Raw genomic sequence first — 121896 nt, 5'->3', positions numbered from 1 at the left:
AAGTCATATTAATTGGATGTTATTTCCCAGTGATGCAACACTAGTAACAGCTGTTCATTAATATGGAATAGAGCAATATGCCAGGTTAAAGAGCAATATGCCAGGTTAAAAAATAAATGATTAAATAAGTCAGCAGTGATGAGGTTTCACGTTTAGGATGTTGACTGTCTGACTGATAACAGTGACTTCAGGTTTCAGTGTTGCTGTGATGCACAGACTGTATATATGAATTCACTAACAGCCTAAAGGTTTAATCTGAGACTTATACATGCACAAATGGGCTGCAACACCTGTACACCTAGTTTTGGCTGCGGCGGAGGAACAATATCCAGATGCAGTGATTCGCTTACAGTTAATTTGGTTTTGTGCGCAACAGCTCCGAGAGCCTTCATACACAGCATCATAACTTTGTTACTGGTTTGTTCTGCAGCCGCAGAGCTTAGCAGAAAGCTGGACACCAATCTCGGGGGACTAGAGTCAGTGCAGCCCTCCTGCATCATGATGAGAAGGTTAATAATTCACAGTCTCGTTTGTTGAGAGTTTATGCTGAGGTCTCTCTCAAAGACGTGAAACGAAAACCCCGGCTGGGCAGTACCACAGAGGTCAAGGTAATGAACTGGAAAAAGCCTGCAGTTGACTGAGCTTTATTACCACAGGCGACGGCCCCAACAGCCCCGCTCAGACCACCATGATAAGCAAGGCAGATATAGGTGGAGTGTAGGTCATAGACCGAGAGAACTAATTGACCGAGGATCCATTAAGGTGCTTGTCGTGTGGGAGACGCACTAACAAAAGACTCTGTTGTTTCTCTGTGTGTTATAAATGCGTTAGACAGTGTGAGAATCTAGTTTTAAAGTTACAATTTGATAAGCTATTGCTTATTTACTCTTAACTGATGAACTTAACATGACAGAAAACAGACGCTTAAAATGAAGGCTGCTTCTGAATGGCTTGTGACTGAGACTAGAGAGGGCAGCAGTGGGGAGCACTTTGTCCTGCCATCAGGGTGGCTTCTGGGGCTTTTAAAAAGGGGCTGCTTAACTTCATTAGCTTCCTTGGACATGCGAGAGAGCAGGTTAGATGCAGCGAGGAGCCTCAGATAGAAAGGAGCATCCATGTGCAGCTAAACAAGCAATTAGAGATGGAGCAGCTGCCAGCTGCTCAACTGAGAGCAAAAAAAGAGAGAAAAGGTGGATGAAGATTGCCATGTAATTATGGAAGCTATCAAAGCCATCAGCTGCTGCCTCTATCTGTGTGTGTGTGTGTGTGTGTGTGTGTGTGTGTATGTATGTGTGTGTGTTTATTCATGCCACAGTTTAGGGAAGTGCATCGACCTGTCTCAGAATAAAAGCATATTTCCATTAATATAAGCAGGTCAGCCAATGTTAATAATTACCTCCATAATAAAATAATTCTGTTTGTTCTACGCCTCTCTATCTACATGCTTTTGTTCCTCCAGGAAATTAAGAAGGATCCTCCAATAAAATGTAGATTTATAATGTTGATCATTTCCAGTAAAGGTCCTTGACTGAAATTACAACAACAAACATTTTTACAGTGTGGAGTGCAGGTAAGTGGAGCAGATTCTGATGGAACCGAGCTGCTAAGCTGCTTCATATCAGTTAAAATTAAATTAAATCTAAAGCACTGTGAAAGACTGGCAAACCTTATTTACTATTTTTATTCTCCAGAATTACTCTCTTATATTTTATTAAACTGATTGATGAAATTGCTTATTTTCCTGTCTATATATGTATATAATTAGTAATGTTTGCATTTCTGTATCTGATCTTGTATCATGCAAATATTTAATTACATATGCAAGGTGCTAACACACACCCACAGGAAACTCCCCTCTTGTGTAGCCTCCAACATTAAAACACACAAATGCACCAGCGGTCCCCAGACTCCTTTTCTTTCAATTTCAGCAGTAAATCATGCAGAATTCTACTGGAGCAAAATAATTCTCTTTTCTGGGTTTCAGAAAAGAGAACCCTGAACAACATCTACGTGTTGAATTCTGGCAGATTCACTGTCAGCATGTTGCCTTCTGTGTTAAGTTATTCTGTGCAAGCCCGCTGTGCATCCAATGTTTTGGAACATTACAGTGGTGAACCGACTAATGCTTGATGAATATTCTTTAAGCATCGGGGATCGTACTTGATGCACGTTACTTCCCACTAGTGGCCAGACTCTAAACTACAGCCAGTTGCTGCCAGACCGTATTCAAATCAATAACGTGCAAGGTTAACTATACTTTTACACGATAAATTTTATTAATCTTCAAAACCAGCAATAGAAGTCAATAAAATAATTTAGATATCTGAGAATGGACAATTTCTTTAATTACAATAATGTCTAACGTTACCTAATCTTCAGTTTTAGCTACATTTAATATCTCATCTTTATTATTAATACTAGTCTCCCATCACTTTATAATCTGCTTGAACGCAAAACCAAAAATTACAAACTTATTTATACAACTAAATTTAGGCAGTGAGAGGCTTATACATTACCAGTATATCCATGATTTATTTAGAGGTACTAGAGTCTCAGCATGCTGCGTCTCACCAACAATAATAACGATAATAATCCATATCTGCAAAGGCACTTATGTCCAAATACTGGCTGAGAGCGAGAATACACAAATACGAGGTGTTGAAGACTATGTCGGCTGGGTGTTATTACGTACTCTGACCACACAGTGTCAGTAGTAGCTGCGTGAATGAGCTCGCAACTAGAATATGAAATGTAATATAATAAAAGGTCTCCATTAAAACTAATCCAAATACAACGGTACTGAATTTATTTGTGGAACAGAAACAGCGTGCACCAAAACCAACATTATTCTACTAAAAGCAGTTGTAACAAACATTACATTTATAGCTAATTAATCCATCTATATCTGAACCCTCCATTACAGGCGACTACGGTATCAGTTGCTTAAGAAAGATTTTGGCCAAACAAATTCAAAATCACTGATATGTGAAAGCCAATACTTAATTAAATTCATTAAATTTAAATAATTTCAGCTGTCAATGGTGACATTTTGCCACATAGTTATTTAATGTACAAAGACGGCCGGCTCCCTAAAGCAGCATTACTGTGAGTCCGGCACACTGGCTCCCCCAGTGGTACACTGACGATTTTTAAATTAAATATGAATATTTATATAAAATTTAAAATGTGTAATTCAGTAGTACAAAAACGCTACATTTTAGAAATAATACTATTTTCACAATTTCTTGGAAAATTTTTAGTTTAGCAAGTTAGAAATGTGTCACTAAAACAAATTTAAAAAAAAGGTTATTTTAATTTATTGAAAAAAGTTATTTACACCTACAAATACAGCCCAATGAAAATATATTTTTTAACAATATATTTTAATTTATTCTTTGTTTAGATGGCATTCTGGTATATTTCAGGATAGTTTGTGTTTGACACACATTATATTTCAACTAAATATTTATTTCGGTAAAATTTATGTTTAAAATCCTGTGATCAATCATTCCTTTAAAAACGATGATGATGATGATGATAATGGTGATGAATATAGATGTAGGCAGTAGATGACTGAAATTAAGCAGATTAAAAATCCACACAGGATGATTGAACAATACTCTTGATCTCTTCCCTAGTTTCATTAAAGTTTTGGGATCTTTAATCAGAGTTTAGGATAATCTTATCACAATATCATAATTATGGATTTGAAAATAATGAGTGAAGAGAGATTCGACAACATCAGCGCACACTCACAATTTTTATGTTGTCAGTGTCTGAAAAATTGCATCGATGTAGTGAAAAGAAATAATCTCTGTAATCTCTCTCACACACACACACACACACACACACACACACACACACACACACACACACACACACACACACACACACACACACACACGCACACACACATACCAGAGGCTGGTTTTTAATCAACCAATCATCAAAAGGCTCATTGTTCCTGCAGTGTGAACTAAAAGAGTAGCAGGATAATGAGTGTGTGAGAGGGGAAGACAAAGATCAGACCACTTACTACAGTGACGTCAGTTTCCTGCCTGCACGTCAAACACGAAAGAGGCGTCACATTAGGTTGACCAATAGGAGGCTGAAAAAAGGGGCCACTTATGACGTCAGCGCTGGCATGAGATGAGAGCTGACTGCATGAGGGAGCTTTCCATTGAGAGGACATACGGCGTGAGCACGCACGGATACTGCAACACTCCAGCACCGCTTGCAAGCTGTCTGGTTCATAATCTAGGTTTGAGTCAAATTAACTGAGCTAAAGCATTTCTCTTCTCACCAGCAACACAAATGCACAGTATGTTATACAGTAAATACTATCTCCTGAACAAGATTATTGACTGATTTACAATGCAGTGCTTTTCTGAACTACACAGATAACTCAATCAAATTTAAAATCATGATTTCCCATTAAAGAGGTGCAGTTTATGATGCATATAATTTGTATATATATTTCAGTTATAGTTTATAGTATAGTTTTGTTTCTTATGTGAACGTGGATCACATGTGGATCACCATATTTTCCTCTCCTCTGCCTCCTTGAGACAATAGACATTCTAATGAACACTATCTAAACAATGTTATACTGAATTAAACTCAATCATTACTCCTCCCACTTATATATAAGAAAGACTAAGTGACCTAATTAAATCAGGCCCCAGAAGAGCAGAAAATTCAAAAGGAGATCCTATTTTTGCCCAGCCTACTTCTTTGAGACACAGCTGAGCTCGTTTCAGGTTAAACATGACATTTTTTCGAATTTCTTAGACCAATCCTAATTTAATTATGTGTTAAATCATTCCATTTTGAGAAAATGAGCTTAAAAAAGATTTTTCTCACGTCAAAACAGCTTTCAGCAAGATCTGCTCACAAACCTGGTTTACCCTCTCTGCATTCTGTTTGTGTCAAATAGCAAAGTGATGAGATAATGTTAATATCTGTGCCAAAGCTTTTTAACAAAATTACCTGCTAGCATTCCTCCTTTACAAACTTAATTTATTCATTGTTTGTCAGGATTTACAGGGGATGGATTGGATGGATTGGACATGATTAGGATAAGGATGTGGTCGATTTGGCCCCTCACAACCCACCAAAGCTTCCAGGTTAGATCAACAGCAGTTTTTGATAACCTAATAAGACATATTCTTCCTTTCATTAGTATAAACACAGAAATTAGATGACTTAATGGCTGCAGTGTGGACCATTTCCAGTGATTTCCTCTCTTTGTCCAGACTGTCTTAATGACCTCTGAGCTCCATGTATGCACATCTGCACAAAATGCAAATCAGCAAAATGAATGTGTGCACATGCATTATTCATGCTTACAGATGGCCGTGTGCACACAGACTGTGCTCAGTGCACGTGTGTAGAACGTGTGAAAGGCAGTTCTTTGGCAGCCTCATCACATGATGCTCAAAGTAAATAGCAGCATAAAGTGGAAGAAGGGTGAATGCACACATACACAAATGCACGCACACACAGACACACTCACGCACACCTATTCTAATATCTCTGATGGAATAAATGGAAATCAGTGACACTCTTGTAATGACTTTTAAATCCTATTTATTGGGGGATTAGTCATGTATTACTCCACAGAATACTGAAAGTGACACTGAAACTAAAAAGCATCACTGTATATATAGTCATGTGCAGAGACTCCCTCACACCTTCCAGGTCTGGCTGATTAACCACAGAGAATTTGGTCAGGGAGGGGATTCTGTACCATATCAACATATTTTAACCTATTCTGTTTAAAGCTATTCTAATTACAAGAGACACTATCAGAAGTGTTAACGTGTAGAAATCACATCAGCCATCTTCTTATTAGCATCATTCTTTTCATGACGGGACTTGGCGAGTAGGAGTGGGGCCAGGATGTGGCTGAACAGTGTGTTCCCACACAGCTGATGATTGTCTCCTTTTGTTCAAATCCTGAAATCATTTAAAATAAATACACATTGTGTTCACATAAAAGCAACAGTTACACTAATACCAGTTAAATGTAGCACACCGCTAAAAATAGTGTGAATGAGAAGAATGGTGGGAATTTTCCAGTGTTTTGGTGGGAATTTTCCAATTTTTCCAGCTGCACAAACTGATAGAAATCTTGCATGTCCTCATGATTTTTCTGTACATTTAGAGGCATTTCCCTCCTCTCGCGCTCTTGTGGCAAACCCGTATCTCCAATGAGGACTGGAGCAGTTTACCAGCTGTTTATTGTGCTGTGTTTTCTCCACTATTTATGGAGGCCAGATGTTTTTAACTGGTCGTGGTTTCAGTGGTTTCACAGATACAGTTACACATGCAGACACATGATGCCTGCACACACTGCTTATTTTGGTGCACAACTTATATGTCAAGATTGAAATTTGCAGGTGGTGCCTTCAGCCCATGATGATCATCATATCATCAGTGCGTATATATGTATCAGAGTGACAGTGACCTCATGAGAAGGAAAAAAACAAACCAATGCTAAAACAGAACTAAGATAAATGTGTGAGGAGATACATTTGTGTCTCTCAGGTGTACAGAGTTGATGAGAAGCTTCTGTGATTCCTCCCTGTTACAGCACATCAGAGAATGTGATTACAGAGAAAAGTTCACATATTATGTCTGTTAAAGACGTACAGTTTGCTTTATGCAGTGGGAGAACTGTGTCTTGTTTTTCATTTGAGTTGTCATGGCATGACAAATGACTGCAATAAAAGACTGATCAAATTCACTTATGCATAGGAATTTCAAAGCTCTCCCAGGACAAATTGGGCCTAATCTGACACATAAATCCAGAAGGGATGTGAAAGAGCACTTTTGCAACATCAACACTCTGCTGCCAGATTGCACAATGAACTTGCTAGAGATACTTTGAGTTTTACAGCTTCGCCCATTAAATGTCGGATTCCAAACAGTTGTTTTTGTTTTCCTGACGTTCACTTTGTACACAGCATTGAAAGTCTGCATCTGGAAATCATCTTAAACATCTATAAGCTGGTCACACAGCAGCAATATTGTAGCTGTCCGGAGCACAAAATGCTGCAGAAGCGTAACCGCCAAGTCCCCCAGGAATGGTTTCTATTTCAGTGCAAGTACACTGTCATCCACTGGATACAGATGAGGTGATTGTGTGTGTGTGTGTGTGTGTGTGGGGAGGGGGGGGCGGAGGCTTTATCCCACAGCAAACACGCTTGTTAAGTCCTTCTAAGCCCTAATCATCTCACAGCAGAGAATTCTGCAAGTATCACAGGTGAATGTATATAAAAGGTCCATGGAGGAACGAGGAATAGCTGCTCAAGTGCTTAAGAAAAAGGTTTCTCACATGTGTGTTGAGTAAATCTACCGGTACTCTTGTTCACGTTTCCAGATCTTTATTGGTCTTTATTTTGTGGGCTGCTTTTGTTTTAGTTTGACCGCATCCTCATCCATTTATGTGGGTCTGGTTCAGGTTCAGTCAGGAGAGCCTCAGTGAAATTCAAAATAAATTCACATAACATAGGTAAGATGCATATTTAAATCCTCCATTGCTCTCAAAACTGAGTAGTAATAAAACTGATGGAGCTCTTTGTTGGGTTTGGTTTGAAAGGAGACCAAAGGATCACAACAAGCTTTAAAGTGGAAGAAGAGGCCAACTATAGCTGATTTTTTATTCGTCACACATTTTCATCCAGTACCCTGGACATCAGCTTAGGTTTCACATTAATATGGCAACAAGGCTGTATCTGGAGAGGAAATGTCGCCACAAGGAAAGCCAACAGCCAGGCGCCATGATGTCACCAATGGGGGGTCAGACGGAGGAACACGAAGGTTCAAATGGGGGAAAAGTCTGAGAGGATCAGGACTGGTTGGATGGGCTCTGTCGCTTAGAGTAAGCTCAGCATCGATGAAGTCTGGGCCTTCTCTGTGAGGAGGAATGTTGCATGAATACACCCTGCATCACCACCCTCAATTACCCCCCCCCCCTCTTGCACACAGGCAAATGCAAAGCACTCATAAACAAAGGGGGAAGCAGCGCGTCGGTTCTATCAGTAACAACTGCTATAGACGGACGGAAGTTTAACATCTGGGCCCGCGGGTGCTTCTGACCTTTGAATCAAAGCTATTTGTATCATTGCTCTTTCTTTATTGTATTCATTCAAATATTTATATGTTTTTTGAGTGCGCTTCCGCTTAGGTTCGAATCCGTGTGCCTTCAATTGTGCGTGTGTGGATGTGAAGCCGTGCATGAACATTTACAAGTGTCTTCTCCTATCTTCATTTTTGTATTTAGTCTTTGTCGGGAAATTCTGTAGGAACGCTTTGAATAAATAATTTAAAGACTCATTGCTGGTCCAGTATGGTACATTAATGAGAGAGAATAATAAGAAGACAGTGTTCTCTAAACTTTTAATGTTAATCCACAGATCCTAATATTGCTTCCACAGAAAGAAGCTGTGTAACAGTGATAATGGGATGCACTGATTACTATGAGACGTCAGCAAATAAATACAATGATGTTCAGCAGCTTGTTCGCTGGCCGGACAAAAAATCTAAACAGACTATTAGCATAAGGTTCAAAGCAATAGACAATGCTCAATGAATGGGATACTCATGTTGAGGACAATAAGAGGTCCTCAAAAATGAATGCAATAAGCAGAGATGTGGCCTACGAATACACCCCCTACCCCCGCTGTAACACAAGGATTAAAATTATAGCGGCTCATTTATTAACTTATCAAGGCATTAATTGGACGATTATTAAGAAACTGTCCTTCAGTTCAGAAGACAGGAAGGGAAGAAGACAACTAGCCAAGTCAGAGACATGAGGTCTCTTCTTGCTTGGGGACTGTTGCTAACCACTGCACTACCCTTGAGTGTTGACATTTCATCGTAACAATACACAACTCTCAAGAGCTACACGCTGACCACATGACAGGAAGGGAAGAGACAGGAACAACGGAACACTGAGCTGCACATGTGTTGCTTATGTAAAGAGAAGAAGCAATTCCATAACTGACAGTCAGTAAATTCTGAAATATTACTGTCACTCATAAAAGCAGCATGTCAGTGGGTTTGTTCTCTCTCTCTCTCTCTCTCTCTCTCTCTGTCTGTCTATCTATCTATCTATCTATCTATCTATCTATCTATCTATCTATCTAGATAGGGGAAGATGGTGGTGGTGGTGGTGGTGGTAGTGGGGGGGGGGGGGGGGGGGGGGGGGGGGGGGGGTGTTGACCCTGCATGGTGACCTGCCTTTCTCTTTAATTCACTGCTATTTTCTTTTGGCAGTTGCATGTCACGCTTCTTCACCTTCCACATCGTTGCAGTCACACTGGGCCAGACCTCATATTTGCTCTGTTTAAGTGGGATTTTTGAAACATGCTGGATTTGAAGCGTCTCTGTTTGTACAACTGCACAAACACAGTGAATAGGAGGGGGGGGGGGGGGGGGGGTCAGTCAGAGGTGACACACCAGATTTGAAGGACTGTGTGCAACAAAATTGGAATGTGACTGTCGGCAAAGCAGGGGACCGACTCCTGATAACACACCTGTCTACTTCCCTCTGTTATTATCACACAGTAGCTGTAGTCAAATAAAGAATACTCATATACTCTTACTCCATATTCTTTATACCTGCAGTCCCCTAGATACAGCACACACACACACACACACACACACACACGCACACACACGCACACGCACGCACGCACATACACACACACACACACACACACACACACACACACACACACACACATCTGTACATGCAGTCCCACAGTGGGGCCAGAGTGCAGCAGTGAGGCTAGATGTGCCATTTTCCAATTCAGTTCAACTCAACTATATTGAAGCAGCCTTTGTTACCATCACGATTGCCTCTTTACAGAACGCCAGAACCTGACCCCAAAACAAGCAACAGTGGCAGCAAAACACTTTCAACAGGAAGGAACCTTGATGAGAACCAGGCTCATATGAGGGTCTACTGCGTAGCATCTGCTGAAGCTTTCTTCAGCTTCACCTCTTCAGCTCTTTTACAATGTTCTCTGAAGAAACATGCATGGTGATTGCGGCACCTGATAGCAGCTTGTCAGTGATTTAAAACCAGCATATTTCATATGTTGTTAATGAGCTAGATTAAGCATTTTTAACTATTGAAACCTCCCATGGCATTTTTCTGAAACACAATAAATATCCGAAGCAGCATTTCTAAATCCATGTTGGGGAATGTAATAGGAGGTTTGTCATTTTCCTCTTTGACCTTGTTTAATCAAGAAAGCTCGCTGGCAGCGCTTCATAATTGCCCGTCCCCATTGTGAATGTGCCTAACACGTGTTAATGAAGTGAAAATAAAACGCTGAAATAGTCAGTACCTTAACTTAATCAGCAACATGTTATCAGACAACCCAAAGGATTGGCTAGACCACCAGCAGTAGCCACAATGAGACTACAATGATTTTCACACACCATGTACCACAGTGGGTACGGGAAATACAGATGTGGACATGGAGCTCAGTCAGGATGATTCTGTGTTAAGGTTGACCTTCTGAGGTACTCAGTGTAGCTTGACGAGGGAAAAACCTGATTTTTTTTTTCTGACATGAGACTTCCCCATAAGAAATAGTGGAAAATGTAAGAGGGTATGAATACTTTCTGTATATTTCTATTGACAGTCCAGCATCCTTCACTTCAAGGTAATTTCCCTGCAGTTTTGCGTCTTTCCTTTAATCCATTTATGTGTTTGTCCCATCACTGTGGCAGCTTAAAGGTTAAAAGAAAAAAGAAGTATTTACACGATGGGTAGATCTGGTTGTCTGGAGCATGTTCCTGTTGTCAGGGTTCCATCCGGTTCTATTCACACAGCTCAGAGGGGCAGATGTTGTTACAAGCGAATGATGGACATGACAACATTTTGGGTAGGAACCAAAAGAAAGAAATATACAAACATTGTGTTTATGGTCATTGAGCATCCTATATGTTCAATGACCATTACTCATAACATCTCCAAGACACCTTTATTTTTGGTTAAAGCTGTGGAGAAGATTTCATTGTATAATTAAATGGGATTTGCTTTGACTTGCAAAAAAGTGGTTGAGGCTATATTTTAATGAGCTGTGAGGCTACGCGGCTACATGTAGCACTGACAACCATCCAAGGCGTTCTGGAAGGCAGGATGCTTTATACCTCCACTTGCAGTCATAGCAGTCAAGGTATAGAGCAACTTCCTCACGAAAATGGGTGAAGTTATCCAAAAAGATTGCCCATATACAGTCATCACCAATGCGTGTGTGTTTTCCATCATGTAAACTTGAATTTAAAAATTGGGAGAATGTTGTTGACTTTTTACCGCCGACAGTTAACAGACCTTTTCCTTCCCAAGCAACCCGAATCGCTCAAACACCTTTGACATCCTTGAAGATCGCTCACAGTGTGTTTTGTTTGGAGCAGTGAGACGTGTTTCCTCAGTCACTGTGAGAACGTACCACTTTATCCAGACGTTCCGCTGCTCCAGTGCTGGGAAGGGGCAGAACATAACCATATAAATAACCTCTGTAGTGTTTAGCAAAGCACAGAGAAGCAGTTAGACATTGTGACAGTAATGTCATTTAAAAGAACCAGAGACACACTTGACGTGCACGCTGTCATCCCAGCAAGGTAAACAAACGGCCACTGACGTCTCTGTGGCTGAGTGTGACTGATAGCTTTATGTATTATTAAACAAAACCCTCTGTGGCAACAGGAACTAGCACTATATAAGTCTGAAAAGCAGAAGTTTGCAAGAATGAGGCTGTAAAACATGCCGCACAAAATAAATAATGGATTTAAAGTACAAAGAGAAAGTTTTTGCGATGTTTTGCAGCAATTAGATGTTGAAGATGATGTAAAAGTCTTTAAGTCATTTCCAAAGTGACCTTTTTTGTTTGCAAGTTACCTGCTAACTAATAATGGTCTTTTCCTGCATTGATCCGCAGTTACTGAATAATTTTATTCAGTTTACTTATGATATGTGGAAATACAATGACATAACTATGCCATTGTGGTCTTTTCCTGCATTGATCCGCAGTTACTGAATAATTTTATTCAGTTTACTTATGATATGTGGAAATACAATGACATAACTATGCCATTGTTGCAGTATGTTGACGTGTGAAAAATACTGGATACCCCCCATTATTGCCGCATAATAACTTACATCAGCATGAATAAGCGGGCACTTAGTTTATACACAGTTTATACACTGTCGATTTGAAGTGGCCACACGATTAACTCAGAAAAGTAACAGAGAATTGAAAAGAAAAGAAAAGAAAAGAAAGCATTAGAGACGTTGTGAAGCTACCCTTTAATTACCCCTTACCTATTAATTGAGTTAATGATTTTTCCTACACCTGTGGAGCGCATCTGTCTCCCCCTACTGGCAGTATTACTAATTACAACAACATGAGGCATGCAAGTGCGTATACAGTATGTCTCCTTTAAATACTATTTCTGTCTGACTGAAATGAAACCAAGCAGCTTACCGTGGACTCCAGTAGCAGTTGATTCGTTTATCTACAGAAAGTGTAAACAGCACGGAAATAAAGATATAAAGATAATTAATATGTGTTTTATTAAAACAATGGAATTTGTATTAGAGTAATTGTCACATCTTTTAACTTCTATCTTTCTACCATCACTGCAAACCCCCTGACCTAATCCTTACACACACAAACACACACAAACACACGCACACACACACACACACACACACACACACGCACACACACACACACACACACACACACACAATCCAGTCATTCACAGGCTGAAACAAACCAATGTTTAAATTGCAGCATAAATATAAAGCATCAATAATGGTTGTCCAAGAGCCAAATATTAAACATCCACATGCATCCAGCTCTTTTAAGCACCTCACAGTGATGGATGACACTCTTGAAATACTTCCTAAGTACAACTGGGAGAGTGTGTGTCTGGACAACATCTCTGATGGTGAGATTCATGGACAACTAATATTAACAACATGTGATTTACGGCCTGTTTCTATCGATGTGAAGCAGTGAGATTTGTCTCTGCCATTGCTGCTGCGCCTACACCTCCACTTTTATTGTTAAAGAGATGACAAACCCTGAGCTACACCACATCACAGAGTCCTTGTAACATTGTGCCGTAAAAACAGGAGTACACACAAATTAACTTTGATGAACAAAATTAGAAGAACAAAAAGAGGCAGAAACAATGTTAGACAATCTAGAGGATTGGTCACACTCATTACAACCATTCCAAAGAAACTGCTCAGACATGATGCAAGGAAAATAAAAGTGACTGAGGTCAGAACATCATTTTCTCGCCCATGTTTGAATTCCTAATCCTGCAGAAAGAACTGCTCCTTTTGCTGGAGCTTATAGACCCTGGTGGTGCACCCAGATAAAGCCTCTCATAAGAATGTAGGGCAAACAGGTGAAGGCTTTCCTCAGCCAGTGAGCCAGGCAGCTCAGGATGATGTAATTTAGAATTTTAATCCAGCAGACAGATCACATGCAGACAGATGATTATTGCTACAACTGGATTTTGCGCTTTGTTGTTGTGGGATTGTCTTTTTCATTTTATGTATTTTTTATTTCTTAGTGTTGGAGGACATCATTGGGCATCACCTGGGAACATTTTGTCCTGTATGTGCTTCCTGTTACTTAAATGATACAGAATAATTTCTAGTTTTAAACTGGCAAGAAGTTCTGTCTTTGCCTATTTACAATTCAGAGTAACTTTAAAAATGTGTTTAATGTCATCAATAACCTTATTTTATCATTAATCTTTGAGGACAAGCCAATAAATCTTGGTGTAGACATGGATCCGAGTCCCATCAGCTGCTGAAGCTGATGGACTCAACCAAAAGAGAGGAAATTGGAGATGAAGGACGAATTACAGGACCAACACAAACCAAGGATGCTGGTCAGTGGGAGGAGAGACAGACAGACAAACAGAGAGCGAGAGCGAGAGAGAGCGAGGGGAAGAGCGGAGAGAGGAGGTGGTTTTCAGTCAAAAGACGTTTTCTGGTTCACAGGTTGACTTCAGGGACACGCATGGCTACTGCAGATGTAAGGAAGTCATCAACCACACACATTCAAACAAACTCGGTGATCAACATCATCTAAGTGATTCATGCTGCACACAATGAACTTTTGGCGTCATTGACCCATGTTTGGTGTGCGCGATCGTTGAGGTCAAACTGACCACACACATTTGAGCTGAGAAAGTAAAAGTTCTGGTTTCTCGGATGGTCCTCGCCAAATCCAGTCAAAGTAATGTTTCTGGAGTCAGACGGGGGCTCATTGGGTCGCGCTCTTGACAAAAGCCCTCGGGCGGCGTTGGAGTGCAGCGGCTACGTGAAGACATGTGTTACCCCGTTGTGCCAAGACGCAGGGAGCCAGTCGCGTCTGAGAGTTGCCGTGACATGGACTTGCCGAGCATTGTCGTCTGTGTTTTGTGTTGCCTGCGTCTCTGTTACTCTCGCTCTGTTGCTCAGACTGGTCGACTGGGATGCATGCAGCAGCAGCAGCAGCAGCGGAAATAGCAGCGACTTGGACGGCTCCATATTTGATTTCTCGTCGTGCTGCGCTCTGGATGTGTTTTTTACAGCGTGCTCCTGCGCTCCTCCAATTGTCATCTTTGTATGTGCCTTTCTCTGCGTCGGACTCTATCTGATTCGCTCCGGAGTGCTCCCCCGTACCGCGCTCCTCCTGCTGCTGGTGTGTCACTTGGGCGAAGCCGCAGCTCAGTCCCTCCTGCGCGGGACAGAGGAGCAGCTGCTGTCCCTCGCCGCCACTCTGGTTGTCCTCGGCTGCCTGGGCAGCGGGGCTCTGCTGGTCGTCCAGCTGCGTCAGGGAGTGTCCGTCCTCGTCTCCGTTGGCGTCATCAGGTCCGTCTCGCTCGTCTCTTTCATCAGAGTACGAGCCAGTTGGAGACCCTACCTGGCCTACCTGCTGGGTCTGCTGGGGGTTTTGCTTGCGCGGTATGCTGACCGGCTCCTGCCGGCCCCAGGGACCAACGGGACGGGGTGCTGTGGCTCTGTGACCGGGGCGAAGGAGGAGGACATCCCTGTCTTCAAACGGAGACGGAGAGCCAGCTCCATAGCGGCCTCGGAAATGATGGCTCACGCTCAGAGCAACAACCAGTCCCACCGCAGGACTTCGCTGCCTTGCATTCCGCGGGATCAGGTAAGACTGGTTCACATTCTGGTCCTGAAAGACTGTTCTGTTTCTGTGTGCTTATGACCTTCCATCCACTGGACACTTGGCGCTTCGTGAAGCAGTTCTATCTCAACGTTGGCATGCGTAGCAGCTTTACGCGCACAGCAGTCCGAATGGGATGATGCTCGGTGATGATAATGTATATATTTCTAGTTGTCCCGTCATCCCCACTTACAAATTCACAATTCTCATCTTTAGTAAACGTAGTTTCGTGAATCTTTAAAAAATAGTGAGCAGAGCATCATATTCCTACGTTTACAGTCTTGCCGTTAATTTGGTTATCGTCATGTGCTCGGCTGATAAGCAAATGGAGCACTTAGCATGCCAAGTTAGTGTGCGTCCGCCAGTGGCTGTGCGTGTGAGCGCGCCTGCATAGGTGTGAAGTCACAGCTAAATATTTTGAGTGCTTCAGTTTATCATGGCTGGCAGCCAGCGGTGCTCATGAATGAGTTAGGTGCATTTAATAGTGTGTGATTGCAATAGAAAGAAAAAACTTCTTTCTTGGATTATTATTATTACTGAAGCAGCGAATAGGTGAGAATACGCGGAAATGTTTGAGAATGACCCGTTGCTTATTGATGGATGCTGACTAAAATCTATGAATGAATGAGGTGTTTAAGGTCCGTCGTATAAACCCACTTCAGTGAGCTTTTTACTTGCTGCTCGAATCGCGTCCTTGTTTATTCAGCTGTGCTGCTCATTTCCAGAAATAGCACCGATTCCAGCTTCTGATTGTGTCAGATTGCATCTTCAATGATGATCTTTTTTTTATTCCCATGTGGGAGCTTTTCTCAGGAATCAGCTTCTCACACCTCACATCACATTCCAGTGTATCTGCAAATGAAGCTTTCATTAAATCTGTCAGGTCCATATGGGTTTGTAAAGGAACGATATTCTGAGTCCTTCAGGGCGTAGAAACTCACGCTATGATAAATTATTTAAATGTCTCAATAACTCATCAGTAAACTATACGATAATATTTTCTATATAATTCATACGAAACTCCACATTATATACATACTAGTTACACATGTATATTTATACACACAAGTTTAATATTTTTTTAAAAGACTTTCTGAACCTATGTCAGTTTATTCAAAGTGCAACACAAAGATTACACATAAAAAGTCACTGACTGTCCTTAAAATGTTATGTATGTGCTGAATAACATATAGTGAGTTTTTCTTATCAAATTCCATGAAATAGGGACGGTACTGCAGATGTTATTTGCTTACAGAAGCACCACATTGTCGGTTATTATTCCTTATTTAGATTTTTCTGACTTCAGTTCATCTCCAAATGAGAGGGATGAGGAAAAATAAAGGTACCGTATATCAATAAGCACATGAGTGATTATGCCACCTTAGAATAATATTATTCTAAAATACAAACCAATACCATTATATTTGCAAAAAATAGTAACGATTGCCTGTTTTTTCACGTTCTGGTCAAGTCTTTTGATCCCTTCCTGTGATGGTTTGGAGTAGTAGGAACAAGGGAATAGTCATCTGCAGTGGCCTGAAATCTGTTTTACTATTCTCCAGGTATAGTCGAGCACCAGTGCTGTGTAATGTAATGACGAGGATGGCACGTGGGAGGGAGGACTAGACTAAAACTTTTATCATTTCTAATTTAGAGTAAAATACTCAAAGTAACTTGTCTTTTGCTAATTAATAGCTGTAGTTAAGAAAAAGTGGATTTTATTCCAGCATGATCACTGGATTTGGTAAGAGAAAAAAGAGTCAATGTACCATAGATAAACTCAGAACACATCTTCCCAATCCATCCAACAACCCCGTGGGACAGAAACATTGAAGCAAGACATGCAAGCACGCACTGCTAATCATCTCCAGCAAGCTGGTGATGGAACTGTCATGTTCTGTTCTCTACATTAGCAGTGACATCTGGTGGCAGATTATCATCCAAGCAGCTGCTCAAGAGTGACAACTATATGCTGAAGGATTCCTCACACTTTCACCTCTAGGAAGTCTGCCCTAAATTTTGGAGTGATGTAGAAGAATAGAAAAACCCACAAGAATGAAATGAGCATTGGACACATGTTTACAGTTAGCCTATATATTAGAAGGTAGGTGGTTTCACTGTTTACTTGCTTGCAAACACATTTAAATATTTGATCCAATGAATCAGACAAATGTCTTAGATGTGATTTTTAGTACTTTTCAGTATGTAAAAAAGAAGTAAAACTCCCTAAAGGAAAGGTTTTGTGTGAGTGCACCAGCAGAGTTTCCTTTTCTTACTGGCTGATTCTCTTTTACATTGTGTAGGTTAGTATTAAGCTGCACTTGTAGTTAGAATAGAAACATTTACAAGAACCCAGAGCCTTGTTGTGAAAGCAACAATGGCAGTAAAATATACAGTACTCCTGGACACGGATCAAATGAAGAGAGAGGATCCCCCCCCTCCTCCAAAAAAAAAGATTTTTTAAGGGATTTTTGTTCATGCTCTCAGAAATATTAAACGCTATTATTTAGTGGGCAGCAAAGAAAATCCATCTCAATTACGATGCTAGAATCACCATCTATATATTCTTTAGTTTGGCTATAATAGATTTGTAGAGATCTGCTTCATGGATTTCTCATGTTTTTGCCACCTCTTTCCCTGTTTAACTCCACGGAAGATCAAAGTGACTGGATGTATCATTCAGCAAAAAAATGAGAGTTTCCTTTTCGCACTGTCTCTGCAATGCAAGTGCACAAAAGTTTGTAGGTGCACGCCGGGCATGCTGTGGATAACAAAGCTCTCCAGAGTGCAGTTGTACCTGATTGAAGCAGTGGTTTTCATATGAAGTATTTATGAAGCAGGTCACAACGTCCTGCCAAAACCAGCAGCAGGACAGGCTCTCTGCTGAACTCAGAGATGGAAAACAGCCCTCTTTTTATACTTTTTACATGATGATGGGACGCTACGCTTTAGCAACAATCCTCCTTCTACTCTCAAAGGTCTTTTTGACAGAAGTTGCTGTGAAAGAAGCAGCACATTTTGGAATGTTGTTATCATGTTAAAATATGTGAGCTCAGTGTTTGGAGGCCACCACACTTTCATCATCATTCGAAATGGAGACTAATTAACAGGGATCAGTTTTTACTGTATTCCAGCTTTTGCCAGTACCTGTCACTTAAGAGCACTTCTATATGTTCTGAAGTTGCAGAAGGTTCTGTTCTCTAGTGGTATCAGCCATCAGCAGGAGCATCCCCCCATACTGCATTAGCCTAGGCCAGCACCAGGTGGATACATAATAAACATAAACATAAAAAAGGCATTACCGTGATATTGCGGGCTGCTTTGTTGGTGTTCATCACAATAAAGGTCTGTTCACGACGGGAGAATTCTCCATGCAGGTCATCCAGTGATTTTCTGTATTTTGCACACATTGAGGGGCCTCTTTCAATGTCACCAGTGTGGGGAAATGAGTGAATAACTTGTTTGACATTTGCTTTGAATATAAGGCGAGCTTGGTTTTGAAGGCACTGACGTTTTTGTGCATTTCATGCACAAACTGGTCTTTCCCTTGTAACTTGAAATTCAGCTCATTCATATATGACAATATATCCCCAGCAAATGCTAAATCACAAAGCCAACCTGTGTCACTCAGCTCAGGAAAATCATCAGCTTTCTCAAGTAGTTCCAAAAATGAGCTCCTGTTTAAGCTCCCAGACTCATTGTGTATAGGGGTTGCAATATCAACCTGCCATTCCTTATTCTCCATGCCTTAACATTCAGTGCCTACCCAGTGCCCCTCCCACCGTAACCTCTGTAGGTTCTGTTGTGTGTTTTTGCCTGTCTTGCTGCGAAACCAATTGCCCTTTGGGGACAAATAAAGTTGAAAGTTGACACACTTTCCCCAAACTTAACCAGCGGGCATTGGAGTGGTAAAGCAAGTCCTGGTGATTGGCGTCAGTTTCTTCAAGAAACAACAACAAAAATGATAATAATAATAAAAATGATGATGCTGAAGTCCCCTCGTTTCAATAAAGTTTATGAGTTTATAAGAACTGGGTTTTCCTGCCTAGGGTTGTCCTCTTTCACCCGGTCCTAAATTCTTTTGAGCAATTTGACATTTCTTAGCTAAGTAGTGTTGGGGTCCAGGGTTCTGGGTTGTATGTTGTTTGGTTTCTTCCTGCACGGGGCGTGGAGGAGCCAATATTGGCAACAGCTGGCGCTGCAGGCAGGCACACCTGTCGGCAATCTTCATCAGGCCACCTATTTATGGACGGAGCACCTGTCTGCCAGAGTTGGAGTGTTTTGGTGGTTTCCCTGGTCTCCATGTCACCCTGGGGACTGGAGAGTGTGTGGGTCCTGACTCCTATGTTGGCTCCACCCTGGAGCTCTCTGTGCGCCCGGAAGACTGGATGAGTGCTTCCCTGCGGTCCAGGAGGACTGACAGTTTGATTTGTGAATAAAGACTAGTTTTTGGACTCTTTATCACTGCATTTTGCTTGCTTTTGGGTCCTGTAAAAACCTAATCCTAACAGGTAGCTTGTGCCTTTCCATGGCCACCTACACACTGTCATGCAAAGCGTCTCCACGTTTTTCCCTTTAGGGATTTCATGGCCAGAAACTCCTCCCTTATCTCAAACTTGTCATTTATCCTTCCGATAAAGCTGAGCGGTGTCCTCTACGTCATTATTTTTTCCAATGCCAAAGAATAGAATGTAAATGCTTGCCAGCAAAATCTTTGTCAATTATCTCAACACAGTGAATCACTGTCCTGCATGATATGCTTTTTTTCAAATTTGTTCTTGCTCTCAGGACACAAAATAGCTGCTTACGTATCGTAAAGGCTGATTGGGATACATTTTCCGAGTTAGGGTGCTCGCTTATACACTACTTTTCACAGTGCATTGTGGGAGATATTGAGTGCACTACATCGGGTACAGCAATGCTCACTAACAATTCGGACACTATTTCAAAATGGCGTCCACACTCTTGAATGCACTATGTAGGGTATAGGGGGTGGTTTCGGAAACAGCCATCATCAATGATCTACTCGGAGAGGAGAGGAGAGGAGAGGAGAGGAGAGGAGAGGAGAGGAGAGGAGAGGAGAGGCAGCCATTGCAACTCTGGTCTTTCTTTGTCAAGCTGTAGTTTCCCTAGAACAAAACATACACATTAGCTTGATTTGACTCTAGTTGTGACCGTGCATGTATACCCTGTGATGGTCTGGCAACTTATCCAGGATTTATTCATGCGTAATGGTCTGTGGTTGCTGGGATAGACTCCAAGATCCCCCCACGGTCCTAATTAGGAATAAGTGGCAATTAACAGTAATGGAATTATATAAACAACACGTATCTGTACAAATGGCTGCACCTCATTGTCTTGTTCCCAATTATTCGCCGAATAAAAGGGAGTTGAAGACAATCAAAAAGTCAAATCTGTGGAATATAGTTAACACGGGGAAAGATTGTTGGATGGTGGAATCTTCTTTAGTGAGAGGAATGCCAAGGAAGTGGGTGTATGGAGGAGAAGAAAAGTTAGCATGAGCTGCTGGTAGCTATGTGTGTATATGTGAAAGAAGGAGAAGGAGAGCAAGAATAGGTGGGGGCACAATTAGCTGGAGGGGATGCAGGTAACGCAGGAAGCACCGCATGAGAAAGGAGGAGAGGAGGGGTAAGAGAGAACCTTAGAGATTTCGGTGAGGAGGGTGAGTAAAGAGGGGTGGGTGAGACAACGTTTGCTTCCAAGCACAACAGAAGTGATGATGCTGAAAGGACAACTATCTGGTCCATGTTTTCCCCCATCTCTGTTGCTCTCAGCCTTCACGTGGACTCCCAGATACGCTGGCATAGTCACGGAAACGGGGGGTTGTATCCACGTAATGTGAATGTGGCTGTAGGCCATGTTCTCACTCTGCACGTGTGTTTGGGTGAGAACAACAGTGTTATCCACAACTTGAAAGTTAAGAGTAGCAGCAACTAATTGGAACTTTGCCTGGTCGCTACATACACATACCACACATACACCACACACACTCGGCCCCCCTGCTGGGCACCAAAATGAAGTTTGGTGGATTTGAACAAAGATTGCTTTGTTAGTTGCTGTTAAAAACCACAGACACACTCACTCACTCACACACACACACACACACACACACACACACACACACACACACACACACACACACACACACACACACACAAAGCCACGTGACTTAGTCAGGTATAACCTTTTACTGATGGTTTGCAGTGAGAAACCACAATTAACAAAAATAGAAGTCTACAGTGAGTTGAAGCAGGCTGGGCAAGACAGACAGGACGGGGAGTCAGAGAGCTGCAGCCCAAGTATCATCCATCCATCCATCCATCCATCCATCCATCCATCCATCCATCCATCCATCCATCCATCCATCCATCCATCCATCCATCCATCCATCCATCCATCCATCCATCCATCCATCCATCCATCCATCCATCCATCCATCCATCCGCCCCCTTCCCTCCCTCGCTCCCTCCCTCCATCCTCTCTGAGTGGAGCTTCTGCTATGTTAGAAAGCACTGTGTGGGTGAGGGTGGAGTGTTAAAAGTCTCATATTAAAAGAAATTTGTATCAGGACCAAAGTCAACACTAGTGTGCTTCTCCAGGGATCAATCATTATAATCTTAGTCCTGCCGAGGTCAACTCTGTTGCTGAAGGTGCAGCAGCCTCACTTAGAATCACGCTTGGTTCTGTTGGCCCCCCTGAAGAAGAAAATAGTAAATCAAAGGAGGTGTGCCCCCTGGTATAATTCACACATTAGGACCCTCAAGCAGAAAGTGCAAAGACTGGAAAGGAAGTGGTATTCTTGTAAAATAGATACCTACCATTTAACCTGGAAAGACAGTCTGGCAGTTTATAAAAAGGCCCTCCGTAAGGCTAGAACAGCTTATTTTTCTTCTTTAATTGAAGAAAACCAGAATAACTCCAGATTTCTTTTTAGCACTGTGGCCAAATTAACCAAGAATCACAGTGTTCTAGATCCATGTATCCCTTCTTCTCTTAGTGGTGAAGACTTCATGAGATTCTTCACTGATAAAGTTCTAGCTACCAGAGAAAAAGCTAACCAGGCCATCCCAACAACTGGACCATCACCAAATGTGCTGACTGTGGGAACATACAGGGTCTCCAATGAGCCCTTAAACTCCTTCACCCCTATATATTTTTCGGAGGCGTCTTCGCTAATTCAGAAATCCAAGACCACAACGTGTCTTTTAGATCCCATCTCAACACACCTGTTGATGGATGTTTTACCAATGATAGGCAGATCTATCCTGGACCAGATCAATTGTTCTTTAGTGACTTTAGTTATGTACCCCGGTCCTACAAGGTGGCAGTGATTAAGCCGTTGCTTAAAAAACCATCACTGGATCCTGATGTCTTAGCAAATTATAGGCCGATATCCAACCTTCCTTTTATCTCTAAAATGCTAGAGAAGGTTGTGGTGACTCAGTTACTGGAGCACCTGTAGAGAAACACCCTGTTTGAGATGTTTCAGTCAGGCTTTAGAGCTCACCGCAGCACAGAAACAGCACTTATTAAAGTTACTAATGATCTTCTTTTTCTTCAGATCATGGACTGGTTGCTATGCTGGTTCTGCTTGACCTCAGTGCTGCTTTTGATAAAGTTTATCACAGCATCCTGTTACAGAGACTGGAACATATGATTGGGATTAAAGGGACAGCACTAGATTGGTTTAGATCATATTTATCTGATAGATACCAGTTTGCTCATGTCCATGGTGTTCCCTCCTCATACAGTAGGGTTAGCCATGGAGTTCCACAAGGTTCTTTACTTGGACCAGTCCTTTTCACTTTGTACATGGTTCCCTAAGAAAACATTATTTATTGGAATAAATTTTCATTGTTATGCTGATGACACTCAGCTATAATTATCCATGAAACCAAAGGAGACAGAGCAGTTAGTGAAGCTTCAGACCTGACTTAAAGACATAAAGTGTTGGATGTCTTCAAATTTCATCTTCCTTAACTCAGGAAAAACTGAGGTCATGGTGTTTGTTCCTGAACCTCTCAGGGATATATTAGATCACATGATCACTCTAGATGGTATCTCGTTAGCGTCTAGTCTCTCTGTGAGGAATCTTGGAGTAACTTTTGACCAAAATCTGTCTGTTAACTCACCCATTAAAATAGTCTCTAGACGTGCCTTTTTTTCCACCTGAGAAACATCGCAAAGATCAGGAAACTACTGACATGGCATGATGCTGAGAGGTTAGTCCATGCATTTGTTACTTCCAGGCTGGACTATTGTAATTCTTTATTATCAGGGTGTCCAAACTCCTCTTTAAGAAGCCTCCAGGTGATCCAAAATGCTGCAGCCAGAGTTCTGACAGGTATTGACAAAAGAGATCACATAACTCCTGGTGTACTGGTGTCTCATCATTGGCTGCCCATTAAATTTAGAATAATTTTTAAAATTCTTCTTCTGACCTGTAAGGTCCTCAGAGGCCTAGCTCCATCCTACCTGGAGGAGCTAGTGACACCTTATCATCTCAATGAACTGCTCCGCTCTCAGAATGCTGGTTTACTTGTGGTCCCCAGAGTCTCTAAAGGTAGAACGGGGGGCCGTGCAGCCACCAGACCCCCCTGCTGTGGAACCAGCTCCCTGTCCATCTCTACTTTTAAGATTAGATTTAAAACCTTCCTCTTTGAAAAAGCTTTTTGTCACTAATTCTGTAGTTGCAGTTACTGTCCTAGACAGACAAATTATCATACTTAGGGGGTCGTCTAATTATTAGGTTAACATCTTAGTTATGCTGCTATAGGCCGAGGCTGCCGGGGTCCAGAAACATGATCACCTGACAGGCCTCTGTCACCCCACTGGGTCATGGCTGCCTCTCCTCTCCTCTCCTCTCCTCTCCTCTCCTCTCCTCTCCTCTCCTCTCCTCTCCTCTCCTCTCCTCTCCTCTCCTCTCCTCCCCTCTCCTCTCCTCTCCTCTTCTCTCATTGATGATGTTATTTCTTGTATAGTTTCTCTGCTTCTCCCCTCCCTCTCTCTGTATCCATCTACAGGTATAGCCACCTTTATAGCTGTATGCTGTCCTGCTGACCTCCAACCCTGCTGATCCACTCTACTCTTATACCAGCAGCTTGTATTATTAATATATTTCTATCATCTCTGTCTGTTCCCTCCTCTACCTGTCCTCCCCCTTCTCCGCTCTCTCTACCCAGCCTGCCATCAGCAGGAGGGTCCCCCTACATGAGTAGTCCTTCTCAAGGTTTCTTCCTGTTAAAGGGGAGTTTTTCCTTGCCACTGTTGCTTGTTGCGGGTCAGGCCCTGGGATTCTGCAAAGTGCCTAGAAACAATTTTGATTATAACAGATGCTATATAAATAAAGATTGATTTGATTTGATTTGATTTGATTTAACAGTTTTCCCAACCAATTATAGACAGTGGAAATGCTTTATGCTGGTCAGAACCCAGTGGTCCAGTGGTCATTACTTAAATCAAATGGTTGGGGTTTTTTTTTAACTTTGGGCAGTGTTTACCCCCTCCAAGGTGCCTGCAACTGTTATTTACTGGACAGGGAGAGACAAGCCAAAAATTATGGTAAACTTCAGCTCTTCAGCTCAGTGCACGCATGAAATGAGAGGAGGATTTGAGAGGACCATCTTAATATGTAGGCCTCACTTGGCAACTAGAATGAATATTTTGGTACTCAATATATAGCAATTACAAGAAAACACACATGCGCACACATCACCTGGTCTTATCAAAGGTCCCAGATGTCTCATGTCCACCTAAAGCAAGACCTCCTTCGAGATTCAGCTCAAGTGTCATTGTGTGTTAGATCACAGACCCAGTCAAGCAGCATCTCTATCCTACACACACACACACACACACGCACACACACACACACACACACACATAAACACAATAAATGAGCATGATTTACATGTAGGTTCCTTGTATAATAATATCAAGCAGGTTTACACGTGAGTCTACGTACGTGTGGGTTCGCTTCCTTCATGATTGATGCATGCTCAACAGTCTGCCAACAGTGTGGTTGTCTTCGGGCTGTCTGTAGATTACCCGGTCAGATCATCAAAGAACATAATTGCATCAGATGCTTATGGGAGTATTTTTTATCATTATTACTATCCCTCATAATGCACACACGACGGCTGCAGACGCACACAGTGACGCACATCCTGCAGGTAATTGGTAAAGTTGTGTTGTGAGATAGCAGGTCCTCTGGTTTGATCTGGAAATGAAAACTACGCTTAAAAAAATAAATACAGTTGAAAATAACACAATTTTATTTAAGGTAAAATAAATTAAAACAATTTGTCACATTATGTCATTTATTTTGTAATTTGGTAGTAGGACGCAATTATTGAACACATTTGGACTGAAATAAAGCAAAGGTTGAGAGCAGAGTCATGAAAAGTTAAATTCAGTACAAATGTAAGTGGTTACTAAATAAGCCCTCAACAGAAACATAATTGGGATGTGTTTGATCCCATGTCGTAAAAAGAAGACGGTGATTTCTGTAAGAACACAAAAATAAAGAGTAATAAAATTTTGATGAGAAGTCATCTTAAATTCATGATTGGCTCAGCCAAAATCAGAAAATGAGAAGCTTCAAAACATTGTGAGTCTCAGGAAGCAGACATGTCTGAAGGTACCGGTGTCTTCCAAAACAAGCCAGCGTCCCTCTCCTTTACAATCTTTGCTAAGATATTTGATGATTTAACTATTTTTGCAAGTTTCATCTGTACCCAGAGGCAGGTCAAGCAGCTCTAATCTGAAATGTTTATTGATTTGCTTTGTTGCAGTGGCAAAAAGAGTTCATATTTAACATCAAACTGCAGCACAGTCTGGAGGGACTCTCTGAAAACTGAAAACATGAAAATGGACTGAACTGCAATCAAAATCTTGTTGGGGATCATTTTTCTCTGCGGCATTTCGCTGCAGGCAACAAAGATCCATAAACAACCTCCTCCCCTGAAAATATTCTTCTCTTTAAACTCTCTTAGTAACTCCCTTTCTGTGTGCACAGGCACGTGTTTCTGTGCGTGTCCATGTGTGTGTGTGTGTGAGAGAGAGAGACTGGTTTTGTCTGCTTGTCCCTTTCTGTTTTCTCTCTGTCCAACTTTCACAGGACAAATGCCAAAGGCAGTATTTTTTGTCTGTCCTCAGCTGCCATCACTCACTCGGTTATGTAAGACATTGCTGATGCGGGGTGTGTGTGTGTGTGTGTTTGTGTGTGTGTGCGCGCGCGCGTACGCGCAGACAGACAGACAGACAGACAGACAGACAGCTGGGTTTGGTTCCTCACAGAGAGGTTTGCTATCAATGATGACAATTTCTGTTCTTTGCACTAATGTTGTTGACTTTACAATATTAAAAAGTCAAGGTAGGAAGGCACAGAACCACATTATTGGCACTAATATTAGACTATTATTTAAAATAATGACCCTGATGTGAAAAAGGAGACAATGAGCTGTTTACATGAGCATGAAGATGTAATTATTATCCCATTTCTGGATTTATCAGATTATAATTGATCATATAAACGGCATAATGTGACCTGTTTATCACATAGTGGAAGCTATTTGATTATGAGAGACCAGATTAAGACACCTAGATTTCTAACTATTAATGACTGTCTCTGCATATGTACCTTTTTTATCAGATTAATTCCATTGATATGAGGGTCACAACATGAGCACAAGACAATAAACAACATACATGGTGTGCAGGAGTAGAAAGTCAACAAAGAGCCAATTTTGGCTCTTCACTTCATCACAACATGCGTAAGTAGTCAGAACTGATTATGATCTAAATATATAGTAGAATTTTTAGGTGATGAAAATAGGTCCATTATCATTGAAACATTACAATCTGCTGATTTTATTAATTACACAGAAGATGAATAAAATCTCCTCCCCTCAAAGCCCTGCTAGAAAGTTGAGATGATGGTTGTGGAAAAAAAACATGAATCATAAAATTAAAACATAAAACAAAGAAAAATCTTCTTAATCTTAATAACTTTGCTTTTGGAGTTCTCCCCGTTTCGTGCTTGTGTTCATAACGATACAATGTTTTCCTTTTTCAGTGCAGAGTTTGTTTTCAGTGGTACTATTCTGGTTCCATTAGAAGGACAAAAGAGGGTCTAAAAATCAAAAATAAAGCAGTTATTGGGCAGAGTGCTAATTTTAGAAACAAAAGCATCAGTATTTAGAAATAATTGGATCATGCTTGAATGGCGCCCGCGTTTTCTCTGAAGTGAGTGCCTCTCTTCCAGGCGAGGTGGCCCGAGGCTGTAATGTGTTTACAGGACAACACACACATGCACACACACACACACGCACACACACACACACACACACACACACACACACACACACACACACACACACACATATATATACTTTCAGTCGTTTGCTTCCTCAGGGCCCAGTGCAGCTTGTCCTCTTCTTTCATTCATCTTATTTTGGTCAACATGTTTCTCTCTCTACTCTTTCCTCTCTCCTCTCTCATTCAGCAAGGAATTGAATGAATGAGTGCTTATTGGATGAAGCTGCTTCGGTGTGAAACACGGTGTGTGCGGTGGGTTTAGCCTAGGGACAAGACTACCCAGAAGATGGATTCTTTCTATGGATTTGTTCCCATGTTTCCCACTTGGGTCTGTGTCGTTGGTCTCTGTTAGCCATGTTTACTCACACGGTATCTGCAGACATCATTCATTTATTGTGTGGCTCCACCAAAATTAGTTGGCAAAATATCATTTTTAGAGTTTCAATTTTGGAAAAAGCTAACTTTAAAATTCCCTATATACCAAAAATTAAGCTTGGGGAGGCCTTTATTTATCTATTGATGTTTAAGAACACAGACTGTCGACAGCTGGTGGCAATCTGAAGAATGCTTGATCCCCATAAAGTTCTCTGATAGAACATGCTGGGGTCTGTAATTTGGGCCAACAGGATATTGAGTATTGATGAAATTTTGATTAACTGTCATCATGAACACCATTTCAAATGGAAGACAATGATCTTAATGGTATGATGGAACTCAAAAATGCTAATGACTGCTAGCATCCTTGTAAGCAGATGGCATTAAGTCTTAGACAAATGCAAAAAAAACAAAAAGAAACAGGAGAAAACAGTGCAATTGTTTTGCCTTTTTGGATGTAAAATGACTGAGATCTCTGTGCTGGTTATCCAATTGTTAGGGAGAAAGTGATCAGTTTTCTTCCCGTGCTGTTGCCATCAGAGGAATGAGACGGAAGCTTCAGTTTACTTGCTGCAAGGGCAGCCACACGTCTGCAGTGTGGGCTACAAGTGTGGGCCCTGGTGAGGTTTATTCTTATACTAGCACACAAACATGTAAGATTACAATAAGCGTAAGTGTAAGCGTCATTTGATAAAGTATAAGCATCACATGATAAAACAAAGCATGATATATACAAAAGGAACATATAAGAAAATGGGGGATGGAGTGTCACAGGATGTTCAGGTTGTCCCCTGCTATCCCGAGGTGAGCATGTGAGCATCACATACGAGGACAAATCAAAATGTACAAATCTAAACTTGGAGACAGGAGGCAAATATTTATTCATCTGACATTACATGCAAAGGCTGAGTCATGTAACTCCGCTATGAAACACGTACACGCACGGATGCACACATGGGCACACTTCCCTGGGGCCCCGTTGGTGTCCTATCAACCCAGCCCATTCAAGGCAGAGCCATGAATATTTAGTCATATTTATTGATATACAGTATTTTACCATTCAAATCTATTATCTTGTTCTACATATTTAGCGTCCTATTTACCTCATTTTCTTATCAACGCTACTAAAAAGCTGTCTCCCTCACTTTCTGCACGTTATGTTTACTTATTCATAGCCAGTGTAAACAAGTCATCCCACCATGACTTCTGGGAAGGCTGTGAGTTTTATGGTAGGTGTGCTGCTTGTTAATTATACATACCAGAACTATTTTAATTCCTTCCAACAGCTAACATCCGTCTTTTTCTGTCATCTGTGTAAAGGTCTATGTATGTAAGCTTGAATGTACCTCTGAGGCCGGCATGACTCATTTCTCATGTCCCCGTGTGTGGCAGTGTTCATCTCAGATTTAAGCTTTTAGATTTTGTTGATTTTGTGTCGATTAGTATTCCACTATCATCTTTACTCTTGATTTGTGTGTTCAATGTTAGCAAAGTGACAGATGTGCAACACGGTCCTCCGTGCGTGGGTGCACAGACCACTTGCCCTGAAAGAGTGACGTGAGCATGTAATGAGATTAATAAGCCTTGTGCTGGTGTGGTCTGGTTTCAGCATGCATTGACGGGACCCCTGATATGCTGATTGTGGACAATTAGAATAACAGGAGCCAGCGCTAACATGGTTTTGAGTGATGACGGCGATAAGCACGTGTCTTAATTCACGTGTGTGATTCGGTGGATGGACTCAACATGCAGAGATCCCAGGAAGAGGAGCACTCCCTGCTAAATCAATGTAACATGTGATGAGTGGCTAAATAGGTATCTTTGGGTTGCAATAAACCATAAATAAAGGTTGTATAATTAAGCTTTTAGAATACTGAATCCAGCAACAATTACAACTTGCATCACATATCTGTAGGGGCCTTTAGGCGCATCTTTTATCTTTTCCCCCCTTGTTTCAGCTGGGTTCTAGTCAGAACAGCTGCTGGTCTGTAGGGGATTTGGTGTGGCCCGCTGGGTTCCTCTGCTCTGAATTACTACGCTCGTGACAACACAGACCGTGTGTGCTTCTATATGAATGTGCACGTGCGGGCAGCGTTATGTGAAACATAACACAGTTTCCTTTCATTGTGTCTCATTTTGTTGCAATATAATAGGAGATGTTCTGCATTCCACCAAACCAACTCTGCGAACAGTGGTTAGTGCCAACATTAAGATCTCCCTCTGCTGGCTATTATGTGTTAATGCACATCAACGTTCCTGACATTATATCCTCAGCAATATGCGTGTGTGCGTGCACGTGCTTACGAATATGACAACGTCATACTGAGAAGGATTTCTGTTTTTTAAGGTTGTTCTTTTATTGTTTACTTAAACTGAGGTAATCATTGGGGTTATTTATCTCCAAACTGCAGAATGGACTTGTGATTTTTCAGTTCCTTGTAGATTTGACATGTGAAGTGAAAAGGGCAAGCAGAGCATAAGATGGAACAGAAGTTAAGTGGCTGACTATTCTAAATGACAATATGCTGAAAGAGAAAATGGATGTAGTCTGTTTTTCAAATGAAATTTATGACATTGTGACCAAAATCACATGATCACAGTTCACATTATTTACATGATAATACTTGAAAGCTTCTTGCCAGGCTCAGAACCTACAATTTTCACAAAACTGTATGATTTTTGTATACTAGACACGCAGCTCTGCTTATTGTCAAACAGTATGAAGCAGGTAGTTCTATGGCTTCTGAGCCTCTGATCCTCAGACTGTGAGTTCAAGCGGAGGTTTAACCCCTGTGGGCTTGTCATCACCCAGCACACAGTCATATGTGTCAAGTGTGAAGCAACTTCATGATTCTTGCGTCTTTCAAGCATTTTGTCTAAGCAAGACAATGATGTGTTCAATGTGGTTTCAAAAAGCAGTCTCGGATTGTGCTGTATAGCTATACAGGTATGTATGATGTCTCCTCCCCTCTGTCTGTTCTTCTCCCTTCTCCAACTTCTTTATTCAGTAAGCCATCAGCACGATGGTCCTCCTGTATGAGCTTGGTCCTATATAATTGTTCCCTGTTAAAAGGGAGTTTTTCCCTTGTTACAGCTTCTAGATATAAATGAATTAGGTATACAGAGCCCATGTGCTAATTTGTGTTGCAGAGTTGCAAAGTTAGTTCTTCATTCAGTCTTAGGATGGGGCCATTTGTGCCTCACCTTCATCCTTGATCTAGCAGCTGCTGAAATGTAGGTCAGAGCAGATTCTGCATTCTGTTGAAGGATGCAGATTAAGGCACTTCTTATTCTTATTCTTGTATGCTCAAAGTTACCTGCAAATTTCAAAGCCTATTATCACTTAGGAAAGAAATGATAGCAGATCATAGAATGGGGAATAAAACCTTTCTGTGTCTTGTGTTATGAGTTCTAACAATGGCTACTCTTTTGGGGGTTTTTTGGTTTGTTTTATTTAAATTTTTTTTGGTCCTATTCCCAGATGATGTGCCAGCCAGAATGGGACTACAAGAGAGCTCTGAGCAGATCCCAGGTCAGTGCATCAAGGAAATGGGAAATTGGAGGATGGATGGATGTTTTCTCTTCATTGGTTGGTTGGTCTGATTGTTGTTAGCAGGATTCCAGCCTTTCATAGTGGAGAGAACAGCAATACAAGTTGTAAAAGCTGTAAATAAAATGTTTGGATGGTGGTGGCAGCATCATGCTGATGTTTCATCTTAAGAAAATTAACAATTGTTAAAAAAGTGAAAGGCCTGAAAGTGACACAATAACATTTAAATTTGTTTGAACCAGAGCATTGGAAACATTGAGAACTCTGAGGTGTTATAATCAAAGTCAATATCCAATAATTCTGCATATATTATACATAGCGAATTATCTATGTGCTGCAGTATTATTTGGTTGTGGTTCTTATGTGGTATTGCTTCAACCTCATAGGGTTAGAGGGCTACATTTGACAGTGAAAAGGCCATCATCTGAGTTGAGGATAGTAGATAAGGTCAGTAATTTAGCATTCAGCCATCAATGACGTAAAGTGGGAATTTATGAATTCAATATGAAGTGAACTGTCCATGAACTGCAAACCATATGCTGCAAGGGTTTTTGAGTGTCCACAGGATCCTGGGAGTTATGTTTCTGGGGACAGTTTGCCCCTGGTACCATCTCTCAAGAAAAGCTGATTCTGAGTAAGGGGCCAGATGGAAACAAAGTAGAACTGACTAGTAAACCACTTGAAAAAAGAAAATGGAACCATGTCCAAGGTGAGGAAAGAGCTGCTGTCTCATCATGTTGAGACATCATTGTTGTGGTAGTTTGGGCATCTCGGGGTGTGATTTGGAATACATACAGCTGGGAGGACACCCAGAAGCAGACCCAGATCAGGAGAGGTGGGGGAGATTATATTTTTCATATGTCCCTGGAAGGACTTTGTGCTCTCTGGGAGGAGCTGATGGACGCAGAAGAGAGGATGTTCAGGGGTTCTCTACTAAAATTGCCAACCTCTCAACCTGCACCTGTACTGTCTGTTCCATTGTGACTCTTCAGAAGTTAGAGGAGATCGCAGACAATTTGTCATGGGGTTACAGTGGAACCTATACTACCAAATAAGTACTCTTCATGCCATATGAAGAGTGGGTTCCAGTAGAAAGCCATGTTGTGACATCTGGCTGCTTCTCCCTTATCACGCATCAGCTGTTACCACAGGAAACTCTAGCCCAGCAGTAGTAAGGCTGTCCAACAGAGCCCCAAACAACTATTTTATGGTTCCAAGATGAGGCCCTTTGATCTTTGTCCTGAGGTATCCCAGGGGCCAGGTATTTCCAATACCAGCGATTTCTGTGTACCATAGATCTTCTCATTGCCTGAGCCACTTGAGAGCATTTGCAATTGGCAGATGTAGAAGTAGGGAGGGGTGAGTGGGGAGAGGGAGGTTCGTTAGGCAGCAGAGAGGAGGAGAGAGGAGGAAAGGAAAGCTCTGAAATCGCCAGATACTTCACACAGGAACCCTTGTGATTGTCACTTTGGACCTTGGGGCATTAGAAAAAACAAACAGAAGAGAGCATAGACCTGACTCTGGTTTGAGACCTCATGGTGGATTGATCCATTCAGAACTGAACGATGCAGAGAAGGCACTCAGCAAGCATTGTGGGTCGGCACCAGGATGACACACGTCCTCCTAATCAGGTTCAGTATTGTTTTTACTGGACTTTTCACCTTTTGGCGCAGGTGCATGCTGCCGTGTGTTCTGCACGTCTGTGTGTGCAGGAGAAAGGAAAGCCATTCATTCAGCAGCGGTGAGATAGTATAAGTGGGACAACTCGAAGCAACGTCTAAATTAAGCTTCCTGATACAGTAGAGTTTTTAGGTCAGTTACGCTGGGTGTTGGTGTTGGTGAAGGTTCGGTGCCACTGTTGTCCTTGGATGTTTTTTTGTTGAGCAGCTTGTGCTGTGGAGGTGAATCTAGTAACTATCTGTTATATAACACTGACACGATGTTTATCAAAGCTGCACAAAACACTTGTTTGCTTGTTTTCATTTTTAGCCATCTATGGATTTGGTCATGTCACATTATCCTTCTTTAATAAAATGTGATTCTTTGTCAGTTCTCACCCCGGTAAGTAAGTAGGAAGCTTAAAATGAAAGTGATTGGTAGCAAATGGGTAACCCTAGTCTGCTAATCAACACAGATCTTCATGTTCATCTTCTGGAAGATGGATCTCGCCTGTGGCAGTGCTTCATTATCTACTACCTCCTCGGCATCAATTCTTAAAGCTGACGCAGGTGTACAGGCTTTTTCTTGGTATGATGTGCAGGTTTATTCTTGTGGCAAAGCAGCACAAAGTAATCAAGAGCTCCTCCCTGTCAATGTCAATAGGCACAGAAGAGCTCAGCTGGCTTCTTACAGTAACTCGTTCTCTTTTACACTTGGATGACTAACGCTCGCGTGTCCACTCCACTCATCTGTTTCTCTCCATCATCTCTTCTTTCTCTTGACCTATCTCTCTGTGGCTCTTTTTCCTATTTTCCCCCTCTCATCTGTGCTCTTACCATCTGCCTTTATGCCTCTTCTGCCTCCATTTTTCTCTGACTGACTTGTAGTGGGTTGTAGATTTGTGTTTAGTGCCCCCACATTAATGTAACATTTTCGTATATCCCAGTTGAAATTAATCCAGAGTTTTGACTTGGTTGTAGCTATTAAACACAAATCTGTGGCAGGTGAACTTGTGCAGGAATAATGTAGCTAAATTTGGATGGATGTGTTGGGATTGACTGATGTCCTGGTTCAGGTTTCACCCTCTGAAAGATACAAAAACATACAAACATAGAAATGAACTCTGACCTCTGCAGGCAATAAAAAAAATTACCTTTAGTATTACTGCGCATGTGTAAATGGTAACTTATGATTTTGTGGCATTTGAAGTTACACTGCAGTAAAAGTTCAAGTCCCTGCTGTCTCTTTTGGATCCCCCCTCATTTCAAGGGAAGAGCAAAGTCTGAAGGTGCATGAAATATAAAGAAAAGTGCAAGAGGCTCAGACATCCCACGTTTGCACTCAAATCTAGGATTGTGTCTTGTGGCATACACTGATTGAAGCTTTACCCTTTTCCAGTGGTTTAGGACACAGAGGGGAACTATATAGATCGCTACATACGACTTTGGTATAATCTATAATATTACGCTGTGAAGTTCTGGAAAAAAAATAGCTCATCACAACTGCTGCTATTACAACACAAAACCCACAGTAGAAACAGCAAGGACAGAGTTTACCATTCAAAATGGATGGTAGATGGAACAGGTCCCCATTCCAAAGCTAAACTGAACTGTTCCCATTTAGACGAAGAGTGGGCAGCAATTTACTCTTTAACATATCCGATGTTAGTGCATAACCATATATTGATTCATTTATTACAAAATGTTTCAAAATCTCATCTTTGTTGTTAGGATTTTACTTTTTTCCCCCCACATTTTCCAGCGACAACATATTCAGTATGCAAATATGCATATTATAATTTGCAGGACCCCCCCCCCCCCCCCCCCCCCCCCCCCCCCCCCCCCCACACACACACACATCAATTTAAAACCAATTATTTAATCAAAATAAACCTCCATCAGGGGCCTTTCAAGCATAAACACTGTGATTTGGAACAGCCCTATATTGTAATAACTAGAGACACACATATTCATTTTTAATCTGTGTTTTTTGGAGAACAGCAACAATGTTACGGTGTGCTGCATTTTGTCTATCTGCAGAATGTCTGGTGGAGCCGCTGGTCCCTCAGGTTGTTCTGTTACATGCATGCCTGTGTGCCATGTGTAGCCATTGTTGATGTACTCGTTGACCATTGCTGCCTCGGCTCTCTCCTGTGGGCCTTTAGATAGGAGGCAATCAATAACCTCCTTTTTCTCCTTGTCTCTGCCATGATGCCCCATCAGCACAAAATGCTTCAGCATTCTGCAGAGAAAATACGCACAAAATATCACAGATTGCTGTTTTTAATTCAGGGTTATAGTGATTCTACCAGGGAACGGCATGATAAATGTATGGAAAGAATGCATACACCCACCCCCACACACACACACACACACACACACACACACACACACACACACACACACACACACACACACACACAGGCACATATCTAGGCTCCCTTTATCGTACTCTCCCCTGACATTTAGCTAAACAGAGTCCATTACTGCCAGGTAATGGGTGAATGTCACAATAGCAGGATGTCATAAAGCTGTGGAGTCGTCTAATGGGTTTTGTTCAGGTTGAGCTGACACATGCACACCCTCAAATGCACCCATATAGAGACACATGTGCTTCCAGGAAACTTTGATGCCTGTTGATGCATTTGTTCATCACGCCACCACCCTGGGCGATAACATGTTTGAATAGCTAATATGATCTGTTTAAAGAAGCCATTTACAACTGCAGCAGTTAAATGCAGTGGTGGGTGGGTAGGGAGCGGGGGGGGAGGGGGTGGGGGTATAACAACAGTCAAGGCACCACTGAAATATTAATAATATATTTAAAAAGAAAATAAAACTCCATTCAGCTGAACAAACCCATTAAAGTCTTAAATTACAATGATTACTACTACTACTAGTTAGATTCTGACTTTTGCATTTGCAAATACGAAAAATGATTGTGACTTTAATGTAAAGAATTATTATTTTTATTTATTGAACAATTGGTACAGTGGCCAATTTATTTATATTCTGGGGATGAGATCTGTGATAATCTTAGCCTGACTTATAAAGGAATCAAAAGTGTCTAAAAATATTTTCTGTGCTATATTTTATATTACATTTTTAAGGCAGAACAAGGCTTTGCTGAATTGTTCAGTTGTCACATAATCTTCCATGTCCTTATGTGAAAACAAGGACAGCAAAGCATTTTATGGCAAGAAAAGGTTGCAGAAGAGGAGCATCTCATGTAGGAACCAATTTACATCTGTGCCTCAGTCTTTGCCTCAGATAATCTACAATCAGCCTATCTGGAGGTTTTATCTCTTTATTTTGATTATGCAATCAAAATGTTGTTGTTTCCTCCCTTTTGTTTCCTGCTTTGAAAGTGGGACCTCTACTTACGAACGTCTCTACATGCGGAATTTCCAGGTTACGATACGTCTCAACAGGAAAATATTTCCTCTTGTTACGAAGATACTCGCAGCTCGCGGAGTTTAGCGAACGTAAACATGCTTGTAGCTGCTCTGCCATTGGCTATCACCTAGCATCTTCCTGTCATTCCATTGGCTAGGAGGGACGTCAATATGTACAGGTATGCGTGTATCCCAGCGTCGTCTTCGTTTAACTTTTATTCGCTATGGACCCAGGAAAGTGATGGAAAAAAGTGAAAAAGAGTTTGTCCACACAAACAAAGCAAGAAATAATAGAAAAGCGTGAAAAAGGGATGCATTTGGTTGATCTCGCCAAAGAATATGGCTGTAATACATCGACGATCAGCACGGTATATATTGTGGGTGTTTGAATGTTTGTCCATTAGATGGCGATGTTACCACAAGTGTTAACGTTCGTTGCTAGTAATGACAGCTAATGTACGATTAGCCTGTAATAAAGTTCATTTTGTTCCTGGAGAAGCCTTGCACTGAATTCCTACATTTATTGTGAGGTAATCTAATCATAACATGTATTTGTTACATGTTTTGATGCATTTTTATGATTTATAAAAAAAACATTGTCCGAATTTTTAGGGGCTTGGAACGGATTAGGGCATTTACATGGAAAACGCGTCTCTATTTACGTAATTTTCAGGTTATGAAACAACCTCCGGAACCAATTAATTTAAAATAAAGTAGAGGTCCCACTGTATATATAAAGAGGTTCACAGAGAGTTTGCTTCCTTTTGTTCATCATTGCACCATGATCACCATGATTTGTTTGATTGTTGTTTGATTTGTTTCTCTATGCTTATTTAATAATTTGTACATAAACAGTTTCATGTCTGTCTGTAGCACAGTAAAATTCTATTTTATTTTCCTGCTTTATCTAAAACAGTCACCACGTGGCCAATTTTCTACAGCAAGTATTGTCCACGGGCCTTTTCCTAACCCTAACACTACCTCTTGCTTGCTGACTGCTTAGGCAGCCTTCAGCCCTTCTGTGGCCCTGATTAGGACTGAGCAGTTGTTAAATACAAATCGTGTCTTTTGGCTCTTTTTGAAGGGACCCGCCATTTGAATGCACTTCCTCGGTGCATCCCGATTGGTGTGCAAGTGTGTACATTTCTATTGGTTATAAACTGAAGAGAAGTTAACCAGCACATGACCTCAGATGTGTTTTATGTCCACTATACAACTAAATATATTCTAAATCTTCAGCTGTTCATTACATCACCACAGACCAAATACATTTTTATCTTTTCCCTTCAGTCATCTGGCACCAGTGTGGTTGTGGACATTGCGGTGATGGGAGAAGCCCATGGTTTGATCTCGGACCTGCTGGCAGACCCCTCATTGCCCCCTAATACCTGCAGCTCCTTGAAGGCTGTCAGAAACCTGCTCAGCACCCAGATCAGCCTGCAACCGCTGCACCGGCCTCGTCTACCCGCAGACATGCACGCCTGCTCTGACTCTGAGGATGGGCCTGAAAAAACAGAGCGGCTGGCCATCCCAAAGGTACACCCTTCAGATAATTAATTCTTTTTTTCTATTGTCTGTGCCTGCAACCATCTCAAAAGTACAATTACATCCAACCATATAGGTAGGACTATGGTTCCTCTCCCTTGTCAATCTTCATATAAACTTATGTATTGTTATCTTTTATTTTTTTTAATAGCTATTGCATTAATTTCTAAACATAATTTGATTTACTTAAGTAAATATTCCAATTGTAATTTAATTCCAAAAGAAAACTATTTCACTACTTTACAATCACATCATCATCTAGTTACTATATCACAATATCATTTAAATACTCCTGTTAATTAGGTAACTGACTAATTATATTAAACAGATGGAAATGTGACTAAGCTTTAAGCAGAGATGACTAAATTAAAAAATGTTGATTTACTTTCCCACGTAAATTTTCGATCCCGATGCAGGAACCACCTCCATTTCCACCTTCCCCTCTGCTATTGTGTGCACTCTTCTAATGTACAATGGCACACAGGCATCCAGAGAGCTTTTTAATCTTTTACAAAGCCAGGGATTCAAAAATGTATGCAGGCACTTAAGATGGCAAGTAAAGTAAATAAAGCATGTGATGCTATGCACGATAGTCTACCAAGCAAGTGACAAGTCACTTTAATGATGCCGGAGTGCACTCAAGTGCTATGCAGTTAAAGTCAGTAAGATGCTACCTCATTATCCTACTGAGACCCAAACACACACACACACACACACACACACTATATATATATATATATACTTCTTCTTACTTAAAGATACATCTCCTGGATGCACTGGGACACATCAGTGATGTATCCTGGGTTCATAGGGTGTTTCGGGTCCTACAACATCATACACCCTTGCCCAGGCGACCCAGCCAGGGTGATCAAGACCCGGCTTGTGTCCCAGTAGCAACCCACGGATCTGCCTTCTTCAGCCACAGCCACCTTGTAGCTTTCTCTGCAGCTTCACTTGTGGATTTAATGGCCCTCTTTTTGGCTGTTCCTGTGACTCCCAATTGGCCAAAGACTTTACAGAGGGAGATGGTACTTATCGCCTGGAGTCTGTTGTCGACATCTCCTTTGGCTGTGGCTTGGATGATGTTGGACACATCCTCATCAAACTGCAGCCACTCACTCCGTCTATTTGCTGGGGGCCACTTAATCCGCTGCTGTTGAACTACTCTGTTAGGGTTAGGAGGGTCCGGTACGTGGAGGGACTGGGTCCAGGACCTGTGCGTTGCACCTCAACCTCCCGCTCCAGACATTTCATTCTGGCCTGATGGAGCTTTAAGCCACGCTGGTTCTTGCACAGCTTGCTGCAGATACATGTCACTGTCGTAGTCATTTCCATTGCAGGGGTCATTAACGTTAGTTCCGTCCGATTGGGGATCTCATCCCCCCCCCTCTCGGGATCTCCTGGGGGTGTTTCTCTGTAGGGCTTTCCATAGCTTGTTTGGGTTCCTTCTCGTGAAAGATACAGGCTAGGGTGCTAACCCATGCTGTCCCGGGTGTCATTACTGCCAAACTGTCTTTCCAGTAGTCGACCAAACTATTCTTGGTTGTCACCTAGTCTATATATATATAGTCTGAGGGTTCTGCGCAGGATCTTAGCTGTTCTGCGCTCTTCTGGACAGAAATCTCTGATGTGGTTCCTGGTATCTGTTGGAGCCATCTACTCAGGTTGGGTGTTACTGCCCCTAGTGTCCCAATCACTACTGGGACCACTGTTGCCTTCATTCCCCTCATTCTCTCCATCTCCTCCTTCAGCCCTTGTTACTTCTCCAGCTTCTCATGTTCCTTCTTCCTGATGTTGCTATCAGTTGGGATTGCTACATCTATCACCACCACTGTCTTCTGGTGTTTATCCACCACCACTATGTCAGGCTGGTTGGCCACCACCATCTTGTCAGTCTGGATCTGGAAGTCCAACAGGATCTTGGCCTGCTTGTTCTCCAGCACTTTCAGGGGTGTCTCCCACCTGGACCCTGGGACCTCCAGTCCATACTCAGTGCAGATGTTCCTGTACACCAGGGGTCACCAACACAGTGCCCGTGGGCACCAAGTCGCCCGCAATGACCACGAGAGTCGCCCGCAAGCCTGTTCTAAAAATAGCAAAACTCGCAAGTGAGATGCGTCTAAGAAAATTTTTTCTACTGCTTTTTTTTAACCACACCTGCATCTACAGATTTTAAAATGACAATGTCTTCAAAATAAAAAAATATATAAATAAAGTGAAGGTGAACTCTGACCTAGTTCAAAGGTCAGTATTGTGCACATGCAAGAATCTTTGCGCTTGTGGAGAATAAACTAGTGGGCAGTGAAGATGGTGAGTGGAGTGCAATTTTCTACCCCAAAAACATGGCAAAAAGAAGACAGTAAATTTATCATTTTCAAAGTGAATGGGAGGAAGAGTAATTTTTTACTACTGTGAAAGGAAGGTGTGTACATTGCATTTGTGGGGCGACTGTGATGACGGCGAAGCAGCACAATGTGGAGCGACGGTTCACTACGCGTCATGAAAGCTACAATGCTAACGCTAACTACCCACCGGGAAGCATTCTACAGTCAGAGAAGGCCCCTGAGCTAAAAAGTGTCTTTATAAAATGTAACAGATTTTGAGCAGAATTGCAGTAGATTCGTTCAGTTAAGATTTATTCAATATGAAAGTTTTTTTTTTTTTAAATGTTGCATAACGTTTTAAAACATGGTTCAACATAGTTTATGAATTGTTAAAATGGTTTAGTTTCTTATGGTTGAAAGGGTCTGGTGAAAACTCGACATTTTTTTCTGATCAAATGTTGAAGTGATTGTCTGAACAATTGCTAAGATTAATAATAATAAAGTGTTGAATATTGATCTTTTCTGTTACCCACTCTAAGTTATTGACACACACACACACACACACACACACAATTTGTTATTTTAGAGGAGTGTGTCAAGCGGTAGCCCTTCACACGACTCGGTACCCATGACGTAGCTCTTGGTTTCAAAAAGGTTGGTGACCCCTGCTGTACACTATGCCAGCCACCTGGTTATGCCGCTCCATGTATGCCTTGCCTGCTAGCATCTTGCACCCTGCTGTGTCTGGACTGTCTCAGGGGCATCTCCACACAGTCTGCACCTGGGGTCTTGTCTGGTATGGTAGACCCTGGCCTCTATTGCTCTGGTGCTCAGGGCCTGTTCCTGTGCAGCCATGAGTAGTGCCTCTGTGCTGTCTTCCAGTCCGACCTTTGTCAGCCACTGGTATGTTTTCTCGATATTAGCCACTTCCTCAATTTGTTGGTGGTACATTCCATGCATGGTCTTGTCCTTCCATGATAGCCCCTTAGATTCCTCCTCCTTGGTGGGCTTTTGTTGCCTGAGGCATTCACTCAGCAGTGGGTCAGTGGGGGCCATCTTCTTGATCTACTCTCGGAGACTTGTTGTTTCCTCCTGGACAGTAGTTCGGACAATTACTAGTCCTCGGCCCCCTTCCTGTCGCTTTGTGTACAGCCTCAGGACACTGGACTTACGGTGAAACCCTCCGTGCATGGTGAGGAGCTTCCTTATCTTGATGTCAGTGGCTTGTATCTCTTCCAGTGGCCAGGGTATTATGCAAGCAGGGTATCTGATTACTGGCAGGGCGTAGGTGTTTATGGCCTGGATCTTATTCTTACCGTTCAGCTGACTTTTCAGGACCTGTCTTAACCTTTGTAGCTATTTGGCTGTGGCTGACCTCCTAGCTGCATCCTCATGGTTACCATTTGCCTGCGGGATCCCCAGGTATTTGTAGCTCTCCTGCACATCTGTGATGTTCCCTTCTGGTAGTTCAACCCCGTCAGTCGCGATCACCTTTCCTCTTCTAGATATCATCCACCCACATTTATCTAGTCCGAATGACATCCCAATGTCTTTGCTGTAGATCCTAGTGAGGTGGATCAGGGAGTCGATGTCACACTCATTCTTGGCATAGAGCTTGATGTCATCCATGTAGAGGAGATGGCTGATGGTTGTTCCACTTCGGAACTGGTACCCATAGCCACTCTTGGTGATAATCTGGCTGAGTGGGTTTAGGCCTATGCAGAACAGCAGGGGGGACAGAGCATCTCATTCATATATGCCACATCTGATGCTCACCCGCGCAATTTGAGTTGGCTTCCAGAGTCGTGTTCCACAGCTTCATGGAGTTCTCAAATCAAATCAAATCAGTCTTTATTTATATAGCGTCTTATACAATCAAAATTGTTTCAAGGCACTTTCCAGAATCCCAGGGCCTGACCCCAGACAAGCAACAGTGGCAAGGAAAAACTCCCCTTTAACAGGAAGAAACCTTGAGCAGGACCAGGGTCATGTAGGGGGACCCTCCTGCTGATGGCCGGCTGGATGAACTCTCTTAGTGTCCTGTTGATGTTATACAGCTTTAGGCACTCTAGTATCCATGTGTGCGGCATTGAGTCGTAGGCTTTCTTGTAATAAATCTAGGCAGTGCACAGGGTAGTGTGTCGCGTCCTACAGTCTCGGGAAATTGCCCTGTCAACCAGCTTTTGGTGCTTGGCACCTCTGGTGTTGTTCCCTATGCCTTTCTGTGCTCTGCTCATGTATTGATCCATGTGCCTGCTGATCTTAGCCGCCATGATGCCTGATAGGAGCTTCCATGTGGTGCTGAGGCCGACCCTTCTGGGGACCCTTCATTTTGTGTGTGTGTGTGTGTGTGTGTGTGTGTGTGTGTGTGTGTGTGTGTGTGTGAAACAGCGCTTACGGCGGAGTTTGCCTCCTGGATTGCTCCGAAGAATTTCATCCACTTGGACCACGACCACCTCAGCGACAGGCTTGCCCACCATTGAACCCGGCCCACTACGCCGAGACCGCTCAGCCAGCATCAAGTGTGCCACAGAGAGGTTATTCTCAAGCCACTGCAAGGGAGAAATTCTGATGTGAGCACTGTTGATGAAAGAAGGGTCTCTAAAATATATTGTTCTTTTTTTTCCCACCTCCTCAGTGAATCGTGGGCAAACTCGCTTATGATGACCATTTCAAAGAGTCGCTCCATGTCGGCTTCCTGCGCTGCCTACAACCATCTCTACAGCCAAACGCTGGCACGATCAGGTTTGTGTGATGGAACTTTTTCTTTTTTAAACTTTTTTTTGTCAAAAACACTCAACTTGGCAGGAATAATGACTGGTTGGTGATTTTGATTCTAATGGTTGGTGGTCTTGAAATCCTAAATGAGATTAGTTTGAGGGCTATGGGAAGTAGCTGCTCTAAATTGGTTGTTTGTCTCTGTTGGGAAAAGGTGACTAGTTGGTTTGATATCTCAACTGCAAGAAAAATAAGTTTAACATATGAACTTGGTTGAGACGTCACCAGTTTTTAACTATAACTTGCTCTTCAAAAACACACGAAGGGTGTTAAAAGTGAACATGTGGCACCTTTCATAACTTACTATTATTGACCAACTGGGGACTGACCTGACTGTGATTCATTATTATTGGATGACTGGTTCGACAACATTATTGTCGTTGTCAGGTTTCGCCCCCTCCAATGTGTCACCCCTCAGTTCTCCATGTCCCTCTCCTCCTGTCCTGGGCACCCCTGTCTCGAGCCCAACCACAAAGATGTGTCCAGTGCAGCTACCCGAGCCAGCTGTTACCCTGTCGGAGTGCCCCCCAACCTCTGCAGCTCCCAAGAGGCACCACAGAGCCTTAACTCACAGCCAGAGTGCCCCGAGCTCCACCACCCCATATTGGCGACCTCCATCACTCTGTGGAAGGTGATGAGTTGAGTTCATCCACCTGGTGAATTATGGTGAAAATGAAATTTGGAATTTGGTCAGAATGTTTCTTCTTTCTTGTTGGAAAGCTGTGACCGACCGCTGAATAGTCAACTAAACCATGCAGTGGAATCTGTTGACAAGGGAGAAAGAATACCCCATCCAGGTAAACGGTTGACATAAGGGAGCCACATAATTGAACTGAGGATAACAGGTTTTCTAACATGTAAAATGCCCCCTCAGATGAGCGTGTCATAGCATCCTCAGACTATGACAGCACTTACGACAGCACCTACGAGACCAATCACAGTGACAGCAGTGACTTTGCACAGAATGAAGAAGAAGGGGATGGAGGCAAGAAGCCACCAGAAGAGAGACACAACTGCAAGGAGTTTCTAGAGAGGGGCATCGTTCTTCACCCACTTCTGTTATCGCCAGAGGTGAGAAATCCTGCAGAGTCTCAGCAGATTTTGGTATGGAAAGAAAGATAGCAAAGGATAAAGAACACATTTTGGATGATATGAAGAATTTTAGCTAATGTTTTTTTTTTTCACTACTGTCTACTAACTAACAGGATAAGCCGGTCTTGGCCTCAGAACCTCTGCTGATGCCAGGACTGGAACCTCTGGTGAGTCAGCTCGGTAGCTGGAATTTCCCTATTTTCAAACTCGTGGAGAAAACTCAGGGTGAAACCGGTCGCATCCTCAGTCAGGTAAATATACTTTACTGTGTGTCTGGGACCTGCATAGCAACAATAAAACCTATGTGAACCTTGGCTTTGTTAGATGATTGCTAAGAATTTTAGTATTGTCTCTCAGGTTTCTTACAGGCTTTTTGAGGACACGGGTCTTTTTGAGACATTTAAAATTCCCATTCAAGAGTTCATGAACTACTTCCATGCTTTGGAGAACGGATACAGGGTCATCCCTTGTAAGTAGTTTGTTTCCTGCAATATCGCTATTGGCCACAAGGTGGGCGTGTAGTTTTGCCAGTAAAATAAAGGCCTCATCTTCTCTCATGGTTGAGAATTTAAGGTGGTGCCTGGCTTGTGTATGTATTTTATTCAAAATAAATGTTTTATTTAAAATTAATTTAATATGGTAGCTGGCTCCAATAATGAAAGTATGACAGGGCCATTTAAGATGTATTGTTGTTTTGTTATTATTATTATTTAGCCCTGTTCATATCAATCTGCTTTCAGGCAGTGTTAATGTGCATTTGCATAATGGTTACTGTGGGGTAAAAAGATAATATTGGCATTTGTGAAGTATAACAAAGGTTGTTCCTTTCTCAGACCACAACCGCATTCATGCCACTGATGTGCTGCATGCAGTGTGGTACCTCACCACTCAGCCTGTGCCTGGTCTGCCTACCCTGATGGCAGAGAATGGATTACACGCAGGTGAGGTCAGAATAAGGTGCCTGTTCTCTGATAGCCATATTTTAGCACATTAACATTTCCACTGCTTTTCCAGCATTCATTCCAGAGGAATTCTGGCATTAAGCCAGATGTTTTTATTCACGCATGCAGCAGGACAAACCTTGTGGGATGTGGGTGGAATAAATGTACCAAATAGACTACTACACAAAGTACATATCGCATCCAGCTGAATTCCATAACTATTCTTATCCACTTATGCACTAGTTGGCACGCACATCTGTGCCCTGTATGCTGATGTTTAATTGCTCATACAAATAAGGTAGTTGGTAGAAGGAACCAGCTGGGTGGAATCTGGTTTATATAAAAAGTTTCTTCAGAAAGAACCCTGATTATTCAATAATTTGATGTGATGTGAGTGACGTGTAAAAGGGGGATTTGGCAATACAAAGTGAATTTTGTTCCCTGTAATATATATGAAACCCAGTAATATCTTATTCCCATATTCTTATTGTGCATATAGCTAATTTGCTTATGTGCTGCTTTCAGGCACAGTTGGCCATAAAAGAAGCTCACTTATTCTCATGCTGCATTTCTTGGCAGAATAAAAATAGTTTAATTATTTTCAAAGTTTTGGATTGACATTTTAGCTTAATCATATCATGTAGTTGGACTAAATATCCTGTATAACTCTCGTTAAAGTTTTCCTTGAAAACTAGATCTTCGAGCAGGCAAACTCCCTGACCTCCCTCTCCCTCCCTGCTGTCTCAGTAAATGGTATCACTCCCAGTACGTCAGGCTTCATATCCAAGATGAACCCTGTGGCTGATGAAGGCTATGGAACCCTGGCTGGCCTGATTCCTGCTCTGGAGTTAATGGCCCTGTATGTTGCTGCTGCCATGCATGACTACGACCATCCGGGAAGAACCAATGCCTTTCTTGTAGCTACCAGCGCTCCACAGGTAAGCCAGTGTAGACTGTGGTATTGGACCCACCACAGTGATGGTTTCATACAAATGAGTGCTGTCCACAAAATATTATTAATTATTACTAAACCAATATAAATTTCACTGACGCCTTTGGAAGCTGTAGGTGACAAATCATTTTAGAAATAATTAGTCATTCCGAAGGTTGAAATCAACCTAATATGTATTAACAGCCAAACAGCTCTGCTCCCACTAAAATAGCTATATTACGTTTAATTTATAAAAACCCCATTTGGCTGTGGAAAGTCCACATCTATTTGCGTACAATCAGCATAATCCTGAACAACCACCTCAAGGACAGAATGTGAAATGTGTTCAGGCCAGCAAAGGAAGCCTTTGGAGTGATTACAGTGGTTCTTCTTCTTCTTCAACTTCTACCTCTCACTGCAGGCTCTTCTTTACAATGATCGTTCAGTCTTGGAAAATCACCACGCGGCTTCAGCATGGAACCTCTTCTTATCTCGACCCGAGTACAACTTCCTCATAAACCTTGAACATGTGGAGTTCAAGCGCTTCCGGTTTTTAGTCATTGAAGCCATCCTGGCCACTGACCTCAAAAAGCATTTTGACTTCTTAGCAGAGTTCAATGCAAAGGTAACCATTTTGATCTGTGGCACAAAGAATCACCCAGCCATCAATCATCCAGGCAGTGGGAACTGAAAAGGTTTGTCTTGATGTAAGCCTGCATGTGCGCGTCTTTCCAGGTGGGCGATGATGGCGTGTCCGGTATCGACTGGACCAATGAAAACGATCGATTGTTGGTGTGCCAGATGTGCATCAAGCTGGCTGATGTCAATGGGCCGCTGAAGTGTAAGGAGCTGCATCTGCAGTGGACGGAGGGAATCGTCAATGAATTCTATGAACAAGTATGCTGCAGCCTGACAGGACCCATTTATAAAAGCATGCTTTGACTTTGACCTTGGTACCACTCAAGGAGTAGATCACTGAAATAATCAATATCTAATGTTACATTATCTCACCTTGAACATTATATGATCCATCCATCCTTTGGCTGTTAAATTATACCATATGTTGATGTCATGTAGTATAAATATTTGGGGTTAGAAATATTTTTCACATATACTAAAAACTAAACTAATATGAAGCCCAGTGTAGGACCGTTAAAGATCTGTGATATTTCCTTTCCTGCTCAGGGACCATTAGACAGATTTTAAGTTTTTAGAGAGACACAGAAACAGTCGTTCTAATGCATGCAAGACTTTAGTCGGATGGACATCTTCACCAACAGTGGTCCTTTCTGCCAGTTCGTGAAGAACAGGTTGAGATGATGAGACAGATCGGACATAAATACTCAATTAATTTCCGAGAAATGGCTCTAATCTGTGCCAGATGTGTTCTTCGCTTGCATCTGTGCCAAAATTTCAAACTAATTAAATAAATTTCCACCCACCCATTGTTACAATCATAATTAATGAACATACGATCTAACGCTACAATTAAAACCTCAGTACAGTACAGTTAAAACCTCAGTACAGTTGATAGCAGCAAGCACCTTCGACTGATATGATTGTAAGTCTTTTATTTCTCCTTTACCTATTCCTAATTGGGATTTATGGATGACCTTACAGCAGGAAGGTGCTAGGTAGAATACATGAAAGCCTTTGAGAGACCGAGGGTGTGGTATATGCACAGAGGAGAGATGAGCTAAATGAGTCAGGCTGAGGTCATTTTACTTATGTGATCTGATAACATGAAGCAGAATTTGCCTCCAGGCACTTTGTATCATCTCAGTGAGGCATAAAAAGGTCTCTGTTGGAAAGGAAGCTTTCATGGTCACAGCCAGTGCAAGCACAGACGCATATGGACACATGTAGAGGATAATTAAGCATGTGGTCCAGGCTTCCGGTTGCCATAGTGATTAGAGCCCTTGTCCCTCGGCAGCCTTCCTTCAATTGCTTTAAAAGACCTGGAATTACAGAAAAACTGGAAATTTTAATCACATGCATGCCACAAAATAATGGCTAAAAGGAACCACCTTCTGCATTGTATTTTACTTCTTTGACAAGATGAAACATACTTATTAATACCAGAATGCAATCCGATTTTTTTCAATGCAATACAATTAACTTGCAAATACTATTTTACACCTCTGTTGGTTGTTAAACTGCTCCAACTGTCAGATTCAAAAATTGCTTCTTCAAATGTGATAAGAAATTCTTTGAAAATGCTTTGAAAATATTTCATATAGACTCGAGCAAGTACATTATGTGTATGATTGGAGTTATTGGAGTTATTAGACCGACGAATCTGCTTCCAAATGGAGTTCCACTTTGGAGTCTCCAACATGTCTCTGCTGAGCTCTAATGGTCATCAGGTCACAGGGATTTAATAGATGGAGTTTCTGGCCAATGAGCGTTGTGCTGGAGCTTTTCATATCTGAGCTGCCAAAGCTGTTAACTCCTTCAGGGTAGTTGTGGCTGTGTTAGTGGCTGGTTTCTGATGACCTGCCCTGCTTAATATCACTTTATATATAGTAAATCAGTTTCCACTTTCCAAGATTTAAAGATTTGAATCAAATCAAATCAATCTTTATTTATATAGCGTCTTATACAGTCAAAATTTCCAGAATCCCAGGGCCTAACCCCAGACAAGCAACAGTGGCAAGGAAAATCTCCCCTTTAACAGGAAGAAACCTTGAGCAGGACCAGGCTCATGTAGGGGGACCCTCCTGCTGATGGCCGGCTGGGTAAAGAGAGAGGAGAGGAGAGGAGAGGAGAGGAGAGGAGAGGAGAGGAGAGGAGAGGAGAGGAGAGGAGAGGAGAGGAGAGGAGAGGAGAGGAGAGGAGAGGAGAGGAGGAGGGGGGTGGGGAGAGGAGAGGAGAGGAGAGGAGAGGAGAGGAGGAGAGGAGAGGAGAGGAGAGGAGAGGAGAGGAGAGGAGAGGAGAGGAGAGGAGAGGAGAGGAAACCATGACCCAGTGGGGTTACAGAGGCCTGTCAGGTGATCATGTTTCCGGACCCCGGCAGCCTTGGCCTATAACAGCATAGCTAAGATGTGACCTAATGATTAGACGACCCCCTAAGTATGATAATCTGTCTGTCTATGATAGTAACTGGAACTACAGATTTAGTAACAATAAGGTTTTTCAAAGAGGTAGGTTTTAAGTCTGATCTTAAAAGTAGCGATGGAGTCAGCCTCCTGTACCTGGACAGGGAGCTGGTTCCATAGCAGGGGGGCCTGGTAGCTAAATGCTTGGCCCCCCATTCTACTCCTAGAAACTCTGGGGACCACAAGTAGACCAGCATTCCGAGAGCGGAGCGGTCTATTGGGCTGATAAGGTATCACTAGCTCCTCCAGGTAGGGTGGAGCTAGGCCTCTGAGGACCTTGTAGGTCAAAAGAAGGGTTTTACAAATTATTCTAAATTTAACGGGCAGCCAATGAAGAGACGCCATTACAGGAGTTATGTGATCTCTTTTGTCAATACTTGTCAGAACTCTGGCTGCCGCATTTTGGATCAACTGGAGGCTTCTTAAAGAGTTGTTTGGACACCCTGATAATAAAGTATTACAATAGTCCAGCCTGGAAGTAACAAAAGCATGAATTTTCAGCATCATGCCGCGTCAGTAGCTTCCTAATCTTTGTGATGTTTCTCAGGTGAAAAAAGGCACTTCTAGAGACTAATTTAATGTGTGAGTTGAAGGAGAGATTTTGATCAAAAGTTACTCCTAGATTTCTCACAGAGAGACTAGATGTTAATGAGATACCATCTAGAGTGATCATATGATCTAATCTATCCCTGAGAGGTTCAGGACCAAACACCATGACCTCAGTTTTTCCTGGGTTAAGGAGGAGGAAAGTTGAAGACATCCAGGACTTTATGTCTTTAAGACAGGTCTGGAGTTTCACTAACTTCTCTGTCTCCTCTGGTTTCAGAAATTGTCACAGAATGGTTCAAATCTAACTGATGTTACCTTTCTAGGGTGATGAAGAAGCAAGTTTGGGCCTTCCCATCAGCCCATTCATGGACCGCTCTGCTCCTCAGCTGGCCAAACTGCAGGAATCATTCATCACTCACATAGTGGGACCCCTGTGCTCTTCGTACGATTCTGCCGCTCTTATGCCAGGATGTTGGGTGGATTCGCCTGAGGAGGAGACGGAAGCAAAAGAAGGAGCAGATATTCAAGAGGGAGAAGAGGACATGGCAGATTACGGCACATCTTCGGGTTCTGGCACCTGCAGTATGTTGTTGTATTTCCGACTATACGATGAAAATTTACTGATTGTTTAAACAAAACAAAAATCCATGCCAATATTATCTAGAGAGTGGGTGAGAGCGCCATAGACTTGAGAAGATCTGAGCTGTTATAGTGTGTATCATCATAACACAGAGGCATGCAAAGGTACAGGCAGCCCTGGTGACGGTGAATTTCAAACACTCCTTTTCAGCAGGAGGTCAAGGCTTGTTTTTCAACGTCAATAGGAAAGGTCAGGGGATCGAATTCTCTAAGCTTTATCAATACTCAAGGCCATCTAACCTTGTCCCAACAATCTGCAGCCATGCACACTGATGGATGGATGCCCACAAAGCAGGAGTGGCTTTGAGGAGATAGAAAAGTGTATTCAGGTACAGATTTCCTAAGTGGAGAGTGTAATTTGGAAACGGCCATCAACAGGAACAATGGTGGTCACAAGAAGTTCTGGAAGACTGAGAAACAAATCAGAGAAATAATAATAATAAGATAGGTAGAACACCTCTAGGAAGTTTTGTCAGGCTTGCTGTGAAATGCTGTTCAACTCCTCTGCAATCCCTGCACAAACATGGCCTTCCATCAAAAGACCATTTTTTTTATATCCTGACCACAACGTTCAGTGTTACAGAAGGTCATCCAGACAAAGACAGACTGAGGAAGTCCTGTGGACCAACAAGGTTAAAATGGGATTCATTAGCTGCAATCTCCAAAGGTATGTTTGGAGAAGAAAAGTGTTATGCTTGTGGGAGAATCAGTCGTGCTTCAGGATTGTATGGGAGCCATTGGCACAGGGAAGAAAGAATGAAGAAAACAAAAAAGCATCTGTAGAAAAAAGCTGAAATTCAAGAGAAGATGGCTTCTACAACTTGATAATGATTAAACTTAAAATCCTTGAGGATTTAAAAAAAAAAAAAGGATCAGATCTTGCTAGATGACCCAACAATCCCACAGAGCTGGGAGACTTTTGAATGGAAGAAGGGACGAATATCCCTCAAACAAGAACTGGAGCACACTTAGCTGGTTAAAAAAGCATGATACTTGCCAAAGGCAGTGCTACTAAATACTAACCATGCAGAGAGCCCAAACATTTGCTGCAGGCCACTTTAATTTTAACTTGTTTTATTTTTCTTAATATTAAGAGAATGCGTCACCTGTAGCTTTGTATGTTTGAGATAATTTTATCTTGTAGGGTCGTAGAAGTTTTTAGCTTTTTTTCGCTAAACAAAAGTCAAAGTACCATAATAGTAGAAATTACAATTCTGCGTTGATGGAGTCCTGCCTCACTTAAATTACTGTATATAAGCTTTGTTTTATATGTAGTAGTTTTTTCTGTTTGTCTCACTCTTGACTTTTTAAAAAATTAATCTCACAGAGAGAAGAGAAATCGTAAAGCTGAGCAGGAGGAAAGTCTTTTGCCAGATCACACAGCACCTTCTGGAAAACCATGAGATGTGGAAAAGGGTCCTTGTTTCAGAGGTTCAGGAAGAAGAGCAGAAAGAGGAACAGAACTGCATTGATCCAATCACAGCCATTCATGAAGAGGAGGAGGAGGACCAAGCAAGTAAAGAGGAGGATTTTGCTGAAGGAGTGGATGAGGGGGAGATGATGCCAGCATTAGAGGCAGAGGAGTTACCTTCACAAACGGACACTTCAGGGGAAAACGAGGCTTGAAATTAGCTTAAACCAAGAGTTTGAACATTGTCTAAAAGTGATTATATCCACACACTTGATAGAGTAGCCAGCACATCACTTCGACACGACACTGTAGATGATATTTGTGGTAAAATGTGCCTAACAAACACTAGGTGTGAAGACAGAGATAATGCAGTGCATGAAAGATGAAGTGAGTGTGAACTAGAGTAAGAAGGATGAGGAGGAGGGTGACCGCAGCTGAGTTGGCATCTTAGCGTTTGTTTTTGCCAGGATCTGCCCACACCATCCTGCACTGTGGGCCCACCAGACTAATTCGCTCCACCAGTTAGTAAGAAACCATCATGCACACTTCTCTCACACAACCATTTTGGAAACACTGTACGGAGCTTCTGGTCAGGTTCAGGATGAGCAACAAGACAATGACATAAAAGCCAGGGAAAAAGCTGTGTCCACTGAGGTTAAGCTGTGGGGAATTTCAGAGAGAAAGAGAGCAAGAGCTATGAGGGATAAAAAATAATAGACCAAGATGTGGTTCATTGTGCAGACAAAACACTTTTACAAGCTTCGCATACACACAGCTCACAATGGTCTAGCACAATCCATTTTTGCAACAAATAGGAAGGATAACAAGGAACCCTGTTGATCTAAAAGCTTTAATCTCACTCAAGCAACATAACAAAGACGTAAAAATAAAGTTTTGTTCATGTTACGTCAATCTGACACACCTACTGTAGAGAAAAAACCCGAGCAGTGTAGCACTTGCCCTTTTATACTGTTTGAGAAGTGATTAAAGCTGTTTAGAAAATTTCTGGTTACATTCTTACAATCCCCATTTGCCCAGTGTTATAGCACGACCACTGAGAATCTTAAAACATACATGCAAGTAGATAGAGACTAGTTCTCTTCAGATATTTATGGCATTTTTGCTGACCAAATATTTAGAAAGTAATGTAGGACACATTGGAATGTGGTTTATAATTACCCTTAATGAGATCTATAAAACGTCATAGCTTGAAGAAAATCCTTAAACCTGTAAAAGATCATTGCCATTTTCTAGGTTAAAAGTCCTCATAAGGCTCCCAAAACAGAGTCACTATAACATCAATGTCTAATGATGAATCAAATTTAGTATACCAGTCAGATGCAGTGATAGCCTTGTAGTAGCCTTGGTTGACCCATCTTCAGGGGTTCTCACCCTAATGAAATTGTTTTATTATCTGTTGAATGAGCTCTAATTGAGAGCTAATATATTAAATATTCTTTGAGGTAATCAGTCTAATGAAGCTTAAGTTTAATATTTTTAAAAAGGGAAGGGAAAGAAAGAAAGAAGCAGGTTACTGTGACTGTTTTTGATTAATCAGAAGGATCTCACACTCTTTTCTACTCACATCTCAAAAGATTCCCATGAGATGGAACTCTTTGAAGATGAGCCAATTAAGTCAGATTGATAATCATGTGACACTCTTCAGCCTGGCCCTTGACAAGTTGTACAGAGAGATACAGTGTATGATCTAACTGAATCTAGCACCAGAAAAGCAAGACGTCCGGAGATTTTGTTGCTTATTACGTCTTAATTTTATGATTTAATCTATTTTATGCAGGTAGTTAATGTCAAAATGAGAAGAGCCCTTTGATATACAAGTAAAATAGTAAAATAGAACCTATTTTTTAAAGCATCTAAGAGAATTCCATTAAACTAAAGAAATTAACTGAGAATCGGAATCATGAAGTGAATCACTAGATCTCAAAAACCTTTGAGCAGTGTTGATTAAGAACATTGCTTTAGCTTAGTAATTGCAATGATCCAGCAAAGCTGCATAACTCCTTTAATAATTAAATACAATCCCCTCTTTAATCACAGCAAACGTGTCATATATAAAAAGCCAAAAATGATCTGTGAGTGGCAGGAGCAGTCTGTGGTTTAGGGTCAAGTACAGTTCATTGCTGGAGATGATCAAAGGGAAACAAAAATCTATTAGTAGAAAAACAGAATGAGGAATCCATAAAACCAGTCTGTGTGTGGGGGTGTTTTTAACCAGCTGAGCATTCTCCACTGTGACCTCATTTCCTTGATCAAAACTCCTTTCTCAATCCTCAGCTGTATCCATTGCACTGTTATCAAATACTCATTGTGCAAATGGGGACTTAACAGTGCAGCACAAAGCCCTTGACTGCTTATTTACCAAATGTTGCAGTGACCAAAGCCAGGACCTGCGTCGTAATAGGTGTTCAGTCTGCCATCATTAGTTGCAGCTAATCAATAATGAAACTTAACATTTGTAAATTAAGTTAGGTCTTGCAAATACTAATGCACTGATGTAAATCAGACAGGCCACTCTGGACAAAAAGCCCATAATGAAAGGAGCTATGGTTGCTAAGCAACAAAAAAAGGTTTGCAAGAAAAGTATAGCTATATACATGAAATGGTGGATTTTAAAACCACCTCCTAACCAGTGTATTAAAATACCACTCAAATCATACCACGGTTTGGTCCGTGGCCCCCATAGAGCAGCTGAGGCTAATCATTTTTTCAACAATTACCAATACTTATGAGAGCTGTGGGTTCACTCTTGGGTGCCTGGGAATATCACAAAAATGTAGGTAACTGTCATGTGTGAGTTGGATGACGTAAAATGAACAACAGTATTTAGATAGAGGTTATTTTCATTAACAGATATGAGGGTTTCTTCTAATTTAAAATACATGTATGTGTCTTTCTCTAATGACCTCACTAAATTTTAACAAAACTTCCAAAAATGCAAAATCAAAGTTGTCAACGGACTAGGATTTACCTTCATTGGTCTGGGAAAATATTAGGTATATCTGTGAATATTTATCAAGACCAGAGTGCTGTTTATGTCGATTACCAATGGATTAGAACAGGGGGGTAGAAATGAATTTCATGACAAGAAAAATACAGGGTATATAACACTATACTATCAGTATATTGAATATTGTTTATCAAAATGGACTTTGCACACACTCAAAAGTGTTTCAAACCAAAGAAATTATGTCTTTGTTTTGATTTGCAAATGCGAGAATGGATCGATTATTGCATACAGTTATGGAAGGTTTCGCAACTGTCACCAGGGATTCAACTCAAAATATGCCTAAGCTTTAGTCAAATAAAGCCTCAAATGCATGTGAAATGAACACATAGTGAACCCTTAGCGAAATCACACCTAAAATGTGGGCTAAAATTTCAAAACCAGACCAGATAATCATTTTTCCGTCTATGTCCTCCACATCCCATCATCCTTATCACCGTGGCTGTGTGAGAAGTCTGTCTGGTACTGTTGATCTTCCTTCACAGATACAGAATGTCCAATTGTAAGGAACATCAAGCCTCAAACTAATCTTCCTGTGCGCTTATTTACACTTTATTGAACCAGACTGGTCCTTGTACTGTGCACTAATGCAAAGAGATCACCGCAACATATGAGGCATACATACTGTAAAAAATGCACCTGCACTTCAAACAACAACATCACATTTTATACACAAATATTTTGAGTTGGAGGTGAAGTTAGGGTGGACCAACACATCAAAACCCACAAAGGAACTAACCAAACATCCTGTTCTCAGACTGGAGCCACAGTACTTCCTGTAGCCGCTTTCAACCAAATATCTAAAAGTATCCTTTTGGTACTGTTTGTTGTTTCAGCTATTTTACAATGGTGGTTATGTTTATGTGCCATAGCATTTTCACAGGTTTCATATGTATGTGGATGTTATTTCTAAATGCTGAAAGTGACATCTCTCTGTTTTAGTTATCAGGAAACCAAAAGGAATGTTTTTAAAATACCTTTATTAAAGTGAGACAAACAATAATGTTATGATTTTTATGAACTATAGCAGGCACTTCGCACTCTTGTTTTTGTTCTCTATATATCTTGCACTTAACACATGTAGCAATATTACAGGATGGATAATTTGATTCACCAGTATTTGTTCAAATGAAATATATCAAGTTTTATTTCTAAATATTGTTTGACTTTGTATAAATATATATACATAGGTATAAAATGTACATATTCAGAAGTATATTATAACAAAACCTTTTAGAAAAAAAATATTTATTTTTACTGTTTTGTAATTTAGACACAATACTGTAGCTTCTCTATTGTCAGATTTTTCTGGAAGTGCCTCTATATATATATATATATATATACACACACATACATATATGACAAAACTATACAATATATCGGGAATATTAGAGCCCGTCACTAGCCGAGCAGTGTTGATGTTGTAATGTGAATATTGTTGAATAATAACATTGTAAAATGCTACACACATGTCTGTCCTGTTCTTTTACATAATGACTTAATCTTTTTATTTCCCTTATTTAATTTGATATAATTGATAGTTTTACATCACTCAATTTTTTTGCAAGCATGTGGAGTGCTCTTAGTAGCTGGGATGTTTTCCATATTAGTGCTTCAATACTATTAGTGTGACATCAACCATCAACCCATCTGTGTAAAGGATATCTTCTTTAAAGGATAGATTCCATGCAGGTTGATAGACCAATTATCACCACTGAAACATGAATGGATCTGCAGGAAATTTTCCAACTAATTTATGCTGAGACATTTTACTGAAAATGTTATCTTTAAGCACTTGGTCTTAAAATTGCTTAAATCATGCACCAATATAGGTTCTTAATTTATGGCTATAGAGCTGGACACCCAATAATCATCCAATGATTTAATCATGATTGTAAATGCTCATAACTTCACACTAAAACATAATCTGTTACTAAACGTGGCTATTGATGATTTCTCTCCTCATCATTCACTTCTAACCTATATCTCAATTGACCTTTTTACTCTGATGTTTCATAGTACAAATTAATAAACATAAAGTGTGTGCAACACTATAAGGTTATGATGACCTATTCGGAGTAATTATCACCACAGCAATAGTAAAAACATGCTAAATGTGTCAGTTATTAGTCCTCAGCTCTCAGCTGTGGGAGCAGCTTCTTTCCAGATGCTTTTGTCTTTTGTTTGCACCATGGGGGCATGACCGTTATAAATCCTTTCTGCCCTAAAATAAGATATTTTGAGTGTGACGCAAATGGGGAATTTTGTCACTGGAATATTTTAACTGGAATTGGAAATTAGATAGATATCAGTCAATGCAGACAGAAGAAACTAATGTCCTTGAGCAGCTCCTTGTTGCCTTGTAATTAATTATATTTCTTGTATCGTGATATCATTGCAGTTGGCACTAAAGGATTTACAGTACATCACATATTTAAGGACAGAGTGCACAAAGGTCTTAAAAGTTCATATTTTTCAATTCTTCTAATATTGTGTAACGTTGTGGCATCACATGGTTTCATTTCTTTTAATACAATCCCTGTTCAGTCTTTGTTTCCTAAAAAAAATGAGAAATTTAACTATGGTGGCAGAGAACTAATAAATAATATTAGGTGTGAGTGCCACTGGCCTGAAGGCATTCAGGATGGATGACTGGGTTTTTAATACAGGGTGGATTATTTAAAGGTAGGAGAGACAGATGGAAAATACGCAGATACATACCAGCTGGCCACATGCTGCGCATGTTCAGAGTCTTTTTAAGTTTCTGGGAGCAGGACCTTTTGTTGGCTGGATGGACCTCTGTAACTCCTGCTGGGCTCCTATACACATCTCGATTTTCTGACTTGAAGGCTCCAACCTGGTCTATAATTTTGGGTTTTATATTCCTATTAAACCAGGTTATCAGAGAGACATGCACAGTTCTGCAAAATCATAAAGTTGCACGTATTACATTTTAATTACAATTTAAACCTGTTAATTTTAAAGAAATCTCTTGATTTTGATTGCACATATAAGCTAAAGCTGAATTGTTAAGGTTAGGTTCCCAGGGTATTTTTGGAACCGCATCTTATTATATAGAGAGAGAGAGAGAGAGAGAGAGAGAGAGAGAGAGAGAGAGAGAGAGAGAGAGAGATATTCACTCCAGTTCGACCCAGGAGAAGAGACTCACTTCAGCTACGTCACAGCTCCCATGCGGCGCTCTATTGTGGACGTGATGATGAACCTCCTCCCCGTTTAACTTGGGATTGCGTGTCTGGGAGATACCTGCTGGAAATTATCTGTGTTGCACTGTCTCAGAGATTTTACAACGACGATCGAAGCCTCTCCACGTTTCCCACCCATGTGAGAAGTCTGACCTGAGGTTTTCCGACGGACTCGCTGCGGCTCCAGCAACTGCGCGGCGGGCCAAGTGAGTTATGAGACGGGCTTATTCCCGACAAATCACCATTGTGAGCTGAGTCATGAGTCAAGGATGTCGCAGTCAACTGCGATTTATTTATTATTTTTCATATTATCTGGATATATCGCACTTCTTCTCATGCACCAGATAATCAATGCCCTGCTCTAAAGTGAAGGTTTTTAGTTAGGCTGTAACCTAAGAAGTAAGACACCTGCTACACAGGGCACCCAGGTGGCCAACAACATTCACCTAGAACTGGGCCAGGGTTGCTATTTGTTGTTGTTATTTACTCACGGATTGCTTCTAATCAGTGATGGACTCAGAGAGCAACTGCAAACAGAGTAAGTTCCCACCTGAATGTGCTTTTATTGGACATAACATTGTGACATGTCGACAGGTGAACACTAGGATAGATTTCCAGCTGTTGAAAGGCAGTAAAATGCCAATATGCAAAGGTGAAATACATTCACAGAATTTGTTTTTCCTGCAGTATCACCTGGATCACCCCTTACCCCCAAAACCAAAACTTTGTGTCAGCTTTGAGCTGGACATCAAATTGTGTGTGAGCCACTTGGTTCTCAGGTTAGTTGTGCGACTGTATTTACTGCTTTCAGATGTCATGGAAGTGAGGTGGAAGAAGTAACAATACCAACAGCCATGTCTGGCTCACTGCTATTCAGGTACCAAGGTGCACAGCTGGCCGCTGAGGTCCAGTGATGTGGGATGTGGCCAATCATTTTTAGCCTTAAGAGGATCTGAGTGGTGAGAAGGTTGTGTTGCTTCAACATTTTACCCTTGCACATGCTCCCACTGGACCCTGCTGTTTAGTTTACCCCTTCTACAGAATGTTGCTGTGCATTAAGTTTGGAATTAAAGTTTGTTTAGGTACGAAAACAATTGAGGGAAACTAGAAGGTGCTCAGTGCAATAGATTTTTGCTTCTTTGTATATATACAAACAAACAAACACGTACTTACATTTTAATTTTGCAAATTAATAAAAAAAGATAAACAGAAATATCACATGAACGTAAGAGGTGAGAGGCTTTGCTGCCACACTCTTGTCGGTCATTCAGGTACTGTCCATTTCATTTGTTCGTTTTTGTCTGTTCAGAGTCTGTCTGTGTTTAATTAAATGGATTAGACCTGATTTTTTAGGCATTTGTCTACATAAGACCTTACAGCTCATAGTGCATATCTTGGGATTAAAAATACGATTCATGAGCTCCAAAGAAGTGTCAAAGAAGAGCTCAGAGACACATCTGGACAAGGCTAGAAAAGGATCTGCTTCATTTATAGAGATTAGCAGTCTCCATCATTCTTATATGAGTGAGGTTTTGCTCAACCAGGAATCTTCTTACAGCTGGATCTCCAACCAGAATTGGGCTTTAAGGACCAATGTTGGAGAAGGACACACCAAAGGCAGAATAGTGAAAGACTCCCAGGCTGGGAGGAATTCTGTGCAGCCTTGTCATGACTCTGTCACCCAGGAGATTTTACTTGATATAAATTTGCATTATTTTGTAATGTTCTGTGTTTGGGCTGCCCTCATGAGGTACTGAGTGCAGATTGATGATTATTTTGTCATGAAGGTTCAATACTAGAAACAGTGAAAAGTGTAAGAGGGTGTGAACCCACTGAAGGTAAAGCTGTTGCATCATCATAGACAAAAAAAGTGAGGATAGTCTATTTATTTCCTTGCTGTTTAAACAGAGCTCAAACTTTCCAAGTAAGAAAATGCAGTGGTTTGGTGAAATGCTGCTCCATTCTCATCTTAAGCCGCTACAAGTCTAATTCCCTCAAAGTAGGTCAAACCTGGGGCTTAAACCTAAACCTCTGCTCTATTCGTCATCACAGAAAAATATAGTTGTGATCATGCAACCTGCGAACCTGTGACAATGCTCTTTATTGTACCAAACACTAACTGGTCCCACGCGGCAGCTCCATTGAGGGCTTCACATGACTACTGGAAATGGATAGAGGGGATGAGGAAATGGCATTATATCAAGTTACAAGATCAGCATGAGGAATTATGGATAAAATATCAATGGGGGATGGAAAAATGAGGCAGAAGTAAAATCAGTTTGGGTCACAATCATCTCTGACAAAAGTTTATTTGTTGAATTGAAGCTGAATATATGTGCTGTTACACATTGGATTCAATTTGTGAAATAAGAGAAAATCAGACAGGAAGAAAGTAAACTGTAAAGCTTTAGAGTCAGCTTCCACGTTCCCTCTAACATTACATGCTTCCACCACACTTAACAAGCCAGGTTTCTGCCTCATTTTATACGATCACATGGTTGAGCAGCACAATAAACTGTAGCTGTGATATGTGGGAATGTTTAGCTCAGAGGTTCTGATATGGCAGCTCAAAATATAATAAAATAATGAGGAATAAAAAGCCCCCTGTTCTGGAAAAGTGTGTGTGTCACCTGTGACTTCATTTGGGATTAAAACCCAAAGATATCTTGGAAATGAAACAACACATATTTTGTTGTTTGCATGCAAAGTGCAAATTTCTCTTATGTTGTTATTTGGAGGACAGGAAGTGGGTCACATGCTTGAATTATCTATTTTCAGGGTTGATCGCGTCAGTACCAAGAAATTGAATTGTGTGGGAGACTCTTTGGTTGAAAACAAACAAAGACACTTCTGGAAGATGGCTGCTAAGCAAGAATGCATGCAGTGGAATGGACGCAGTGATGCCACAGCCAGAGAGCCACGCTCCAGTCCTTGCACCAGCCTGAAGGTACACAAACCATACAATTATGTGCCCATTCTTCTCTGTGTGGAGACGGACCACTGACTACAGGCCCAAGTAACAATTTTTGTTGGCAAGAATGATCCTGTCCTCATAACCATTTGCATTAAAACAAGGCATGTGAAAGTGTCCTACCCCACATTTAGATTTATCAGCCTAAATGAGTCAAGTTAAAGCAAGTTTTTAGTCAAAGGATGGTCTGCCTGCTTTTAAAACTTCTTAGGATCACAATTAATGTAACTCTCAAAGAGCAATTCAAAACAAATGCCAGACCAGGTTTGGATGCAAACAAAATTGACTCTTGAGGCAAAAAGGCATTAGAAAACTCCAGAGTGAACAGTCTCAGCTGTTGTTTAAGCAAGGCCATGCTGGAGTGCACAGCAGGACAACACACACCAGCACAGGACAAGGGAGACAGAGACTATATGTACGCCTGAGAAAAAAGAGGAACAGGTGGAAACAATCAGGAATCATAGAGGACAATCAGGCAGGTGACGCATGAGGGAAGAGTGATTGGCCTGAGTTGAGAGGAGAGTTACGTTTGAAAATAAGACAGGATGAGACAAAACCTCACCGCGGTGTGATCAAAAACACCTTCCAGCACATTCACATCATTGCTGGGGTAACTAAAATGATTTCATACCAGGAAACCCCATCATAGACTTTTATACAGAAGGGAAGGGGTGGAAAAGTCAGACGCAGATGTGGAATATAAGTGTACTGAGGCAGGTGATGGAGGTGGAATATATACAAAGTGACATAAAGTGACCAGAAGGGAGAACATAACTAACCTGATGTTGATATTATCATGAACAGTAATATAATAATTAAATAGTACTTAAATTCTGGGAGCTTGGACACATGCAGAGAGGATCACATGCATGCCTCAGTCGTAATCTCAACTGAAAATGTTGTTTATGTAATTAAAATGTTATTTATGTCACTTTACCTCCACTTTTCATCTTGGAACAGGTTTTCTAGGCAAATTAACACAAACTAAATCAGGGATTAATGTTCCAATGAATTACCATGCATCGTTCAAGAACTCAACGCTATATTAATTAGCTATTGACATCAAACATTAAACATGACAAACCATGATGTTATAAACAGGTTTCTGTTTCACCCACTCTCAAACTTAAAAGAAACTGTTCACATAGTTTAAAGTAAAAAAACATGAAAGTTACTTAATTTCTGAAAGAATGTTTAGCTCAGAGGTCTTGATATCTCACGCCCTGTTGCTTTTCTTCACATGAAAGTGTTGTAAGACAATGGAGTTCAAGCAGCTTATAATAATACAGACTGGAGACCAGACATACTTTTAATTCTTCTCACATCTCATTCTTCTCAGTTGTTTGGTTCCCATGCATGAGCCATTTCGGCTCAAACCCTTTCTGCTGTTCCACCTTTATATTTATGACAACGTGTGAGCACAGAGAGCATTGTGTGCCATTTTGCTGACATTTGCAAATTAAAAAGTGTGACACATTTTAGGCGATGTAAATACAGGGGAGATTAATAAGGAGACCACAGCAAAGAGCTTTACTCACAATCAGATATGTGCATGTTTGGCGCTTTAGATATGTTGCTGTTTAAATGTACCACTTCGTTAAGGTCTTCTGTAATGCCCTACATTAATCTTAACCTCCTCAGACATGAACACTTTCTATATGTGCATAAATGTCAGAGGCTTCAGAGGCTATTATGCTTTTATTTTCCCGGAAACAACTCGTGAGCAAAGGTCAGATGATTTGTCCCTGTGTTAGGATCTACAGTACTTATGTTCACTGTGACCCACAATTTTCCCATTTAACTTTGTTAATGTCAGCTGAACCCAATTTAATCAAATTAAAATAATTGATGCACCCTTTTCACTGTAATGCTCACACTTAAAACCATGAATAATGTCACACCATTAAAATGTTTCTATCCCTCTATATACCCTTTTGGTGGGAAAAAAAACCTTTGACTTTGTTTTTTAGAAGTTAGCAATACAAGAAAAATCCATTCAATACTGAATAACAGAGGGAAGTATTCTCTGATTAAATACTTCTCTCTGTTATTCTCCTTCATTTCTTAACCTTTTAAAATGATCTCAGACATCCATTTAAAAAATTCTCTTGTCATTACAAATATTATGACTGAACAAGGGAAATCCTAAGAAATGAATGACATCTACGTTACTTTTGTTGTCAGCAAAATTGTCATTTAAAAAGTTGTCTTAAGAATTTTCTTTGACAGTCTAGGGTGACGCAGCAACAACACACTCCAACAGAGAACATGTTTAGGTCTGCTCTGTCACCCCTGGTTCAAAGAAATCGCTCCAGGGAATGCTGAACTGGCTTTTTTTTCTGATTCAGAACAGTTTCTCTCTCACATGTTGCTGAAATGCACCATAATCCCAGGGCGCCATGTTTGGGCTGATTTTAGCTGCGACCTTTCAATCAATTACACACTTCTGAGTCTTTGGAAAAAAAGAGTCTTTGTGTAATGTTGCACGTATCACATGCAGATGAACAGAACTGAAGCAAGTTGTGGAAAACAATTAACAACAGAAGGAAAGTCATAGAGCATATTACCCCCTATGCAATTTAAGTGAGGAGGGGCAAAGATGCTGTCGACAGGGTTGGGTAGAACACAAGTCTCCATCCTGGGGTCATGTGCCTCATCACCGTGGCAACTTTAATATTCACTTTCATCACAAAGGATTTATTTTTATGGAATAAATTTGCACAATGATGAATGCAGAAACACCTCAACTCTACTTGGCTCCATTCTTGCATTAATGTAGTGACTCCCAGAGTGACACATGGGAAAAAAAAATCTGGTGATCATATGATGATCATGTGACTGTAGAGGAAGTGATTTCTTAACTGGTGGTGTCATTTTAAACAACAGTAAATGAAGCTTGTTTCAAAGTTTGTTTTTTCTAAATCTAAAGGTATCTTAAGAAAAACTATTACATTTAACTTGTTATGACCATATTTCTTGATAAAAATTAATACATTTACTAATAAAGCAGTGTTATTAAGTAGTGAAACTGTTGTGTGCACTTAAATCAGATAAATCAATCTGATAAAAGCAACCAGTAACACAGGAGACCTCCAGATAATTCTAATATGTTCTTTTATATTTTTTTCTCATTTTATCATCCCTTTGCATCAAATATCCAGAGATAAAATGATTTATCAAATATTTTATCAAAAGCAAGATTAAAAAGAAAACACTGAGGCCAATAGAGTGAGGGTTTTTATTTACTTACATATTTGCTATGTGGCATTATAGTGAAATAGTGACAAATGAAATATATTTTGAGACATTTTCTACTGATTTCTGATATTTCCAACAAAGTCTTATTTATCCACACCAAAAATATGTTTTTAATTAGATTCAATAACTCAGTGGTGAACAGAAGAATTGTGGCTCTCAGTTGTTGCCAGTTTAAATGTTTCTCTGCATAGTTACAGTAAAATCATTACATTTTTTCCATCTTCTCCCAGATGTTTCTGGTGGCTTTGTCCTTTGCCTATTTTGCCAAGGCGCTGTCTGGGAGCTACATGAAGAGCACAATAACTCAGCTGGAGAGGCGCTTCGACATCCCCAGTTACCTAATAGGTGTCATTGACGGAAGCTTTGAGATAGGTGAGTAGACCTGCTCATCACTTTTTTTAAATCTTTTTGTGGTTCCTGTATTCTGGTCTTCCTTCTCTTTTAATCAATGATGAAGAGAGATGAATGAGTCAAAGAAGTATTCAACTTACAGATATAGATTTCAGCAGAATTCCAAATAGAGCAGATCAGATGTGTCTGTGTGTATACACACTTGAGTCAGTGTCTAGCAGCTCATAACAGGCCCTAAACTACCTTTATGCTGGAGACAACAGGACTCTAGAAATCCTAAAATTTTCTTCACACCATTCATTTAATCTCATCTCCAAACCATGATAACCGTGGCTTTAATAGCTCTCATGGTAAATCAGCTACCAACTCACAAACCCTTCAGCTGTTGCTAAAAATATTTGAGCTCATATGTGATGTGTTTTTATGTGTTTATGTGTGTTTTTATTAAGTGGGGTGAGTGATTGGGATATTTATTCACAGGAAGCAAGAACTGGTTGCAAAGGCCTGATGGGCTGACATGGGGTGTTTTCAGGTCAATTTGCACTTGTGAACAAAGCGAATGCACTTCTGTTAATACACATTTGCTTTGTTCACAAGTGCAAGTTCACCTGAAAGCACCCCATGTCACAATCAGGTATGTAGTTTTAAATTAAATTTGATACTAATTAAACCATGTTAGTGCGCTGTTCACTGGAAGTAGCTTTTAGTACAGTTATGGCAAAATAGCTCCGTTAACTATTTGAATCTAGATAACACTTAAAGGGTTTCTTGCAGGGTGTAAATAATAGAAAAGCCCCCCATAGAAGTGTGAGTCGAACTAGATTTCCTCACACTCATCAGTCTTTATTACTCGGTTGTTATAAGGCTGCATGTGCAACCTGCTGTAATTCAACTGTGGGGAAAATGTGACGACGAGATCTTCAGAACACCCTCAGAGCTGATTAGCCTTCATCTCACCACCTCTCAAGTCTCGTGTGGCCTAGGCAACAGGATGTTTCGTTGCCAGGGTAACTTTGATAAAGAAATCGCACCTGACAAGGAAAGAAAAGCAAGACGGAATAATACCAGAATGAACAAGAGATTGAAAAGATTGAAAAAGTAGCTGTTGTAATCTTTTACGAAAATACACGTAATAACATGAATTAGCCGTGATATATTATCATATCTCAAATAATGGCTCAAATAATGGCTCAAGGCTTTTATATTATATATTATAAGTATATTCATAGTTACCTCATCGCGAACATAACATTCTTTGCCTTTTTAATTAGAGCTGTACATAACAACCATATTTACATATCCTGACCTCTATATAGGTATGTATTTTTATTTATCATTATTATGTTTTATTTTATATTGTGTTGATACATTTTCCAGTGAATTATAGTACGAGTAATTGTCTTTAACCCTTCATATATCCCTTCTCGGGATATATGTACCAAGTTTCAACTTTTCCTTTTTCAGAAACAATAGAAAACCAACTAAGTTATTACCGTCTAGCTTTTTATAATACTTCTAAGACAGTTATTATGTTTGTAACAGTGTTGTAGGATACACAAAACCACAAAAGAGAAATGTTTAACATTAGCTTTAAAATGAATCTCTGAACATCTTAAAGTGTTTGTGCTTATGTTTTTTTCCTAGGAAATCTGTTGGTGATTGCGTTTGTCAGTTACTTTGGAGCCAAGCTGCATCGGCCTAAGATCATTGGAGTAGGTTGTGTGCTGATGTCCATCGGCACCTTCATCATTGCTCTGCCTCACTTCATTACTGGGCGGTGAGTAACATTTATATGTCATTTCATTTTGGCATCATCTAATTCTAGGAGGAGGAGGATGAGTATATTTGGAATGACTGTTCTATTTTGTGTACAGTTATGAATTTGAAACATCTGTGCGGCGGGGGGAGAACTCGACACAGAACCAAGCTCCTTGTCCAGTGGGTTCACCAGCAGACTTGACCCAAAGTGGAAAACTGCCTGATGGGCCAGTCAGAGGTGAGAGATTAGATAAAGCCATCACGTACACACAGAAAGGAACAAAATTTACAGAATCACACTGTTTCTCAGGCTGTGAAGGAGAGTCCAACTTGTCCATGTGGATTTATGTGCTGTTGGGAAATGTTTTGCGAGGAATCGGAGAGACGCCTGTTCAGCCACTCGGCATCTCTTATATTGATGATTTTGCTACTGAGGAAAATGCAGCACTGTATGTTGGTAAGAAAACTCTCTTACTGAGGAAGACATTAATATTCAAGCAACCGTTATTTTCTAAAACAATAATGTACCAATAACAGCACATTATGACTGCATGACTGCCGGCAAAACTGCATAGAGTAAAAACAAAATCATGACAGAGAAGTCATATAGCTCATTACTGTCCCAATGTGGAGATTACATTCATGCATAATGTTATCCCCATTTTCTCATGAGAATAAAACTGAAATTATTATCCTTCACTTTGGATTATTCAAACATAGGCTGTGTGCAGACCATTTCAGTGGTTGGCCCTGTTTTTGGCTACCTGTTGGGCTCCCTTTGTGCCAAAATCTATGTGGACATTGGATTTGTGTCAATGGGTACGTTTAAACACGATTCTTACAAACATATTTGAATGCTAGATGCTGAAATGAATTCTATTATTTGATGCTTTATCCAGCCATTAGCTGTTGTGAATGTAGTTGTTGTGAATGATATCACTGTGTCGTGTTCACTAGTAGAATGTGTTTGAGGAGTCTTTGTTGCCTATTTTTAAAGGTGGAGATGGAGGAGAAAATGGGAGCTGCTGTCGTTTACAAGGATCTATTCATTATCAATTAAATGAAACTTGGACTGTGTTTTCTATCTTGTCAATCACAAAATCTATGTTTTAATCACAGTGATATGTTGGCTGGTTTTCAAATATTCGTGTGCCTTTCATAAACCCGGTGCAAGATGTTACCTGAAGCAGAATATTTAGAGGACTCAGCACAGCTGTGAGATTAGCATCAATTGGCTAATGAAGGAGCTGCAGTGGGATGAATGCAGGACACAGACAGATAAGGAATAATCCAATAGAGTGCAGCACTGGGAGATCAAAGATAACAAAGTAAAAATATGAGAACAAAAACAAAGTCTAGTACACTATAGTTGAGTGCACTGCCTCAATCATAAACATGTTTTCCCGCAAGGGACTCATACTGACATCCTCCAAATCTCTGTTTAATCCTGTTTTAATGAAGCTGAGAACACACCTGCACTTACACGAACCTGTTCCTCCAATGTAGACAGCATCACCATCACCCCTGCAGATGCTCGATGGGTGGGGGCATGGTGGCTAGGTTACCTCATAGCTGGGGTCATTACCCTGCTGTCTGCCATCCCATTTTGGTTCCTGCCTCGTTCTTTGCTGAAGGACCCAGAGAAGAGCACAGCTGAGGAGAAAAGAAAAGAGACACCTCTGCTGAAGAACAATTATCCTGAAGAAGACAGTAGTTTCATTGAGATGGCCAAAGGTGGGAGGATGGATGGGTGGATGGATGGACCAATGGATGTATTGATGAGTAGATGGATGGAAAAATGGATGAGTGGATGGGTGGGTGGATGGATGGATGTCTGCTGTGTGGTCACAGAAGCTTCACACTACGCCTCTTTCTTCAGAGTTCCTTCCAACCCTGAGGACTCTGCTGGGTCACCAAGTGTATCTGATCTACTTGTGTGTGACCATCATCCAGCTGAACTCTCTTATCGGCATGGTTACCTACAAGCCCAAGTACATTGAGCAGCACTTCAGGCAGTCGGCCTCGAAGGCCAATTTTCTGATGGGTATGTTTAAAGAGCCATAAATATCATTTCTTTGTCAGACTAATTGTTCATCCCGCCTGTGAAACTCAGGCCATAACATATGCAGTAAAGGCTTTTCTGCTCTGGGTCAAATTAAGTCATTTAATTAGTGTAAGTAAGAAAAACACTTAAATACATCTCCATTAATTCTAGCTGATAATGCTGATAAGCTTGTTTATAGCTGAGCAGGTTATTTCTGTCCTGAATAAGAAAAGGCTTCTGCAGCAGTGACAGTGGAGGTACTGGATTGGCAGTGACTGACTGTTAGTGAATAAAACTGAATATTGAATGAAATATCTTTTGAAGTTGAAGAGATAAAAGCAGCCGCTTGCATGTGATCTCATCAAGAGACATACAGGCTCCCACAAAGCTGGCTGCATTTAAAAGAGAATCTACTATCAGCACACAGCACTAATGACATGTAGCAGATAAAAGATTATCTCTGCACAGTGACGTCAAATAAAGGCTTAAAAGCAGCTGGTGTAATATCAATTACAAGGCCCTCTGTTCTCTCCACGTGAGGTGTGATCAACATTCCCGCTGTGGCACTGGGAATATTTTCTGGAGGTCTCCTGATGAAGAAGATGAAACTGAACATAATGGAGGCAGCAAAGTTTGCTTTTGGAACATCCTTAATCGGTTACTTCCTGTCACTCATCTTCTTTGCAATGAGCTGTGACAATGCTAAGGTAGCAGGGGTGACAGTTTCATACAACAGGTGAGCCATCCCGGGGAGCTCTGTGACCTATACATTCTATACCTTTACAGGGAGTTTTACAGGGAGTTCTGTTTTGGACTAAGGCCCCAACAGTATAGAAAAGAATTACCTTTCATAAATCCTGTCACACAACGCTCAACTGTATCATTTTAAATGAAAGGCTGCAATTTTTACATCACTAACTTGATGCTGCAGCTCTGAAAATTATGATTATGAATTGATGACAGTAATTCATACTTTGCTCGCTCCATTCCAGCATGGAAACAATATCATATGACAAACACTCGGTGTTCACGGGCTGTAACTCAGACTGCTTCTGCTCAGCGAGTGACTGGGACCCCATCTGTGGAGACAACGGCATCACTTATGTTTCCCCCTGTCTCGCTGGCTGCACCAGCTCTGCAGGCTCAGGAAAAAACACTGTGAGTTCCCACTATTGTGTCCTGGAAATAAAGAAACTGAATCATTTGTTTGCATGCATCTTTATCCTTTTGTCTGATTTGTCTGTGCCCCACCATGTCTCCAAGGTATTCTCTAACTGTAGCTGCATCGGTGCTGCTGGCAACTTTACGGCCAGCACAGGTCAGTGCCATCACACTGACGACTGTGACAGGATGTTCCCCTACTTCCTGGCTCTCTCAGTCATCACGTCCTTCATCATCTCCCTTGGAGGAACACCAGGCTACATGATCCTCATCAGGTCACATTAACAATTGTTTCAAAAATATTGAATAAAATGATCGTCTTCAAATGTCTGCACAGCGTCAAACATGAGCTGTCCTTTTCATGTACTCATTCCTACCAAAGAGAACCTCAACATCTTCGTCTCTGCCACCTCCAGCTTTGCTTGCCAGTGTCTTTAGAGCAGACGGCAGCTCTGGTCTCACCAGCTTGTGCACCTTTGCCTTCATTCTGCCTTCAGCTTCATTCTCTTTTATCAATCCCATTCTCTCCTTCACACATGTATTCTGTCTTCCTTCAATGCTCTCCTTTCCAGGTCACCTGACCATATTTTCCTCCACCTCCCCCTGCTTTCACCACAGATCCCAATGTTACAATCGGTGGAGAGTCCTGTCTGACATCATCAGCCAGCCTGTCTATCACCACAGCAAACGAGCAAGGGATAATAGGTTATTGTACTCTAAAAGAAAGTAATGTTTAATATTTGAAGATTGTGACAGTAGACCTGCATCCACAAAGTGTGCCTTTGCACCACTCATTTTATTTTCCTCTATTTTATATACTGATACATATACTCTCATAACACACAATCTGCAGTTAATTTGATAGTGTTACAAATGATCTGCGTGCATGAATACATTAAGTGTGACGATAAACTCATGAGCGCACGTGCGAGATCTCCTAAAGCCATGTCAGATGCTCCTGCGGGAATGCACTGCACCCACTAAAGCCAGCTACTGTCTCTTTTAAGCTCTGTATAAGAACAGAATGAGGTCAGGGGTTACAGTGTGAATGAACATTTGACAATATTAGTTTTACGTAAGTATGAGATAATTTACTTTCTAAAATGCCTAATTAAAGAACAGCCCTATTTTAGTCCAAGGTTAGTACTTGCAAAAATAAAATGTTTCAGTGATTCATTGAATTTAGGAAGAAAGAAGGACCTGGTCTATGATCTGGAAATCAACAATTGCAGCCAAGTGTGGTGAACACAAAGGGATGAACTTTCTACACTGGCACTTGTGTGCAGCCACAGGCACCTCTTGTTAATCATGTGCATTGCGGGAGCTCTAGCCAACACATTCCCATTTTAAAGTTAGCACAAAGGATGTTGCAGAGTTCAGTGAACTATAACTGTTTTTAATTTGAATTTACCTGAAAAAAAGACCTTTTGTTTTTCTACACGCAGGTGCATCAAACCAGAGTTGAAATCTTTGGCACTGGGTTTCCATGCTCTAGCAACTCGCACTCTTGGTGAGCGTATCTTGTAATTCTAAAGCATGTTTCTGATCAGTTAAGCAGATTCTGTCATGTGTCATTTTGGGAGAAAATCATTTGGTGGTTATGTATTGGGACACAGCGGGGATCCCAGCGCCTATCTACTTTGGAGCGATCATCGACACCACGTGTCTAAAATGGGGTCAAAAGAGGTGTGGGGGCATTGGAGCTTGTAGGATCTACAACACAACAGCGTACAGGTTGTAGCACAGCTCATAATATAGCTGCCTGTTGGAATTCTTTTGGGATCCTAAAATTGCTGATTCTGACTAATATCAATCATTTCTTCTCGTCTTCCACTGCTAGGGTGGCATATCTGGGTCTGACCCTCAGCCTGCGGACCATCTCCTTCATCATTTGCATCCCAGGTTTCATTCTGCTCAGTCATCAGTTAAAGAAGGAGGAGAGGAACGGAATTCATGGAGCTCTGGCCAACAGAGGCGCAGAGCTGGAGGCGCTCAGGAAGGACGATTTTGTGATTTCTAACTTGGATCATTCACAACAGACCTCCGACAACATCATAGACAGGGAGACACAACTGTGACAGCATTCACAGAATACAGAGCGATGCTTTGGAGACGCACACACAAATGAGAGTTGCAGGGAATCACACACTAACTGATCCTCCTCTAGAAAGTAGAAAGTCTATATTTGTACCACTGGATCTTAAGAGTTTGTAAATTTAATCTGCTGTGTTTTTTTTTCATTTAGAAAAGTGCAAGAATAATTTTCTTTTAATGTTGGCACATGAGATCGGATGGGAAATGTGACTCACAAAACTCAGAAAACCAGCATTTTCAAAGCTGCCATGTTGGCCTTTATCACTCTGATTGTTTCCTTCTTGCTGTCACTGAACAGCTGAGAGGATGTGGCCTTGAAACACGAAGAAAGGGGAGACCCATTAGTACGTCAGTCAAAGTCAAATGCGGCTTGTGGACATGGTTTGTTGCGAAGGGCATGGGCAGTTGTTTCGAAACGTGCCTCGTTGACTCAACATTTACCTCAAAATTGTGTGTGTGTGTCTGTGTGTGTGTGCATGTTTGTGCGTGTGTGTGTTGCCTGTCTTGTTACTAGTAGAAAGAAATTTTGTAACATCATTTGCAGATATCTAAATACTCTCCATCGTATTTTTCCAAACTGAATGTAAGCCTTTCCACTCATTTAAGGCCAAAGTCACATCTGGTTATCTTGCAGCATATTTGTGTTGTTTTGTGCGCTCTGATGACTCCTTCCACGGGTGTTCATGGAGACAGTTTCTGTGAGATCTTTGCCAGTTTGTATCCTCAATGCTGCTCTGATTCTTTACAGGAGATGCTAAATTTTGTTTTGTCGATCTGATTGTGTTGTTGAACACAAGCTGACAACCTTTTTGTTTTACTGCAGCAAAATCAAGATGTGCTACTCCCATCTTTAGGTGACCTGCAGACACTGTGCACTACTGATGTTTAGGCCCCAGTGCTACATGTGCAGTCAGTCTTGTTTTTGTGTCATTTGGTCGGTTTTTAGATCATGTTAGCTTTTTCCTTTGTGTTTTCTCAAGCACACCAATTCTTGTGCCAAAACCCATTAACAGAGCATTGGTGTTCTGTTCTCAGGTTTTAAAAATTATCTCTTTAATCCTAAGCAGCTTTTTTGCCTGCCAAATACAGCCTTATGATGTGGATAAGACCTCATTGCCCACACACAGACTGTGTCCTACAGAAGGCTGCGGCTCTTGTCAAATTCAGGCTTAGGTGCACGTGGCCTCAAGAGCAGCACTTCAAATAAACTTGGTGGGCAGAAGGCAGTCAGACTCACTGGTTACAGAAGAAAACAGATTGTAAGTATTTTTCTTGGATTATTTTTGTAAAAGTTTAAGTAGATATTACATGTAAAATTAAAATAAACCTTTAATAACTGATCTATTACAGGTGGATGGCAATTTGTAAAGGGGTTATACATTACATGAGACATGGCATAAAGAAAAATATCTTTATTCATAAGAAGTTACATAATAAACAGGCACTTCAATTTGGTCTCTGTCCAGAACTGTGATGTGACTATAATAAAGAGTGTTTTTGGAATTTCACAGCGAAAAATGACAATCTTTTAGCTCAGTTTTAGTGAACTAAAATTTAAAGGAAACAGCGCCACAAATAAGGCTGTAACGCTTCTCTGTCGCCCCCTGTTGATCAAATGCAGTGAACGACTAAATGCCACTGAGACAAATATAGTGATTTTTAAAAGTGTAATATTTTGTCGACTGGCAGCGACTTTTAGTAAAACACTTTTTCTATAAAAGGGAGGAAATAAACACGCCATAGATGTTTATGCCAAAGATACCAAAGCTGTAGTAATGTACAGAAAGTCCTTTATCTTAATGATTCAATGCACACTAACCCAAAAATGAATATAAACGCAAGGTGCAACAATATTGTTTTCATATAACTACATACAAAAGAAGAAAAATTCTTATTACCAAAATTAAGTGAACATCCATTTAAACCTTAGATAAGACCATGGGTGGGGATGAAATTTCCATCCTTTTTACATTTTCTAGTTAAACAAAATCAAGTAAGAAATGAAAAGAGGAAAAACAAGTGCTGATGATAGAAATATCATTCATTCAGTTATCCACAGCTGTTCACCACAGTATTGTTTGCTACATCAGTGATCATCAGTAGATTCTGATACAAGCTCACTTTCAGCCGTCCGGCTTAAAATCCAGTAACACTAAAAAAAAAAAAAAAACATCCTTATTTTTGGACCCTATTAGGTGATGTGAATGCACATGGGATGACTGCTAAGACAGTGAAAATTGCATCTATTCAAATTAACAAGCCTCGACACCTTCATCAATCACTGCACATCATCCGTGCTCTTGTGATACAAGCAGGGACAGAAAGGTTTGATGCTGGTTGGGCACATGTTGCTGCGTTTGCTGGGAAATACTTCAAGCATTTAAGGCTCATTAGTCCTCCTTTTTATTTCCACTATCTTGAAGACTCTGAAAAGGCAGACATATAATTTGTTTGATAGGGTCTAATGCCATGTACAGTATATGCAGTGTTATGATCTCAACATTTAAAAAAAATGAAATATACGTAGAACATTTCATACTACTTTCTTATATAAAGGTTTTATATAATTTAAAACAACAGGTTCCACTCTGTTGAATGGAGATGAAGGAAAAAAGCAGCTTTGATTTATTTATCATTTAGTGCAGTGACATGACTTCTCTGACCCCTGTGATATCACTGCATTAAGGTTTTAAATGACGTGACAGGTTGTAACTATTCTGTAGTGTTTCAGAGGCAACATCACCTGCAGCTCCTGGTGTTCTCTCAGCAATCTGTCGTACTCCCTGGTGATGCCGTCCATCTGCTTCTTTAAGACATCTGCCTCCGAATGGGAGGCTTTCAGCGCTGAACGGATGCACACTTATTAATGCCGCATTTAAAACCATTCATGACAGGTACATGTGGAAATTCATACAAACCATCTTCTGAGAGCTTCACATGTTCTTTCAGTTTCTCTACCTCTCCTCTCAACAGCTCCATGCCTTCTGCAGTGGCCTTATCACCTTTTCCCTCCATCAGAGCCTAAAACACATTCAATCACATCATCACTCAAATGCATATTAAATGCAGTTCCTCAACATGATTGACTGTTCTGGATCTGGATTCAACACCAGTATCATCACCTTACCTTTTTCAGCAGGTCATTGTCCTCCATGTACTTCTCAGCTGCCTTGTTGGAGGCATCAGCTTGTGCCTGAAAGGCAGCTGTACTGGCAGACGCTGCTGCTAGTTGGTTAATCAAGGTGACCACTCGCTTCATAACCCTTCAAAAATAGAACACTGGGAGCTAAAGAAATTTTTCAGCCAAAGGAAAAAACACATGTTCGTCAGAGATGTCAGTACTGGAATGTAAACTCTTACAGCCAGAGAAAGACAGCAAATCCGGAGATGTAGAGGTTCCTCTGTGCTCTGAAAAGTTTCATGTGTAGATGATCGTACATGTTTGGCTGCATTTTAGCAGCTGTTCCAGCATCTCTGACTGAATATTTCCTCACTTCACGAATTGCATCTAAAGGAAAAAAACCCAAAACAAAACACACATATGATGAGAAAATGCCCCAAAAGCCAAAACTGTTCCATTAGGTCTGTGTAGATTCCCATTAGGCACTTTCCCACTGTAACGTTCAGGTTTAACTTATTTCCATGGCTAATGCAACACTTCACTAGTCCCCAGTGTTCAGTAAACCAGTGAAAGTCCAAGTGAACACCAAGTAGCTACAGGATGCTCAGAATGGAAAGATAATCCGACTACACATACCAAGGAAAAGAACAATAAGTATTATAATCATGGTGAGGAACACTTTATTCCAGAACTGTGCCAAACTGCCCCAGATCCTCAGGTGGAAAATACTGCGCCATCTGCAACCACAAACAATCCAAATAATAATTAGTTAAATAATCACAAGTTCTGATAGAACAATCTCATGAGGGCTAGTCCCAGAGATGTAAACCCCAACCTTTGACCTATTCCCATGTGGACAGGTATAACCAAACCAACAGTTACAACCATCTAGATAACAGTATAAGCCTAAGCCACATTATTCCATCAATCCTTGCTTTCATTTACCTTCTTGCTGAAATGAAAGGCAAACAAAGAATGACAAGAACTCCAATCTCCAAATAGAGGAAAGTGGCCACAGCGGTCCATTGTAGCGTCATCTTTGGTAAATGGCTGCAAACAAAGCTGCCAAAAATGAACAAACAGGTCTGACAGAAACAGAAATGTTACAGATCAAATAGTGACAGCTCTGTTGGAGTGTTTCTTAGCGTGTTGACAATAAAATGCCGCAGCACTTGAAAAATGATAAGCTTCTTACGTGTTCATATGTCACTTCGATGTAAATCAACGCCTCAAGCGAATCAATACTTTTATACATTTCGAAACTCAAATCACACACAGCCGATTAGAGCTTCTAGTTCCTCTTTAGATAAATAATCTATGCGTTTCTTACCTGTTACAGCGCAGAAGCATGACTAAAATATATTTCAAATATATTAAAACATTCTTGTGAATTCTACATATTTAACTAATGTAGTTTCAGAATACTTTTAACCGCACGACGCATTAAGAACATTAAATAAAGATAATGCTTTGAATCAAATTCTCAATGCATATAAATCCGTAACTTACCAACAATTCGTGAAAAAAAATGTGAGAACTCTTACCCTTCCGCGCGCACCTTTACTTCCGGTAAACGTTTCCGTCTTCCGGCCTCTTCCTGCTTGAGACCAATCGCGTTTTCCGCCGTTTTTGCAAAATAAAACCGATTTCAAGATGTTTTTTCTTACTAGAATGAGCGCACATTTCTCACGGACTGGCAGTGAGCTTTAACAAGACGCAGTTTTGTAAAATTGCGATTTTTTTTTTACACAGCTACGTCGACATTGTGAAAGTATTAAGATTAACAGTAATTGGTTGAATTCACCACTGAGCCTATATTGTACAATGCACTTTGACTAAAATTGGTATTTTACTTTGAAGGTAACGTTGCAATTCATCCAGAGCACATGTTATTAAACTCGGGTACTCTACCAGAAGCCTGGGAGTCTGAGGGTTCTGCGCAGGATCTTAGCTGTTCCTAGCACTGTGCTCTTCTGGACAGAGATCTCTGATGTGGTTCCTGGTATCTGTTGGAGCACACAGCATACACCTGGGGTCTTGTCTGGTATGGTAGACCCTGGCCTCTATTGCTCTGATATTCAGGGCCTGTTCTTGTGTGCCTCTGTGCTGTCTTTCAGTCCAACCTTTTCCAGCCACTGGTATGTTTTCTCGATATGAGCCACTTCCTCAATTTGTTGGTGGTAGCGTAGTTTAGACACTTACTAGTCCTCGGCCCCCTTCCTTTTGCTTCGTGTACAACCACAGGACGCTGGACTTGGGGTGAAACCCTCCATGCTTGGTGAGGAGCTTCCTTGTCTTGATGTCAGTGGTTTGTAGCTCTTTCAGTGGCCAGGGTATTATGTCAGCAGGGTATCTGATTATTGGCAGGGCGTAGATGTTTATGGCCTGGATCTTATTCTTACCATTCAGCTGACGTTTCAGGACCTGTCTTAACCTCTGCAGGTATTTGGCTGTGGCTGACCTCCTAGCTGTCTCCTCATGGTTACCATTTGCCTGCGGGGTCCCCAGGTATTTGTAGCTGTCCTGCACATCTGTGATGTTCCCTTGAGGTTGTTCAACCCTGTCAGTTGTGATCACCTTTCTTCTTCTAGATGTCATCCGCCCACATTTATCCAGTCCGAATGACATCCCAATGTCTTTGCTGTAGATCCTAGTAAATCAGGGAGTCAATGTCACGCCCAGCTTGGTGTCATTCATGTAGAGGAGGTGGCGGATGGTTGTTCCACTTTGGAACTGGTACCCAGTCACTCTTTGTGATGATCTGGCTGAGGGGGGACAGGGCATCTCCTTGACATATGCCACATCTGATGCTCACCCGCACAATTGGCTTTGAGTTGGCCTCCAGAGTCGTGTTCCACACCTTTATGGAGTTCTGGATGAACTCTCTTAGTGTCCTGTCGATGTTTTACAAATACATATATATATATATGTGTGTGTGTATATATATATATGTGTGTGTGTGTATATATATATACATATATATGTGTGTGTGTGTGAATATATATATATACACACATATATATATACACACACACACATATATATATATATATACACACATACACATTTTACACTCAAAAACCATGAACTTACATGAATGCATATATTTGACAGAAATGACGTAAAACTGACAGACATAAATAATAGTCCATATTTTACTGCAAAATAAGCTAAAACAATTTTAAAATGTTCATGTTTCCAGGTCGTGGATAGGTCCATATGTCTTTTGAAGATAGTCTATCACAGCTGATGTACTGGATAAAGAATTAAAAAATTTTCTTTCTGGCTGGGAGCTGACTCTCTCCATCATGTAGATGAGATGGCGATGGAAACAGGTGAATGGAGTGCCCTGTTCTATAGAGATATCAACCCAGTCCCATATACACTTTAGAGGAGTGTCCTCAAAGCCAGCAAACATAGCAGGATTAGCTAACAGTCCTCTAGCGACCATCACCCCTTGAAGAAAGAGAAAATAAAAGAGATAAGTTATAAAGCACAACAGTTTTAAAAATAATTGGAATGAATTCAACTAACTTACCATCAACCCCGGTGAGCTGATAAGTCGACTGCACATCGCGGAGGTACTTTACGTCTCCATTGGCAATAACTGGCACAGACACGCTGTCTTTGATAATTTTTATGGCATCGTAATGAACTGGCTGGTGACGTTCCTCTGATGTCCGTCCATGGACAGTTATCCACGAGACGCCAGCCGATTCTGCTTTTTGGCAAAGATCCACAGTTCGACGCAAGTCCTTGTGAATTCTGTGGATGAATTTAATTAGTTTTAATCATCATTTTATTTTAGCAACTATCTTCATATACATATAAACTATCTTTATATACATATAATGACAGTTTATAGCGTTTGATACCACTTGTAGAACATTGCATTGTTTTCTCTGCTTTTGTACCTTATTTTTATGGACACTGTGTAGTTTGGATTGTTGACTTGGTTTCTGACATGTGTGACCATGTCTTTCACAAGCTCAGGCTTGTTGATGAGGCATGCACCATACCCAGCTGACATAGCCCACCTAAAAAAAACACAACTACATTAAAACTATCTAAAGCATGTGTGAGTGGTACAGGACCTGAACTATTTTACATCACAAGCTTCTGCCCAGTCACACAAGAACCACACAAAAAAAGTAGACCTTCCAATTAGAAAGCATAATAACTATACTGGTAAACTGGTAATAATTAGAAGTTATACCTTTGTGGACAGCCACAATTGAGGTCAACTCCATCTGAGAAAGGTGCAACAATACAGGCTGCATCAGCCAGAGTCTGGGCATCATTGGCAGCAAACTGCACGATCAGAGGGCGATCCTCTGAAAATATTTGGAGTGTTATTTCAGTAACTACGGTTACTAAACATTTAATGTGTCAAGAGGTTAGTTCCAAAAACGATTTAAGTGTATACTGCAAAAAAGAAACTCACGTTGATTGGTGGTAAATTCACTGTCTCTGGCTTTAGTAGATCGTATGAAATCAGAGGCAACGATCATTGGGGTGAAGCATACATCACAGTGGTACTTCCTCACCAAAGACCTGAATGCAAGCCTACAGGTACAAATTATATTACAGCGTGGATTACAATTAAGTAAATATGGAGTCAAAGTATCGCCACAGTTGCCACACTTCTGGAATGTACTGTACTTTCACAAACAGACCGATTTAACTTACTTTGAATATCGGACCATTGGAGCACATATTTTTAGGACCTTGCCTTTTTCAAACAGATCCATTGTATTATGGCGATAAAATTATTTATTCTTCACAGTACATTGCTCTTGTTAGCATGACATGCTAACATGACATGACATGTAAGAGTCTGGGTCAAATATTTTTCGTCAGAATAAGATTTTCCACTTCAATTGACTATAATATAACGTCTTCATGTAAAACGGCACATGGGCCACTGTTAAAACAACACATAAATAGCGATGATGTTAAAACAACTACAACTGCTAGCAGAGTTAAAAACATCCACGCCCGAAGCCGCCATGCGGCTAAATGTGGGTGTGTTCACCTACGTCATCAAAATGCGCACTGCGTTTTATTCGCAAATGATGAAAACCACCAGGCAACGTACTTCAATACCTGTGTATTAAATCATGAGCGGACACCGGAATATAAAGAACAATGTTCTATCACCAAGAAACAACAATCGGCTGTTCAAATAATTCTGTTTATAGTCTAGTGTTAATTTAAATTTATATTTTCATCAGAAAATATATTGTGATTCAAACTATCGCCACTAGATGGCAAATCCATTCAAGAATTTTAAATTTCCTGAATGGATGAGAGAACAGATGAGAGAACATTCATCTTTTTAGAATGCTGGTGTATTTTGCTGAAATTAGAGTCAAATGTACAGAAGAAAGTCCCGCTTAATGTCACCTGGTTTGATTAAGAACATAAAACAAAGTTTTATAACTATGCAATGCATTTGTTTGGATATGCACTTTTTTCCCTTCCTGAGGGAAAAAAATCTAAAAATTATCACCATGATAACATGAACATATGCAAGTTCATTTTCCAGCTTCCATGTCAGAAAGAACAGGTACATAATAGTCAAATAAATGCTTTATTTCAAACTGGCAAATGTCAAACAGAAGCATCAACAGATACATTAAAAGTGTACAGAGGACATCCCATAAATGTCCTTTTGCTCTGCAATACGAACTCTGAAAATCCTTAAAAACCAAGAGAATAAATAATTTCAATCAAAGTGAATGCAGTGGAATGCAGCTTATTTTTCCACTTTAAGCCAGTGAATGATAAAAAAAAAAAAAAACAGTTTGGGAGCATACACATCTGCAACATATACAGGACATTTTGGGACAAATTGCTGTTAGGGATAATGCTTGGGAAAGGCCTAACTTGTGCTAGATTTGTGCAGAGGTACACACTACAAGGACACATAGTATCTTCACCCCAACCCCAGTGTACAGTGCAGGTAAAGCAGTGAGTTATAGCATGCATACAAATCAGGAAGTGTTTAATGGCTTTCCCTGCCTTCATATGAAACAAAAAATCTTCTCTTGTAACACTAAGCCAGTATTTGCATTAAGGCCAACATCATTTACATTTAAATTTATCAGTCTATACACTCAACCAACTCGGTGCAATATGAGAAGGGCCACTGTCTAAAACACTCAAACCTAAATTCAGTTTAAAAACACAGGCCAATAAGCTGTGCAATGATCTTCATTCATGCAATGGCGAGGCCACCTATTGACAGGGAAAATAAACGCACCACATGGACCTTCCCCGCGTCATTTTCTCTCTGAGATCGACAACACCACAGCATGGAGGCTTCCTGCCCACAGCCTGTAAAGGGCAGCTGAAGCATTGCAGTCTAAAAGGAAAACACAGCAGATCAATGTAGCCAGCCTTGGGGTTCTACAGACAAGGAACCACGGGGGAAGAAACAATTCTTATGCCTCCTCTGACACCTGTCGGTCTGTCCCACCCTCACTGTGCCACCTCTCGCCTGCCAGTGGCCTCAAGTTCCACGCTGGAGAGGAAGCGTTTCGATATCCGGTGGCTGTCATAGCTTAGCTCTGTGGTGTAGATGGCGCTGGTCTTCTTGGGGTAGATGATGGTTGTACTCTTGAAGTTCTGCGGCCGATGCCGAGGCTGGAAATCTAGCTGAGTCTTGTAGTGCCGCCAGGTGCTGTGGGGTAGAGCCACGATGGTCTGCCGACAGTGATCGAGGCCGTGACCACACGGCTGCAGCACCACACTCTGGATGAAGTGCCGATCGGAGTCGTAATGCACAGACGAGGTGTATCTGCGAAGATATGAATAAGCATGCGTTTCTCAAATCAGTTTTAAACTCAGTTACTATTATCACCGTTTCTACTGTGACTGCACAGCACCACCAAATTCTGTAGTCATTTATTTAAGACCTTCAAAAACCAACACCTTAACTCAATTGAACACATTTGCATGCTTTATTTGATAGGCTACTTCAGACTACTCTATTTGATTAAAATTCTAACCCAGCTATTGCACATGTCCACTTACGGGCCAGTACGGGTGGTCCAACTCCATTTCTTAACAAAAAAAGATTCCTCTGCCATTACAATGGCAACGCATACCACCCTCATACATCATCAGTAAGTCTAACTGGCTGACGTACAGTGGATCACATGTACTGTACATGGGCCTTACAAAAATTTAGCCAGCTGCATCTGAGGAACAAGCAAGATTATTGTTTTTTTTTAAAAAATTATTTAGATATTTGGACACAACATATCTTATATAGTTGAAATAAAACATGTTAATGCATATATCTGGCTAAATGGTGGACAAGAGGAAAGAGCAGCCTGTCGTCGCATTTTGTTTTAAGTGAATAAATGGGTATCACTCATAAACTGTCTTTTAACAGCATGAACATGATGATTTGACCTGTTTCTTCATCATAGATTTCATCCTTTCAGCTGGCATTAACAGCAAGTCCTAATGTTTGTATCATTCCTTGTTTAGAGCATGACAATTTTATGAGTATTGAGTTGCTGAGTGACATTTTAATAGGCATTTTCACTTTAATTAGTATGTATTTTGCTGATTTACCTCATTTCCTTTGGGGGTAATGGATTGAATGTGATGCCTTCTCCAAACGATAGCGGATGCAGCAGCTGGAATGATCCTGTGGGTAAAACTGGCACCTTACACAAAAAAGAAACCCCACAGTTACCAAATGAATGAGAAGATGTTTAGTTTGTTTACCCCTAAACCAGCACACATGCTGATCAAATTTAAAACCCACCTCAGCGTCTGCAGTTATCTATTTCATACATGCACATTTTTTAAAAACCACCAAGCTGTGTGTGTAGGGCTGAATTTCCATCAGTATGCAAAGTCTTCCATATTGAATTACAGCTAATGGAATGGCCTGGCATTGCAAAGCAGAAGTGTTTGGCTGCAATTTGTGGTTGTCTGAAGGGGAGTTGACGTGCTTCTTAAATGTTATGTAGTCAGGAAGGAGTCTGAAGTTGGAAATTTATTCAGGACAACAAAGATTTTGGACTGAGTGCTCTAACCTCATCAAAAATGAATGAAATGAGAGGTGAAAATGCATATAAAATCAATTGTGTTGTGATAAAATCAACACAGACATCAATTAAATGTGCAAAAAAATTAGTTATAATTAGGTTTGATTCTTGTTCCGTACCCTTGGCTCGTCTTCACACACGGGCCCGGTTCTCTCCGCGGTCCCCGGCAGCAGCCAGGTGCTCGGGCTCGGGCTGGGCGGCAACCCGGAGTCCGGACTGTCAAGCACTCTCTCAGCGCCGCAGCTCATCATATCCAGTGGCTCTCCTTCACACGCATTTGACAAGTTCAGGCTGCCGACCATTTCTGGTTAAAGGTTGCAAAACCTCCAGCGAGTTTAAAAAATGTTAATTTCGAAAGAGGGGTGCTCCCGGATTACACTTCCGCTTGGTTTTGCTTTGATGCAGCCACGGTGTTACCGCTTACCTCTTTCCGGACAGGATGCACGAATTGAAATATACTCAAAATCTCTCCCGGACCATAAAACTGCCTCACTGCAGGAACCCCGAAGCGCGTCCCTCACGTTCACATTTAAAACCAGCAAACATGCCGCACAGTAAACGCGCCCCAGAAACAACTGGTCGACTTTTGTGGTCCGGGCAGTAGATCGAGTCCCGCCGCCCGCGGCTTCTCTTCAAACCTCCACACCCTCCAAGGAACTTCAGATTTCTCGCAGATCCAGAAACAATAACGCCTTTTCAAGCACTCGCAGCCTCCCGATTGGATGCTGCGCAGAGACGTCAGGCTGCTCATTGAAACTCTTCCAATATTTCACTCAAGGAGATTTAAAAACGCAAACACACAGGTGATGTTTTCCTCCTGCTGCTTGGCACCTTTTTTTTAAAAGTAATTTTAATAGAGTATTTTTTTTTACTGTGCTGGCCTTAAACTGTAAAAGTTCATTGAAAATAGTTTTGATTTAAATCCCTAAAAAACCTTTGCTTTGGTCAATAAAGTAAATAAAGTCAAATGTAAGAATGTCACAGAATTTCTCCATGATATGAAAGAATCTTGGAGATCTGAGAAAATAATGTAGGACAAACATCTATAGACGAAACGGAGTCAAACACTTGACTTTATGTTAATTTTAATATATAGAGAGAATCACAGCACATTCCATTATAAATTACAACAGAGTGAACCGGTTTGTGTCATGGAAATACACTTCCAACATTAATTTAAGGTCTTGTGAGTGCAAATGAGAGAGTGCAACAGTGACAATGCTCAGATATTAGTGTGGTTTCAAAAATACAGAAGTTCATGATGGGTGGAACCGTTGCAGGTGAGGAAGTTGCTTTATCTGAGGTTCAGGTTCCTCCCAGTTACAACATTCAGCTTTTCTTCCTAGAGGACTGCATGCATCCGATCACAGTCTCTTCTTGATGAGTTTCTCCAGCTTGCGGATGCGAGAGGACTCCTGCTCGGGGGTGGGGGTGCTGAAGGACAGGGAGGGGCCGCCATCGCTTCCTGAGGGCGGAGTGGGTAACCTCTGCCTGAAGAGCTCCAGCATGCTGCTCTGCTCACTGCGCTTCAGACCCTGGATGCACAAGTCCACACACACATATCCCAAAAATCAGTTAAAACATGAAAACATAAAATACATGGAAATGTAAAAAAAAAAGGTTTGAGACTGTTGAACAAACCAAGAATCACCAATAAATGAATTGATAAAATGAAAGAAGGATGAAATCTATCGGAGAAACATTGGCACTGACCTTCATATCCAGAATCTTCTGGAAGGTTTCGGGGTTGCCGTCGGCCAGGAGTTTAATGTAGTTATCAACAAAAACCACAGGCGGTTCGTGCGGGGCCATCACCACCTGTGGAAAAGCACAATTTGAAGTTTGGCCGCTGCTTCGGTGATTGTTAAATGGTCCCACATGGGCTGAAAGTGGGGAGGGTAAAAGTGGGAGAAAACAAGCAATTCTAGCTGCAAACAATGTCAAGGCTATGCTTCTATATTAAGGAGGCCGTTCCTTATGCCTTTTTTCCCCTTTAAACACCAATTATTCCACGCATGAGTGGGCAAGAATTAGCTCGGCTTGGAATTATTTTGGGGCTATAATGTGTCTGGGCTGAAATCACAGTTGGTAAAGAACAGGAAGAAAAGGTTACGGTGGGGGGGTCTGAACCTTTTGTGGGGAAAAGACTGGACCTTTTCCCCACAAGAGGAACTGAACGGAAAATGTGACTTGAAGAAATTTCCTTGCAGCCGCAACAAAAGCAGGCAAACTGACACATGGCTGACAGATCGCCACTTCCCATCTTATGTATCCACACATGCTTCATGTCGTGAAACATTCCTTGGTTTTTCCAACAAAGCAGAAAAAAAGACCGCATCCCTGCATGCTTCTTGCAACTAAGGGAAGCTGTTAAGAGAAGATGAGCTGCACACTGTGGGAGCGTCAGGAGCAACCAGAGGGAGTTCTTTGCCCCCGATGACTGAGTGATTTACTTAGCAACTGTCCTGAAGCCGGGCGGGAACAGCTCTGTCAGGACCTCGTAAAGTGGGAATTCAGGAATGAAAAACAGCATTCCCAGGAAGAGCAGCACGGTCAAGGAAGGGGGTGAGTACGAGTGAGTATGCTAAATGAGGGTGGGAGGAGGATACAAGGGGCTGCTTGCCTTTAAACATTTAGGGACAGAAAGAGAGAGAGAGAGCAAGAGAGAGAGAGACAGACAGAGAGCGATAGAGAGATAGTGAGAGCAAGAGAGAGAGGCTCAGTTTTGGTGGGCTGGGCTGAAAGAGTGTGGAAAACAGCCACGTCTCTCAGGCGTTGAACAGATTTCTGCTCAGCTGTTTCACATCTTTTGACAGCTTCTTGAAGATTTAAAAGACAGATCTGAAGGTGAAGGTAAACACTGGCGCTGACGCACGAATAAAGCGCGAGTTAAGATCTACTCAGTTGAGAACCTCACTGGTGAAAATTCCTCCCATTACAACCGTAAAACTCTTCGAGTGATCTTCCACCTGGTCTGACCATTTTGCTTTACAGTTTAGTCACTTTTAGAGCCCCAAACACACACAGAGACACACACACATACGCCACTAGTAAGATAAAATAAAACTGATGGAATCACACCACGATCACCTGTCAGCATATTGAGTTGACAAGGTTTTATAGACCCAGATAAAAGATCTGACCTGAGCTGACTGATACCTACTCATAATTCTGCAGCAACTTTGGTGTTAGCCTTCGCACTGGCTGCATCATCCAGGCCAGTATTCTTCTACAGGCTACTTCATGTCCTCACAGACTCCAATTGTTTTGTTTTATTGTGATCATGATCCTTGCAGTTTGATGCCTTTTTCGCAAATAACCGCTAAAAAAAAAAACTTCTGCTGTTTACTACCTTACAGCTGAAAGATGTTAGTAACTGTCTGGTGAGCGCTGACGAACATGTAACGCTCTCCAGAGAGTCAGCACCGCAAACGGCAAATAAATGTTAGTTTGTGCATGCGGGATGTGTAAAGAAACAACTGACTGCTGTAATAACTTTATAAAGTGATAATAGCCTTGTTTCCACCAAGCACTCCATTTAGCTTCCTTTCGGTCTGTTGCAAATTACAACGGTTAATTCTCTATTTTACTTTTTACACTGGGTTGCCAATTTGATTGCGTAGTTGGACAAGTTTACGATACTCACTAAAAACATTGATTAAAATAACATTAAAATGTTCATCTGAGGGAAAAGACAGACAATAACACCATAATTACATCTTGTAGATGGAAGCCGAATATCTCCTGCACAACAAAAACAAACTCCAAGGAAAGCTCAACAAGACCACCAAAAGACAGACTCCGATTGCGCGTGGCCCTATTTAAACGCGTGATCCCAGTAATTAACTGAGTTTTGCATTTCAGTGCAAATGTAGCAAATTTTTCAGCTGCATAGGGGAAAATTGGATGAAATAGGGTCATATTTATGCATGCTCATTAAATCAAGGCTTGAACTGCACACGGTGACACAACTGTCAAAAATCCCAGTGGGTGGCTAAATCTTAGTGGGACAAAGTCTGAGTGCATTTCCAGGTCCAGCAACAGACTGTAATTTAAACCTATTGTTGGGGTCAGACGGAGAGATTCCTGCTCAGAACCTGATGGGTTTGCCTTTTAGAATGCAAGTAATTACCTGTGTGGGACCCTGTTCAAGTTCACAATACAGGCAGAAAGATTTGCTTCCAATAAAAACACAATACTCTCCACCCAACATCTTTGCTCTTTGTTTTTTACATCTTTTTTTTATCAAATTACCTGAACTCAAATGCCAGAATTCTGGGAAGCATACGGATGGTATTCCATCTTAAGATGCTGCACGTAGAAAGGCAAAAAATAAAAAACAAAATAAAGGGTGTGTTCATATTATTTTTAAAATCCTGTTTATCACAGCAGGCAGGAAAACAACAGTCACACTGATCATTGTAGGAAGGAAAGAAAACCTCAGAGGAGTCTGTGCAGAATCAAAGAATCACACACTCAGCCTTGTGTGTATGTGTGACTGCGTGTTTCTTTGCCCTCCAGGGGCAGGTAATTTGGATGATTTTAATCTATATAGCGGTCACATACCAGTCCTCTTCTAGGGTTGCCTGGGGTCACTGTGAGGTCACTGGTTTAGCCCCGTGGTTGCACATTCACGTGTGAACGTGCATTCTCCCCCAGTAAACACATGCACTGGTCTCGCTCCCTGACACCTCTTTAAATGGGCTGATTTTTGTTTGTAAACCCTGATTTGGGGGGGTGTCAAAGGCTTATTCTGCACATATTTAAGCTTTGGGTAATTGATCTGCTCAGCTGTCTGTTTCTGTACAAACTCTCCTGTCAGACTACAATAGGCTGATTGCATGAATATATTAATCTGATTACTTATGTATGTAGTGACGTAAGACTGAAGAGGTGAAGAGCCAGAAGTGGTGAAGGAAATATATCAGCTTAATGGGTATAGATGCGCAAAAACATCACACATTGGTGCAAAATCGATTAGCTGATACCAGAGTGTGTCACATTATGCTGGTTACATAATCAATAATCGTTCAATAATCCATCTTCAAAAACTTCAAGTGAAGAGACCCGTCGAATCAACCGCGCAGTAGTTGCCTCTACTACTGGAGCCTTGTTTTCCTATAAACTGCACAGTCCCAGACAAACCTGAGCATCAAACACCACAGCAGATGTTTGACTGGATCTGTCAGACTTTCAGCTTTAAATCTTTTTAACAGCAACATCAGAAAGAATAGTTAGCAAGGCAGCACTTGAACATCGAATGTTCCGAGCCTTTAAAGGTCAGGAGCTGAGGCTTGGGTTGTAAAAGTGGGCAGCGTGAATTTAAACTACCCATGTTTCACGTTATAAAATCTCAAGGGTTCCTTGAAGTTCGACTGCTTCTGATAATGTGTTTTAGTTGAAATATGCGGTATTAAGGGTCAAACTAAGGATCCCATTTAAATCCATCAATTAAGGTGGAGGGGGCTCTTTGGGAGTTTACTGGTGAAAGGTAAACTGTTTAAATAAATCTCTTCTGGCCTCAGGTGTCAGGCTGAATATTAGTCCAACATTATCGTAGTTTAAAACTTCAAATTATGCTAGGCGGCACCAACTCTAAAATCAAATCCAGACAATTACTGGTATTATTTCCTTTTAATGTGAGATTCTGAGAAAGTGACAAATCTGCAATTACTGTATGTCTGAATCATGTAGTGCTGCTTGTCCTGTTCTTCAGAATGCAGAAACCATGTTTGGTTCTCTAAAGACATGGAAACGTCATGTCATGATTGCAAAATGGAAAATATGTACTATAGTTTCCACTAGTCATGCTTTATCGCAAAATGGTGTATTTCAATTATAATATAAATTCATTTTAATCATATAATAAAGCTTCAATTGTCTGTGACCTACTTTCAGTTTAAATTTAAATTAAAACTCAGACTTTAGTAGGAATGTTAAATTTAACACATGAATCCAAATTAATTAATTTCCCTTGAAAATGTTAATGCACTTAACACCTATGCAAAGTTCAAAGGCTTTGGTTGGCAGAACCAACTCAAAAAGGACCACTCTCACTACAAGATCTTTAGGGAAGTTTGAAAAGAAAACCAGTCCAAGAGAGCAATCGTCCAACAGAGCAGTTGACAAAATCTCCAAAACACGTCTGACTTTAAGTACAACATCAACAGGAAGCAACCATCAGTCAGGGCTTCCTCAGCAATGTCATTGGCAATGCCAGCGACACAGGTGCAAGTGGATCTCAGAAAAGCTTCAGAATGATTGACTTTGATCTCTGTTTTACAGGTTGAACACATGACCTTGTGAGCTATGTCATGCAAAAACCATATTGTTATCCACAGCTCCGATAGTTGCTTAAAATAACTGAAATCACCCCCTCCTCACCTTTAGGATCATCTCGGCGCGGGTCATGCCTTTTACCACTATTTTGGTGTAGCTGGCCGGTGCCTTGCGCAGCACCTGGGAGCCGATGGAGGGCATATCCAGCAAGACAGTCTTCAGAGAATGAGTGTCCAGGAGGAGCTGAAGGTGTAGGACACACAAAGAGGTGCAGCAGGTGTTACCAGCTGTGTGTTTTCAGAAGTGGAAATGATCACACACAACCTCCGCACTCCACCGACCTGTTCAGCTCCCACCATGCTGATCGGCTTGCATCTGAATATGTAGTTGATAAATTTGGGGATGAAAGAACTGAGGGAAGAAAGAAGTGACAGCTTTAGGAACTTCTTGTGATTAAAAGCAAACGTTTGCGATATCACGTGTGTGGGCAGTACTTTGTGAACTTGATGCAGAACTGCGTGAAGTATTTCCGCGTGGATGCGAGATTGTCTCGGAGAATTGGCACGTTTTGCTTTATGTGCATTATGATTGACGTCACGTACGGACTTTGGTCACCGACGTGCTCGACACTCTGCCAAGGCATCTGCAGGGACAAACAGGTGAGAGGGACCAATCTGGATTTATGTAAGGATGAGGTCCTCTTGGTTACTGATTATCAGGGGATGTGGTTGCACCCCAAGACTGCAACATAAAGATGCAACAAAAATATTAAGTAATTGTAACACAAAATTATTTAAATAGCGATTGTGGGCAGGGTCCTCATGAGAAAGTTCATGATTGAACAAGATTTAATGGTCTCGTTCTACAACAAATTAGTTCTCCATAACTGTCTAAAAATCTTGGGATTGCAATGTACAGTATATCCTCAGGCTGTCGTGCAAGTTGTGTGTCTGTGTGTCACCTTGCTCATCGCAGTGAGTGCAGGGTCACAGGCTGCATCCAGATCCTGAACCAGCAGCTGAATACTGTTTGAGATCACACTATAAAAAGGACAAAATGACTATAAGAAACTTTTCAAACTGTGAGTATATTATTTTCCATTTAAAACCCAAAAACCTGCTCCCTTACGTGCTGAATGTATCCATCTCCCCAGTCAGATTAATTCTCTCCACCAGGACTTTATCCACTTTCTCTTTCAACTTCTCCTCCAGCTGGAACAATGAAAGAAATGCAAATATGAAACATTACAAGTGATTGAAATCTCCACACTACGGCACAAACTAATGTGGTGTGTTTGCACTGTGGCGTGCACATGCCTGTTGTGTGGTTGCCAGGCAATACTCTGCAGTGCTGAGGATGCTGCAGATAAGACAGAGCTCATCAACGGTGAACTTTGCAGCTTCTGAGCCCTCCTTCTCTTTCAGAAGACTGCTGATGGTGAGTCCCCCCGTGTTGCTACTAGATCTGAAAAAAAGGGAAACATAAAAAAAAAAGAAACAAAAAAGGGTTAACAAAAGAATGTTGACATCTGTGTCTGCTAAAAAGATGTAGCTGCTGATGTCGAGTTCTTCTTCTTCTGGTGAGAAGACATCAATCACGGAGCGAGAGCGAGTTACAATGCTGCAAGTTTTGAATGTTTGTGGTTGGAGTCGTGAACATCAAATAAACGCTGCTGTGCTTTCACCGACTAGAGCGCTTCATGAAACAAATTGTTGTAGAACACTTCTTTTTTCCCTCAACCACAGGTAAATACAGCCTTTTTTTAGCAACAGACACGGCAGCCCTAACTGTGAGCAGATGCAAATGTCAGGACACTGAGCCAGGGAGGCTTCGGCAGCAACGCAGCCATTAATAAACATCATAATGGAGACGTGGGGAAAACCACAATATAGTTCAAACTCCTTTGGGAGGTCCTCTTCGAACGCTCATTAAACCAACATGCAGAAGATGGCTTCCAAGTGTTGGAACATTTGTTTTTGTAGACGGCTTAAACATCATAAGCTATGTATAATGTATACAGTTTCTGGAATATTAGATAGCAAGTGTGGTGTATCAGAGCTAAAAAGCACACCTGCTCTGTGTGTGTGTGTGTGTGTGTAGTCAGGCAGAGATTGTTTTTACTGGTAGCATATTAGACGTTGCCACAACTTAATGGACTCCAGCTTCTTCGGAGTGCACAATTCCAGCCCATCAGTGAGAACAGAAGAATTTGGGCCCTGCTAAAATAATCAACAGAACGCCGTCTCCACAGCATGGCACAAGTGGGTTTAGCTGCATCCAACTTGTTTTTTCAAAGTTAAATATGTTTTACATTACATGGAATAAACTAGGTTCCCATTCAGCTTAAATGCACCAGAGCCAGATGTTATTTAAGGAATGCATTTTCTGAGATACAAAGAAGAATATATATACGTGTATATATATATATATATATATATATATATATATATATATATATATATATATATATATATATATATATATATATATATAGTAACAGCAGCACTAAGCTGAAATAAATACAGGTATGACTTCATGGTTGTTTATGAAAGGTAAATCTATTGATGATCAGAGATTTAAATGGCTCTCTTGGATGCAAGTATGGAGCTTTTTATATGTGCTGAAAACATTCAGGCTTAAAATGTCCATTTTCCAAAATAGAGCAAAACCCACCCGATTATTATTTAGAAGTGGTGTTCTCCCAGTAGACACTGGGTGAGAGGCACCCTGGAATGCCCTCCCTCACAACTATACCTAGGGGCCATTTAGAGTTCCCAGTCAGCCACGTGTGTGTTTTTGGACTGTGTGAGGTAACTGGAGCACCCTGAGAAAACTAACCCAGGCAGGGGTGATGAACTCGGCCGCACAGAACCAAAACTGGAATCAAACCTACAACCTAGAAGATCGAACTGTGCCACTCCTGGTCCACTGGTCATATTTCATTTTGATTTTAGTCCAGAGTTCGATAAGCCTCACAAGCATGTGTTTCACCACAATACTGATGGAAAGGAAATAGTGAATGTATCTAAACAAGACACCACATTCAGTCTCTGAGGATATTAGAAATAAGTTATGGGGTTAAATTGTGGCCAAAAATATTTAAAAAGTGTAATGCCTCAGAAAAATTGATATCATAAAGTACATTTGAACACAGGGGAGTCAACACTTCCTCAGTGTATCCTCTTATCAGCTGGTAGCCAGGGAAGCCAATGTCTTTAATAAGCAAGATCATTATATTATTGCTGTTGTACACTTAATTATTCATTTTTAGATAATGAATCAGGGATTTTAATTTTTGCATCATCAAGTAGCAACTGTTTGTGGAGAGGTTGTGTAGAGTAGAGAAAACAAGCATATACACAACATTTTAAGTCTAAATCACATCCAGGTGAAAAATAAACTTCAGGACGTCCAAAATCTTCCATGACAGAGTGGCTTTTTTATGTATTGGAAAATGTGTGAAGTATTTATGCTTGCTTTGAAAAGATAAATAGAAAAAGGATGTTGCATCAACCCTGCTACTCTCCTGCCAGTGTTTGATTTGCTCTCCGGGAATAAAGCTTATCTAATTAAATGTAACCAGTTGTCTTACTTTGGCAGGTTTCCAGAGAGGATCTTCCATGCGTACTCTCTGAGGAATTTCTGAAAAATGGTGGTGAGGGCGATCATTGGTTCTCCGGTGCTCAGCTGGGAGCACTGTACCATGCACTTCTTATAATAGACGAAGAGGTCGGCACAGCTGGGCAGGACCGCTCCACCCTCCTCGGTGCCCGATTTGGGAGGACCTTGTGTGCGGAAGTCTGCTACGAATCGGTCAATTAATTCACCCAAGTTCCTGCAGAAGACGAAGAGTTTACAGGACACACCCACACAAAAGTACACAGAGACCCACGTGGTTGGAAAGTGAGAATAACTGTATCACAAAAAACAACTGGAGAACTGAGTAGGAAACCATAATACATAATCATCAGGGTGTATTAGCCAAGTCCTCAGTCCACAGTCAGTTGGTGACCAAGGTTTACTCAGGCCAAGGACAACACAAGAAGCCCACTGTTCTCTCCTGCTGTGCCCCACTAAGGACAAGCAGATCTGGCCATTCCTCATTTAAGCCCTTCAGACTGAACTACGCAGAAATTGTCACTGCAGAACAGGCCAGTTCCCCTGGACACACAAATGGCATTTATTGCTTTAAGAGCCTGGAAGACTAAAGTAAGCCGTAAAGCATATGCAAATTTTAATAATAATTTGTTCTTTCTTTGTCTCTTTATGTTGCATATTTGCAGCTGATTGTAAACATTTCTGTTACAGCACTAACTGACATACATTCAAGGTCTGGGGAACACAGTGTGTTTGTGTGTGTGTGTGTGTCTCACTTGTCTTGCGACTCAATGTAGACGTATAAATGAGGTTCGAAGCACTTGGAGATAATTCCATGGAATGGGTTGTCTGGAGCTTTTGGCTTTCTGGGCTAAAAGAGTGAAGAAAAACCTTTAATATAGCAACAGTTTAAATACTTTGTTCTGTTCCAGTTCGATGTGATGGGGTTTGAAAGGTGAAGCTCTAGTTACATCTATGAACAATAGATTGCAGTTCATTTTATCTAATTAAGCCTTTCAGGAATCCTGTCTGATTCTACAAAGACACCCAGCTCACTGCACAAGTTTACCTCCATGTTGATGCATTAGGTGAACGTCAGTCTCCTCAGTGTCATTTTTAAGGATTTGTTGTTTTGGTTTTCCACAAAGATGGCTTGTGATGTGCTGCCTGAGTTTGCTTTTGGGATCATTTTCTGAGTTATTGGCAGCTTCACGGTCTTTTTCTAAGGTGTTACTTTCTTTTATCAAAAACTAACAGTAATATCAGATGATAAAAAGAAGCATAAGAAAGAAACGAGGCAACCATACTTTCATCGCAATAAGTAACAACTGCAGATCAGTTCAAGTTTAGGTGTTGTGAGCTCACCTTCGTCAGATCCTCGTCCTTCTCTGTGCCCAAATCCTCGCCTGGCTCGTCCTCTAGGAAAGGGTTTGTGGAATCCAGGGGGCTCTCTGCTTTCTTCTGCTGTAAAACAAGAATAGAAATATTTGGAAATATGTTCTAGTTCTCCATCAGAGCATTGTAAAAGGTTTGAAGACCTCCGGTCACAACTATACAAACAGATTACTTACAAAATTAAATGTAGCTTCATCATTTTCCTCCATGTTTATGAAGACCACTTCATGCCAGGATTTGATGACAATATCTCTAATTATAACATTGCACTCTAACAGATCTCTGGCATGTGTGTGAACCAAGCTGACACAAAAGAATCCCTGTCTGGGGTAAATATTATCAATACGGAGCAAGCTTGGCCTAGTTGTGCTACACAAAAGTAATAATTAGAGTTGGTCCATCCTCTGTGTATCACTTCTAGCAGCACATGCAAACACAACCTGGTTTTTAAACTTTACATGGGTCCTGCAACAATAGAGTCCTATTTTTTACATCAAATAAACCTTTAAAAGCTTATGTGTTTGTCCATTCTGCTCAGATCTTTAACATGTGAATGTATTGAGGGGATTCCTTACTCCAGGTACGTCAGTCAAAGTGCATCCTGTGAAGCGTTTGGAGAGAAGACCCTCAAAGTTTGTTGTCCTCTGTATGGCAAACAGAAGCAGCTTCACCTCTATCTCTTTAGCCCGTGTTCGCATGACTTTAGCAAGCTCCACCCTTGAAAAGCACAGAAAACATTTACAGTTGTGATTACATTCCTTCCCCTTTCCACACCCACCCCAAAACAGTTTTCTTTGTTAGAAATGGTTCCAATTAACATGCTGTTTTACACTGTTCCAGTTTTCTTTTGGACCCAACAGAGAAGGAAGTCAGAGCAGTAGGTCACTGCTCATGTAGGCCACCTATGTCAGCTCCAAAGTTGTGCCACTCAAGCCGATTTGCATTCAAAACTCCCACAATCTATTTCTCAGTTCCTGCCTTCTTTAAGAAACAGATTATTTTCCAGCAGATTGAAGCCACTCATGCATTCTGCAGTTGTAACCTGGTAATGTGGCAGAACTCCACAGCGATGCGCTCCGTCATGCACCATTCCTCCGGAAACATGCGTCCGTACTTCTCCTCGTAGTCCAGCAGCTGTCGTTTGATCCAAGCGTATCGTCGATCAATCTTGTCCAGCCAGGCAACCTGAGGAGGGAGTTCTCGTCTCATTTTATTCAATCAAAATAGCACATGCAAAGCTTAAATCTGATTATTACTCACATCTTGGTTTTCCTGGAACAACACCAGGTACTCTGAAAGGTGTTGCCTGATGAACTTTTTGATGACCTCCTGTTTGATGCGGGGGTCCAGCACGTTAGCCACCAGGCAGGCATCTTGAAGCACGTTACTGGGGCCACCTGGTCTCTAGATGGGTTGTGAAAATTACACACAATTACTTAAACACGACCATCTATGGGCAATAACAGCAAATAAATACCTTGGAACCTTGAGATGGGAATGCTTCTTCAAAATCTGCCAGAATCTGTGTGCCCAACTCACTCTGAGCTGCTTTGACTCTAAAGAGACCAAACCACAATAACACCGACATGTTTACCTGAAACAGATGCGATTTCAGCTCAACATTGAAAACTTAAATGAGAATAGCCATTCAACATAGCAAGAGACTTAAACTTGTTGACATACCCGAGCTTATCATTCAGTTAACTAAATAAATGCTACACATCCATAAATCAGGGATGTTTATCAGAAATATTATCTAAAATGTGGTCTGACACCATTGGAGTGAGACAGCAAAGGTTACTGAGATGTGCTCATGTCTCTCCAACTTAATTACAAGTTCCTTGGAAATAGAGCAAACTTCTCATCTCATTTTTGTTGTCAAATAGTGGATGGAAAAATTGGTCTTTAGGTAAACAAGATTACCTAAGAAAAGATAGGGAAAACACTGCATAAAGTTCAAGTATACAGTAGAAGTGAGAGCATAAGTGACATAGATGACATTGTGATCTGTAGTGAGAGCAGGTGGAGGAAACTCTAAAAAGGTGGAGGTATGGCTTGGAAAGAAGAGGAATTAAGGAAGACAGAATATGGTGATATCACAGAGAAGAGAGATGAACAAGGTCAACAGTCCAGCACGATGGACAGTGTGAAAAAAGAGGTGAAGCGTGAAGAGGGGGAAAACTGTAGAAGCTGGCAGTGAGAACAATGATGCTGTCTGGTTTGCAGACACTGGCACGGAGGAATTGCCAGGCAAGAGTCCTACAGGAAGACCCAAAACATAGGAACGTAGTGACAGAGGACATGAAGGTTAGTTGGTGTGAGAAGCGAGGACATGGATGATCCACCAAAAGTAGAAGAGCAAAAAATCAGTGATCACAAACAAGCAGTTATAATAATAAGTAAAGAATATGGATTACATTAAGCTGAACTAATGTGGCTAACATTTCTGCAGAGAAGCACAGACAGTGAACGATACAGCTCTCAATGTGGAAAAATGCCAGGAAGTACAAATATGGAGGTTTACAGGTTATGCTACAGTAGCCTAGCCTGCTACAGTACTGACATAATGGAGATGCCATGTGTGGTTTCTCAACTGACAGAAGAGCTTAGTTATGAAGGAAGAATTGATTTTAGAAATACCATCTCTGATCAGCGACTACAGCCTGAAAACTGCGTGAAAGAGGAAAGATAAAGACTCAGATCGCTTTTATAGCTAGATTGCCATTTCAGCTATAATGCAGAATAGTGCTGCAAGACTGATAATAGTGCTGCCAAATGAGTTGAAATGTAGACATGACATCCACTATATTGACTTTTAAATACCCGGAAGTTAGTGGATAATACATGTTAAATGCACTATGTCAGAGATAATGTGGCCTTTGTGGCTAACAGCTAGTTAAAAGGTTCTTACAACAAAGCAGATGCCATCAGGTGGCCAATAAGAAATCTGCAGTTTTGAATGTGCAGCAGCCATCATTAAAACCGTGCACAGGCATATGCATGCACACACAGCCAATACCTCAGTAACTGTTACCTCAACTGTGACCGTTGGGATCGTGAAAAAATAATGAAGTAATGAGTGTAAGAGGCTTAGGAAAAATAATCAGGATAACTCTGCTGAAATGAAAAGGCTGCAGTTACTCAAGTTAATCACATTTGAAAGACAAAGGGTGGAAATGTTTATTGCAAATGGGTCCTGTTGAATTAAGTTTAACTGAAAAAAATCAATTAAAAATTGCAATAATGAGCAGTTAGATTTAAACTGTTAACACAAATATAATGTGATTTGGCTTGATGGTTGACAGACAGTATAAATCATCATCTTCTACACCTCCCTGGATTATTATCACAACTGTGTGATGAATCCTGATTCCTTCTATTCAGAGATTGGTGGCAGTTATTACATTCTATCCCATCATCTGTTACTACAGCTCTCACTTCTTCCATGCAGCTGTTTTATGGAATGAATGGCGCCACACCTCAGACAAACTAAACCAAAGGTCGTGCTTTTTGTTTTTGTGTTCGCTTTTGAGAGGAAATAGATTCTGGTCCTCTCAGTGAGCAAGAACATAAATGGAAATCTAATCTGTCACAGCTTTGAGGAAACAATGGCATAACAATGCACTGTTCAACGTCCAGATTCTCCCAAGCGCAGCAGCATTCCTCACTGTACTGTTGTACAGAGGAACAACAAGCTTGACTACATCATGTAATATTTTAAGTACTTCATCTATGTGCACAAATGGAAGCCTGAGATATAATCACACCTACCACAATCTATGGAAAAAACACCATCACATCCTGAGAACACTAAGCCTAAATGTCTAGGTAGGTACTTTCAGCACTAGACTGGGGAATATCTAGGTCAGACCCTGAAAGTAATGTATAGATGTTTGCACATTTGAATGACCTCTCAGAAAGCTGCCTGATCTGTGGTATGCCCATGTATTTGTGGAAATGCTCCAGCACATTGACCACTCCTTGCAGCAGGTTGGCCACCTCACCGTACTGTCTCTTCCTGGTCATGGCTCTGCAACACAGAACACACAAAAGTTGTTCTTTCAGAAAATCTCTAACAGCTTTTATAGCACATGTGACTGTGATGACTGTGCAGCATCATTGTGTGCAGAGTATCTTTCATTTCTATTAGCTGAGAACCTCTCAACCTCCTTAAAATGGGACATAGAATAAAGAAACACGTGTATATGAAGATGATAAAAGGCCTTGTGTGGACAACACTATACATTTTTGTCTCCATTCAACCCACCCACTAATCCTATAATTAAATGCACATCCCTTAAAGCTTTCAACAATTCCATTGTTTAGGGCATGTAGGCTTTACATTCCTCTGGGCTAACCAGTTAAATGTGATGGTACGTACTCTAGAGAGTCAACTCCCCCTGCTAACATATGCAGGTGGTTCAGGGTGGTAATGGATGTCGTGAGGTGGCGCTTCGCATGGTCCAACTGCTTAATGTCTCTAGTAATCTCTTTTACCTGCAGGGAACATAAAAAAAATAGAAATAAGGTAGAAGAGTCTTATTGATTTAATGAAAAACTACATAATAACTGATGTAAACATTCCAATGATAAAGCTCTTATAGTTCTCGTAAATTGCAGGGTTGGGGGCTCACAGTCTGTTTTGATAAATAAGTGCATTTTTGCATCATTCTGACTTTAATTTAACTTTAATTCACATTCTGTACTCACCATTTGTTCAGATTTCTCCGCCTTGTCCTTGATATCTTTGATTTTACCGAAGAGCTGTTGGATGGCGATCTGGGCCTCTTCCAAAGCCTGGAGATGAAGGAATACTCAGTCTATTGTGTGGTGTTTAGCAGTAAACCAGCTGAAGCAAGTGCTAACTACTAGCTATATAGTCACATTAAATATGAGAGATTATATTTCCTGACCTTCAGTTGAAATGTTCCATTAAAATTAATCAGAAATTAGAAATTAAAAGTACGGTATTGATTTTTGAGCTGGGCGCAGCATCTGTTCACTTCCTGCTCATTGCCTATATCAGCTGGAGGTGGGCAGATGTGAGCAGTGGCGCCGATCTGTCACTGCTCCAAAATGCTCTGCAGTAAAGGAATCGTACTGAGCGCACACACTTGAGGATGAGGCTTTAACAAAAAAAAATCGCCCATCAAGCCCCGACTGGAAATGCAACCTTGACCATCTGGGGGAGCAAATCGCCCTCAGTTTCAGGCCAAAACTTCTCTAGAGATTCCCCAGTCTGGGCTACTTGAGAAGAGAATTTTCTCCATCAAAATCACATAGCACTATTACAATATGATCTGATTAAGGAACGTGCAAATTATTTCAGATGATACCATGATGGGCCCACAACCGGCTTTCAATCTTCTCAAAGAAAACTTCTAGTGCTTTCTGTAAGCAAACTTTTTTTTATTCCTTTAGAGGAATTCTGCTGAGTGGCTTGGGGGTAAACCAAAGCGGGACTTGATTTCCATTTGGTTGTGAACTGGATCTGGATTTTACATCTGTATCTATTTAAACATTTGGATGAAAGCTGTACAGACTTAATCTGTAGAGATTAAGTCTGTACATCTTTCATCTACAGTGTAGATGTAATCTGGTTTGATCAAACACAGCATATTTTCAAAATGGACCCTAGTCAGTAATTTGTCAAAAAAGAAAATTTGATATCGAAACAGGCCTGTTTACAGAAAGGACAGAAAACTAAAGAAGTAAAACAGTTAAAAACAGCAAAACAGTTTTTGAGTGATCCCATGGAAGATCAGACCGCATCCATCAGATAGAAGTGAAAAACTAAAACGTGCTGACATTTCATGCATAAAATAATGTGTATGCCTTATTCAAGTTTCCAGGCATCTTTTTTTTTATCCACAGTCGGTACTGGCTCAGAAGCACGGTGAAAACTCCCCTGTGTGTCTGTTCCCAATCTGAGACGGGGTTCACTGCCAAATAGACTAATTGCCCTCCCAAATAACAAGATCGTTGACATGGAGCCATCTCAGGCTGACACATCGGCTCAAAGTTTAATCCTACATAAAAGGTTGTCATTACAATGGACACAGAGATTATTCACACATTTAACAGCTCATAAACACGGAGCGCATTAGAGAACATTAGACAGTTACAACTGCGGGATCTGTTAGGTTGTTACTGTAATATTCTGATAATCGGTCCATTATCTGACACAGCAGCTGTTCTTTGATGGTGCTACACAGAAATTCTGCTCCGACATCCAATGCCAACTCGGCCTGACGTTGTGGCAACAGCGTGCCGCAACGGCGACCCTCTTTTACTCACACAATTGCACACACAGGCTTAAACGGACAACACACGAGGAATGCTAACAGCCGGCACCAGCTGCGCAAAGAATTTACTGCTTTTACAAGCAACTCACTGAAACAGCGAGCGAGTGAGAGCGTAAACAGATCCTGGTGACAGCAGTAGCTTCATTTTGATACCCTGGTGAGGTTAGGGTTAGGGTTACCGGTAGGTTTAGGAAGACAGAGGCAGGAGAAAACAGCATGGCCAGATCAGAAAACTAAAATGATGCCATCAGACAGCGGGAGGAAGAGACATGGTTCTTTTAATGCTTCCAGGTCATGAAGGTGTTGAAACATTTTGAACCGCTACTACTGCTCACACTAATAAAGGCTATGCTTTGATCTAAGAGCGAAGAGGAGGAGGAAGGGCGTACAATGGAACTTAAAAGAGACTTCATGGAGGAGTTCTTGAGGAAACCGTGAATACACAAGAGGCCCGAAACCTCTAAGGCAGCAATTGTCGCTCATGCAACCTCGGCTGGGCCAATCTGGCTCTCTTCCTTGGGCTCATTTCCTGCATTTAGCCTTGAGGAAAGCAGTGAATGAGAAACCACTGCCCAGGAGGCGCCTCCTTGCCCTGAGATGTTATCTCCTTTCACACAAACACACGCGTTGCACACCAGCATATTGCAGACACACAATGAGTGACACATTCTAGTCAACACAGGTGATGGTACAGAAGAGAAACAGTCTTAAGGGTTTAAAAGATAACCTTCTATTTCAAAGAATAGCTCAGGAAAATGATCAAAATGCTTCAGTAAAAGGTCGTCTTGGTGCTACGGTAAATGCCAAAACTCTATTTTAGAATGCCTTCTATTATATGTTATGTTCTTCCCGGATGGTTTGATTTCCTGTCTCACATTCAGTCGTGGAAAACGATATTTTAGCCTGTTCGATGTTTATGAAAACTATACCAACCAGCTTTTACATATTCAAGAAGACATTAAACTTAGAAGTGAGGCACAGGCTGTAGGGTATGGACTTTTGTGACCCAGATTTTTTTTTTAAGCAATTACAGAATCCTGAACGTTTTACATGCCACTGTAGCACAACGACCAACCGATTTAATTTGGAAAATCTCAAGGCAGAGACAAGTAGGACGAAAGCGTGGAAACTAAACTAACCCTCACAGCTTTTATATTTATTGTACATTGAAATGATTCTATAGGAAGACCACCCAGAGCTACAGCTCATTATCTTTATCAATTCAGCATGTTCAATAATAAAGTTGCAAAGTTAAATTATGAGCGCATATGCCTGTAAAAATAGATTTTCTGTTATCCAGGAAATCAGTCCTCTCCCGACAGCACTGTGCTTTAGCATATGAACTGCACACGCTGATAATATTATTGAAGTCTTCTAGTTTTAGTAGCAATCTTGAAATGAATGGTTGGAAACAAATCCATTTCCCCTCTGGATCTGAGCTGGAATGGCACCGCTGGGTTGGAAAACTAAAATGATTGTGTGCGACTGTATAAGGTTATTGGTCTGGAGGGTATTTGAAGTGTTTCTGCTACCACACAGTGGCTGACTGGTAAAGACGAGGCCAGCGGGCCAACAGCACACACCTAATTATGTCAAATGGTCACAGTGCAGACGACCCACCAATAAAGTGTCATGTTGCCTTTTTGCCACAATTCCTTGGGAGAGCTCTATTACATCAACAGGGGCTGGTTTTCTTTTCCATTATATTCTCACAAGAAAAGCCCAAAATCCAAAAGCCTGCATTTTAAATAAATTCAACTATTTACATACAGGAATCTAGCTCTCTATCTCTCAGGCGAGTTTTCCGTAAAGAGAGGCAGTCTGAGTAGTGGGAAGAATTCTGAGTCATCCTGTCCTTTTCCATGAAAGCATCGTGGAGAGAGGAAAGAGAAGGGCTGCAGAAAGAACATGCAATTTCTGGAAGCGACCTTCACGTATTCAAAGAATAGAGATGTTGATTCAATGTTGGTAAACCAAGTCAGTCCCACCATTTTACAACAAATAATTCTTCTGCCCGAGACTAGACGAATACAGCCACTAAAAATTACATAATGACAAAACTATCTGTTGGGTTTAATTAAAACTAGATGAGATAAAAGTTTGTCCAGGCTTCTAAACAGTCACATAAAATAATTTCCGCTCACCTGTCTGCCATCCTGACCCACATTGGTCTGACCTCGTACCACGGTCCTGATGTTGTCATCCAGTCGTCTACCAGACGTGACAGAGAAGGGCAGAAGGGCACAAAGAAGGTAAAACAGGAACAAAAACCAGATCGATTTAAACAAATCTTTGGCACAAACTCACCGAATCTTCAGACGAATCTTGTTTACCACATCGTCAATATTAGCCAAAGACTGAGGAGCAACAGGAATAAATATGCATAACATATACAATCATAATTTGATCTTGACATAGAAATAATTGTAAATTGCAGGCTGAAGAACCCAGAATGATAACAGCTGTCAATTTTCTGATCAAACATCAAAAGTTTTAGATTTTGTTTTACATTATCAAAATGATACATATCTTCTACAATTACATCTTTAGCTGAATTCTGGAGAAGAATTACCGAAAAGTTAAACGTGCAGCACAGCTACGGGGTTAAAGTGACCCCTAGAGGATATACCGCATATGTAAATACGGACGCATAACTGGCTGCACATTCATCGTGTTCTACAGCATTTCAGACATATTCTAAAGGATTAATGTCTGATTGATATTAAGGCTATCTGAGTGCAGTGAGTTTGTTGTCATGTATAATGACCACCGTATTTTCCTGTTGTTATTGGCTTTCAAAATTAGAAACACTATATGAAAATGATGGAATTAGTGAGTAAAAATAACGTTTTGCTTTCTACTCTGTCATCACGATTGATGTCACAATCACTGCTGGTGAATTCATCTTTATTTCCCAAAACATGTGAAAATGCACTGTACTATAAACTACGCACCATTATACCACCACAAAGTAAAAATACCAAGTGATCACAAGTACTTTAACAAGAGAATGACAAGCAGTTTCAGGCAGGATAGAATAAATGATCTTGGGTTGCTTTAACAGCAGAAAAATAGATCGATAGATAGATAGATAGATAGATAGATAGATAGATAGATAGATAGATAGATAGATAGATAGATAGATAGATAATTAAGAGGGCATATACAACACGATTACAAATAAACTCTAACTACTCAAAATTTGCCATGTTTGACTATATAAAGGCTGCATAAAAATACACAAAAGTAAGTGACAAGGGTGAGACCTTGAACCCTGTGGATTATAAATGATCCACAGAACAGACATGTGTTAGTATCGCTGTACCTGCTCGGTGGGAAACAGTGTGTTGATGTATTCCACAGCATTGAAGTCTGCCCTGTCCAGCGGGTCTTGGCTGGGAAATACCTTCAGACCGGAGAATAGAGAACGTTCAGTGGATGATGTGTCTACATGCAGACCTCACATATGGTTTAACGTCCCCAGACACAGGTCCACACACGTTAATTCTGGTTATCTGTGGCAATATTGCCTATGGATTCATACTGTTTTAATCGAGCTTTTCGTCTGACATTAGAAAGAGGTGAGAGCAGCTCATGATGGTTAGCTAACAGCTAGCCGGGTGGCTGCACAGACAGCAGACAGAAACGCCATAATGTCGAGATTATTACGATACCTGTTCAATTGCTAGCTGCACCTCTGGGGTCAGATGCAAAATAGCTTCCAAATCTTCCGCAAATTCAAATTCTTCATCCTCCATCATTGTCAAAACAACTCTTAAACATAACACTTCCTGATACTCGGGATAATGGCAGACGTGATGACGTCACCAAATGGGACCTTCACGGCTACCGGAAATCACAGCTTTACGCAAGGTGGCAAGTGATTCTGAATGAAGCGGCTCTTCACTGTTGGCATGAACAAAAATACAAGTGTTTTTCATTACGGTCAATAACGTTTATTTACATTACATTTAATATAATTGCGATATATGGTTGATAAAACGCTGAAGAGACAACAGCGCCCACTTCTTCACTGTTGGCATGCTCAAAAATATTAATTTAGTTACATTTTAAGTGTTTTTCACTACGGTCAATAACGTTTATTTACACTACATCTAATATAATTGCGATACGTGGTTGTTAAAACGCTGAAGAGACAACAGCGGCCCCTTCTTCAATGTTGGCATGCTCAAAAATATTAATTTCGTTACCCTTTAAGTGTTTTTCACTACGGTCAATAACGTTTATTTACATTGCATCTAATATAATTGCGATATGTGGTTGTTAAAACGCTGAAGAGACCACAGCGCTCCCCTTTGTTACACACAAACAAAAACACAAATGCAGCAGATCTTTATATTACGAAGATGAAATCAAATGAAAGTCATTGGAACGCACGACAAAGATATTTGTAAAATATTTAAAAGATTGTACAGTGGAGCAAAAGTAGCAAGTCAAAACAACTGACATATAGATAAGAATGCTGGGTGACCAAACACTACAACATCAAAGAATATTTTAATTAAAATGTGGAATTATTATTTTTCATGTTTTTGTTATGATTATTGTTGTTATCCAGACTGAAGGGTTCAAGACTGACCCCAGCTGTCCCTATAGAAAAGATTAGTGCTGTAGATTAAGAAGAACAAATGAAAAGCACAATGAAAGAAACAGGGCAGAAAGAGTAAAGACTTGGCTGAATGTGTCAGATGGCTGATATATAACTCTACCATAGAGGGAAAATGTGTTGTAAATCTCAGCAGCAGCTCTAAATAATGCTGTCCAAAAGATGTGGCCAAGTGTGCATTTGAGCACATGCACGAATTAGGGCCGCTGGTGCAATACTTGACAATGACAATAGTAGGTGCGACACAAATATAAAAAGACCAAATGCAGACCAAAACATAACTTGTGATAAGGGAACACCAGTTTTAGTGGCCAGTTATGCAGCTGCAGTGTATCTTCTGTAATGACACAAGGGCCCCACGAGACAGCAATGAGTCATTGCTGCCGCCGGCCCCCAACATGAGGGGATGATCCTTACGTAGCTGACTGAGAACCTACACGACGTCTGGGGATGAAGAGCTGCCTCCAGGGCTTTTTTGTCACTTTAGCCCTGTTTTATTTTAAACTAATGATAATTTGGAGGATGCTTTTGAAGGCCAATTAAGGCAGCACAATGAAGGCTGACCTATGTTGAAGGCTCCTCCTAAATGCAGCCCACAGTTATGGATGTCTTTCTGTTTGAGGGATCGTCACCTTTCACTGTGTGCTGGATAAAAAGCAATGCCTGATGCTACAGTGTACCATCATTGAAAAAAGCCAACCCCCCCCCCCCCTTTCTTTTCTAAAAAAATAGGTATAGACATCCAGGAAAATGCTGAGCAAGCCACCCCTGTTAACAGCTTGTAGTGATTAATTTGGGGTTTAATGGTGATTTAGTAAAGTTGCAGCCTCTTTGTCTCCTGGTCATTTACTTCTGGTTTCTTAATTGTGACAAATGAAAACAATTTTGCCACAAATTATTTCAAAGTTTTAAAATAGTTTAACAGGTATTTCTGAAGTAAGGCTGCGCTATAGTGACACAAGTTTATGAAATCTTTTTTTTCTTCTTTTTCATATGATTTATCATATGATATATTGGTTTCTACCGCAATGCCTATGCTGTTAGGCTCTTTGTTGTCTTTTCCTAATGGTTTTCAATCTGTACTGCCAATACCGAATGAATCAAACTCAAAATCAGTCAAAATTGTCCTCAAATATATTGTCACTACACTATTACACTATTTTTTTTTTTAATCCTTACTCCTATAAAGGATTGTGCATTTGGCACAGCTGTGGAATGGGATCGTCCCAGTAGTTCCAGCTCTTTGAACATGGATGAAACACTCATAAACTACACTTGTTCTTAGTTCTGTGTTTTGAAACGTATCTTTGTGTTTTGAAACAGAACGTAAACGCGTCTAAGGAAACTGTGTAATTTATCCTGCAAGTTAAAATGTGCAAAACTCAGAGAGACGTGAAAAAAGTCAAATACCTCCCCCTGGCGGTTTGAATCAGTTATGCATTTGTTTTCGAGACTGGTTGAGCCTATTACCGTATTGGGCTCAAATTCTCCGGGATCAAGATCGAACGAGTGCATTGTTCTTGTGATAAGGGAATATATATATATATATATATATATATATATATATATATATATATATATATATATATATATATATATATATATATATAAAATATACATATTTTGTATATATATAACAAAATATATATATTTCTAAGGATCAATGATCTGATTTATAAGGCTCAATGATCTTTTTTGCGATTTAGAAATGAAAACTAAGTCAATGCACTCGTTCGAGTGCATTGATATATATATCCACAGGGAACAGTGTGGTCACAGTTTGGCTGGCAGCTTTGTTTCCAAATTCAGATCCTGCTTTCAACCTAATTTGTGACTGGAAAAGCACTGAAGATTTGCAGAGTCAGTGCAGAAGTCATTGGCTTGGAAGATGGTCAAAGACGGACTTAACACATCCGGGAGAAACAAGGACACGGTGTAGGCAGAACCAAAGTTCTCTCGATGTGTGATCCAAGATGTTCTTGGTGGGAAGGTTTCTGATAATAGCAGCTCAGTCAAACACCAGTGCTGCTCTCTGATGTTGTATGTGACAGGCTGAATGATTGTGTGCCGAAACCAATTAAAGCTCCAACAACAACAGAGACTTATTATAATCCAGCTTTATAGTTTAGAAATAAATCTGGAAGACAAATGATGCGGCTGAAAGTTATGATCTTAACCTCAGTCATCATACCAAATCCTTAATTTGAGCATTATTTCATTTATTTCAATTTGAGAACATGTTATCCATTTCCACAACTTAATACAGCTCAGTTCAATATTAGTTGATGTGCATTTATCTGAATTTTGCACCATTCCAGATAAACCTTTGGTATTACAGAGGGACCTCTACTTAGGAATTTAATTCTTTCCAGAAGTTGTTTCGTAACCTGAAAATGGCGTAAGTAGAAACACGTTTTCCATGTAAATGCCCTAATCCGTTCCAAGATCCCAAAAATTCGGACATAATTTTTTTAATAAATCATAAAAATGCATCAAAACGTGTAACAAATACATGTTACAATTAGATTACCGCACAATAAATGTATGAATTCAGTGCAAGGCTTCTCCAGGAACAAAAGGAACTTTTTTACAGGCTAATCTTACATTAGCTGTCATTACTAGCAATGAAAGTTAACACTTGTGGTAACACCGCCATCTAATGAACAAACATACGAACACCCACAATAAATAAAAGTGAAACGAAGGCGACGCTAGGATACACACAAACTTGTACAGATTGACGTCCCTCCTAGCCAATGGGATGACAGGAAAATGCTAGGCGATCGCCAATGGCAGAGCAGCTACAAGCAAGTTTGTGTTCGCTAAACTCCACAAGCTGCGAGTAGCAGCGGTAGCATATTTTTGACCTCCGTATCCTGAAATTTCTTTCGTAACAATAGGAAATATTTTCCCGTTGAGACGCTTCGTAACCTGAAATTTCCGCATGTAAAGACGTTCGTAAGTAGAGGTCCCACTGTATTCCACAAATGATCAACTCTGAGCTGAGCAGTATTTAAATATGGTAATTTTTGTTGTCTCGAATGATTCTTAATCATGCTAGCAAAGTACGGCCTCTCATTTGAATGTGTCTTCAGTTTCACAGCTCTGATGAGGAGTCTCATGCAATCAGTCTGTAAGATCATTAGCTAATGACTTCGACAATGCTACACGGGCAGAAGTTGGCTGATTACTTTCAGTGTGTGATTTAATGCCTGATGGAGTCTAAACCAGGAGATACAGTGGTATCCTTTTTTCCATTGTGTTTTCCACTCTTCTGTGTGACCCCTGAACTCTGAAGGAAACAGAGCATCTACAAGAGAGTGATAATATTAAGTTAAGAATTCCAACATGGCGGCCCAGGTTGGCTTGGCAACAGCATCAGTAAGGCAACCAAATTGCTTATATTGTTGGGCCTCGACTCACAGGGGGTTTCCGTTGAAACTCCGATGAGACTCCTTCAACTTCTGGGATTGAAACAGCTCTCTTCGGGCCTATCGCAATTGTGTGAGAAGAAAGAGAAACTAACAACCTGTGAGCAATCCATAGCAAAATCACAGTAGGCGAGGAGCTGCCGTCGCGGAGGAGAGAATCAGAGAGCTGACATTCAAGGCTGCAACAGCTCGATGTTTTGCACTCCAGCCGGTCTTCAAACAGCATCCAGACAGCTTTCTGATGGAGCATGAAAACCCATCTAGTGAACATGCAGATCCTTCTTCAGCAACTCCCTCTTTTCTCACTTGGAATGTACTTTTTATCCTCAAATGTCTGTAAGAACCAATCATAGAACCAAAACGAACAACCCATTTATTACATAAATGCAGTGTAAAATCAGTGGCACAAAATCAGATAATGAAGACAGGCAAACGTAACACCTTCTGTATGGTGTCGTATATTTGATTTATAGGACCTCTACTAAAATTAGCATGTCATTGAAATGTTGAGGTCAAAATGTATCTGGAGTTTTGCTGAAACTGGTGGAGAAAATACAAATAACTACACCGTATTTGATAAAGCAGGACCCTGAAGGAAGCCAGAGTAAAGTAACAGGTAATGGAGTTAGTTAGTTGCTTAAATAGGGAATTTCAGTGCAGACACATTTACACCATTTGTTGGAATCATTTCTCTGCCATAAACTATGCATTTCACTGAATTGCAGAAGCTTCGAACTCTTTTATTTCATCCTGTTTTAATGACCTAACAGGATTAGAACATCAACAATACCTCTGTACATTTATCAAATGATGCAATGTGTGAGAGGTTCACACCCACCAAGCTGTGAAACCTTGAAGGCACCAGCGCACCTCCATCTGTACGTGCGTCCATATGGTCCGTGTACATTGTTGCACACACATGCGTGTAACAGATGTTCAAATGCCAGCCTTGATGTTTGCCCCTGAACCTGGCTTGGCCCACATGTGGGCGCTGGCAGCAGGTTGAACATCAGAGAAATGCATTAAAATAAGTGATTAAAAGTCAAAGGCAGATGACAGAAGTCACATTTCTGTCTTGAGTCCAGCTGCTGTTGGCGTGGGGGTAAAATATCATACCTGATACCTGAAGTCAAAAAAGACAAGCATTTACAAGTCTTTAATGATGTTATACATGTTCTTCTGCTCTTTTGCTAACTGCGCGCTGCAGGGAGGGGCCGTTGGTCAGTTATGCATTTGTTTTCGAGACTGGTTGAGCCTATTACCGTATTGGGCTCAAATTCTCCGGGATCAAGATCGAACGAGTGCATTGTTCTTGTGATAAGGGAATATATATATATATATATATATATATATATATATATATATATTTCTAAGGATCAATGATCTGATTTATAAGGCTCAATGATCTTTTTTGCGATTTAGAAATGAAAACTAAGTCAATGCACTCGTTCAAAAAAAAGCATGAGAACTTTTTTGTCAAAAGAAAGAAAAGCAGCTGCAAACCTGTTGTTATGTGGTCTCTGAACACAAAATAATCTGGAAAATTCTATTAAACAGTAGCCTGAGGATAAATTAGGACTTTAATAAAACTGGCATCTGCATTTACAGGAACCGCCATAAAGACAGGCTAATTAAATGTACAAGGAACTAAACCTGCATGATCTGAAAGGGGCGAGGTGACGTGTCAGAGGCTGCTGCTGCAAAACCAGCAAGTCAGATGAATAATGAGCTGCTAATACAAGCAGGACAAGAATCCCTTTCCTTACTTTGGGAGTTAAAATAAATCCCCTTATGATGTTCATTCAGAGTCTCAATCATGCTTTTCAGGGTTTGGCTTTATTCATGACTCCTGTTGTTTTATAGTAAGTTTCAACAGTGTCCCAATGCGTAGGTTGGGCTGACAGGACTCTACAGGAGTGCGTGTATGAGCGTGTGTGTGTCGCATGTCCCATCAGAGCGAGGATTGTGGGAAAATAATGAATGCATATGATTTATTCTCTTTATTTCTATCTTTTGACATGTATCTTTTAATAGGGGGTCATCTAATCATTAGGTTAGCATCTTAGCTATGCTGTTATAGGCCGAGGCTGCCAGGGCCCAGAAACATGATCATCTGACAGGCCTCTGGAGGGCATAAGGCACGACCTAGAGAGAGAAGTTATGACCTGCAGATAACCATATATAGTAGTGTTCTTGGTGTGAAAGCTCCCCGAAGATGGAATATGGCCAAATAAGGTAACTAAACCGGAAGGAGCCAGCACCCAGTGATAGTATATTGTCTTCTACACATTCTTGTATCTTGCCTTCGGCTGTGACCTTTTAGGGTGTGCGGTTTTCTGTTCTAGGCCCCAGCTGGTAATAAAGTTCTCAGTTCTCAAGTCACTAATCTCGACCCTCGGATTTGTTTACTCTGCGCTGAACATCTGAACAAGAATATTTTGCCTCACGACCACAGTATCTCCATAGATCGTGTGCCAGGTTGTGTAAAATTCTCAAGTGGAATCTACAGAGGATAGATAGATAGATAGATAGATAGATAGATAGATAGATAGATAGATAGATAGATAGATAGATAGATAGATAGATAGATAGATAGATAGATAGATAGATAGATAGATAGATAGATAGATAGATAGATAGATAGATAGATAGATAGATAGATAGATAGATAGATAGATAGATAGATAGATAGATAGATAGGTGGGAGAGAGGGGGAGCAAAGATTTTCTCCATCTCTCAATCTTCAGTTCAATACACAAATATCAGAGAGACACACTCTAATCGAGCACCCTCTTGAGCTTTGAACCCATCTGTGTTCCTTTTCTTCTTCTTCTTCCTCTCTCCTGGAGCGTGAAACACTAAATCGTATAGGGAGGAGAGCAAAGAGCAGCCAAGTAAGCAGTCTTTGTTTGGGAATCCTTTGCCTTGTTTAATTGAATTTATAGCTCACGTTTGGTATCTCGGGACCTTCTGAACTGATGTTTTATTTTCACTCCTTTGAAAGGAGCCACACATTATGGAAACACTTCTCAAGTCCAAATAAAAATAGAAAGCTTTCTCCTGGGGCTTCTTAAATCTAAAGTGAGTAAGGGAGGCAGTTCGATATATATATTCTGTCAAGGACACATACGATGCAAGTTTGACACTGTAAAAAGCCTCCTCTCCTCTCCTCTCCTCTCCTCTCCTCTCCTCTCCTCTCCTCTCCTCTCCTCTCCTCTCCTCTCCTCTCCTCGCCTCCCCTCCCCTCCCCTCCCCTCCCCCCCTCCCCTCCCCTCCCCTCCCCTCTCCTCTCCTCTCCTCTCCTCTAGCTCAGTAATTACTTTGCTGCTCTCATCCATTTCCGTGGCCAGATAAATCAGTATGGCAGCAGTGTGTGTGTGTGTGCGTGTGTATGTGAGTGTGTTGACACACAGGCATACAGGCAAACACAGACTTCATCTGACCTGATTCCTGGGATGTCGAACCCAGTTCTGGAAGCTACAGCAAATAAAGGAACTGGGCTCTCTGGGAAATGGAAAATGTTTCACTCGTCCAACATCCCTGTGACTTACATTTGAGCTTATCTAAGTCTACCATAAGTAATTGACACACACTTTATATCTGTGTATTATTGATTATTCAGTGCTATTTAAAGTGCTGCATGTCTGTGAATCTTATTGCTGGACCTTCATCCAGAGCTTCGCACGCAAAATTGGGACAATCTGAATATCTGCGCAGGCTTTTCTGTTAAATTCTCTAAGATTAACTCCTCATCTATCTGATGCAGATGCCACTTGAGCGCTGATCTTTCGACGGCTGTGTTGGTGTTCTATCATTAAATGGTGCTGCTTAGCTCTCCTGCACTTGCCACGGTTTAATTTTTGTGATGAACGGTTGGAGGCATAGATGGATAAGTGTGGTTTCATGATAGCATACTTCACAAAGCAGCACACATCAACAGAACCCTAGCAACACTGTTGAGAGTTACTGACTGTCAGTTCCCACTTTTCAAGTTGTTGGAGAGGGCCTGGTGCAGTCACCTCAGACATGTGTATTCATCTTTTAGATCCTTTTGTGATCTCCATGGATCTCCTGTCATGTACATTCACAGTCTCACTGTGGATAAATGACATAATATTGCTTTATACAGCTCACTGTCATGCTGCCATGAGGCTTTTTTTCACTTTGCAGGGAAATATCTCTGTTTTTTCTTTTAAATTCACAATAAATTCCACCTCAAGGTGCTAAATGAAAATCGTTCAACATGCCTTCAACAATCTAGAAGACGCACTTTCGAACTTGGTTCTAAACGCAGACAGATCAGATCCTGTTCCATAACACACCGCCATCCTTAAATCCCTGGACTCTGACGTTTATTCAGACTTCATTCTGATTTGAAAAGGAGGCCATGCCCCCAACAATGTCTCAAGGTTAAATAAAGGATAAATATGAACTGAATGAAAAATCATATTTGTGTATTGTCACCTGTAGTGATATTTTGCTGGATGCATTTCCCATGTCACATGAATATTTCTGAGAGAAAGGATCAAAGATACAATCAAGTGGACTGCTCAGCAGATACAGAACATTAACTACAGTTGAAAGATTAACCCAATGGGTCCGTCAGCTGAAACAACAGCCGCTGTTCTAGTCCTGTAAGTAATGAATGTTGTAATTCCAATTAAAACTAAACAGGTCTAAGTGTTCTTCTGGAATCTGTTATTAGCTGGGGAGGATAATACATTTTTAAAAGTAGAAGGTTGGATGTACGTGTGCAGCGAAAGGAAAAATGTAATCAAACTATGGTCTTTTTTCCCATTTTCTTTAGGTATTTTAGACTGTGCGCTGTGATAGGTGCACCTTTAATTTGAAACCTGTGGCACCCTGTGGCCAATAATTAGCTATTTTACATCTTAATAAAGTTTATTTTGTTGCACCTTGTGGACGTTATTAGCTTTGCTGTTGTGAATCTTATCTGATGGGCCATATTAGAGCAGGAGGCCATGTGCATCGAGGGCCATGCTGGCTACATACTGCAATAGTCTGATTCATGCCTGAGAGGAGTTCATTGTGCTGCATGAGAGTTTTCCATCTGAGACCTGATAAAAGATGGATATTAATACCAGTCCCCTCTGTCAAACCCAACTGGGAGAGGAGCGCAAATTTTGCAAAATCCCGATTTGCAAATGCAGCAGACACATAAAGCCTGCGAGTGTGTGAGAATGCAGATTTAAGAGACTGAAGGGAAAACAACTTTACACATTCCACAAACAGCTCCTGAAATGCGTGTCGGTGAGACACAGCTATTAAAGCAGCCCAAGAGAGGCTCCCTGCTGAGCATTAAAAGTCATCTTTATGGAGATTTAAAGGATTGAAACTTCACAATTGCTAGTGACGGAAATAAGAGAGAAACAGACAGTGTGACATGAACTTATTCATCATTAAACTGCACGCAAAACATTTCATGTGCTGTGCAAATCTGATCCAGCTGTACAATCTAAGGAAAATAAACTAGCATGTCCTACCTGAAAATACCGCAATACGTTGTTTGGTCAGTGTTGTTTATTGGGAATGGTTGGTGTGAATCCTGCAGCCTTCCATGTTCATGCTTATAGAGAATCAGGCCTGTTTACAGTTTTGTGTGCATCTCTGAACAATTCTGCTAAATGTCAGACTATCTGCTGCCTGGGACCCTGCCATTATTATAAACCTCCATAATTCTCTTAACCCCTGCAAGTATGTCTGAGTCTACAGTGATTAGATTTTTTCCCAGCCACAAAGATTCCTCTTTGTGTGTGAACCATATACTCTGACAATTTTATTGAATCAGAAGGAGACTGAGAAATTGTGATGGAGAGGAGTGAGAGGATGAAAGAAGAATACAAAAGTTGGAGAGAAATAAAGACTAAAAAAAGAATCACATTAAGCGAGACATAAAAGGAGACAGGCAGAGTTTTAGGAGGTTATATAATCGCTGTAGCATTTGTTGTGCCTCCTGGCTGCAGGGTGGTTGAATTTGAATGCGCCATAAAAGTCTGGCTCGGGCTCTCATATCTCACATCGCACATCCGGCCACGCCATTAATGTTTCATTATTGTTCACTCTTGGGTGAAATCCTGAAGGCAGAGCACCAACCACCGAAAATCACTAAACCCAAATCATTGCAAGATAATGATTTGACACCGGGGAAGTCAGGTCAGGAATGTATTGACACACCAAGTTATGGGCTGCTAACTTATGAAAAGCAACTATGCTGAAATATTCTAGTTTTCAGAGATATGGGAAGTTTCTGCAGCTAAAAAAGGATTTTTTTTTTGTTGCTGAAACTTTGCTTTCTTCAATGTACCCCCTTGTGGCTTTCATAGCACGGTGGTATAAAAGTTTATATATGAGGCATTAGCATACACTCTTGCCCGATCACTAATATTATATTAAATTTGCCATTTAATGACCACTTGATCCAGTGTCAATACAGTTATCCACTCATTAAGGTCATGGCAGGTGATCTCTCTGATCTCTCTTCCAAAGGTCCACTTAATTTTTTGAGACATGGACATATGAGACAAAATATGGCAGACAAATACCAGAGGATAAAAGCAAGTTAGGTTACAGATGTGAATTCTGAAGGCAAAGACACTTTTAAACTGTACGTGTGACTGGATGTACGCTTAAAAGTTGTGACAGTTGTGCCCCGAAACGTCCCCGTAACTACAGACTGTGTCCTCATCTGGATGCTGTTAATTTACTAAACTTAATCCGTGATGACGTTCATTAGCCTTCCTCTGACACAACTGACTCCCACCGGTGATAAATGTTTCGGTGTGTCTGTTCCGCTGTCGTGCAAGCATTCTCTTACACTTTATTTACCTCTATTCTGCAAATGTCACTGCCATAAAATGCATCTTTGAATAAAAAGTGATGGAAATTGTTGTTTATCCCCTCTGGTGCTAGAAATCAAGACCACCTTACACTTGAGTGTTAAGGTAATCATGCCTTTGCATCCTTCAAAACACTTTTGCTCTTCAAACAGAAAGAAAGAAAACAACTTTATTTCTATTTATTCTTGTCTTTTTACACGTTTGACACAGCTTTGGGCACCTGCTGAAATGTCTGTTGTTGCTTATAAATAAATCTCAATGTATTAAAGATATGATCGCAGTAGACATCCATATGTTTCATTTAAACTCTCCTCAACCAAGCCCTGTTTGTGCTCACAGCTTATGAGGAAAGGTTCCCCTGCCGTGAAAACGGGTGGATCATCAGCAGGACAAATTGAAACGCAGCCACTGGAAAACTGCTTTATATATCCAGATTAACCAATAAGGAAATTATGAACAGCTGTTCAGGCAGATGGGAGATAATGGGAACTACAGGGAATCCACAATTCTGCCACATACCATGAGCATCTCCACAGGAAGCCACGTAGACGCCCACCGGAAGACTGATTATGCAATTTATAATGTGACTTCTTGTATTCAGAATTATGTACAATTACGCACACAACTGATGTTATCTCAGTGATGAGGAGGATACTTCCCTTCGATATAGGCTTTAACTGTCCAGAGATGATCTGTTGACTCGGCTACCAGACAGCAGCAAAAGTTTCAGCCCATAACAGTGAACAACAAAGCAAGAACCAAGACTGCACTTGCATGTAATTAAACCTGCTAATAAGTTAATTAATGTGTCAGTCAATGACAGCAACATCAGGACATAGGAGGACGTAGGGAGAGATGAAATTAGCAATCCCTTGGGTCTGTGACCCCCAAATGTGGCTCCAACAGATCCCAGGAACGACATCTGAGAAGGATGAACAGAAATAAATGGGATAAGTGGGGGATTTATATATTTTTATAAATGCATTAAGTCCATTATTTAGTGATATCTAGACAGTGATAGTTGTCATAGTCATACGATGAAAAGTGGCATTTGATATGTTACAGGCGTCGCTTGGAATCAAGGGGTTGTTGTGACGGGGCTGAAATTCTGTTTTTCTCTTTATACACTGAGAAACAATACACCATGTTCTTTTTATTGCTTCAACTAATAAATGCAACTGACAGATTTGCCCTCTGTGCCTGTTGTTGTCCAGCTTTTATACACCTAATCTATCTATGTCCTCCCATTCCCAATTTTTAATTAAAATAACTCAAAGTAAAGGTGCATTAAAATGCCACACACCTCTAATGCTGCTTTTTACTGGCTGCCAGTTTGATCCAATTAATAAAGCCATCACCATTTAGGCGTGTGTGCTTTTACCCAGTCTCTGGCCTGGCGGGAACAAAAGCAACTCTCTCTCTCCCCTTCACCAGCCAGGATCCAGTTACTGCTGAAGCATTCCTGAGTTACTGCTTTTGAAACTGCAGCCCTGTTGAATTTTAACGAAAACTCTGCCCTTTACCTGAACTGGCCCTTTTGTTGAGGGCCAACATAAGGACCTCGTCCGTTACTCTAATGGTATTAACACAAGTGCTTTCCGGAGGTTTCCACCAGAAGTTTCCTGCAGCCAGTAACCATCTCCTCTACTTTAGTTAGGACACAGCTTTCTTTCTTTATGCTGGTGGTGGAGGTGTGTGAGCGGCAGAGAGAGAGTGAGCAAGACACTGTGCAAAACACGTTTCCTATTCTGTCCTTTTGTGTGTGAGTGTGAATGTTAGTGAATATAGTTTTATTTATTGCGTGTTTTGTATTCATTTATTTGTTTAACGAGTGCGTGTGTGAGTTTGTAGGGTGGCTGACCGCGTGTGGCCGTCATGGCGGCCAACGCCAACTTGACTGGGTTGAGTAGGAGACACGGAGTGAAAGTGGGAGCGGGCTCCGTGCTCAGTGTGGAGGAGGTGGCTGATGTCATGTTCCTGCAAGAGACCCACAGCGATGGAGACATCGAAGCAGACTATAAGAAGGAGTGAGAAGGACAGGCGCTCCTGAGCCACAACACCACCCTTAGCGGTGGAGTGGGCCTCCTCTTTTCTAGGGGTTTCACAGGGGTGTCTGCTGGTGAAGGCGCACCTCCAGAACCACACCTTGGTTTTCATTAATATTTATGCTCCCACCAATGGCACAGAGAGGAAGGAAGAGCTTTTTAGAAAAAGTCAGCACAATATTGAATGGTTGTGGGGGCAGAAGAGTTTTTATTCCTGGGTGGAGATTTTAACTGCATGGAGTCTTTTTTAGACCGCAACCATGCAGAGCCTCATCCAGCCGCTCAACACAGTCCGAGACAGCTGATCTATTCTCATGGCCTGGTGGATGTGTGGAGGAGCATGCACACAGAAAACAGGCAATACACATAGTCTCGCCTGGGTGATGGTAGGATCTCCTCAGCCAGGCTTGACCGATTTTATTGTTTTAGGCATCACTTTAGTGTTTTTAGGGGGTGTAAAATCCCGCCCGTTGGTTTTTACTGATCACTCTTTGCTTTTAGGTGAAGTTGCAATAAAGAACATTTTGCCCAAGAGTGCACACTGGCATTTTAATTCCAGCCTCACACAGGACAATAGTTTTAGAAAGGTTTTACGCTATTCCTGGTCTGGGTTTTGGAGTAAAAAATCTGATTTTACGTGCCACGGACAGTGGTGGGACCATGGTAAAACAGAGATACAACTCCTCCGCCAGCAGTATACTCTCAACACCACGCAGGACACATGCAGATCAATTAGAGACCTAGAGATGGAGATAGTGGAGCTAGAGGTGATTGGCAGCTCCACAGGTGAGCGAGGATATATTTAAGTCCTCAAGTCTAAGAAAATGGCCTTAGCCAGCCTGCTGGATGGTCAGGTACAGGGTGCACTGGTCAGGTCCCGAATTCAAGACTTCAGCTGATCCAAAATGCTGCAGCCAGAGTTCTGACAGGTATTGACAAAAGAGATCACATCACTCCTGTACTGGCGTCTCTTCACTGGCTGCCCGTTAAATTTAGAATAATTTTTAAAACCCTTCTTTTGACCTACAAGGTCCTCAGAGGCCTAACTCCATACTACCTTGAGGAGCTAGTGACACCTTACCAACCCAATAGACCGCTCCGCTCTCAGAATGCTGGTCTACTTGTGGTTCCCAGAGTCTCTAGGAGTAGAATGGGGGGCCGAGCATTTAGCTACCAGGCCCCTCTGCTATGGAACCAGCTCCCTGTCCAGGTACGGGAGGCTAAGGCTTAAGATTAGGCTTAAAACCTACCTCTTTGAAAAAGCTTATTGTTACTAATTCTGTAGTTCCAGTTACTATCATAGACAGACAAATTATCACACTTAGGGGGTCATCTAATCATTAGGTTAACATCTTAGCTATGCTGTTATAGGCCAAGGCTGCCGGGGTCCAGAAACATGATCACCTGACAGGCCTCTGTCACCCCACTGGGTCATGGTTTCCTCTCCTCTCCTCTCCTCTCCTCTCCTCTCCTCTCCTCTCCTCTCCTCTCCTCTCCTCTCCTCTCCTCTCCTCTCCTCTCCTCTCCATTCTATCCTCTACCTGTCCTCCCCCCTCTCCTCTCTCTCTACCCAGCCGGCCATCAGCAGGTAGGTTCCCCTACATGAGCCTGGTCCTGCTCAAGGTTTCTTCCTGTTAAAGGGGAGTGTTTCCTTGCCACTGTTGCTTGTCTGGGGTTAGGCCCTGGGATTCTGGAAAGCGCCTTGAAACAATGTTGATTGTAAAAGATGCTATATAAATACAGATTGATCTGATTTGATTTGATTTGACTGAGATGCTCCCTCTAGCTTCTTTGTTGGGCTGCAAAAAAAGCGTGGGCAGAACAGAGTGATCCACTCACTGTTTTCGGGCACAGGGCAGGAACTCGTAGAGCCGGGCCAGATAAAAAAGTGTGCAGTGGAGTTCTTTTCCTTCCTCTATGCGAATAAGTACTGTGAGGATGATGACCTGTTTGCTGAGTTCTGCAGGGAGCTCCCACAGGTCTCTGAGGAAACTAACTCACGGCTTGACAGGCCACTGCAGCTGGACGAGCTCCACTCTGCCCTGCACGGCATGCAAGGTCGAAGAGCTCCAGGTGCTGATGGGCTCACTGTAGAGTTCTACAGAGCCTTCTGGGACATTGTGGCCCATGACATGCTGGAGGTGTTTAATGAGAGCATGCCCTCAGGTTCCCAGCCATTGTCCTGCAGGAGGGCAGTGGTTACTCTCCTCCAAAAAAGGGAAACCTGCAGGAGATAAAGAACTGGTACCCTGTGTCTCTGCTGTGTTTGGATTACAGAATTATATCCAAGGCTTTGGCCGCCAGGCTCAAGGAAGCTATGGAGAAGGTCATCCACCAAGACCAGACTTACTGTGTGCCCGGCAGGTCCATAGTGGATAACGTCCACCTAATTCTGGATGTTTTGGAAGTCTCTAGGTCATTGGATGTCGATACTGGTCTCATTTCGCTACTGTGGCGAAAAGGGAAATCTAGCTGGGGATTGTCCGAGCCGCAAGGTCCTGGAAGCAGCGGCACCGCCGGCAGAGCCCGCCACGGCCGCTCCCTTGGCACCTCCGGCCCCGCAGCCCGTTCCGACGGCGAGGCATCTGTGGTGCGGAGGGGGCCCCCGCTGGAGTGGCAATGGAGTCGCAGGTGGAGGGAAAACGGAGTGAGTGTTTTCGTGAGACTGAGGTGAGTGGAGAGAGGGAGAATGTGGAGATGGTGGTGGAAGTGACTGGCGAAAGTGGGGTGGCAAACTGAGGTGGCAATTGAAGTGTTGTGTGGGTTGGGTGATGGGTGAAATAAGTGAACTGGGTGAGGCAGGAGAGACGGGAGACATGGGTCAAACAGGTGTACAGTGTGCAGCGGTAGGTGGAGTGGGGCAGGTGACAGGTGAGCGTAGGGTGCCAGGGATAGTGGCTGGTGAACTGGGTGAGGGAGGAATGAGCACAGGTGAGGTGGGTGTGAGCACAGGTGAGCTGGGTGAGGGGGGTGCAGGTACAAGTGAGGGCAGCAGGGGTGTGTCTGAATGGTGGCCTGTTCCCGCAAAGCGGAGAAGAAAGCAGAAAAATGTCATGAAGGACAGTGGAGACAGAAAACCTGGTGGCTGGAGGATGCAGCCGCTGCCACAGATATTAGTGTCTATGAATACATGTCCGACGGCAGTGAACTGTCAAACACGGTGGCGTACAGTGAGAGGGATGATTTGTACCCCCAAGTATGATCAAGAGTTTTCTCACACAGACCAAAGGTATGAGGGGCCCTGATTTGGGGATATACTTCCCCGACAAGCTACTTTTCATCCAATCAGTGAACCATTGGACTAAACACAGGGCGGCGTCGGACCTCATCAACCCTGAGATCTCAGAATTATTCATGTTCTCGCATTTTAGTACCAAACCCCGGGGGTACTAATGTCTGTTCTTCTGAAATTATTCTTCACTCTATTTAAGTGAGGACGCAGGATTAATTCAGTTTATTGTATCATTCTGCAGTTTCCTCGATTATTGGCAAATCATTTGCTCAGCTGTTTAGTTACTTTACTACCATTATAAATTGAAAAAGAGAAATTGGAAGTAATTAGAAAACACTTTAGAACACCATTAAAGCCCCAAGGAGGAAGATTTTACTACTATTTAATAGCTGATTTTGATGTAATCTCAAACAAAACAGCATGACAAAAGAAATAATGTTGCTAAAAAGGATGAATTTATTCAGCTGAGATGAACATTTGTAATCAAGTGAATTATGATTTGTAGGAAGCTTCCTTTTTTGAATTTTGAACAGCATATTATCACAATTCCTGTCACACTGTTTGTTGCACTTTTTATTTGGTGCTTTGATCTCCCATCTTTAATGACAAATGCATCAAAATATATGCAGATTTCTGGCTGAGCAGAAGCTGTGAGGCAACAAGACTGCCCAATATTGTGTCATCCTTTGCTTTTCCTCCCTCCGTGTAAATCTCTCCCACGGCCATGGTGGCACCCAGAAGAGTGTATTTTTGTTTTTTGGCTGTAAATACAGTTAATTAATTGATCACGTGCTGATTTGCAGCAGAAAGGCAGATGTCAGGGTGTATAATGAACAGCCCAAAAGGCTGCAGGCCTTGACTACAGCACTTCAGATTAAGGATTTTATTCCTTTAGTGTGAATTCTGACCTCCATCTGTTGAGCTCCCCTTTGCTATTGTTAATTCTCTATCCAACATTTCTCTATCCAACTAATAACTTTTGGTAACATATTTTGCTTGAATCTTCATTCTGCTCTTTTCTCTCTCTTTGTTCATTTCTGTCTTCTTCAAACAACATAACAAATGGCTGATTTCAGAACTTAACTTTTCCTTTTCATTTTTTATGCCAAAATGGGTTGAGAACGATGCTGTTTCATCAAATTAAGCATTTATGTACACATGTCAGCATTTCTATTGCTGCTTTGCAGGGGAATTTGCCACAGTCGGGTTTATTGCAATTCTTGAATGAAAACA

At 41.2% G+C, this 121896-nt stretch overlaps 6 protein-coding genes across 15 annotated transcripts; 2 read left to right on the top strand and 4 right to left on the bottom strand.

The window, feature by feature from the left end:
• The first annotated feature begins 13283 nt into the window (after positions 1-13283).
• LOC101065673 (cGMP-inhibited 3',5'-cyclic phosphodiesterase A-like) lies at positions 13284-56803 on the top strand. Of its 3 annotated transcripts, XM_011608457.2 has the most exons (16): positions 13284-15203; positions 31411-31461; positions 37823-38068; positions 42793-42938; positions 43040-43146; positions 43567-43810; positions 43900-43976; positions 44054-44250; positions 44385-44522; positions 44629-44740; positions 45105-45212; positions 45960-46150; positions 46565-46768; positions 46879-47040; positions 50114-50372; positions 51757-56803. In XM_011608457.2, exons 1-16 carry the CDS (start codon positions 14292-14294, stop codon positions 52053-52055), a joined length of 3453 nt encoding a protein of 1150 aa, XP_011606759.1. In that variant the 5' UTR covers positions 13284-14291; the 3' UTR covers positions 52056-56803. The 3 variants fall into 3 exon arrangements, with proteins under 3 accessions (XP_011606759.1, XP_011606760.1, XP_029699861.1); XM_011608458.2 differs by lacking the exon at positions 31411-31461; XM_029844001.1 differs by lacking the exons at positions 13284-15203; positions 31411-31461 and adding an exon at positions 32920-33110.
• Positions 56804-58011: 1208 nt separating this feature from the next.
• LOC101065902 (solute carrier organic anion transporter family member 1C1-like) lies at positions 58012-72331 on the top strand. Of its 3 annotated transcripts, XM_029843848.1 has the most exons (16): positions 58012-58274; positions 58756-58847; positions 60847-61015; positions 64528-64669; positions 66293-66425; positions 66523-66644; positions 66717-66863; positions 67127-67225; positions 67913-68140; positions 68286-68450; positions 68991-69186; positions 69443-69608; positions 69714-69886; positions 71057-71121; positions 71228-71345; positions 71452-72331. In XM_029843848.1, exons 3-16 carry the CDS (start codon positions 60926-60928, stop codon positions 71687-71689), a joined length of 2082 nt encoding a protein of 693 aa, XP_029699708.1. In that variant the 5' UTR covers positions 58012-58274; positions 58756-58847; positions 60847-60925; the 3' UTR covers positions 71690-72331. The 3 variants fall into 3 exon arrangements, with proteins under 3 accessions (XP_029699708.1, XP_011606763.1, XP_029699709.1); XM_011608461.2 differs by lacking the exon at positions 58756-58847; XM_029843849.1 differs by lacking the exons at positions 58012-58274; positions 58756-58847; positions 60847-61015 and adding an exon at positions 65129-65282 and having other exon boundaries at positions 64541-64669.
• A 771-nt stretch (positions 72332-73102) lies between these two features.
• Positions 73103-76812, bottom strand: bcap29 (B cell receptor associated protein 29). Of its 3 annotated transcripts, none has more exons than XM_011608459.2 (8): positions 76336-76812; positions 75772-75876; positions 75463-75563; positions 75066-75213; positions 74833-74968; positions 74624-74726; positions 74449-74549; positions 73103-74131 (listed from the first exon to the last, which is right to left on the bottom strand). In XM_011608459.2, the coding sequence occupies exons 2-8, from the start codon at positions 75861-75863 to the stop codon at positions 74096-74098; spliced, it is 717 nt and encodes a 238-aa protein (XP_011606761.1). In that variant the 5' UTR covers positions 75864-75876; positions 76336-76812; the 3' UTR covers positions 73103-74095. The 3 variants fall into 3 exon arrangements, with proteins under 3 accessions (XP_011606761.1, XP_003968428.1, XP_029699710.1); XM_003968379.3 differs by having other exon boundaries at positions 76371-76811; XM_029843850.1 differs by lacking the exon at positions 76336-76812 and having other exon boundaries at positions 75772-75895.
• A 1103-nt stretch (positions 76813-77915) lies between these two features.
• Positions 77916-79580, bottom strand: dus4l (dihydrouridine synthase 4-like (S. cerevisiae)). Its single transcript, XM_003968490.3, has 6 exons — positions 79516-79580; positions 79271-79392; positions 79043-79160; positions 78741-78863; positions 78365-78591; positions 77916-78282 (listed from the first exon to the last, which is right to left on the bottom strand). The coding sequence occupies exons 1-6, from the start codon at positions 79575-79577 to the stop codon at positions 78017-78019; spliced, it is 918 nt and encodes a 305-aa protein (XP_003968539.2). The 5' UTR covers positions 79578-79580; the 3' UTR covers positions 77916-78016.
• Positions 79581-80400: 820 nt separating this feature from the next.
• rflnb (refilin B) lies at positions 80401-83583 on the bottom strand. Of its 4 annotated transcripts, none has more exons than XM_011608463.2 (4): positions 83320-83583; positions 83015-83219; positions 82414-82508; positions 80401-81628 (listed from the first exon to the last, which is right to left on the bottom strand). In XM_011608463.2, exons 2-4 carry the CDS (start codon positions 83195-83197, stop codon positions 81310-81312), a joined length of 597 nt encoding a protein of 198 aa, XP_011606765.1. In that variant the 5' UTR covers positions 83198-83219; positions 83320-83583; the 3' UTR covers positions 80401-81309. The 4 variants fall into 4 exon arrangements, with proteins under 4 accessions (XP_011606765.1, XP_003968540.1, XP_011606766.1 ...); XM_003968491.3 differs by having other exon boundaries at positions 83015-83199; XM_011608464.2 differs by having other exon boundaries at positions 83015-83160.
• Positions 83584-83963: 380 nt separating this feature from the next.
• vps53 (VPS53 subunit of GARP complex) lies at positions 83964-104314 on the bottom strand. Its single transcript, XM_011608465.2, has 22 exons — positions 104146-104314; positions 103797-103877; positions 102779-102828; positions 102616-102682; positions 98877-98963; positions 98548-98663; positions 98077-98196; positions 95644-95722; positions 95427-95570; positions 95209-95351; positions 94742-94883; positions 94137-94235; positions 93548-93642; positions 92767-93009; positions 90491-90638; positions 90303-90385; positions 90136-90214; positions 89669-89817; positions 89516-89585; positions 89280-89417; positions 84609-84713; positions 83964-84430 (listed from the first exon to the last, which is right to left on the bottom strand). Exons 1-22 carry the CDS (start codon positions 104230-104232, stop codon positions 84260-84262), a joined length of 2496 nt encoding a protein of 831 aa, XP_011606767.1. The 5' UTR covers positions 104233-104314; the 3' UTR covers positions 83964-84259.
• Positions 104315-121896: the final 17582 nt, after the last annotated feature.

This window comes from Takifugu rubripes, chromosome 11 (assembly GCF_901000725.2).
Source record: "Takifugu rubripes chromosome 11, fTakRub1.2, whole genome shotgun sequence".
Taxonomy (NCBI): Eukaryota; Metazoa; Chordata; class Actinopteri; order Tetraodontiformes; family Tetraodontidae; genus Takifugu; species Takifugu rubripes.
Note: the sequence above shows the minus strand (reverse complement) of the source record. Positions and strands in the feature narration are given on the sequence as shown.

Coding starts and splice junctions, on each gene's coding strand:
- LOC101065673 (XM_011608457.2), top strand. CDS start 14,292: ATGTTTCTGGAGTCAGACGGGGGCTCATTGGGTCGCGCTCTTGACAAA. Junction 44,741..45,104: donor CGGATACAGGGTCATCCCTT/GTAAGTAGTTTG, acceptor TTCCTTTCTCAG/ACCACAACCGCATTCATGCC. Junction 45,213..45,959: donor AGAGAATGGATTACACGCAG/GTGAGGTCAGAA, acceptor CTGCTGTCTCAG/TAAATGGTATCACTCCCAGT.
- LOC101065902 (XM_011608461.2), top strand. CDS start 60,926: ATGGCTGCTAAGCAAGAATGCATGCAGTGGAATGGACGCAGTGATGCC. Junction 68,141..68,285: donor TTTCATTGAGATGGCCAAAG/GTGGGAGGATGG, acceptor CTCTTTCTTCAG/AGTTCCTTCCAACCCTGAGG. Junction 69,609..69,713: donor CAGGCTCAGGAAAAAACACT/GTGAGTTCCCAC, acceptor CATGTCTCCAAG/GTATTCTCTAACTGTAGCTG.
- bcap29 (XM_011608459.2), bottom strand. CDS start 75,863: ATGACGCTACAATGGACCGCTGTGGCCACTTTCCTCTATTTGGAGATT. Junction 74,969..75,065: donor TTTGCTGTCTTTCTCTGGCT/GTAAGAGTTTAC, acceptor CTATTTTTGAAG/GGTTATGAAGCGAGTGGTCA. Junction 74,727..74,832: donor ACAATGACCTGCTGAAAAAG/GTAAGGTGATGA, acceptor AATGTGTTTTAG/GCTCTGATGGAGGGAAAAGG.
- dus4l (XM_003968490.3), bottom strand. CDS start 79,577: ATGGATCTGTTTGAAAAAGGCAAGGTCCTAAAAATATGTGCTCCAATG. Junction 79,161..79,270: donor TGAATTTACCACCAATCAAC/GTGAGTTTCTTT, acceptor AAATATTTTCAG/AGGATCGCCCTCTGATCGTG. Junction 78,592..78,740: donor ACAGTGTCCATAAAAATAAG/GTACAAAAGCAG, acceptor ATTCATCCACAG/AATTCACAAGGACTTGCGTC.
- rflnb (XM_029844269.1), bottom strand. CDS start 83,197: ATGGTCGGCAGCCTGAACTTGTCAAATGCGTGTGAAGGAGAGCCACTG. Junction 82,509..83,014: donor TGTGTGAAGACGAGCCAAGG/GTACGGAACAAG, acceptor TTTTTGTGTAAG/GTGCCAGTTTTACCCACAGG. Junction 81,629..82,413: donor TTACCCCCAAAGGAAATGAG/GTAAATCAGCAA, acceptor ATATCTTCGCAG/ATACACCTCGTCTGTGCATT.
- vps53 (XM_011608465.2), bottom strand. CDS start 104,232: ATGATGGAGGATGAAGAATTTGAATTTGCGGAAGATTTGGAAGCTATT. Junction 93,643..94,136: donor AGGACGAGGATCTGACGAAG/GTGAGCTCACAA, acceptor TCACTCTTTTAG/CCCAGAAAGCCAAAAGCTCC. Junction 93,010..93,547: donor TACATTGAGTCGCAAGACAA/GTGAGACACACA, acceptor CGTCTTCTGCAG/GAACTTGGGTGAATTAATTG.